The sequence below is a fragment of the Felis catus genome, chromosome B3 (assembly GCF_018350175.1).
Source record: "Felis catus isolate Fca126 chromosome B3, F.catus_Fca126_mat1.0, whole genome shotgun sequence".
NCBI lineage: Eukaryota > Metazoa > Chordata > Mammalia > Carnivora > Felidae > Felis > Felis catus.
Genome location: NC_058373.1, coordinates 11,383,601 through 11,527,410, shown reverse-complemented (window position 1 = coordinate 11,527,410; position 143,810 = coordinate 11,383,601). Strand labels below are relative to the sequence as shown.

Sequence of the window (143,810 nt, the reverse complement as noted above, 5' to 3'; positions counted from 1 at the left end):
GAATAAAAATGCTATGAACGCTTGCTTGTAGGTCTGTGTGTGGACGTTTGTTTCACTTATTATGGATAGTACCTAGGAGTAGGATTTCTGGATTGTAGAGTAAATGTATGTTTAGCTTTAAAAAACAGCTGAACATTTCCCAAAGCTTCCATACCATTTTGCATTCCTGCTGGCAATGTATGAGCATTTCAATTTCTCCACATCCATGTCAACGCTTGATATTGCCAGTCTTTTTTAAGTTTAGCTGTTGTAGCAGGTGTGTGGTGTTTATGTAATATATTTGCAATTTCAGTTACTATATTTTTTATTTCTAGAGGTTTTATTCATTTTTCTTCAAATCTGGTTAGTCATTTTTAGATATGCTTGTTTATTACCTGACTCTCCTTTACTTTTTTTATGTTTTTTTTTTTAATTTAAAAAAAAAATTTTTTTTTCAACGTTTTTATTTATTTTTGGGACAGAGAGAGACAGAGCATGAACAGGGGAGGGGCAGAGAGAGAGGGAGACACAGAATCGGAAACAGGCTCCAGGCTCTGAGCCATCAGCCCAGAGCCCGACGCGGGGCTCGAACTCACGGACCACGAGATCGTGACCTGGCTGAAGTCGGACGCTTAACCGACTGCGCCACCCAGGCGCCCCTATGTTTATTTTTGATAGAGAGAGAGAGAGAGAGAGAGAGAGAGACAGCGCGAGCGAGCACAAGTGGGGGATGGGAAGAGAGAGGGAGACACAGAGTCCGAAGCAGGCTCCAGGCTTTGAGCTGTCAGCACAGAACCCTACACGGGGCTTGGACTCAGGAATGGTGAGATCATGACCTGAGCTGAAGTCAGATGCTTAACCAACTCAGTCACCCAGGCATCCCTCTTCTTTACTTTTCAAAAACATATTAAACTTACTTTATATTCGGCGTCCGATATTAGCTACCATATTTTCAGGTCTCATTCTGCTGTTTTTTCAGCTGACTCTTATTCGTGATTTCTCGCTATAGATTGTGAATTCATATGATTTGGACCTTTATCTGAGGAAATGCTCTGAGAGCTGGGTTGAAGATGATGTTTCTCAGATAGGGAAGGCATCCCTTGCTGTCAAGTGCCTGGGGAATCACCAATCTGGGACTGTTTGAACTGCATTCTCTCCTTGAGGTTCTTAAAATCAAGCAGGTGTTTTAATTCAGTCTGTGAACATGCACGAGTCAGATTTGGGATTACAGAATCTCAGGGGAGATGTTTTTTCTTCTCTACTCACCACAGAGATTTGAGACATCATTTTCCTTGCAGCTCTTGACGGGTGGGTTTCTTTCTAAATCATTCTCACACTAAGGGATGGCTTTTGGGGTCCCAGCTTTTTGTGGAGGGTGTCAAATTTCATGCTCGCTCTACGTTGAGGGAGCTCTGAGCTTTGCTCTGCCATCAGGAAAGATGGGAAAGGAACGGAATTGGGCAGGCAACCAACCCTGTGTACTGTAAACACTATCCTACATGAAAATCACATTAAACACACCCCGAAGTGAGAAGAAGCAAGGGCCAAGGAGTAGGAACAAAATCCTTACAGGCTTACCTGAAGGCACGGTGTGAGTTGCCTCTAACACCTCACTCCTCTCCTTTTGCATAAAGACTCACACATCATTTTCTCCTTCTCGAGATGAGTTCTTCATAGCTTGCCAATAGAGGTCAACCAGCAAAGCATTTAATCCCCCTCATTTTTTTTCTTTAAATATGACTAATGTATGGTGGAATAATAAGGTAGAAATTAACACACTCTAAGTCAGATGTGAGAAAACATGTGGCACCATCAGTTACTGCCGATTCTAGAGGAGATTGAGGATGCTTGCTCTGTAACAGTGCTCTGTAAGTAGGTTTGTATTGCTTTCTTGCTTGCTGCCTGATAAACTTGTTAGGATAAATTACTAGAAACAGAATTGCAGGCTCAAATGTATGCTGATTTTAAATTTGGAGAGGTATTACCTAATTTTTCCTCAGTTACTGTCTTACCAGCAGAGTATGGGCATTCCTTTTCCTCCATATGCTAGTCACACACCAAATAAAATTCAAAAAAATTTTACACAGTCTTGTAGTCTTGTAACAATTGTCATAAGTTAGTTCTAACTCTCATCTATAAATATCCAATCAAATTCGTGTTCAGCCTCTACTGGGCCAGTTTTTTCTTCTTTCAAGTGCTTTTCTCTCTTCTCCATCTTTTCAAGTTGGCATCTGGGTGTAGGCATAGGTGTATGTGATTTCATGCTAGTATGCAGGCGACTGGTTCACGGAGGGTGCTTTTGTCATCATCTGGATTCCCGATGGTCCTACCAGGTTCTTGTGGGCCCTGCAGATATTCTCTTCACTTTCCATCTGTCCATGGCTTGGGCCATCTCCTTATCAATTTCTGCCTTCAGTGGCACCTTGCCCCTCGCCACTGCAGTCTCATGGCAGGCCTGCTGGCTTACAATGTTCTACTTCCTCCTGCTTTCGTCAGTGGTAAGCCAGGGTGAAAGTTCTGGCTGCTGTCTCACTGGGGAAAGACACTAATGTGTCCAACTTACACTCTTGGAGGCAAGGCAGCCCAGTACATAGTGGGTGTAAAAAAGACGTCAGTTTTCCTTCCCTTCTTTTTCTTCAGTAGGCAGTCACACGTCTGGCTCCGATAGTGGGTTAAAGGAAGGGAAATGGGTCCACTGCTCAGAGATAACCACTTCTCCCTTTCTGATATTTGTCCACCTCCAGACATTTTTCTGTGACTACATATCTACTTTAGGGTGTGGGTAGAGGGAACCTCCTTTCTCTGCTGTTTGTGGTTCCACATGGTAATACTTGCACTAGAGGAACACTCTAGCCTTTCTCTAATGCTTAACTTAGTCCTCTGAAGAGGAGGGGCTTGGAGATACTGGGCCTGTAAAAGTCAGTACCTCCACTTGCCTGAGACGTGCAGAGAGCCCCCATTCTGCCTTGGGGCTCCCTACTGTGAGTCTTACAGGGACAGGACCTGGTCCTGCTGAGGGAGCCTGCTTTTGCCCAATGTTGCCAGTGATCCAGTAGGCAAGGCAGTCAGTGGTGGGGCTCTGTACTGGGAAGCCATAGTCAGTATTTCTCTCTCTTTCCCTTAATCCCCTATGGATGCATTAAATTGTTTCCATATTTTACTATTAAAACACAGGCTTTGTAAACATTCTTGTACATATTTCTTTCCTACTTGTCTGATGAACTCGTTAGGATAAATTACTCAAAGCAGAATTGTAGGGTCAAATGTATGGTAATTTTAAATTTGGAGGGGTGTTACCTAATTTTTCTAATTACTTAATTCTTTCGTCAGCAGTGTGGAGTTCCTTTTCCTCTGTACCCTCACCAACACTGGCTGTGATTAATTAAAAAAAAAATCTTTGCTCATCTGTTAGCTGAAATATTGTTTTAATTTCCATTCGTTTTATTACTAGTGAGCTTGAACATCTTTTCCAATTTGTTTTTCTTCTTTAATTTGCTTGTGTGTGTTCTCTACAAATTTTTCCATTAGGGTGGTTTTTCTCCCCCTTCTTTGATTTGGAAGAGTTATTTCTGTGTTAGGGATCTCCATCCTTTGTTGATGGCAGATTAGAGTGGTGGCTGAGAGCTTGGGTTTTCGAGATCAAACTAAGATATTTAAATTCTGCTGTCACTTCTTCATCTGTAAATTAGTCCATATTGGACAGGTATAAAATATTAGTCTTTTCCTCTCCACCACACCCCTCCAGGGACAACTGGGAGAGATGGCATTGGTAGCAGCCAAGAGGGTTGGGTCTGTACATAATAGTGACAAATCCAGAGAAGGCAGGAAGCATAAAGAGAAGAATCAATGGAGGAAAATGGAAAGAGAGACGATTGAGGGGAGCAGCTCCACTCTGGGGTGTGGGGAAGATAGATGGGCTAAACAGCTTTTTAAAGAACGTTTTTCTGAGTGTTGTAACCTTTCCTTTGTAGACTCTGGTTCCTCCCCCTCCCTGAGCTTTTTATTCAATAAAATTCTTTTCTTGAGCTTTGATACAGAGCTGTATTTCTTTAGTACTTAGCTCTATGTGACACCGGATTTAAGGAGAGCCAGAAGACTCATTTGACCAGGTTATTAACCGAGATGGGGCAAGTGAGGTGCATTTTGCACACATTTTCCTTTATCTGTTCTTAGTCTTTGTATTGCGTATGACATTTTGCCACGAAGGAAAAACTTGTTTTCATTTTAAATATTTTATCTTATTTATTATTTTTTTTTCAACGTTTTTTATTTATTTTTGGGACAGAGACAGAGCATGAACGGGGGAGGGGCAGAGAGAGAGGGAAACACAGAATCGGAAACAGGCTCCAGGCTCCGAGCCATCAGTCCAGAGCCTGACGCGGGGCTCAAACTCACGGACCGCGAGATCGTGACCTGGCTGAAGTCGGACGCTTAACCGACTGCGCCACCCAGGCGCCCCTCATTTTAAATATTTTAAAATACTATCTCCTAAACTTGTGTCAGTGATGATGTATTTGTCTGCAGGTGACAGAAGACACAATGCAGAGGGGCTTAAACTGTAATCAGGGGTATTGGTTAATGTAAAGGTAGGTCTAGCAATGGGGTGGGCTTCACATCAAGGACTCAGATCTTTCCACCTTTCAGAGTATTGATAACATCTTAAGGCTGATTTCTCTTGTTATTCTAGGACACCTAGAACTCTCCTCTTGTTTCGTGTTCAGGGCAGGAGAAAAGGAGAGAAAGTCTGACTTGCCCTGTGGCTCTATTTTAAGGAAGTTTTATTCCAAAAAACTTTTATCAAGCATCTCACTGTATCTCAGAAGGCATAGGTGACCTATCCCAGAAGCCATCATTGGCAAAAAGGAGGGGTATTATACTCTTGGCTTACATCAGGGGTTCTCAAAGTGTGGTCTCTAGAACAGCAACGTCAACCTTCCTTTGAAATAAAAGTTCTCAGGGCCTCACTGCAGGTCTACAGAATCAGGAATTCTCTGATTTAATAAGCCCTCCAGCTGGTTCACATGCCCCCTCAAGCCTGAAACCCACTAGCTCAGGGCCCACCACTGGAGCTGAGTGGGTATGTCCCTTGAATCACATAGAGTAGTTAAGGGAGGGATGGACTCCTGAATAAAGCTGAGATTCTGGGAGGCAGGAAGAGAGAAATGAAAGCTGGAGAGGTACCAGCAAAGGTCACTGCATGGGACAAATGGCCCATAATTCAAACCCAGATGACCTTTTAAATGCAACTTGTTAAATACAAAAATTAAACAGCACCTGGGTGGCTCAGTCGCTTAAGTGTCTGACTCTTGATTTCGGCTCAGGTCATGATCTCGCAGTTGTGAGATTGAGCCCTGCTTTGTGCTCCACACTGAGCACGGAGCCTGCTTGGGGTTCTCACTCTTCTTCTCTCTTTGCCCCTCCCCCGCTTATTCCCTCTCTCTCAAAAAAAATTTAAAAATTAATACATGCACTTAGTAACGTTTTCTAGTTGTGGAAAGGTATAGGTGGGCATACTATACTCATGATTCTATACTTGCTTTTTTCATTCAGAATGCCAGGGAGATTGCTTTATGTCCATAGCCACAAATCTCAGTCTCTCTAAAAGCTGTATATCATTCCATTTCATGAATGTTCCATAATGTATTCCATCAGTCTCCTCTACCTTGAAGTTTTTTCTAATGTTTTGCTAATAGAAACAAGGCCGCAGTGAACATCTACGTCCACACATCTTTGTTTGAGACCAGATATGTACAAGTGGAATTTCCAGCTCAAAGGGAGAGCCATTTAGAATTTTGATAGTTATTTGCAAATTATTCCCCATTGGAATGATACTAATTTGCACTGCCACCGAGAATGTATGAGACCCATTCTCCGCCAGCTCAAGGTAGTACCACACATCTAGATTTTTGCTTATTGGAGAAGCAAAAAATTATTATTTTAGTGTACATCTTTTTGTCACCATTTAAATTGGCATATACTTATATATAAGGAAGGTTGGGTTAATTTTCCATATTTTCTTATGCTTAAAATGTAGTTTATCACCTTTCTCGAGGGGCCAGCCACACAGACATTCATATTTATATGGTTTCTGCAAGTTTCTGGCTTCAGTGTCATGCAAAGCAGGGTCTTCTGAACTCCACGATTTTGAAGTGACTTTCTAATAGAAAAAAGATTAAATAAAGCATTTCGGGAGTGATAAAGAAGGTCAGTGCTGTTCCATTTGCAAAACTCTGGCTTGTGGAGAACTTTTCAGGCATACATGTCTTAGGTGCAAGCAGGATTCTTTACTATCCAAATGCCTGGGTAAAAAAGCTTGTCAAACCTTCCATTGAGCAGGGACAGGCTGTGGCAAGTCTGAGCTTTCGGTGGAGACCTGAGTTCTCTGTCTGTAGGAGGAGGTGTTTACAGTGTTGGCTCTGGTGGGATCCCCCCCAGGACACCCCCCCCCCCCCCACTGTTGTTTGCTTCCCATTCCTGGTGCCTCGCTGGTCCTCTGCAGGTAGCTTTCAAATACCAGCTCCTCCGGGTCTTGTTAAAATACTTTATCAATGCCCATCTTTCTCTGCAGGGGTGACCTTTAACTCAGCTTTGCTGTCACTACCTGACTTGGATAACCTCCAAAGGAAGGTTGCCATGGCGATCCTGCATTCAGCTCAACCAAATCTGGCTTCTGTATCTTATTAAATGTTCCCTAAAAAGGAAATCACACAGAGACACGGGCGATGAGGGTCATTCACATGTAGCCATGATGTGCTCTCGCCTTGTCTCGCTCCCTGATTACCAGCCTCTCCTCCTCTGCCATGAATCCGGTCCCTGCCCTGCTTCTCCTTGCCCTAATCCCAGCTTTTGTGGTAAATGCTTACATTTTAGGGGGCGAAGGGGTGGGGGATAGTTAGGCAAATGTCAGTTTGCCTTTTAGAAGCCATTTTTTTGCAGCTCAATTCGAACATCACTGGCAAATGTCAGAAGTGGATGTATAATGAGGCCGTGTTAGAGACACTAATTGGACGGATCTCCTTTTTCCTCCTTTTTTTTTTTTTTTATTGTGGTGTTTTTCTTCTTTTCCTGGGGACTCTGTTTTCACTGTGACTCTCATTAAATCTGAGGAGATAATCTCCTTTAAACTACAAGCTCGGTGCTTCTTGTAAAGGGAGAGGAGCTGGAATGCACAATGACTGCTGGGGACTTTCAAGAGGTTGTTTTGTATTCACCCCATGGTTAAAAGAAGAGGGGAGAAGGGAAAAAATATGTGACACTCACAGAGTCTTCAGGAGGATAGATCAGGCTCTCAATCCCTTGCCAACAGTCAGTCTGGCGAAAGGGATGATTGGGCATCGGGGAAGATAAAGGTCGCTCCTGGAAAGGGCACGTGCTGCCATCAGTCTTCGGGTCCCCCTGCCTTTAGAAGCAGAGGCCCCACATCTGCTCTGAGAGGAGGGGAGGCCTGACCCTCTGGCCAGTGCAGAGATGAGGGGCTGGAGATGTGGGCAAACTCTGCTGGTCCTTACCTCCTCCCAGAGTGTCTTCCCCACCCTGACCCCCGTGTTAGTCTGCTATAGGCCTGCCATAATGAAATACCACAGACTGGGCAGCTTAAACATTTATTTCCTCACATTTCTGGAAGTGGGAAGTCTGAGATCAAGATGATGGTACAGTTGTTTCCTTCTGAGGCCTCTCTCCTTGGCTTGCAAATGGTTGTCTTCTTCTTGAGTCCTCACATGGTCTCCCAAGTGAATATCTATGTCCTAATCACTCCATCTTATAAGGACACCAGTCAGATTAGATTGGGGCCCACCCATATGACCCCATTTTACCTCTTTGAAGACCCTATCTGTCTCCAAATACAGTTGCATTCTGACGTGCTTGGGGTTAAGACTTCCCCATAAGAACTTTGCTAGGACTCAGTTCAGTCCCAAATAGTCACCTGCTCCTGACCAGTTGTCTTTACTGGGCTACCCTTGCCCCCATGCTGTGTTTGTTGAGGAGAATCGCCAGGATTCTGTTCTAGAAGCATGTCTCAAAAGCAAACCAGAAAACTGGTACAGTGTCTGGAACCTCATTTTTACTACATGTTGGTTGCCATTATGATGAAATGCTAACAAAATTTGATGTTTAAATAATATAATGATCTGCAGTTAAAAATATAACAAAGCATAGGGGCACCTGGGTGGCTCAGTCGGTTAAGCGTCCGACTTCGGCTCAGGTCGTGATCTCACAGTCTGTGGGTTCAAGCCCCATGTCGGGCTCTGTGCTGTCAGCTCAGAGCCCGGAACCTGCTTCAGATTCTGTGTCTCCCTCTCTCTCTGCCCCTCTTCTGTGGTCTGTCTCTCTCTCTCTCTCTCAAAAATAAAATAAACATTAAAAAAAATAACAAAGCATAATGTTCCAATAAATAGGAGTTGTAGGTGAGGTCACTCATTACGCTCTCTTTGGGCTCTCGGATCTCTCCTGTTGTACTCCACAGAGCCCTAATTAATACGTTGCGTACAGCATGATTATTGTTCATTCGTTTCTGGTGTTGGAAGCTCCATCCGGGCAAGAACTGTGACTGTTTTCTTCACTCTGTATCCTAACCACTTTACACGGCATGTACTTGAAAATAAATGGTTACGGGCACCTGGGTGGCTCAGTTGTTTGAGCGTCCGACTTCGGCTCAGGTCATGATCTCACAGTTTGTGAGTTCAAGCCCCATATCAGGCTCACTGCTGTCAAGCCTGTCAGCACAGAGCCTACTTTGGATGCTCTGTCCCCTTACTCTGCCCACCGCCCCCTTCCCCCTGCCTGCTTGCACTCTCCCCAAAATAAGTAAATATTAAAAATGCTAAAAAAATATGGTGAGTCTGGAATATTACTCAGCCATCAAAAAGGATGAAATCTTGCTATTTGCAATGACATGGATGGAGCTAGAGTGTATTATGCTAAGCAAAATAAGTCAGAGGAAGACAACTACCATATGATTTCACTTAACAGATGAACATATAGGAAGGGGGGAAGAGAGAGAGGGAAACAAACCATAATAGACTCTTAACTATAGAGAACAAACTCAGGGTTGATGGAGGGAGGTGGGTGGAGAATGGGCTAGATGGGTATTAGGGAGGGCACTTGTATGAGCATTGGGTAAGTGACGAATCACCGAATTCTAGTCCTGAAATATTGCACTGTATGTTAAATAACTAAAATTTAAATAAAAACTTGAAACAAATAAACAAACTAAATGGTGAGTAAATAAGTTTATATGCATTCTTATTCCTCCCTCTGTTATAAAACAAATGGCCACAACTCAAGTGCTTTTCTGGTAAGTCAGTGTCCAGCACCCCCACCCCCACCCCATCTGGGAAATCTACCCACAAGTGCTGAAAGGGGGACCCTCCACCAGAGAGGGCTCCCCACCTCCTCCAGCTGCCTTGGCCCAGAGTTAACCACTGACTCTTCCCTTTGTCTTCTAAGAGATAAACACGAACATGGATCTGTTTTAAAAGCTTCACTTGAAGCTTGAAGGATGTGTATTAAAGAAAACAAAACCTTAGAAGTGGTCCTGGGGTTTCACTTCCTCAAAGTTTGTTACCTCCAGGTGTCAGACCTGCCTCCGGCTCCCTCCCATCTCCAGAACAATCTATTTGCTGAGCCTCAGGCCTGTCCCCAGCTTGTGAGGCTTCTCCTTGCACAGCTGAGTCAATCTGGTGTTATCCACTTAGCCCCCTACCTTGTTCTGGAGCCTCCCCACCCCTGTGCCTGGGAAGGTCAGAGCTGGCATCAAAACTGTCTTCGGAGAGGTATCCCTCACCTTCTGTGAAGATTTCCTGTTAGGTTATCACACCTGGAGACCCACATCCCAATCATAGCATTGGCTTCTGCATTGTTAAGCACTCCCCATTTCAGGACACTTACATGGGGACTTGGGCCTGCACCCTGGAAAATAGCCACTGTGGTGACTTTTCCCAACACCAGGCAGGTCCTGCCCCAAAGAAAAACCACAACTTCTGCCCAAAGCCACTAGAAATTAATGCTCCAGGTTTTGGCTTCTAGCTATCTGAGCCTCAGAGATATTGGGGTTCAGTGTCTGGGGCTCTGGTTTTGCAGGTCTCTTTACCCATAAATTAGGGCCAAGGTGGCACTCTAAGACATTAAGGGATAGTGGGTTGGCCCAGAAAGGCTCAGCTTATAGCAAGGGGCAGTGGAGATGCCCAGGGGGGGTGTGCCTGGCACAGAAACCGCCTGGTCTCTGGCCCCTAATGCTTATCTGGGGGACTCAGAACGTGTCCCTGTGCAGAGTGAAGCCTGAGTGGAGTGGAGAAAAAGAGAGGGTCCCAGAGCCAGTCTTAGGTGGTCATTACCCTTCCCACCCCTTCTCTTAACTCTGCAGATACAGGACAAAATCGGGGCTCACTGGGTCAGTTCATAGAGACAGGTCTTCCCTGGGGTAGAGGTAGCCGGGGCTTATGCCCCTCCTCAGAGGAGGTGAGGAGGGGATCTTGGAGAACCCCTCCCCGGCTCTGCCTGCCCAGGAAGAGGAGTAAGGAGATGGGCTGGAGGTGAAGCTGGTGATCATGACATTGGAATTGGCTGAACTCTCTTTGTCATTTGCTTTCACTGTGTTCCTGACCCTGTGCCGAAGGATTGCACACACATGTTCTCATCCCATTCTTACAGGTGCCTTTGAGTTAACAGATAGAGAAATGGGAGACTCCAGGAGACCCAGATCACACTGCTAGCTTGAGGCATGGCCAGACTTTAAACCTTGATTCCCTGATTCCCAAACTGGCCCTGTCTAGGGCTCTGGCCCACAGGTTCTCACTATTCTCTCTTTTAGTGGGTAGAGACAGAACTCTCCTGAGCCAGTTTTGAGAAGGTCATACCTGAGAGGTGGAGACTGACAAATAAAAACGTCTTCAGTGCAACAGGAACCGCAGTCTCAATTCCCTGGGTCGTAGGAAGGACCCCAGGAGTCTTGGGGTGCCCATCCTGAGTACATGGTGTGCGTTGTGTCAGATGAAGGAACACGCCGGCTGCAAACATTCCAAGTTCCTTAGGAGCTGGCCACGTAAGTGGCCGGGAGCTCTGGGGGAAGGCCAGCGCCATCTGCACGGGGACATTCCTTCCATTCTAGTTTACAACCTGCCTCATCAGGAGGGGGTCCTGGGTCGTTCCCACCACGACCACAGGCATCCTTGTTTCCCGTCCTCTCAGGCTTGGTTCACCTTCAAAAGAGGGTGGAAAACAGATCCCAGCCTGGGGCTGCTGCTGTGTGGCCACCTGGAAGGTGACAACATATTAAAAAAAAATTTTTTTTTAATGTTTATTTTTGAGAGAGGGAGAGAAACAGAGCACAAGCAGAGGAGGGGCAGAGTGAGAGGGGGACACAGAATCCAAAGCAGGCTCTAGGCTTCGCGCTGTCAGCACAGAGCCCGACTCGGGGCTCAAACTCACGGACCGTGAGATTTTGTTGTGTTCTTGTCATTTAACAATCCCTGTCTTTGTCGTCCCTGCCCCACCTCGCTTACCTTGCAAACCGTGGTACCAAGTCACCTCAAAGTAGACAACATCAGTGGGGGCCCACAGGCAACTGCGTTCCAGGGGAGGCAAGAGCCCCAGGCAGCGAGCGTGTTCATGGGCACACCAAGGGTAGAGCCTGGAGGCTGGGTGACTGCCCCCAGCACCCCCTGGCCCCATGAAGAGCGAAATCATTTCCAGACCTTCCAACAGGCATAGAAGCAGTGCAGAGCTGGCCCCAAGGGCACTGAGGAGAGAGAGGGTCAAAGGGAATGTGGGCAGACATCTGGCAGTTGACAGCAAGGACCAGATGGTGACACCGCAGAGGTCCTCAGGATTTGGGGGCCATCACAGGGAGATGAGGACATTCTGAACTAAGTCAGATTTTCTCCCAGCCTTATGGAGCGATGGCTCCAAACAGAACTAAACCCGAGTTACGAGTTACGGAAAGACAAGCAGGTCTCCTTATTTGCACACCGAGTGGGGGACTACAGTTCATGTCTGCCACCCATGTTGCCAGACTTAAAGGCCCTTTCTTCAAGGGGGCAGGACTCTGGCCTTTTCTACAGACTGGATGTTGGAGAAGGAAGCAGGGGCTGGTCCTGAATTAGGGGAGGGGGATACAGGCCTGTATAGGAAGAGGGTGAGTGCGGATGGGGAGGGGGCGCTTGGTGGGCGGATGCAATTTTGTGTCTTTGTCCCAGGGGAGGTGGGGAGGGGGCAGAGGCCAGCGTCTCAGCATAACGTAAATTATCCAGACATGGCACCACAAGGAGCTTTCTTTTGGAGGCAGGAGAAAGCTGGGAGCCTGTGCGTCAGGCCGCCTTCCTGGGCCTCCAGCTCTGCTCAGCATCTCCTACTTCTCCTGCGGCTTCTTTGCATTTACCGGCCCTGTGGTGGCATTTCCTGGATCAGCTGCTGACAAATAGCTTCTCAATGAATGCTCTGATGGGTGTGTTCTGTGATAGGGAAACCTGAAATAAATTGTGCTAAGCCTTACATTGGGTGTCAAAATGAGGAACGAGGAGGAACCAGAAAAAAAAAAAAAAAAACGCCACGATTTTCCAGTAAAAGAAATCTACATTTCATTTTCTCAGAATCCATTCTTTTAGAATGGATACCGGGGAGCTAAAACTGTCTTCTTTTAATTTCCTTATATCTTTCACTTGGATCTTGAAAACACCAGAAGACACATCACAAACAGATGCAGCGGCTTCTTCTGTGACCTCCTTCCTATCAGGCACCGAGCAAGGCACGGTCACCTTGCACATGATGCTTGGTCTGCTACCCGAGCGAGGGCTGCTCCAGACAGAGGGCTCAGTAACACTCTCTCTTGGAAATGATGCAGGTGGGGACTCCCTTGAACTCCACCTTCTGTGATCATGTAGGATGATACGGTTCCCTTAATGCACGCAATTATGAAAATGGCTCTTGTTAACGACGAGCCTGGCCGCTTTCCACAACAATTCTGCTTCCTTGCAAAAAGCCAAGAGATGTGTCCATGGCTGGTCTGTCAGGACTCTTACAGGTAGAAGGTGAAAAATGGGTCTACAACTACAGATTTCCAGCAGATTTCCAGATTTCCTTCTTTCAGAGAAGGAAGCCATGAGCCCCCCCACTCGCTTTTCAAATGGAGGGGTTCTCTTTGCCGATTTCATCTGGAGGGGAAAAGGTCTCTGTTGCTGAAATAGGTTTGAAAACCATGTGACTAGGAAGCCCCGAATGGACAAAAGCCTTCACTCCATAGGGAAAGATTGAGTGTGGGGTTTTGGTTAACTTCAGCCTCAATCAGAAGTGTCTTTAAAAAAATTTTTTTTAATGTTTTATTTATTTTTGAGAGAGAGAGAGAGGGAGAGAGAGAGGCAGACTGCAAGTGGGGGAGGGGCAGGGAGAGAGGGAGACACAGGATCCGAAGCAGGCTCCAGGCTCTGAGCTGTCAGCGCAGAGCCCAATGCGGGACTCGAATTTGTGGACTGCAAGATCATGACCTGAGCTGAAGTTGGACGCTTAGCCCACTGAGCCACCTGGGCACCCTGTTTTTTTTAAACGTTTATTTTTGAGAGAACCTGCACCTGTGCCTGCACAGGCAGGAGAGGGCCAGAGAGACAGGGGGAGGGACAGGGAGAGAGAGAGGGAGAGGGGTAGAGAGAGAGGGGGACAGAGAGTCCCAGATGGGCTCTGTGCTGACAGCAGAGAGCCCAATTTGGGGCTTGAACTCTCAAACCCTTGAACCCTGAGACTGTGATATGAGCCAAAGTTGGATGCTTAACCGACTGAGTCACCCAGATGCCCCTCGATCAGAAGTGTTTTTTTTTTTTAAAGGTAATTTTTTTAAATGTATATTTATTTTTGAGAGAGAGACACACACACAGCATGAGCAGGGGAGTGCAGAGAGAGAGAGGGAGACACAGAATCCGAAGCAGGCTCCAGGCTCCAGGTCTGACAGCACAGAGCCGGAAGCGGGACTTGAACTCATGAACCATGAGATCACAACCTGAGCTGAAGTCAGGTGCTTAACTGACTGAGCCACCCTTATATAAGGCGGCCCAGAAATGTCTCGATCGGAGTCATATTACAGTGTTGAGGAAGCCAGTCCCGTCCAGGTGGGAATGACGCCATCGATGTTTTGTGTAGGCTTCTGCCCTGTACTGCTTTGACCAAGGATCATGACTAGGGAGCAGTTGATTTTCTTGTTAGCCCTGGCTTGAGTGAACTGGCACTTTAGGCATGCTGGGCTGTCCTATCACAAGATGCAGCAGCCCACGTGGGTGCTCACAGAGGATGCCACCCCACCTTTTCCTGTTTGATCCCAGCATAGGCTTGGGGCAGGAACACTGGTGTTCTTGGCCTGCCGTTCACTAACTCTGTGATGTTGGCAGCTACACTTTCGTCATCTGAAAAGTGGGGAGGACAGAACTTACGAAGTTCTTCTAAAACGGAATCAGATCATTCACATGTAACGCATAGCGTGCTGTCTGGCACAGATCAGAGTCTCACTGAATTATCATCATCATCATCACCATCATCTCAGGAGTGGATGGCCTGTGGGTCAGTGACTGAGCATCACAGGGGCTGCAGGTGAGCCCTCTGGGACGTGAAATGTGTGACATGGAAGCACAGCACAATTGTTCAAGGAAGAACTCCAAATTCTCTCTTGCTACATTTAGGAAGGGCAAGTCTGCCCACTGGTCCCTTGAGGATAAGCAGCCCATGGAGTTTTGCTGGAGGGGCATGAACAAGAAGACCCCTTGATGCATTTTTGTTTACATTGAAGTAAAATTGGTATACAACATTATATAAATTTCAGGTGTGCGACATTATAATTTGACATCAGTAATACTACAAAGTGGTCACCATTGAAAGTCTAATTACTGTCCGTCTGCTATGGACACTCACCCCCTATTTCACTCCCACCCTCCCACCCCAGTCCCCTCTAGTAACCACCAATCTGTTCTCTGTCTCTATGAGTTTGAGTTATTTTGTTTGTTCATTTGTTTTGTTTTTTAGATTCCACATTTGAGTGATACCATACGATATCTGTCTTTCTCTATCGGACTTGTTTCACTCAGAATAATGCCCTCTAGGTCCATCCATATTGTTGCAAATGGCAAGATCTCATTCTTTTTTTTATGGCTGATTAGTATTCCATTGTATATATGAAATGTGTAATGTGTATATACCACATCTTCTTTATCCGTGCATCCATTGATGGGCATTGGGATTGTTACCATTTCTCCTGGATATTGTAAATAATGCTACCATGAGTGGTGGTGCCTATATATTTTTGAATGAGTGTTTTTGTATTCTTTGGAGAAATACCCAGAAATGGAATAGCTGGATCGTATTGTAGTTGTATTCTTAATTTTTTGAGGAATCTCTGTACTGTTTTTCATAGTGTCTGTACCAGTTTATATTCCCACCAGCACGTATGAGGGTTTCCTGTTCTCCACATCTTCTCCAACACTTGTTATTTCTTCTGTTGTTGACAGTAGCCATTGTAACCAGTGTAAGGTAATAACTCATTATGGTTTTGATATGCATTTCTGTAATAATTAATGATGTTAAATGTCTTTTCTTGTGGCTGTTGTATGTCTTCTTCGGAAAAATGCTTATTTAGGTTCTCTGCCCTTTTTTAAATTGGGTTGATTGTTGTTGTTGAGTTGTATGGGTTCTTTATGTATTTTGGATACATAATCCTTTGTCATATATATGACTTGCAAAAATTTTCTCCCATTCAGTAGATTGCCTTTTCATTTTGATGTTTTTTTTTTTTTCCTCACTGTGCAGCTTTTTAATTGATGGAATCCCATTCACTTATTCTTGCTTTTGTTTCCCTTCTCTTTGGAGTCACATCTATAAAAATACCACTAAGACCAATGTTAAGGAGCTTATTACCTATATTTTCTTCTAGGAATTTTATGGTTTTAGATTTTACATTCAAGTCTTGAATACATTTTTGAGTTTATTTTTGTGTATTGCATGCAATAATGATATAGTTTCATTCTTTTGTGTGTGGGTGCCCAGTTTTCCAAACATCATTTATTGAAAGACTGTCCTTTCTCCATTGTATATTCTTGGCTCCTTGTCATAAATTAATTGCTCATATATGTGTGGGTTTAATTCTGGGCTCTCAATTCTGTTGCTTTGTTCTGTGTGTCTGTTTTGATTATTGTAGCACTGTTTTTTTAAAAAGTGCTTATTTATTTACTTTGAAAGTGAAAGGGAGACAGAACATGTGTGTGTGTGACTATGGGCAGGGCAGAGAGACAGGGAGAGAGAATCCCAAGCAGGCTCTGAGCTGTCAGCACGGACAGTCTTATGAATTGTGAGATCATGACCTGAGCCGAGGTCAAGAGTCAGATACTTCACCAACTGAGCCCAGGTGCCCCATGGATTATTATAGCTTTATAACATAGTTTGAAATCAGGGTGCATGATGCCTCCAGCTCTTTTCTTCTTTCTTAAGTTTGCCCTGCCTATTTGGGATCTTTTATGGTTCCATGCAAATTTTAGAATTATTTGTTCTAGTTCTGTGAAAGATGCCATTGGGATTTTGATAGGTATTGCACTGAATCTATAGACTTTTTTGGGGTAGTATGAACATTATAACAATATTCTTCTAATATGTGAGCATGAAATATCTTTTCATTTATTTGTGTCTTCTTCAATTTCTTTATCAGTGTTTTATAGTTTTCAGTGTAGAGGTCTTTCACTCTCTTAGTTAAATTTGTTCCTAGGTATTTTATTCTTTTTGATGCAGTTGTAAATGGGATTGTTTTCTTAATTTCTTTTTCTGATAATTTGCTATTAGTGTACAGAAGCTCAACAGATTTCTGTATGTTGATTTTGTTGTTTTTTAATAAAACATTTTTAAATTTTATTTTAGAGAGAGGGAGAGAGAGTGTGAACAGGGCAGAGGGGCAGAGGGAAAGAGATATAATCTTATTAAGCAGGCTCATGCTCAGCATGGAGCCCCATGTGGGGCTCGATCCCATGATCCTGGGATCATGACCTGAGCCAAAATTGAGTCACATGCTCGGCTGACTGAGCCAGATGCCCCCAGATGGGTCTTGTTCTTGCTTTTTTTTTTTTTTTTTTTAAATCCATTCAGCCACTCTGTGTCTTTCGATTGGAGAGTTTAGTGTGTTTACATCTGAAGTGATTATTGATAAGTATGTGCTTATTGTCATTTTGTTAATTGTTTTCTGCTGTTTTTGTAGTTCTTTTCTCTTCCTTTCTTTTTCTCTTTCTTTCCCCCCCGTGGTCTGATGGCTTTCTTTAGTGTTATGCTTAGACCACTTTCTCATTTTCTTTTGTGTATTTAGTATAAATTTTTGCTTTGTGGTTACTGGGAGGTTCACATATAATTTCCTAAGTAAATAAAGGTCTGTTTTGATTTGATAGCAACTTAAATTTGATTGCATTATAAACTTGACATTGCCTCCCATTTTATATTTTTGATGTCACATTTCCCATCTTTTAATTTGTGCATCACTTTACTAATTATTATAGCTTTAGTTAATTTGACTATTTTTGTCTTTTAACCTTCATAGTTGCTTTATGAGTAATTGATCGTACTACCTTTACTATATATTTCCCTTTCCCTTTTCTGGTAAGATTTTTGCTTTCTTGTATTTTCTTATTATAAATTAGTGCCATTTTCTTTAGTCCCTTTACATTTCTTGTAAGGCTGGCTTAACGGTAATGAACTCCTTTAGCTTTTGCTTATTTGGAAAACTCTTAATAATCTCTTTTAATTCCTGAATGATAACCTTCCTGGGTAAAGAATTCTTAATTGGAAGTTTTATCCTTTTAGTACTCTGAATATGTCATGACAGTCTTTTCTGGTTTACAAAGTTTCTGCTTAAAAGTCTGTTGATAGCCTTATGTGATTTCCCTTGTATGTGGTAAGTTTTTCTTTCTTTCTGCTTTTAAGATTCTCTCTTTAACTTTTAACTTTTTAATTATAAAGTGTCTTGGTGTGGCTCTTTTTTTAAAAAAAATTTTTTTTTTAACGTTTATTTATTTTTGGGACAGAGACAGAGCATGAACGGGGGAGGGGCAGAGAGAGGGGGAGACACAGAATCGGAAACAGGCTCCAGGCTCTGAGCCATCAGCCCAGAGCCTGACGCGGGGCTCGAACCCACGGACCACGAGATCGTGACCTGGCTGAAGTCGGACGCTTAACCGACTGCGCCACCCAGGCGCCCCTGGTGTGGCTCTTTTTAGATTCATCTTATTTGGAACTCTCTGGGATTCCTAGACCTGGGGTGTCTCCTTCTTTAGGTAAGTTTTGGGCCATTTTTCTCAAATAAGTTTTCTGGCCCTTTCCCTCTCTCTTCTCCTTTTGGGACCCCTATAATACAAATATTATTTCATTTAGTACTGTCTCAAAAGTCCCTTGAATTATATTCATTTTTTAAAAGGTTTTTTTTTTTTTTTTTTTTTCCTGCTCGGTCTGGATGAGTTCTATTTCTTTGTCTTCCAGTTTGTTGATCTTATCTTTGGCCTCATCCAGTCTGTTGAAACCTTCTATTGTATTTGTTAGTTCAGTTATTGTATTTTCAGTTCTGTAACTTCTGTTTGGAACTTACTTATATTTTCTAGCTCTTTATTGATGGTCTACTTGGCTCATCCATTCTTTTCTCAAGTTCAGTGAGCATCTTTATAATCATTACTTTGACTCTTCCTCAGATAGATTGCTTAGTCCATTTCATTAATTTCTTTTTCCATTGTTTTGTCTTGGTCTTTCATTTAGAACATATTCCTCTGTCTGTTCATTTTGCCTGACTTTCTGAGTTTGTTTCTATGTGTTAGGCAAATCAACTACCTTTCCCAGTCTTGAAGGAGTGGTCTTGTGTAGGAGATGTCACATGGAGCCCAGAAACATAATCACCTCTGACGATTAGAGCTAGTCACTTAAAGGGTATCCCCTATGTGGGATGCACATGCCTGTCTGCTGTGGTGGGGCCACATCTGTGGCACAGAGGCAAGTAAGACTGGTACCTGCTTGACTGTAGTGTGTAGTTGTGCTGTGGTGTAGGGACAGGAAGGGCTAGTTATTGGCCCATCTGTGACTTGCTGTTGCGCTGGGCAGTGTTTTCAGCTGGGTAAGCCCACCACCTCTAGCATGTTGGGGAAATAGTTTCAAAATGGCATGTGCCAGTGCCATCATTGGCAAAATAGAATGAAGTTGCAAATACAGTGCCTTCCAGCGTCTCTGTCCCCAGAGGAAGTCCTAATAGTTTCCTGCCTCTTTGGCAGGTGATTTAAGGTTAATAAGTGGGTCTTTTTCACATATGGTATAGGTACTTTTCAAATTGATGTTTTGTGCTGAGTCCTAGGGTGAGTTCCTGTGCATGAGCCCTTTAAGACTGGGTTGTTTGTTCCCTACAGTTCTATGATTTCCCTGGACATAATCCCCAGTGTTTTTCAAAGCCTGCCATTTAGGGGGCTTGTTCCTCTTGTGCAGGATCTAAGGGTTGAGATGCCTGATGTGGAACATAAACCCATTACTCCTCAGGATAAAGTTCTGTATTTTTGAGATCCCTCCCAATTGTGGATTGAAATGCCTGGGATGGTCCCCCCCCCCTTTTTTTTTGTGACATAGTGTCTCTCTCTCTCCTACCTGTCTTGATGCTATCCTTTTTGTCCTTTGTTGTGGATCCTCTGTTTACTCAGTTTTCTGGTCTTTTTCAGAGGAAAGTATTCCATATGTAGCTCTACATTTATTGTGTCTGTGGGAAGGAGTGTGTTCAGGATCTTCCTACACTGCCATCTTGCACTCAACTCCCCATTAGGCAGTTTTTAAAAGAACATCTACTTGAATTCTCTCTCCCAACCTCATCTTAGGGAGTTGAAACAGGATCAGCTGTGCCTAGTGTTGTGAACTTCATGAAATCTGGCCTGTTACAGAAGCCAAAATGCTTAGTGCATTTCCTGGGGGGAAACAACACAAAATAACAGAGAGTGGCTTGAGAGAAGGAAAAAAGGCATTTATTCCTTCAAGGAGAATGTCAAACATTCAGTCCAAACACCCCCGTAACTAATTCATTACTTTACACCAAGCAGACATCTTTTAAATTAGGCGGAATACAAATGAGTCTTGTTTTGTGCCATTAATTTCAATGGTTTTACACAATATTTGAATCACTGGTTTTTCTTCTCCTTTGGAGGCAGACCAAGTCAGGCTGAATCTACTCGCATTAAAAGCCATTCATGGGACCCAGCCAGCCCCATCTTGCAGATGGAACGCCATATGTTTTGGCTTGCCCCCACATATGGAACAGTGATATTCAATCCAAGAATAGAATGCACTATTTCTCTACGTCTGCATTGTCGGTCACCTCTAACCCATAAGCACTTTCTGTTCTGGACAGAGGTAGGCAAGTTTATCTGGAAAAGATTCAGAAAGATGCTGAAAGTCTGAAGAGATGGCTTTTGTTTTCTCTGGCTCCTTCTAGACTCAAGACCTCAAATGCAATCCGTTCTAAGAGTTTAGTGCATCCATAATATGGCACTTGGAAGTATTCCATTTTTACTTTTCCAAGAATGTTAGGCCTTTTAACTTGAAAGCATAACATTTGACTTTTTGTTAAAGTCTGAAGACTATAAATAACGAGTTAGCTTGTTCTAGTCCTTTCAAACACATTTGAACTTAGTTTGATGCTTCTTGGGGTGATCTCAGAATGGAAAAGCAGAAGTACTGTGGCTCAGGAGAGACTGGTAAATATGGCATCTAGATCATATCTACAACTAGAATAAGCCTTGAGTGTTTGGAGAAACTTGACAGGAGAGACAGAGTAAAGGTAGTAAGAAGGAAGGGCTCATTTTCCTGTTTACCCACGTTGCTGCTGACTAGCTGTGTGACTTTGAGCGAGTGCTGGGATTACGTTCCTCACCTATAAAATACGGAATTAGGTACAATTGGCGATAGCAAATGGATTTCATCTCTCATGGTATCTTGCACTGGTGGGTACTGGCTGAGGCTTAGTGTGCATGGTGGTGAGGTGAATTAGATGTTCGCTGTGAGCCTGGGGTCTGGAGGTGAGCGTGGCCACCACTTACTTGGTTTAGAATTGAATGTCTCCAAGGTCCTTTCCGGCAATAACCTTTTGTAACTATGATTCAGTTTGTTCAACAATTGACCTTGAGGATCCTGGGCACCATTTGGAAACCTCTTAGTGACTGAAGAAGGCTGCTCGGACTTCTTCAAAGCATTCTCGAACATGAGGAATGCCTGTACACAAACCCCTATGTCCATCTGCCCATTGCTGTGAGGTTTTCCTGCCCAGACAGGGAATAGTTCCAACAACAGACCGTTTGATGTCATGGAAACACAGATGCAGCTACTCTGGAATTCTGATTTTAATGAGATTGTAAACCAGAAGCAAGGGTTAGATAATGGAATCTCATCTTGTTTCAGATCCCCGAGGTGTGGCCCGTCTCTTCTGGTAGCTCTTTGGGTTCCAGTCAGCTATAATCATGGCCTTTGAGTTACCAAATGTCTATTTTCTGGGTCCTTGGAGATTGAGCTTTAAGAAATCTAGGCCCTGAGATTGCCTGACCCTGTAGAACAGGCTTTCAAGCAAGCTGCCTGAACCATTACCTGTAACGGTACATTAAAATGTGACTTTCTGGGGCACGTGGGTGGCTCAGTTAAGTGTCCGACCTCAGCTCAGGTCATGATCTCACGGTTCGTGAGTTCGAGCCCCGTGACAGCTCAAAGCCTGGAGCCTGCTTCGGATTCTGTGTCTCCCTCTCTCTCTTTGCCTCTCCCCCACTCGCACTCTGTCTCTCTCAAAAATAAATAAATATTGAGAAAAATAAAAAATAAATAAAATGTGACTTTCTATTTCTCTTTTCGTTGAGATGCCACAGACCAGGAACATGACTCTCACATTCCAAAGCCAGGAGCTACACATCCACTCAGGACTTGCAAAGGGGCTGACCTAAATCCAGTGTCCTGATTCTTAGCCCATTGCCCATCTCAAGGCCATATAATTGTGGAAAATGGCAATTGGAAAGAGGATATTTGGGGGTAGAGTTGGTAGGTGATATGACCCGCCCCATACCCCAATCCACACACCACAGGGGAGAGGAGGCAAAAGAAGTAAGAAAAGCCTCTGGAGGACCCTGGAATGCTGCTCTTCCTTAGAATTGGGTGACACAGTGGACTGTGACCTGATACATGTTGGAGTTATTGATTTAAGGATTAAAGATGAAGTTATAGATTGAGGCACCAGAGCTGGGAGGATGGAGGCTGCTGATAGGCAATGTTGTGAATTTTCTGTGAGTCCAATGGGTGTGAGGAGGAGATTTGGTCTGGAAACTTTGCCCAGGAGGTACAATTGGAAGGATGAAGGACCCGATGCCTGGTGGTCCTTGAATGCTCATGTGTTAGCACTGTGAACGAAAATAGCATTTGAAAACTCGTGTATCAGTGGATGTGTATATGTGTGTGTATTTGTGTTAGTCATGAGAGACTACACTTATGCTTTTCTTTTTTTAATTTGAAGATCTAATTGGCTTTGTTAAGTAATTTATGAATTGGGTAGTATACCATTCAGCAAGTAGAGGGAGCTCCCATAGACTTAAGTTTGGAAACAATCTCCAGTTCTCAGCCACTTAACAGAACGTACTTAGTGAAGGTTACTTTAGAACTCTGCTCTGCACTCAGTGTCCCTGCTTGAGGGAGTTTCCATCATTCTATTGTTGTTTCATCTGGGTCATGTTGTCTGTTTGGGCACAGTACAGGAATAGTCAACCAGATGGCTGTGTGTGTGTGTGTGTGTGTGTGTGTGTGTGTGTGTGTGTTTGTGCTGGTTCTTATATGTCTTACTCCAGAAGTACTATGCCACTTCTGCCTAAAGTCAATTGGCCATATCTAGTTAGAATTAGGTTCTGCCTCACTGCAAGTGGGCTGGAAAATGTGGGAGAGCAGATGGAATGCTTGTTGACCAGCACTGCCTTTGCCACAAGCTTTTTAACTGTGGGCTCTTGTACAGTGATCTGGCTGGACCCCAGTGTTAATATCTTTCTGTATTTTTCTCTTGAGATAGTCAGATTCCAAAAGAAGTTCTTCTAATCTCTTACCTATAGAGTGACTCCCCATATCCAATGCTCTGGAAGGAGGAAGAAGGCTAAAATGGGGTTTGTGGAGGGGAAATCTCTACATTTAATGTGCCCGGAATCACTCAGTCCCTCTGTCCTGTACCTTTGCCTGGTATCCCCAGTTCTTTGGTTTTATCCTCTCCAGTGCTAGATGTGTGAGGAGCCGTCATCTAGTTTCCCAGAGGGCAGAGGGAATCAGAGGGTTTAATCACTACTGTAATGTGTCTTAACCATTTTTCCTGTTTTTAGCCTCATCTCCACCCCACATTCACAGGTACCTGGTGCCACCTTTCCTATGCCAGCTTACAACGTAGTCAGGTCAGTCTGTATTAATCCCTCTGCTTTTCATCTTCCAAATTTCTCTTGTTTTCTTTCCCATGATTTATGTGCCGGAAGATTTGCATCCTTTTTTAAAGAAAAATTTTTAGTGTTTATTTATTTTTCAGAGAGAGAGAGAGAGACAGAGACAGAGACAGAGAGACAGAGCACGAGTGGGGGAGAGGCAGAGAGAGAGGGAGACACACAATCTGAAACAGGCTCCAGGCTTCGAGCTGTCAGTACAGAGCCCGACATGGGGCTCGAAGTCACGAACCATGAGATCATGACCTGATCTGGAGTCAGACATTCAACCGATTGAGCCACCCAGGCGCCCGGATTTGTATCCTTTTTAAAAATCATTTTAATAGGACTTCTAAAGTCAATAGAGGTAAATGGATGCTTTCAATCCCCATCTTTATGCAGAAGACCTGTTCTCACAATTTTTAGAAATCTCCCTTTCTTGTTAAATGACAATTCCTGGAATCTTACATACATCTTATCATTTAAAATTGTTTTTATTGGAACTTGGAACAGCCCTGTCCTACTCCCATTCAGGAAGCAAAACAGGGCACTTTACTCACCCTGCCTTCCTTCTCTGTAGTAAGAGTGGTAAGTAGGTATCTTAGCTTTGGAGTATTTTTGTAGATGACAAACCATAGTTAATTCAAAGGAGCTTGGTAGAGTAGGACCACTGAATGTGGAGAGAGAGTTTTCTTTTTCATTACCTGGAACACAAATTCATCCACCACATATGCCCTCAAGCCCTAAAACTGTTGTGCTGTGACTCTGGTACCATAAACCTTCAGGGTAGCATATTGTGGCTTTCTCATGGGCTTTTTCAACTTGGAAGAAGCGTAGTGTCTCTTAATGTTTTAAGAGTTTATTTAATGGTTTATGGAAAGCTTGATGAGAGCCCACTTTGTTCTCTTTATAGGGAGTTATAAAAGACCTTATTTCCAGAAACACATCGTAATTTATCTTTTTTTTTCTCTTGTAGAATATGGCAGAATGAAAGGAGATTTCAAGGGGAGGGGCGGTGTCTGTGGGATACAGAGACACTATATTGAAGGTACAGCCTGAAATAGACTCTCCAGTAGAAATGGGTCATTGTTTGTGCTTTTCAAAGGGAGGATAAACACATGCTTTGTGCTTGGAGTTTGTTTAGAATATGGTTGAGACTCAGCTAATCAACTCTGCTTTTAAACCTACTCTGGGTACATATGAGTCATCCTGAGCCCATCCCCTATCTACAGATTTACATGTGAATATTTGATATTATCCGGTCCCCTGATGTACAGCTAAGGCCCTTCTGAGTTAAGCTCTGGTGGCAGCTGCCCTGTGTTCAGCATAGGAAACATGAGCTGGAATTATAGAGCCATCTAGGCCAGCTTCCTGTCACTGGCACATGCAGGAGGAAAAATTGGGTTTGAATCTAGTCTACGACTTAGTGCTTCCCTGGGAAGCCTCTTTATAATTCCATAATGGAAGTCCCATTGTCCTTAAAATTCTCTCTCATGATTGGCAAAGATAATGCCTGAGTCAAAAGTAGGCAGGGCTACCTTCTGTGCCCCAGCTCTTGAGAAAGGCTAGACCCCACATTGTGCATGCTGTTTTTAAATAGGCTGAGTTCAAAGTCACCATCTGTTATAGACAGAAGTGTAGCTCGTGTCTCCCTTTGGAAATGCAAGCAGGGATGAGCTCTTTTGGCATCTGCGTTGTTGGGTGTGAGGTTGTAAGCACCAGCAAAGCGCCACCACTTAGCCATGTGTCTCTACGTCTTGACTCACCTTGCTCCTCCTCCTTTTCATCAGTCTTAGTGATTGTCATGTCAGCTTAGTACCTTAAATATTTTGGGAAAAGGTGCCACTTTGTAGAATGGGCTTCTCTTCCGTCCTCCACCACCACCTCCAGATATAATTCAGGGTAGGTCATCTTGTTAATTTCTCCTTTCTTTTTAACCAAGCAGGCAAATTTTGAGGCACCCCACTATTTACCATGCCCCATTTATTCCTGCCATCCACCTCTTCCTCTTGTAGGTGGGGGCTCAGATTTAGGACCTTGTCACATATCCTTTATGCTCTCAGGCAGGGATAGGATAGCATGTCTCCTGGAGATTCTGGTTAGCTTGGTGGGATCCCGACTGATGACATCATTAGGTGCTGAGGCTGCTCCTCAGATCCAGGACAGGTCTTTTTTTCCTCCAGGGCTGAAGAAAAAAGTGCAGGATCCTGCTCACCCAGCTCAGTGATACTACTTTCATCCTTAGCTCCTCCTTTCTATCTGCTTGACTCCCATTGGTGAGAAGCTGGAGGCCCCTATGTTCCTTGAGAAAGAGCAGGAGGAAGCAGATCAGTGCCTCAGTGGTCTGCGTAGTTTACAGCACTCTTGGGAAACTGTAGCACTTTGGGTGGGCACCTGCTTGCCTTCTCTCCCTCTGGAATGGCAGAGACCATTATCCACAGATTAAGGGTCTCATGAACCCAGGTAACCTCACCTGGGGCAGCATTTCAATGTAGCGGGGAGGCCAGTGGCAAGGTTTATTCCCTTGGTGGCTTTCGTAAATTGGTGGGGATTGGCAGGAGTGTGGCAGTCCGCTGCCCGAACCTTCCCCTGCTCCTCGCTGCTGCCAAGGAGGGTGGAACCATCCAGAGGGCCAATCAAGAAAGTCAACATCCAACTACCAAAATCCTACTCATTCCTCAAGCCTCAGCTCATCTATCCTCCCCTCTGTGAAGCCTGCCCTGAATCTCTCCAGTTGCTTGGACTGGCGTTTCCCTTGTATTTCCTTCTGCCATTGGTTGTGCAGAACTGTCCTTCCCATCAGACCTGAGCTTCTGGGGGCAGGTTCTGTGTCTCCCACAGTGCCCAGAGAAAGCTAGTTCATGGCTGGCTCTCAGTGTGTCTGATAATGAATGAGCAACTACAAGCAGACACAGGCCCCACTTGGGGCCCTCTCCTTGCCCTGCTCCTACTGGTGAGCTCACTGGTGGGGGCCGTGTGCTGTGTATGTGGACTACACCCCCCCAACTCCCAGAGCCGGAGGCTCACCAAGCTTCCAGGGTGTGAGGAGGTAGGATCCAGAGGGTCCCAGCCCCCACTGGGGTCCTGTGTCTGTAGAGGAAAGGAGTGTTGTCTTCACAGGCACGCAGACTCAGTCCCTAGGGCGTGTTTTAGAGTTCCACTGCCCCTCCGTAGTGAAGGTCATCAAAGAGAATGGACAAACAGGAGAGGAAGGAGCTGACATGTGCGGGCTGGAAAACTGGCAACAAGGGGAACAGTCACTTACTGTAAGAATTCAAGCACTCCTCATTTGAGAGCTGCCCCTCCAAGGGCCCTTCTCTTTGGTGTGCCTTCCTGCCAGCCAGGTTCCTCCCTCCTTTCTTTCTGCTCTCCCTGGGCAATCTGCTCCTTCCCCTCACATGTACCCTTACAGTGCTGTGCTGTGTGTCTGCCCTCCCTCTGCCATGCCCAACACTGGACTGTGAGCCCCTCAGGAGTGAGCACGGGCTCTTCTTGTGCCCTGACACCCAGAGGAACTCCCCAGTGTTTCTTGAGTGGGTGAAAAGATGAATGAGTGAGTGATGCATGCATGCATGCATGCATGAATGAATGAGCAGACTCCACCTGCTGCATAGATTAGGGAGGGAGAGATTCATAGAAGGAATTCTCCCTCTGAGTTAGATCCCAGCGCTGCCATACTAGCCATCTGACAGGCATGGGCCTTGGCTTTCTCATCCATAAGATGGGGATAGTACTATTGACCCCAGAGGGCGAAGTGCCCGATGCGGCAATGAGCACACGGTAGATACTCAACAAATGGCAGGTCCTAAGACTACATGACTCGGGGTGTCGCAGGGACACAGAGCCACTTAGAGAAAGCCCTCTTCTGGTGTGCAGTGGGGAGGGAATTTAGGGATTCTGACTGGCATTCAAAACCCATGGTAATCTGCTGCACTACTATGATCCCAGCTGTGGCTGTCAGGTAGAGGAAGGCAGAGGAATGGACCTCTTTTGTTCAGGTATGGAAACCAAGGCTGGGGAGCCCATCTGTTGAGGAGCTGGAGAGAAGTGGTTTCAGGAAACTGGGAAGCATCGTTCATCCATTCATGCCAGGCCCTGCCACTCACTTCTGCAACAGCTAAGCAGACAGGCCGAGCCAGGCGGGGACCAAGCAGAACTCATCACAGGCTAGGCTTCACCCGAGTGGCCTGAGTGCCCTGGAGAAGGCCCCGCTGGCTTTGCGAGGTGGGGTGGGGGAGGGCTCAAGGTGCCTGGTCAGACTTAGTCACAAGGGCATCTAAGCCAAGCAAATTTTCATTTTCCCAGTTTGCTGATGGGGAAACACAGACAGGGGATGAAGTTGCTGGACCCAGCAGCTCAGACAGGACGCTGTGGAGGAAAGGTTGGGGCTGGGTCATCTGGGGTGCCCCAGTTCCCCAGTGCTGCAAAGCAGGTCTGGAGGTCCCTTGTGTGCTGTAACTTAGCCTCGTGTGAATGGTTGTTTTGAGGCAGGCTGTTAGAGCAAGGGTCTTGGCAGGACAGCTGGTGACATCTGGCAGAGTTCACAGGAAAGCTCCATGACCTTTTCCATGCTCTGTCTCTTCTGTTCCTGCTCTTTACCCTCTCACCTCTGTCCACTGTCCCTTTCCAGGCTAGCGTCTGACAGAGGGCGCTTCCACATTTTCCTAGCCGCCTGTGGCTTGGCTGTCCCCCCATGTCATCCCCGGACACGGGCCAAGTGGCTCGGCGTGTGCACAGGGAAATGTCCAGTCCCCGCTTCCTCGCCAAGTTCAAAAAGCAACAGCTGCATCCACAGGGCCCTGCGCAGACAGAGCCTGTCACTGTCACTGTGCTAATGAGCGTTTCCACTCAGTGGGCCTGGTGGTGACAGCTGGGGGTCAGCGGGGGCTGGTGGCTGCGACTGGTGTGGGAACAGCACCTGTGGGAAAAGGCTGGTCATCCAGCAGTGAGGCCAATGCAGCCCCCCAGGCCACTGAGATATGCTGACCAAGGTGATGGTGAGGGGCTTCCCGCACCACTTTGGAATCTGTGGACTTCAGTTCAAATCCCAACTCAGTCACTTCCTGGAATTTTGACCCCTGGCAAATTAATAAACCCTTTGCCTCAGTGTCCTCATCTGTGAGGTGGGAATGATGATGATGTCCACCTGCAAGGAGCACTGTGAGGAGTTAGTCCACGTAAAGCATTCAGTTAGTGGTCAGTGAACCTTGCCTGCCTTTTCTGGTCCTCTGCCAGCCCTCTGTTCCTGGCCCATCTCCCACCCTCCACTTGTGCCTCACATATACTCGTGGAGGCAATCATTTATTACCACCAGTCCTGGCTGATCGCCCTAAGATGCCTCTCCTGCTTCTTAGGTCTCTTGATGCTTCTGCAGTTGAATTCACCACCCACACTCACATGAGCTGCACAGAACATCTGCTCTGGGTCAAGGGTGTGTCCACAGGAAACAAGAGGGGGGAAAGCCAGCCACCTCTGCAGGCCTGGCTGCCACAAAACACCAAGGAGAGGAGGCTGTGGTGTCCTGCCCTGTGATCCAGATGCGCCAACCGCTCTCTTGCCTGGAGGGTCTGGGAGCAGGGGATGATGTGGGGAATGGTGAGGGGCCCTGGGCAGTCAGAGTGGACTCTGGTCATGGTGCTGGAGCATGGCGCACTCGGGAGGGCTCAGCATGGTAGCTCGTAACCAACTGGCAAGGAGGTAGTTTTTCTTTTCTTAATTTTTTAAATGCTTATTTTTGAGAGAGAGAGAGACAGAGCACAACTGGGGGAGGGACAGAGAGAGAGGGAGACACAGAATCCGAAGCAGGCTCCAGGCTCCGAGCTGACAGCACAGAGCCCGACGTGAGGCTCGAACCCATGAACCGTGAGATCATGACCTGAGCCGAAGTCAGATGCTTAATCAACTGAGCCACCCAGGTGCCCCTTTAATTTTTTTTTTTTTTTAATGTTTAAGGAAGTACTTTTAAAGTTGACATTGTTGTGCAAGTGTGTTCTGGGTCTATAGCAGCTGTGCCCATGGGAAGGGCCAATGCAAGCAGTAGGCCGGGAGGGGTCTGGGTGCTCCTGAGCCCCTTCCTGTATGCGGGCTCAGCTTGTGTCTAGAGAGTAGGGGGTTCGAGGGGCCTGTGCTAAGTGTTGGCTTTGGCATCAAACCATCTGCTCATGAGCTTTGGCATCTTGCACAAGTTTTTAGCCTCTGAGACCTTGGTGATCTAATCTATAAAATGGGGGCATGAAGCTCACACGGCTGTTGTAAAGATAAGTGTTACAGAAAGCACAGGGCCCAGCATGCAGGGCCCACAAGGAGAAATGGGTGCAATCTCTGTTCCTCTTCAGGAGGCCCCGGTGTTCTTCCCATTACGATAGGAGTCCTTCTCACTCTGGGGGTCAACGGGGTGCAAATCTTCCTTAAAGCACTCACTCCCTGCAGCCCGGGCCCGTTTGTTCATTCAGGCCACAAGACTTTGTTAAGTGCCTTCTCTGTGCCAGGCATAGTTCCAGTGCTGGGGATGCTTCAGTGAACATGCCAGGCAGGCCCCGGGCCTCACAGAGCTTTAGATTTGGGAAGGGGAGGCAGGTGAGGCCAGGCCTTTCCTCCTGCTGCAAGCACACAGAGATCTCAAACCCTGGAGGTGTTTCAGCAGCAGCAGCATCGACAGAACCCAGCAGATGCAACGGAACCAAGCTTGACATCGAGGAAGGAAAACTCCAGAAGCCAGAAACAAAAGAACGACCTCCAACCAGCGGCCTGAGGGAAGTGGCCATGAACTGGTGCAGGGATTCCTGAGCTGGGTCTGGGTCAGCCCTTCCCGTGGGGGTGCACCCCAGTGCCCCCTGGGGGCCTTCTAGAGACGCCAAGGTCTCATCTCAGAACCAACTGTATCAGCATCCTGCTGGGTGCAGGGCTGAGGTACCAGCCATTTGAAAGCGCCCCCAGCTTCTGCAGTGGGATGGGGCTGGGGTTCTCCAGCCTGCTCAGACCAGAAACGAGCTGGGATTCCGGGTAGGGCAGGAGTCGTGAAGTTCTCTGAGTAGGTGAAAAGGGCACCGGAAAAACTCCACTCCCAACTCGGCTAACGGGGTAAAATGCTGGCCACCTGCCCAGCTGCTACCCAGCCACCTACGCGGCTGCAGGGGACAAAGTGTCGCTCCTGAGAGTGCAAAGCTGGTTTGTGCCTCCTAAGAGTGCCAGAGAACTGGTCACATTGCCAGCCTGTTGCCAGCACCCGGGGCAGACACATTAACAACAATGATGAAGGGTGGACATTTCTCCCTCCCGGGGCACAAGACATTGCTGTCAGAAACGAGTTCCCACTGAACATTCTAGAAAGGCAGGCAGGCAGGCAACAACAAGGGAGCAAATGCCATTGTTTCTTAATCCTGGCTGTGGACCAGAAGGAGCTTTTAAAAAGTACTGACGTCCCGGATGAGTTTCCGGAGAAACTGATGAAACTTATCCAGAGTGTGGCCTGGGCATTGGGACCTTTTATGACGTTTCTTGGAGCTGAGAACTACAAGATAAATGAGACAATTCAGAGAGTTTATAGAGGCTACCTAGCAGGATAATGCGATAGGTAATAGAGAGTAATTAGCTGTGGGAGACCAGGGATGGACTCCCCAGGAGGTGAAGTTCAATTTGCAACTTGAAACATGAGGAGGTGGCAGCTTGCAAGGGGCAGGGGAAGCTGTGATCCAGGTAGAGGGAACTGTAAGTGCAAAGTCCCTGAGGCTGGAATGAGGCCGGTAAGTTTTAGGAGAAGCCGAAAAAGCTGTGTGCCTGGAATGGCATGAGCCAAAGGGGACGGGGTTTCAAGCCCCAGTAAGCCATGGAATTTTGCAGTCTCAGAAACGTCAGCATTTTTTTTTTTTCCAAGAGCTAAGGAAAGCCACTAACATGTTTGAGCAGGGCAATGACATGGGGAGATTCCTACAAACTCATAACTGCACCCATTTCATTTGCTTTATGGCACTGAACCTCCCCATTCCCCTCACCCAGCTTCTCTCTCCACCCCGTTCTTTTTTTTTGAAAGTTTATTTCTTTATCTTTGAGAGAGGGAGAGAGGGAGAGAGAGAGGGAGGGAGGGAGGGAGACACAGAGAGAGAATCCCAAGCAGGCTCAGCACTGTCAGTGCGGGGGGGCTCAAACTCATGAACCGTGAGATCACGACCTGAGCCAAAAACAAGAGTCAGACGCTCAACCGTCTGAGCCCCCCCAGGCGCCCCTCTACCCGGTTCTTTACTTTACGTGCATTTTCACAATGACTCGGTGAAAGAGGTAGGTAGGCATCTTCTCCAGTTTACAGAAGAGATGGCGCCCAAGTCGACTGGCTTCATCTTGACTGTGTCTCGCTGCTCTGAGTGCAGGCTTCTGCGATCATCTGGTGCGGGTCCCAGAGCTCTTGCGGGGAGATGGGTTGCTCCTGAGCTCACGCAGCAGCCACAGTTGTTACTACAGTGAGTTACATTCTTGTCAACCCCAGGCCCTTGCAAGGGGAATGCACAGTGCTGGCTTTCCTTGAGCAAGGCAGCTTGCCCCAGAGTGGTCTCCTTTGCAACGTCTACCTTCCATGAAGGGCTAATTATTCTCATTGCCAGTCGTCTCTTCACAGACTCTCTCTGGCACTCCCCTGTGACCACCTCGTTTTAGAACATGAAGGTGCTTTGAACCAAATCGAAGGGGTGTTTTGTGGAGCCAAGCCCGACTTGACTCACCTCCATGTTTGGCCACGGAGTCAGCCCTGCCAGGGTCCACGCGGCCACTGAGCAGCTTCCCCACTGCTTGGCTGTGGGCTCTCATTTTATATTAATTCCCCAAGTTCTGGCTGCTCACAGCTGGTGCTGGGTCAGTTTTGGAGAAATCTCTTTAATATTAGAACATCATGGCTGGAGCATTTGGGTCTTTCCTGACATAGCCCTTGGATCCCCTGGGAGACCCATTTCTTACCCCAGGTTCTCAGGAGGGGAGGGATGGCTGAGGAAATGGAGAGGATGACTAAGAACAGCCACAGGGGACCCTTAGTGTCCTCATTGGGTGGTTCTGTTGGGTTCTGGATATACACAACGGGGGTGATTCTGGAAACTGGATGATTTGGGGATAGATGGCTCAATGTGTAGTATGTAGAATACGGCCCCACCACCAGGACCACTAATGGTGAAACTCCTGCCCTCACCATGAAGCCCAAGGGCGGTAGGATAGACCTCCTTCCGCTGCCTGCCTGTTGCTGTGGATAACCGGCCACTGGAGCAGAATCCCTTGGGATTTTGCTTCCCAGAGAAATGGCATAGGGTGCTCCCCACCCTCCTCCCTTTCTGCCGTCCCCCCACATTGCCCCAGTCAGGGCTCAGATACCCGAGAAGAGCTGCAACCCGGCTCCCCAGGCTCACCCTGCTCTTGGTGGATGCCAGAGGGAAGAGCCCTGCTTAGGGGAAGCAGAAGGAGGCGGATGGAGACGGGAAGAGATGATTCCATCCAGCAGTGCTGGTGAGAGACAGGCGGGCTAGGGCAGGCTGTCAGTGTCATTGGGGATGCTATTAAGGGCATTCATGAGGCAGCACACACGTCTGGAGTCCCATCTGACTGGCATCAACAAATGTCCCTGTTCCGTTCATTCTGGAAGGGGGGCTTTAATTAGGCATGAAGAGATTTATCAAACGGCGGCCCCTTGGAGCTGTTGGTCTCTTTGCCATCTGGACGGATGGCTTCGTACCCTGTGACAACAACAGCGGGAATGATTTATGAGGTCCCGCAGGGACCTGGTAAAACCTGAATGGCTTTTGTCCTCCCCCCAAAAGGGGGGAGGCTTTGCCTTTGTGGGTGCAAAATCTGGGGTTCATGTTGAGGTTCACGTTCATGTCTGACTCTGTGAAGGCAATGCCCAGACCTCTGGCAGCCAGGACTGTGCTTAAGGTCAGTTTCCTGTTTGCAGTGACCCAGCCACAAGGATTAACAGAAGATTCCATAAGGGGGTAAGACCTGAGTGCAAATTCTGCCAGTGAGCTATGGGGCTTCATGCAGTTTTTTTTGCCTCAGTTTTATGACCCATCCAATAGGAATAATGATTTCTGCATCTGCCCAGTTCATATGATTTTTTTTGGAGGTTCTTATGACATTACAGATGCAAAATGACTTCATTAAGTATACAGCCCTCCACAGGCATTCAGGATTTAATCCAACAAACATTTATTGAGCAACTGCTGTGTGCTATGCACCTCTCCTGGTGCTGTGATGGACACAGATGAGTAAAACACAGTCCCTGCCCTTGGCGAGCTTACAGTCTAAGAACGGTCATAGGACAAGTGCACAATAACTATAATACAAGGCAGAGTATGGTAAGTGCCATGAGAAAGGTACAAATAAAGTGCTATGGTGGTCCAGCGGAGGGAGAGATCCCAGTGGTTGGTAGATCAGGGAGGGCTTCATGGAAGATGTAGTTTCTGAATGGGCCTTGAAGGGAACAGAAGAAGAACAGCAAGACCAAAGGCACAGAGACAGGAAACCCGGGCACCCCTTCCAGAAGTAGCAACAATTCTAGATGGACCAGTGCAAGGTGTAAAGAAGGAATGGGGTGTTACTGGGTGGTCTATAGTGTCAGGGTGAAGACTCGTACTTTATTTTGTGGGTCAGGGGAATGTTTAAAGTTTTGTGAATGGCTGGAGATAAAAATTGCCATGCAGGTGCAGGACGCCGGGGGTGTGCCAACGTGCCCAGAGTGAGGGCAAGGGAGCATGCTGCTGCAATTGTGTGAGCCATGGGGAGGCACGGACAGAGCTGGTGGGGAGGGGTGACAAGGGGACCCCTGGAGAAGAGTCGAAGATGACTTTTGGGTCTCAGACTTGGGTGGTTGAGAAGGTTGTGGGGGGGGCTTTTCTCATGAAGAGAGAGGATTGTGGCAGAAGGGGGGGGCAGACGTGATAAACTTGCCTTTGGGTGCATGAGGTCTATGGCGCCACCAAGGGGTAGTGTGGGGATGCCACGGAAGGCGCCCATGTACAGAGTGTCCCTGTGGTGGGGCAAGGTGGAGAGAAGGAAATGATGGTCTGACCCTCCTCGGGTCCTTTTTGGATCCAGGTAAGGGTGGCAATAAATAAATCATAAATACATAAATAAATAAATACATAAATACATGATGAGGCATTGGGAAGGGAGGAGACCATGGCATCCTGGGCACCAAGGGGACAGGGGTCTCCAGGAAGGGTCACTGTGGAACCAAGCCATGTGGGGAGCTTGGGGATGACAAGGGGTCTTTTGATGTGGCCACGTGGAGGGTGCTGAGTTGCAGGTCCCTGGAGCATGGAGGCCAGGTTGGGGGGACCTCAGCACAAGCACCAGGGACCGCTTCCCAAGGCTGGTAGTGATGGGAAGGGAGGGAAGAGGCCGCAGAAGCCGGGATGGGTGGTGTGTGCTGCTGGAAGTGAGGACAGAGGTGGCAGAGGAGTGGCTGGGGAAAGTGTCACTGGTCAGAGGACAGATGTCACTTCCTCCCAGAAATGGGAGGAAGGAGGGGAGCGGGGAGGAAAGAGCAGGAGATCTGGAGGAGAGATGGTGTTTTAGATGGCTCCATCAGCCAAGGAGGTGGCTGCTGGAGGGCGGTGGTCATCTGGGGACTTGAGGGGCATGGGGGTCTCGGGGGCTCCAGGGTGGGTGATGGCAGAGTACTGGGGACTAACAGTCAACAGGAGGTGACTGGAAGGGTCTCCTGCTCCGAGGATGGCCATGCCCACTGTCGTCACAAGGTGGTAGACCAGGTGGTAGGGACAGGATGCAGGCTGGGACTCGGGGCCACCCAGGCTAGCTGGCCTGTGCCAGAGGCTACGGTGTCGCCTCAGTCAAACTGAACTTCTCTGAATGGGCAGAGGGGGCAGGCTGCCTCCTGACTGTGCGCCCAGCTGGAGGAGCAGGAGCCGGTGGGGGAGCCCAGGCCCCTGGAGCTTCTGCCATCAGTGGCCAGAGCATTCTGGTGGCGCAGGACCTGTGAGCTGGGGAACAGAAGGGTGTGGATGGTCCTGGCTCCCCAGCCCTTCTCTGGGGAGAAGCTGAGGACAGGTTCTCAGGGCTCCTTCTACTTCAACAGCCGCCACTGTCAGTTTAAAGGAGCCACGACAATGGGACAATATGGGACAATGGGGGACAATGCTCAATATGGGACAGAAGGAAAATCATCTCTTCCACGGAGCTCTGGCCAGTACACAGAGTGCGGGGCCAACCCCAGGACCTGGCATCCCAGCTTCCCTAGGACTCACCACTGGAATGTCCTGGAGTCCAAAGCCTTAGTTAATCCACCGAGACCCAGGCAATTCTACCTGTTCCCCAGGGCATTGCCAGCTTCAGACATTAAATGTCTTCCAGGGCCTTTGAGATCCTCAAGATGAAAGGCTCTGGAGAAGTGTAAAATATGATACTAATTACTTCCATTTCTTGTGAGGGAGTCCAACCACTCAGTTCCCACAGAGGCTGTTAGGGCTGTTGCTTTTTAAAATATTCATTTTATAATGCAAATCCCAAATCTCAGACTTCAAGCATCCACGGCAAGAACAACAAGGGAAGAAACACAGAGATGCAGGGTGGCAATCGTAGTCGCGGTTTGGAGCTGGGGTATCCACGTGTAGGGGTTGATGGTTCTGCGTACCCTCCCACAGCCTCTTCTTCCCCTCAGTCATGAATTTAGAGCCAACGTCCTGTTCTGAATTGCCGCTGATTAATTATGTCCGGTCTCATGCGCTTGGGAGCAGATCTGGGTTGCTTTTCTTAACTCCCTTCACCTTCAAGATAATGGTTTTTTACTTATCTTTCAAATATGTTTGAAAACACTGTTATTTATCAGGTGAGGGAATACATCTAACTAATCAGGCCGGCTGATGCTTATCTATATGTGACCTCTGATTCTAGCCCCTAAGTGATTGGCATGGAGCCCAGATTTCCCCAGGGAGATTGTGTCCAGTATTTGGATACTGCATTTGGCTTTGGGTTAAAAAAAAAAAAAGTCTTAATTATTAATCTTAATAGGGGGCAAGAAGGATCTTCGTGAAATTCTAAAATCATTGCCTCCGTGGGGGAGGGTGGGCCGGTGGGGGTCGAGGTGGAATTGGAACCGCTCCCTGCAGACTTGAAAGCCTCAGTGTTGGAGCTCAGTGCCGGCTAATGTGACCATCAGGATAGGAAGATGATAAGGAAGTGACATTGACACAGGCAGTCTGGCTGCACAGGCCCCCCGAGTGCATGATGCAGAAAGCAAACAGAGCAGTTACAGAGAAATGAAGCTGGGTGCTTAACATTTTTTCAGGTCTCACGCTCTGTGAGGCACCCAGAAAGGCAATCATGTATATTTTAAAAAGGGTGACATTTGTCTTGATGGTGCCCTTTCAAGCTTTTGCCATGGCTTCCCCGGTGGCAGAAGGGGACAGTCCGGTCCCTCCAGTGACATTCTAACAGAGCAGGACGGGGACTAACCCAGAGGGTGGAATCCCAGGACCCCTTGCTCCTTGGTGGACTCTACTTGCCTTAAAGAACACCCACCAAACCACCACATTCTGGACACGCTTCTGACTTACTGTGGGGCAGAGTGCTCCCCTGAGCAGGAGGTCTCAAATTTTGAAAAACGCAAGGCTCTTGAGTGTCATCTGCCTGCTCTGTCCAGGTCCTTGGTGGTTCTTGCAAAGCCAGAATATGCACTGACCATAGTTTCTTCTCTAGCCTTCCCTCCACAGCTGTGGAAGCCTGGCTGGGACAGGTGGGTCCACCGGGGATCATCCCTGGGAGAGTTAAACTCCAAGTTTGTGGAACAAGGCCCACGGCTCTGAAGCGGCTTCTGCTTCCCAGTGTCCCTATACTCCTCTGCCAGGCTGGACCCCTCAATCTCCTTCTCCTCTGTGAACAGCACCATTTTAGACTTGGGTCAAGATGTCCCTTCTGGGTCTTGGCTCACCCAGGATCCACATATCTCAGAGGCTTGGGGCAGCTGCCAACAGGTGGCTCTCCATCCATCCATGAGCCCAAAGATCTCTCCAATCCAGGAAGCAGTTTGTCATCCAAAGTCATGGGACTGGCTTCTTTTTCATGTCAAGTCCTTCTGCCCTTAAAGATGGACTGAGTCTCCATCTGGTTTGGGTGGGTTCTCCACACCTTCTTCCTGTGGCTTATCTGCCTAATGCTAGATGAACACCACACAGTTATAAATACTCAGGTCAATATATATATGCAGGTATAGATATATATATTCTGGTCACTGTTTTACACTTGAACAAAGAAAACCACTAGCCTGCTTGTTGTATAATTTGTACCACCCCGACTCCCATCTGCCTGTGGTGTAGCTGGCAGGAAATGTGAGCCACTGAGTCCCACGAGGTGCCCAGCTTACGTGGCCCCGTCACACTGGCCAACAGTCAGTTTCAAAGCCCCCTGCTCATGCAGGCTCTTGAGGGCCTTGAACTCCAAAGGCATGGTGTGGGGGCTGGCCTGGGAGGTGTAGCCATACTTGAGGCTGTCGTAATAGTGGTACTTAACGGGGTTCTGGTTCTGATCTAGTGGAAAGGGCCAGAAGCCATAGAGGTAGATCTGGTTGCAGAAACGTGTGGCCAGGGTGTACATCAAGAGACCGGTGGTGGGTCTTTTGATGTGGACTTTGTTGGTCAGCCAGTATCTGAAAAAAAAAAAAAGAAAAAGTGAGAAGAGAAACAAAAAAGAAATGTGAGCTTGTGAATCACTTTTCCAGGAAGGGAACAATTTCTTTATTTTTTTTAAGGTTTGAAATGTTAGATTTCCTTCCTTCCTTCCTTCCTTCCTTCCTTCCTTCCTTCCTTCCTTCCTTCCTTCCTTCCTTCTTCCTTCCTTCCTTCCTTCCTTCCTTCCTTCCTTCCTTCCTTCCTTCCTTCCTTCCTTCCTTCCTTCTCAAGTTAGTTAACATTCAGTGTAATCTTAGCTTCAGGAGTAGATCCCAGAGATTCATCTCTTACATATGACACTCAGTGCTCATCCCAACAAGTGTCCTCCTCAATGCTCATCACCTATTTTCCCCACCCCCATCAACCCTCAGTTTGTTCTCTGTATTTAAGAATCTCTTGTGGTTTGCCTCCCTCTCCGTTTTTACCTTATTTTTCCTTCCCTTCCCATATGATCACCTGTTAAGTTTCTCAAATTCCACATATGATTGAAATCATGTGATACCTGTCTTTTTTTGACTGACTTATTTCGTTTAGCATAATACCCTCCAGTTCCATCCACATTGTTGCAAATGGCAAGATTTCATTCTTTTTCATCACTGAGTAGTATTCCATTGTATATATACACCACATCTTTATCCATCCATCAGTCAATGGACATTTGGATAGTTCCATAATTTGGCTATTGTTGAAAACACTGCTACAAACATTGGGGTGCATGTGCCCCTTAGAATCAGCATTTTTGTATCCTTTGGATAAATTCCTAGTAGTGCAATTGCTGGGTAATAGGACAGTTTTATTTTTAATTTTTTGAGGAACCTCCACACTGTTTTCCAGAGTGGCTGCACCAGTTTGCATTCCCACCAATAGTACAAAAGGGTTCTAGGAAGGGGACAATTAAAAATTTTTTTTAATCTTATTTTTGAGAGAGAGACAGAGTATGAGCAGGGGAGGAGCAGAGAGAGACACACAGAAACCGAAGCAGGCTCCAGGCCCTGAGCTGTCAGCACAGAGCCCGATGCAGGGCTCAAACTCACAGACCTGAGATCATGATCTGAGCTGAAGTCAGACACTTAACCGACTGAGCCACCCAGGCGCCCCTCCACTGTGGTTCTTCTGCTTGGTTTTCAAACTCACTGGGGTGTGTGGTATAACCTCTCTCTTTCTTGTAAAAGTTTCTCTTTACCCTAGGCTGAATCCCTTTACATGCAGTACATATGCTTTGGTGGAAAGACAGAATTCCTTATCACCGACTCCGCACGACCATGTGTCCACGCCAGACGCTGACTGTATTTTTCTGACCTCACACCCCATGAGCTCCACCTGCCATTGTGAGACACATGCACTCCCCAGCCACAGTGCGGCTCTTGATGACACCTGAGCACAGTGATACGTGTGACTGTATAGTCACACACACCAACTGAATTCACACCAGAAGTAAAAGTATGCCAGGCAGGACATTTACATGTTGCTGGAAGTTGAAACTGCTTCATTAGTCACAGTGGCTTTTAGCTAAAAGCTGGGTGAACAGGGGGAAGATTTTCTTGAAGCTCAGGTATGCCCTGTCTTTTGCAAGTGGTTCTTTCTGCAGCCCCCAAAGGGAAACCCCAAGACATTCCAGAAAGTTAACCTTAAAATCCTTTTTTTTTTGTGGGGGGGAGGAGGTATTAGCCGTTGGCTCAGACAAGCTTACAGATTCCTAATAACCCATATAATTTCAGTATATCAGGAATATTTGCTATAATGAAACCTATTTCCAGGACACCCCCCACCTCCCTTGGTCCATCCTGTCAGGGTGGGTGATTTGAATCTCCCCTTAGAGTTTGCTGGTGGAGGCTGTGGTCCCAGGTGGCCAGAATCAGAGCAAACATGATTCTCTGGAGCACCGTGTGCTCCGGGGGGAGGCGGGTACAGGCAACTGCTCTTATCTCATGAGCCTGTCACTTGAAGCCCACTGTGCTTGGGTCTCTTGTTTCATCCTGTCTGGGCCAAGCAACTTCCCTGTGGCTGAATTTTTCAACCCAGAATCAGAAGAAGGGGACACAGGCAGAGAGCAAGAAAATGGCTCCACTAACCACAAACACAACTGGGAAAAAATAGGGGGAAAACCTGTGTGGACATCGCGCCGACCTTCATCATTTCTTCCCTGCACGGCTGAGAAGCTTACTCCCAGCTGATACGTGGAGGTCATGGAGCCGGCTCAGGGCGGGCGCTTGGTGCTGAGGTCGAGGCTCACCAGAGAAGGTGTCCTTCCTTGTATGTTCCACAGGGCTGAGCTGAGCTTGGAAGGGCCCCGGGGGAGCGGGGGCAAAAGCAGGGAGAGTACAAGGAGGAGGAGAATCCCAGCAGAGTAGCAGCTGATGTTTGGATCGCCCCACACATCTTTAACAAAGCGCTCATTCACTTTGGCTTAACTACCTCTGATAACAGGGAGCTCTCCCACTCCTGTGCTAGCCTGTTGCATTTTCGGTTCTAACTCGATGGTTTCGACCTCGGCTGTCCACTGAATGGCTTGGAGCTTTAAGAGCACTGAACCTGAATGCAACCTCTAGGTGCAGACTGGACACTGGGAGTTTTAAAACCTTCTCCAGTAGTTCAAATGTGCAGCCAAGGCTACAAAGCCCTGCTCTCACTGGTAGGTGGTTCTGCTAAGAGGAAGGTATATTTAGAGAAAAGATGGGCAACGAGTGAGTCTGAAAGGAATAGTCGTAGAGTTTTAAAGACGATTGAGCCCAGAGAACTCATCTAGCCCGGCAGCCTGGCAGGGGATGTGACAGAGTGAGCTGGGAGCTGGGATGTGTGTAGAGAAAACCAGTCCCCACCCTCAGGCTTGCCAGTGATGGGACTGTGGCATCTAATAGGGCACTCAGTTTTACTATTGTCCAGTATGGTGGTGCTGAATTTTCTGATTTTTTTTTCCCAAGAGTATCAGAGATCTGGATTTTTATGCAATTTCTCGAAGCTTTTAAATGTTGGCAACTAATTAAAAAAACCAAACAAACAGGGGCTCCTGGGTGGTTCAGTTAAGCATTCAACTTCGGTGCAGGTCATGATCTCACAGTCCATGGGTTCGAGCCTCGTGTCTGTCTAAGCACTGATTGCTCAGAGCCTGGAACCTGGTTCAGGTTCTGTGTCTCCTCTCTCTGCCCCTCCCCTGCTCACATCCACTCTTTCTCTCTCTCTCAAAAAAATAAAAGAAATTAAAAACGTCATGTGAGGCCCTATTGGGTGAGTCAACAGACTGTATCTGTGGGTAATCGATGGGTCTCCTAGATTGAACTTAACCTCTTCTTTCAGTCCTAGATGTGCCTGAGAAAAGGTTAGATAGAGCTTAGATAAAACACTGCCTCCCCACTCCTGGTTTTTGGGCCTCTTCCGCCCTAGGGTGATTCTGAGAGGGTCAAGGCCAGGACTGAGCTGGCCACAGAGGCTGTTGACCCTACCCAGGGGCGTGTGAGCCACCGCAGTGTCCCTGCACGAGAGCATAGCTCCATTTGCTCCCTGAGCCAATTGAAGCCCTAACACCGGCCACATGCCAGATTAAGGGATTTGTGGTTTGTTTATTTTCTGATTGTGAGACCTTTCGCCTGAGAAGACTTTTGGATATGAATTTCTTTTCAGGACATCAGTGCTGTGCTCAGAGACGGGGAGGGAAGAGTTTGATCAGGAGGAGGTCTGAGGTTACCCAGACACATGCTCTGCCCTCCCTTGCAGATGTGACTTTCATCCCCACGTCTCCTTGGTGAACACTGTCTTTCCCCTCCCCTCGCCGCCCCCCTCCCCCAAACTAACCACATGAATCACATCTTCCTGGAAATGTTCTTTTTGTTCCATTCCTTCCCAGTTCCTACTGAGGTAATCGCTTCCACCTATTATGAACATTGCTCCTGCTTCTCCTGTGGTGCTTATCAATCTGGCCTGATAATTCGCTAGTGTATGGGTTGGTCTCCCCCCCTAAACAGTGCTGGAATTTCCTCGAGAGCAGGGGCCGTGCCTTATACTCCTGGTAGGAGCTTTAGAAGCACCTGGCTCATTGCACGGGGCAGCCAGGGCACTGTGGTGAGGACAGCAGCACTCAACAAACACTCCATGTGCCCTCCTACATCTCCCAGTATCCCTTGCAATTGGACAGGAGTCATGTGACCAGCTTTTGCCAATAGGCTGTGACAAGAAATGTGTCCCTTGGGGGCCAATGTTTCTTTTTTTTTAAATTTTTAAAAAATATTTATTTACTTTTGAGAGAGAGAAACAGAGTGCGAGCAGTGGAGGGACAGACAGAGAGGGAGACACAGAATCTGAAGCAGGCTCCAGGCTCTGAGCTGTCAGCACAGAGCCTGACGCGGGGCTCGAACTCACAAACTGCGAGATCATGACCTGAGCTGATGTCAGACACTCAACCGACTAAGCCACCCAGGCGCCCCAGGGCCAATGTTTCTTAAGAGCTGGGCTCCCTTCTTCTCTTCTGCCTTGGAGAACCTCAAAGCCTCTCATAAAGACGGTGTCAGCCTAAGAAGGAAGAATCCTAGATCCCTGAATCACTGGCTGGAAGAGGCTGGGAGCCGACCTGCACCACACCTTGCACGAATGAGCAATGAGCTTCAGTTGTGCTAAACCATGAAGGGTCTGGGGGTTGTTACTGTAGCACAGCCTAGAACCACTATTATCCTGGCTTCCATTGTGCTCAGCAAACGTTTGACTCAAATGGAACTGGAAAATACAAAGAAGTCAAAAAGCAGAAAGGGGGAAGCCCAGCAGCGCACACGGCCTTGTACCTGTGGCTGGCGGGGCCGGGGCCGGAGATGCCTGCCCTCTCGGATCTGCTGCCAGCCTTTCCACCGAGAGTCAATCACTGGGGAAGGTGTTAACAGCACAGGAGGCTCCAGATTGAATCGAGAGCTCAGGGGCACGGAGGGACCCACTTAATTCCCATCCTGCAGCCATGGGTAAACAAGAACACTCCTGAGCGATGTCTGACAGGGACACGGGGGTGCCGTTTAATGAGCAGCTTGTAATAGGAGCTGGCTGAGTCATGTGGGAACAAATCACCCTTGATTTCCTTTCTATCTCCTCAGCCGCTCTGGCCAATTTAGAGACTGTGTGTGTGGCCGACTTGTACACTATTTCCTTCCTTAGGATAACAGCTGGGTGTTAAAACACAAACTAATTAATTTTGCCTTCCCAAATGAGGTTAGCTGGGTGCATCCGGGATGTTGTATTGACAATGCACCTTTAATATCCCAGTCTTGAGATTTTAATTAGAAGGCAAAGTAATCTCAAAGAAGGCAGTAATTATTTTTCAAATTGGTTACCCCAATTGCCAAGACGATTAAGCGCCGTATTTTATGAGCATGGACAGCAATAGATGAGGATTGCCAAAATCCTCCAAAGCACATTTGTCCTTCTTCCTGGCTCCCTGGGCTCGGGATGTGGCAAACGCAATGGTTGCCACTGTTGGAAAAAGACGCCAAAAGGGCTTTCTCTAAGACACTAAAAGCACTTTGTGGGACATAGCTCATGTTGTCCTTAAGGAGCAGGAATGCCTTACAGGTAGTTACCATGGGACACTTGGTGTCACTTTGTGCAAGGTCAGCAGCAAAATAGGGGACAAGACCCTCAGACTCCTGGTCTCCCATTATGCACATCAACAGCCTGGGCCCTGATCTGAGGGCCCACAGCTGTCTTTTCTGACCACAGCCCTCTGCGTAGGGCTCTGGTATCCTGGGGAACATCTCAGGATGAGGCTGCCCAGCTTTGTGACGATGGAGAGCTGGGGATTTTGTCTCAAAATCTGGAAGGGAGGCAGTGCAGAGCTAAGTCCCGTGGATGGTTGAGGCCCATTCCTGGTCCTCAGGCCTCCGTGCTTACCCAAGCCAATGCTCTTCAGTCGAGTCAGCAAGGTTAACCTCAAGTTTGACCATGCCACCAAAAACTCCCCAGTGACTCTTGGAGTCCCCGGGAGAATGTCCAGTGGTCTCAGCCAGGCTTGTGAAGCCCTCGTGAGCTGGGCCTGAAATCCCTCCTACCACCTGGCATACACAGCCACATGGCTACAAGGTACTTCTTGGTTTCTAGCAGGACATCACCACCTCCCAGTTCTCCTGGCTGGCAATTCCTTCGTATGGTCTCAGCTTCGATGTCACTTCCCGGACCTCCCCAGATGGGTCTGTGCCTGTGTGCTGTTCTTTCCCTAGCAGAGCACTTATCACCCTATGCTATAATTATTCATTTACTTGTCTTTCTCCTCCCCTACAATTAAAAATTCTGTGAGCAAGTGGACTGACTTCCTGCTTCTTTATGACCCCAGATCCTAGCATAGCTCATGCACAAAGTGGGTGAATCACAAATCTTTATTCAATGAAGCAATGAGTGGAAACGAGCAAGCAGAGGCCAGTGATTCCCTGTGGGGGCACTGGTCAGAGAAGTGAAGGAGGCTGGCCTTACCATAGACCCTTCTAGGCAGCCACCAGGTCTGCACATGAGAGAGGCACGCTAACGGTATGGTGCCAAAAAACATGAGGAAAAATCACGATGCTGATCCCTTCAGGGCTTCCTCCTGCTACAGGGAGGGCCCCTTGGGGAGTCAAGAGACTGTCACTCATGCACAGGGATCACCCTTTGGCCCAGCAGGGACAGAGAGACCGCCTCTTGGGGGCTGAAAACTTGTGGCTAGATCCTGGAGGTTAAACTGACACCACTCCAGACAGGAAAAAAAAAAAAAATAATTAACCTCATTCATAACTAAAGGAATCCAATTTCACACAACAGTCAGATGCCATTTTCCACTGGATTGGAAACATAACAAATGTTGATAATATACCACGTTGGCAAGGTTATGGAAAAACAGGAATTTTCAATAATCGTAGGTGGGAGTGTAAATTGGTACCTACCTCTAGTGAGGGCAATTTGGTAACCTCTATACAAACTAACAATACCCACATTCATCTCTTTTTAGCGATGGCACATCTAACGAGCAAGCCTATACATGCATGTATGTGTGCAGGTGTCAGTATAAGATGATCACTGTAGCAGTGGTTATACTAGGACAAGATTGGAAAAACCCACGATGACCACCAGTGGCTTCTGCTCACAGAAATTATTGCCCAGACACTGTAAAGGAGAGCTAGGTGCTGTGTACTGATGTGGAATGATTTCCAGAATATATCAAGGTATGGTGCTTAAAAAACGCTCCCTTATGTTTAAAAGTGGCTATTTCTGGAGGAGTATACACAGAAAACCAGTTTAACAGGCTGCCTCTGTGGAGGAAGGCTTGCTTGCTTTTCACTTTAAATCCTTTTAGACTGTTTGGATTTTTCTTTTTACTATGTGCATTTGCTATTTAAAAAATAGAGAGACAGTCTATGAAAAATGACTTAATACCGCAGACCTCTCTCCTTTCCTCCATGTAACGCCGTCATGGAATATACACTCCACGTCCCTGGAGGAGACTGGAACCCGGCTCCTGGACTGGCCCTAGGGACACGTTCTTGGGACTGAGACGGGCATCTGTGGGAGGGGCCACCTCCCAACTGCGCTGGTCTTGCCTCTTATTCTCTGCACCAGGCTTGCTCTCTCACCCATCCAACCTCAGGCTTCTCCAGGCTGCCAGGCAGCAGTGCCCGCTCCGAAGATCTGCTCCAGCCCTGGCTGGGATGCCCGCTGGATCACTGCCATCCTACGGCCTACGTTCAGCACTTTTGGTGCCCAATTAAGCATCAATTCACAGGCTTTCTCTGCACCAGGCCCACGGTTGGGCAGCTAAACGGGCCAGGCAGCAGGCTGCTTTCCTGCCCGAGGGCCACCCTCTCAGTGGGTCACAGCCTTCCGAATTGTTGTCATTGAATCTGAGCCATTCACTACCAGCTGCGGACCAGAGTGTTCCCCATCCTGCAGCCACGTTCAGCTGCCTGGGTGTCCTTCCGCTGGGTTGCTCATCTCCCTTGTCAGCAGCCAGCCGGGGCACTGTGCCACCCTGCAGTGTGGCAGAGCCAGAAGCCCTCTGGAAGAGCTGTTCAGTCAGGGGCAGGGCCAGCATGAAGAGTCAAGGGCAGGCTTTCTTAGCACCAGGCTGCCCCCTCCCTGCAAAGCCCCTGCCCAAGGACTACCTCGGATGGGCAAGCATCTGCAGAGTAGCCAGTGGTTAGAGACTCTCCTGGCACAGGTGCAGTGAATCAAAGACTCTGAGTGGAAAAGGTGACCATCTAGCCCAACTGTTGTGGGCTGAAATATGTTCCCTCAAAATTCGTCTGTGGAAGTCAACCTCAGAATGTGACGTCATCTGGAGATAAGGGTCTTTACAGAGGTAATGAAGTTAAAATGAGGTAATTAGGGTGGCCCTTATTCCAATGCAATGGATGTCATAATACGCAGGGGGGATTTGGAGATACACAGGCACACAGGGAGAACGATGGAGCTGGTCCTCCACGAGAGAGAGGCCTGGGACAGATTCTTCCCCCAGAGCTCTTGGAAGGACTTCCAGTTTCCATATCTGTGAGACAATAATTTCCTGTTGTCAATTTAGGTCACGCGGCCTGTGGTCCTTTGTGATAGCAGTCCTCACAAACTAATACACTAACTCTGCCTGATGCAGGTTTCCCAAGTCATGGCCCAGCAAGAGGCATTCACTGCTGCCTGAACAAGAGGCAACCAAGCTCATTTCAGATGACCTTTATTTGTTGGAATGTTCTTCCCAGTGTCCAGATGAAACCTGACTCCCTGTGTATCCCTTCTCAACCCTAGTTCTCCACCTGGAGCCTCACAGGCCAAATCCTTGAGCCCCTCAAGGGCAAAATCCTTGCTTCATTGACTTTTGTGTTCCCCCAGGACAGGCCTGGAGCCTTCTGGGAGCCTATAAATACTTGTTAATCGGAGAAAGATTGTTCTCATGCTCTTTGGAGACTTCTCTGTCTAAAGCTTTCAACTTTCGAACTTCTCTGCCACTGTGGTCCTTCTCATGCCTGGGCCTGGGACCTAAAACATGTTCAAGTGGGATTTGACCAAGGTCATTGATGACTCCCAGACTCTCGAAATGTTATACATTTTGTATAAGATCTAAGATTTTAGACTATACGGTTGTTTAGAACTTGAGTACAGAATCTCGCATTTATCCATATTAAATTCCTCCCTCTTAGACTGACTAATTGTTTCAGCCCATCAAAAGAAGTGTGGATTCAACTCTGAGCCCCAAATATTAGGAATGTCCCAAAAGTCACGTCTTCTGTGCATTGGCTAAGGAGACAACTGATGCCTTCCTCTAAGCCATTGGTAAAAATGGGGATAGTTGGCAGGATGGGAGGCTGGTGGAATGTTCTTAGAGATCCCCATGAAATCAGCCTTTAATTAATTAGTGTCTTTTGGGTGTCAGTGGTCAACAGACAGTGGTCAGCCTATCTGTCAAGGACGTGAGAGGAGGGATGGCAGTGGAAGAGTAGAGACAACTGAAGCCTATACACATGGGTTCTAGTCCTGCCGCTCTTCATCTGAGTGACCTGGGGCGATCCACTTAGCATTTCTGAGCCTGTTTCCTTGTGAGGAAAATGGGGATGAAAATAGCGTCTATCTTACAAGGCTTCTCTGAGAAGAGAGTTAACATTTGCTCCCTTTTACTCCCTGAACCATCCATCAGATCGCAGTTCTTTCTCCATGCTGCTCAAGAAATACTTTGTCAACGTATTGATGCTGGCTCTACCTGTCTGCCATCCTCCTTGGAAAAGCAGACCGGGACAGTGTGCCCTGGCGTTGTCCAGTGAGCACAACTGCTCTCGGTGTTTACTTCTTCAGGTGTTCATGAGCCATTGATTGCACTGCTGACCTTTTTAAAATTCTGGCTTAGGGTTGACAACAAGCCCAGTGGAGTCCATATTTCACCCGTGTTTAGAAAATTGGGGCAAGGATGGGCTGTTCCAGACTGTCCTTTTCCAATTTTTGTATGATTTGGAGAAGATCACAGCCAGCTTCTCAGTGGTCTTAGTGTACGATTTCTCCCGGGATGTTAATTGGTCTCGGTTTTGTTGAGAGTAGAGGTTCTCAAACTTACGCCATGCATCGGAATCACCTACTGGGTTTGTTAAAATGCAGATTTCTTGGCCCCAGTCCTACAGTTTCTGATTCAGTAAGCCCGGTTGGGCCCGAGAATTTGCATTTCTAACAGGTACCCAGGTGATGCTGATATTGCTGGTCTGGGGACCATGTTGAGAACCACTGGTTTCAAGCATTTGGGTGGCATTGTAAGTAATGATACCAAAGGCTTTGTTACACTATCCACAGCTCTCCTTTGCTGAGAAGACAGATGTAGAAGAGAAATCAAGAGTCCAGTTTCCCTCTGTCTTTTGTAGCCTCTGCACCACCTGCCCTTATCTTTTTGGTTTTCCTTACTTGAAACATAAGATGCCCTTTCTGTTGTTCTTATTATTTTCTTAAGCTCAAACTCAGGCTTTGGCCTTCCTGACATCATTCTTCTAGGGCCTCTGTCATTATTCCCTGGTTATTGTAATGGGGCAAATGGATCGGGGGCGGGCGGGGGGGGTGGTGGTGATCCGGAGCAAGGGAGGAGTCCTGAATCTGTCTCTTGCCAGCCATGGGACCTTATACAAGTTGCTTACCACCCGAGGCTCAATTTTCTTGTCTTTAAAATGGGATATTTGTAGTAGCTCTCTCATCACGTGACACAATGCTTAGCACGGTATCTGGCACAGAAGTGTTAGGGATGGTTACTTGTGGCCCTTGTCTCTTTTCCTACATGTCCTTCTTAAATCTGAGGTCACTGGGAACCTGTTGACCAGTCGCCAGATGCTCTCTGAGTATCAGCACTGTGCAGCAGGAAGTGGCATCACCCTGGCCTCAAGGCACTTACACCTGAAACAATTAGTGACCAGAAGTAGGTTAATAATCACAAATGTGTACTAGGAGATTGTTGAACCAGGGAAACTGAAACCATGGTCATTTGGTCTCTTGACATGGCTCTACCATGTGCCAGGTGTTAGTGCCGGATGGACTTAACACAAGCAGCATTGGCTCTAGAAGTGATTTATATACATGATTTCATGTGGTCCTCACAATAAGCCTATTGGCGGTTACTAGAGCATCCCACAATTTTTTCCCCATGAGTGGATGGACTGCGGACACTAAACCAGCCCTGGGAGCACAGTGACTTGCATGTGGACATATCCGGGCATTGCAAGCCACCCAACAGCCAAATGAATGAGGGAGGGCAAAGACCAAGGTGAGGTCAAGGGGCAAACGACACTGAGAGCCTCAACAGAGGGTTCCACAAGACTGTGTCAAGCCTCAGGTGCCAGCAGGTGTTTGGTGGGACCCTGAGGTATTCTCACCTTTTGGTGCATTGTGCCTGGTGGGAAAGCTGCCCTATACTCAGAACTGCCCTGTGCACTGTGCTCATATATGCTGCTGCCCACTGTGGTTTCCTAACACCGCTTCCCCAGTGCGGCAGTGCCCGGCCCACTGAGCTCACTGGGCCCTCAATCCAGACCGGGCTGGATGTAAATTTGCTGCATCTCATGCAATGGCTAGAGTGGGGTGATGTGCTTGAGTGCCTGGCTGTGCCTCTCACTGGCTGGGTGGTCTCCCACAAATCACCCAACCCATCTAGGCATTGACTTCCTCATTTGAAGAACGAAGACGCTAGGATGACTCAAAGTTCATTCCCACTTGACATTCCCACCAGCAGGGCACAAGGATTCCGATTTCTTCACATCCTCATTGACACTTGCTATTTCCCACTTTTTTGATAGCCATCATCCTAGTGGGTGTAGAGTGGTACCTCACTGTGGTTTCGTGTTTTCCCAATGACTCGTGATGTTGAGCATCTTTTCATGTGCTTTTTGGCCATCTGGACATCTGCTCTGTAGAAATGTCTATCCAAATCATTTTTAAATTGGGCTGTTTGATTTATTTATGTTGCTGGATTGTAGGAGTTCCATGTGTACTCCGGATACTAATCCCTTATCAGATATGTGATTTTCTCCCATTTATTTTCCCATTTATGTGATTTTCTCCCAAATATTTTCTCCCATTCTGTGGGTGGATTTTTTTTCACTCTTTTAATATATTGGCTTTTTGGTGCAGAAGAAGTTTTAATTTTGATGAAGTCCCTTTTATCTGTTTTTTCTTTTGTTGCCTGTGTTTTTGGTGTCATTCTTAAGAAGCCGTGGCTTAACCTAAGGTCATAAGGATTTTCCCCTACGTTTTCCTCTAATAGCCACTTTCTTATAATTGTACACTTAAAAGCGGCTAACATGGGCTACTATATAAAAAAACAAACAAACATAACAAGTGTTATCAGGGATGTGGGAAAATTCAATGACAAATGTCAGTGAAAATGTGGAGAAACCGAGACCCTTGGACACTGCTGGTGGATTGTAAAATGGTGCAGCTACTATGGAGAACAGTGTGGAGGTTCTTTAAAAAATTAAAAACAGAACTACCATACGATCCAGCAATTCTACTTGGGTATGTAGCCGAAAGAATCAAAAGCAGGGTCTTGGGGTGCCTGAGTGGCTCAGTTGGTTCAGCAACTGACTTTGGCTCAGGTCACAATCTCCCAGTTTGTGGGATCAAGCTCTGAGCTGGGTTGTGTGCTGACAGCATAGAGCCTGCTTCAGATTCTCTGCCTCCCTCACTCTCTGCCCCTCCCCTGCTCTCTCTCTCTCTCTCTTTCAAGAATAAACAAAACAAACATTAAAAAAAAAAAGAAAGCAGGGTCTTGAAGAGAGAGCACACGTATGTTCATAATAGCACTACTCACAATTGTCAAGAGGTGAAAGAAAATTGAATGTCCTTTGATGGGTGAATGGACAAACAGAATATTACTCAGTCTTCAAAAGGAAGCACATTCTGACATATGCTACAGTATGGATGAACCTTGAGGACATTATGTTAAGTGAAAATGAGTCCGTCACAGCAAGGCAACTGCTGTGCGCGAATCTACTTGTAGGAAGTATATAAAGTAGCCAAATTCATGGCAAGTGAAGTAGAAAGTGGTACCAGGGGCTGGAGGGATTGGAGAAAAGGGGACTTGTTGTTTCATAGGTACAGAGTTTCAGATTTGCAAGATGAAAAACTTCTGGAGATCTGTTTCCCAACAGTGTCCATATACTTAATGCTACTGAGCTGCCCAGTTAAAACTGGTTAAAGTAGTAAATATTATGTTGTATATATTTTATCACAATGAAAACGTTTATCCCCTCCCACCTCATAAACAGAATTTAATTATAGATTTTTAAATAAGGAACAAGATTATCCTGTGAACTAGTTTATACTGGAACTTTGAGGTGAAGAACTCCCGACAGGTGACTCTGACTTCACCCATCATTGTACTACAGGATCCTTTATCAAAATTGAGCCTAATATGGCTCCTTCCTGTGGTTTCACCTTCTGGTCCTACTTCTACTTCTTCCTTTTAAATATGGTCTTTTTTTTTTTTTTTTTTAAATTTGCTTATTTGAGAGAGAGAGAGAGAGAGAGAATGAGCAGGGAGGGGCAGAGACAGAGGGGGACAGAGGATCTGAAGCGGCTCTGCACTGACATCACAGAGCCCGATGCAGGGCTCAAACTCAGGAACTGTGAGATCATGACCTGAGCCAAAGTTGAATGCTTAACCGACTGAGCCACCCAGGCGCCCCCTAACTTCTACCTCTTAAGTCTATAGGTCAAGTCTAATCCCTTGGTGGGTGGTTGGTGGCAGCTGGCGTGGTGGCAGGAGCTATGGTTGACTGACTGTGTGTCTCCTTCGTCAGCACAGGACACACACTCAGATGTAGGAAGTGTTCCCCAGCGAAGGGACAGAAAAAACAGGGCTCAGGCAGACAATGGGCCTCTTCAACCGCATGAGTAGCGGAGCCGGGATTTGAAGCCAGGGCTCCCTAACTCCAAAGCCCACAATTTTCATGCTAGACGGGTCTGCCTCTGGGCCAGGTTCCTCCTCAGCCATCTTTTCTGTGATCCCTTGGTCTTTTCTCCTATGGCTTTTTTCCATGTGCCCCCCGCCCCCACCAGCCCACTCCTCCTCTTGAAGCAAACCCCAGGTAAATTCCCACCAAGTCCAAGGCAAGCCCTCCCTCTCACTACAGATGCTGCCCACCTTTCCTGTAACGCCCTCCTGGACCCCAGACCCCACAGAGGGAGAGGCTCATTGGCAGAAATCCTTTCCAAGGCCCCTGAAGCCCTCTCCGCCCCCCGCCCCCCCCACCTCTTTTTCTTGCTAAAAGCAGAAGGCTGCCCTGTTCTCTCTCCTGCAGGATTTCCTCCCGGGAGTTGCTGCAAGAGAAAATGTTGCCATCCCAGGATTAACAGCCTGTTTGTTTAAAGGGCCTATTACTGGTGCTTAATGCTATTTTGACAGATGAAAGTGAGTCAATTATAGCTGGAAATAGCTCCGGCTGTGTACGTCTCTTCCAGGTAGTGGCCCTTTCCCTGTCTAAGGGACTGTTTCTCTTTACCAAGGGGCAGTCCTTCTTCTTTTCTTATCCCGTCTGACCTCCAAACCATGCAAAGAATTTCTTCCTTCCAGGAAGAGGCAACATTTAAGGCCTGGAACCTAAATCCAAGAGATGGGGGTTTCTGGGGGCAAGACCCACGCTGTGACAGGGGTGAAGTGGATGCTGAAGGAAGGCCTGACAGGTGAAGCTCCAGGATAAGGGATGTGGCCCCAGTGAGCCCTGTGTCCATCAGGAGTCACTCTGCTCCATCAGCCACGAGCATAGCTGCCTGTTACTGAGTGTCTCTTTAGGCCTTTTTGGGGGGCAATGGGTTTCTGTGTTGACACCCACCCTAAAGAGACCAGAGCTGGTCACAGGCTTGGGTGCCTCAGGGGTCACCTTGGTGAGGACAGCAAGAGTCCTTTGATTGGCTACAGAGTTTCCCAGGGTCACACTGAGTTATGCTCAGGCCCCAGTAAAGAGCATTTCAGTTTCACAGGGGGTCTGTACAAGGGGCTCACTTATGCCCAGAGCAGGACAGTGAACTCCCGCCATGTGACTGGATGGGCATCTGGTTGTAGGGCCTGACCCAAGCTGCAAGGTCAGGAGTGTGCAGGGGCATGTTTGTAACAGGCATCTCAAGCTTAATATGCCCCAAATCCTTCTTCCTCAATACCCCCAGGCATGCATGGGGTTCTCCCCAGCTCTCCACTCACAGAAAATGGTGCCACTGTCCATCCACCTGCTCAAGCTCTAATCCTAACTGCCATCCTGGATGTTTCTCTTTCTCACACCCTGGAAGTCCTTAAGCAGAACCCACCAGAAAATCCTGCTGCCTCTCCTCCAAAGTATTCAGCAAATCTGAGCCAACTGTTGCCTATCTACCACCACTGTCCCAGTCAAAGCCACAGTCAGCTCCAACCCAAACTATTGCAAGAGCTTCCAACACATGTTCCTCCTTCCATCCTTGCCCTTCATGGTTTGTCACTCGCGCAGCAGCAAGGGGAGGACCGTTCCCAACACAGCTCTCCAGGCCGGCACTACCGATTGGTCAAAACTGGCATGCCAGATGGAACCCACCTGCCAGCGCCCCTCCTTCCTCCAGGTGGGAAGGCTCAGAAAGGCCGGGGACGTGCTGAGGTCATACAACCAGTTGGGCATATTCCTTGAGGGGGGTAAGCTGGAATGGAAATGCATCTGGGAAAGGAGTATTGCCCACCAAGCACCTGTCATACTCGGTGACGGCCCCCACCCCCAGGGAGAGGCCGCTCACCCGCGGACGGCGTGCAGCAGGCGCAGAGAGGGGTATGCAGTTCGCACGTTGACGCGGTGCTTCAGGATGAGCTCGTTGACCCACTCAACGCGCTCCTTGCCGCCCCTGGCCATGAAGGCGGGAATCCACAGGATGCTGCCATTGAGACTGTGCAGTCGCTGCAGCAACTTCTCCCGCCAAGTGGCGTTGACCAAGTCCTCAAAGGCCCGTTGGATGACGGAGGGGTTCATGGTCACCAGGTCTGTCTTGAGCCCCACATCCCGGGCATATTCCTGCACGGGGGCCAGGTTGCACCTGTCAGGGAGAAAAGCATCATGGTCCTTTGGGGCAAGATGAGACGCTGTTGCTTGTATTTCATTTTGTCCAACCTTTGCCTCCCCTCACCTCTTCCTCATCCCCAAAGACCCAGGGCATCTTCCAGCACCCACCCGCCCCTCCTGTCACCCGTGCTCCTTCTTCCCTGCCACACGTATTTGCTAGGCTCTTACCACACACATACAACTTTGCTGGTCCCTGGGGCTGTACAGTGCCTGCCTTCTGGAGTTGAGGATGTAGCAGAGGAAGGAGGCAAGTAAGCCACCCTCAGCTCACAAGATGACCATGCTGTTGCAGGTGTGACCTGGCCACGTTAGGTAACAGTGAGGGCTCTGAAGGCACACTCCTACTTCTTACCTGTGTGATTCTGGGCAACCTGCTCAACCTCTCTGTGCTTCCTAAGAGCTTTCCCTACAGCTAAGGAATATGCCCAACGGTTTCTTTAGCTATGATAGAGATTGCAACAGCACCCCATTCCAGGGATTAAAGGAGTCATTGCATATCGAGTACTTAGGACCCTGTTGGACCACACCAAGATCTCAGTAAATGCAAACTATTGGCCTATTAATATTCCCATATTAGTATGGGAAGGAGGAATGTTTGGTCGTGTTCCCAGAGGTGGTGACCACTGAGAGAAATCTAGAAGGATGGGTGAGCATTAGTCCATTTGTGGATGAGGCAGTTAGAAGAGTGTTTTTCCAGCTTTCCCGAGCAGAGGAATCACTTCAGGCAGTAGTTAAAAATACAGATTCACTGTGTCTCTCACCTGGGCATCCAGGTTCAGCAGGTGAGCCTAGGAATTGATACTTATTTTTACAAGCTCTTCAGGTAATTCTTATAACCAGGCAGTTTGGGAAACATCAGGCTCTGGCATTGTAGGCACAAGAAATGTATGTAAGGGCATAGAGGTGTGGAGCAGTGTGGATATTAAGGGGAAGGCAAGCGATTTGCCTTCTGGGGCATATTGTGTGGAAGAGATGAATCTAGAGAGGTCAGCAGGGCCTATATGTCAGGGATTTGGCTCCAAGGGCAGTAGGGAGTCACTGAAGATTCCCGAGCAGGAGAGTAACCGATTTGCATTTTAGGCAATAGCTAGACAACAATAAGATGAAGTTGTACAGGTATTTAGAGTGGATGGAATTGTATCTAGGAGGACAAACTAAAAGGCCATTGCAATCTCTTGCTGAACAAGCCTGGGACTCTGGTTGGGTGGCCTCTGATATCTCACCAGAGGCCTGCTTTGTGGGGAACTCTCCCACCTTCACAGGTCCAGCTTGCATGTGCACACTGGGCCTTCTTGCCTGTGATGCAAGCTGATCAGACTAGGGTGGCCAAGGGCACTGCTGGGGAGGCCTTGCTGCTGTCTGCCTGGAAGATTTGTTGGTGGAGGAGCCCTTTGACCAGTGGAGTTAAGTCTGAGAAATTAGAGTAAGTATTTATAGAACAGAGGCTGGAGACATGAAGACCAGGGTCACAGGTCATTGCCAAATGATGAGATCCAGAGAGACACCACTTACCCTCCTTTCAAGCCAGGACTTTCTTCCTTCAACGATTGGGGAGAAAAAGTAGGATCATCAGAAAGAAAACTAACATCCTGGGGCTCCAGGTGTTTGCCAGCCCCTAGTCCTTTAACACAGGTCTGCTCATCTTATTCTGGCTCAGTATTAATCACCCTCACTTTACAAGGCCCAGAATGTGCCAGAGTCCCAGAGCTAGTAAGGGAATCTCCAGGATTCAGCCTCCGGTGTGTCGGGCTCAAAAGCCTGTTTGCTGCTCAGACTAGACCCCCTAAAATGCCCGCTCTCCCCATTCCCACCCTGGCCTTGCTATCGCTGACTGTGGTTACACATTGCAAGGGGGCAGAACTGACTTGAGACACCTTCAGGGGCCCCTGCTGCAGACCTTAGAGGAACAGAGCATCTCATCATGTCCACCAGTTAGACAGTTACCCCTATTGTCCTATAGCCCAGCTGAACCAGGCTTCTAAGGGCTTCCTGAAGGCCTGGGGCCTCTTCCAGGCCAACCACCAGGTCCTGAGAGCAGGGTCCTCAGTGCAGTTCAGGTGTACTGAGTCTATCGTGGGCCAGTGAGGGCTGTGGGAGAGGCAAAGGAGGAACTGATGTGGAGCCTGACCCCAGGAGGCTTCTGGGGTGGTTAGGGGAGAGGAACCACGGAAGTCCTTACCCAGCTACAATACTGGTCACTCGGGATATCGTCCAAGTAAGGTGCGATAGACTCTGGGGACCCCTGGGGCTTCAACCTCCCCGGGGCAGGCTCCCAACCTCATTCAACATGGGACCCGGCTAATGGAAGGTATTCCAGGGAGGGGAAGGCTGCAAAGGCCAGGATTTTCCCATGACCATGTCTCAGGGCCATTTCTTGAGTGAGGATGATGGAGACATTAGAGTAAGTCTGCTCAGCTCTATCTTATCCCACAGCAGGCCCAGCCTCCCAAAGCAAATTCTGGGTGGGCTGTGGGTGGGCTGGACAAGAGTCCATCCATTCCAGAAACAGGCATGTCCACAGGCACAGGGTGAGGCCCACAACCTGAGCCTGGCCCGAGTGTGCCATGGACCTCTGGTTCTCTCAGTCTCAATTTCCTCCCTGCAAAAGCCAGCGCAAGATAGAACATTCCTGACAGGGTTGTTGCAAGAATAAAATAAGTTAATAAACATGAAGTGCATAGATTTGCACCTGGTGTATGCTAAGTAACTAATGAGCATGATGATAATGATGGGGATTTATCTGTGAAAGGGCATTTGTTCATAAGACTCTCCCTATTGAAAGTGTGTGTGTGTGTGTGTGTGTGTGTGTGTGTGTGTGTCCATGCGCACACATGTGAATGTGAGCAAACAGTGAAGTTTTGATCCCTAAACATCTGGGAATATACTCTGTACATATATGACCCTGAGTTAGGTAGTCTCTTCAACCTGCCATTGCAGGCTCGCGGGGACTCTGTGGGGACCAGCCCTCCTGTCTGGCCCCATTTCCCAGCCACACCCGAGACAACGTAGGCTCACTCAGGCACCAGCTTCCATGATCCATGAGTCTAGCTTCTTGCTTCCATGGCTTTCCTCACACTACGTCCTCATGCTCACCATTTTCATGTGCTAAACTCAGCCACCTTCTTCCAGAAGCCTGCCCTCAGGTCCCCCAGGAGGCTGCGTATTTTGCAACCTCATTGCATTTTGCATGGGGGTGTCTTCCCATGGTTCAGTGTTGAGTTTTCTGAGAGAGGGGGCAAGGTCTTGTCTCCCATGCAGAAGAGGGGCCCAAATGACACAGAGCAAGGCAAAGTGATTGAAGACTTCAATTGATGGAGACAAAGAACATCCCATCAGAACACTCCGGCCATCTGTTCTCTCAGCGAAGCTGCTCCGAGCCTGAGCCCGAGCCCCTCATCTATGCCAGGCACAGGCTTGGGCTGGCGTTCAGGGATGGACACAAGCAGTCCGCTTTAGGGGAGCTCATGGTCAGTGTGAGGCAGGTGGGGTGGAGACACAGGGTCCACGGAGAGCTCTCATTTGCAGAGGCAAATGGTACAGGAGAGATGGTGTGGAATTGTGGGGTGACCTCCTTGCACCCCAAGGGAAAGGCAGCGGGGAGATGAACACTTGTGCTTTGTTGTGGGACACATGGCCCAGGCACACTCACACATGCCAACTCAGGCAGTGGCCATAGCATCACACCCTGTTTACTCTTTATGGGGCCTTTGGCCTGTGGGATCCCCCCGGGGGAGGACACGGATGATCCTCCAGATGGGAAGAGCCCAGAGGAATGGCCCCACTGGGGCGGAGGAGCCAGTGCTGCCACTCGGCACCAGCAGGGGTCTGTACCCGGAACAGCTTTGTGATCTTGTCCTAAAAGACCACTCAAGTCCACCCCCCAAACACACAGGTGTGTGAGAGCCACGTGCAGAGTGTAAAGCTCGAAGGACAACTGTGCGTTGTTCTGAGGCGCTCTCTCCTTGGTGCTTCAGCTCCCTCTTTTCTAAGCACGTGTGGACAGGTGTGGACAGGACCCCCGGGAGAGGCAAAGCATGGCTTTCCAAGTACAGCCCGCACAGCAGCAGGGAGGGCATTAGATGTGCATGGTCTTAGGCCCCGCCCCAGACTGGATGACTCTGCCCTTGGAATAAGCTCAGGGGGCTCCTGTGAAGGTCAAAGTTTGCTGGGTCTGGCCCAGAGCACAGCCGGTATTCCTAACAGAAGGACCTCAAAGACAACCAGTCCAACCCGCTCCATTTACAGAGGGTGAAACAGAGGTCCAGAAAGGGCAGTGACACACTCCTGAGTCGTGTGACAAAAATGAGCCACAGAGCCAAGATGGGACTCTGACGCCACACTGCTCATCTTGCTGTGTCAGTGCCCACAAGGGAAAGTTCTGGCTGGAATCAGCCGTTGCCTTTGGTAATTGCTAGGGCAGGGCTAGTTCAGAGAGGGAAACCTCGTCATCAAAACTAGTGACAAAGGCATGGCTTATATGTGTGACACCAAATCAGAAAGGCCTCCCTCCATGCTGCCTGGCACCCCTGCTTTTACCCTCCGCCTGCACCTTTAACACCTCTGTCCTCTTCGCTCCCCCCACCCTCCTTCGGCTTCTGCCAGACATTTGCTCCGCTTTCTGCCTGCCTTCTTCTCCCCCTCTGTCCCTGAGTCTTTAGACCGGAAGGACTGAGCCACTGGCTATGCCAGGCACAGACAAAGCCTGGGACACTAACACAAGTTCGGCTGCTAGGTTGCGGTGGCTCTTCCATGAGAGTGGACGCAGGAGTAAACACACCTTCTAAAATCCCATGTCCCGAGGCCCAGGGAATTCTGTGATAAAGGCCATTTCCCAAAGCCTCAGGACAAGGCTCTCTTTGCATCAGGACAGCCCCGATGGAAACGTGAGATGCCGTATGCACTTCTGCCAGGGCTGGGGCACTGTTTGGGGACGAAACTCGAGGCTCTGTGTGCCCTACTTCTGACCAGAGGACAGCAAGGCCTTGTTTCCAAGTCTGTCTGGGTTGGGGGTCAGGTATCAGGGCCACTGGCAACTGTGTCCAAATGTGTCCCCGGAGACTGAACAATGAGAGCTGATGTTTCAGCAGAATGATGGTCAAGTTGAAGCCCAAGTTTCTCTGTCGCCCCTTCACTTTCCAGATTTTGACTGCAGGATAATAGTTACGAGCAGAGCACCACCTTCACGAATACTTAAAAGAGATTTGCAAACTTGAACCAACTAACTGGCCAGCCCGGGCTTTATCTAAGGCTCAGCAAACTTTTTCTGTAAGGACCTGATATAAAGGCTTCTGGTATATGCTCTCTCTGTTGCAACTCTTCAACCCTGCCCAACTAATCGAACTTTGCAGAGAGAAAGCAGCCATTGAGGATATGAAAATGAATGGGCATGACTGTGTTCCAGTAAAACCTTATTGACAAAAGCAGGCTGTGGGCCATAGTCGGCCTACCTCTGTGTCAGATTAGAGATTCTCAACCTTGGCTGTTCACCAGAAGCATTCTGGGCCACATGCCCCTGACCCTTCAGGTTGATTTAATCGGACTGGGGTGCAGTCTGGACACCAGGACTTTTAAAGGCACCTGAAGAAATTCTAATGCACAAGGTTGAGAATGGGGACAAACCCAAGCAGTGTCTCTGGTTGCAGAGACACTGGGACAAGTGGCCAGGCTCAACTTCAACCTGCCTGTCGCTCTGGGCCCAGAGCCCCTGCAGCCGTTACCTTATGACAAAGCTGTGCGTGTCAATCTCCTGCCCGCAGCCGCTGTTCAGCAAGACCCCCGAGTTGCCCACGATGGCACAAGTCTGGAAGTGCTTGTTCTTCAGCGGAGACGTTCTGGGGAGCAGATCGTAGAGGTTCTGGGACACGTTCATTGTGCTGTCACGGTCGAAGATGTAATGAATAATGTCTCCGGGCTTCAGGGTCCCCTTGAGGACAGAAATGTCCTTTTCAGCGTCCAAGAACTTCAAGATCTGCTTCCTACAAACACCAAATACACATGAAGAAAAGGTCTTCCTGTTGTCCTGTTGCTAGTTGCCCTCTGCCCTGCAACCCGGCTTTCCCAGTCCTGTGTCACCCTGTGGCCTGCTGCAGCCAGCCCCCGGGTGAAGCTGAGTTTGGAGGCCCTCTGAGAATGGGTTCCAGGTGGGGAGTATCAGAAATGACCCAGAGGCAACAACGGGCGTGGCCAGTCTGGTTGCTGTGGTTACGCCCTCTTCCTGTGAGAGGTGATAACTGCCCAGAGAAATGACTCCATTAGGACACACTGTGAGCTCATCACAGAAGGCCCTGGAAGGAAGGGTGACCTACTGCTCTGGTTTGCCCAGGACCTGCGTTTATCACTGAAAATCCCACATGGCAGGGAACCCGTGTCTCGGATAAACCCAGACAGCGGTCAGCATACATCACACTCTCCTCTCAGTAGGATTCGGGGCCATCATCTGACAGGAGGTCCTGAACCAGGATGGCACCTGTCCCTCACTCCTCAGTGGTCTGTTTTCTTCTCTGCGCAAAGGGTTTCCTATGGGGTGAGTGGGAATGGATACTGTGAGGTGCGTCAGCTGCTCTCCCTTTGAGAAACTGAGCATGCCGCCTGATGTCCCTGAGCCGGTCCATTCCACGCAGTGTGCTGCCTGAACCCACTGCTGTCTAGTTTGGAGTTTGTAAATATTGATACCTGTCTTGCCCCTCCGAGCAAGTTCCTTTGTGCTGTTTCAGAACAAAGGTGAGCAAATGACAGCTCTCTAGGCTCTAGGATGAAAGTTCTAGAATCATCTGGCAAAGTACACAGTTGGAACGGGGGATGGTCAGAAAAAGGATAGATGTCCTCTTAGAATCACCTGGGGAGATTTACTGAAACCACTCAGGCCAAGGTAGGGGATCCTAGGTGGGGGGGGGGGGAGCTGCAGTGACATGAAGAACTGTCTAAATCTCCCAAAAGATCTTTAGAAATGATTCAAGTCGGGGTACCTGCGTGGCTCTGTTGGTTAAGTGTCTGGCTTCAGCTCAGGTCATGATCTCGTGGTTTGTGAGTTTGAGCCCTGCGTTGGGCTGACAGCTCAGAGCCTAGAGCCTGCTTCAGATTCTTTGTCTCCCTCTCTCTGCCCCTCCCCTGCTTGTGTGCTCGCTCTCTCTCTCTCTCTCTCTCTCTCTCAAAAATAAATAAACATTAAAAAAAAAAAAGAAATGATTCAAGTAATAGAAAGAAACTTGGTACCCACACTAGCCTAAATGCACTTCATTTCCTACAGCAAACCCCTATCTAGAATAGATACAATGATGGCAGTCTTCTTTTCCACAGAACACTGGAGGGATAGAGCCTTCCTGCACTTGGCAAAGGTGAGAATTTGCAAGACGGTTGCCCCATTGTGCAGATGGTAACACTGATGCCTGAGAGCCTGTGAGATGTGAGATATTCACAACCTGCAGTGCATCCCAGTAGGGTGCCCACTCAGTCACTCAGGGGACTATAAAGAATTCAGAAGTTCTGGGATCCCACCTGAGAAATCCCAGCTCCAAGAGTGGCCCAGGTCCCAGCATGCTTCCCAAAGCTCAGCAGGTGACTCCAGCATGTGCCCAGGGTTGGGAGCCTCTGGAATAGCCAAGGAGTAACTAGAATGCTTGGCAGGGCACCACCTCTCTGCTAGTCTTTCCTGATTAATGACCGGGAACTCTTGCCATCATGCAGGGGAGACACCCTTTGCTGAATACTTTGTATCTCTTGATAGGAAACAGAGGCATTAATTTTATTTACCACCCTGCCCTTTACCAAGGATTATACAATTTGGCAAACTGACACAGTATGGAAATTGCTACAGCCTCTGCAGTCACTTACCCCACAGTATTTAAAACTAAGGAGAGCCCCCCAGAAAGTCCATAAATAAACACCTCTGTGAGTGAATTAATTTATAGCTAATTATGAGAAATTACTATCAATTATTAAACATCATTCCAAATCACTCCCAGCATCTTTTATTAAGAATAATTTTGGTGATTAATTGAAGGAAGTTAAAGGAAATTCTTTTCCCCCTTGGTGAAGGCACCTTGCTCCTGCCAGGGTGGCTGTGTGTAGGCTCCCATGGTCTGGTCTTCTCTGAAAGTGAGGTTGTGCGTGTGTGTGTGTGTGTGTGTGTGTGTGTGTGTGTGTGTGTGTATAGTGTCCATTTCTCTACGCAGTGGCCGAGAAAGGGCCAGGGAAAGGATTTCACTCATAGGTGGTGCAGTGGGTGAACAGTGCCCACCCGCTAAATATATGTCTGGTCCCTAACCCTCAGAACCTGTGATGTGGCTTTATTTGTAAAGAGCATCTTTGCAGATAATGAAATTAAGGATCTTGAGATGGTCCTGGATTACCTGGCCCTAAATCCAGTGATAAGTGTCTGTACGAGAGGCAGGCTAGGGAAATACACAGACACAGAGAAGAAGACCATGTGACATGGAGGCAGGGATTGGAGTGATGAGGCCACAGGGTGAGAAAGGGCTGGAACCTTCACCTGCCCCCCCCCCCCCCCCCAGCATCTGGAAGGGACAAAGAAGGATCTCCCCAGGGCCTGGAGAGGGAGCATTTGGAACTCTAGCCCCAGAGCTCGGAGAGAATACATTCCCATTGTTTGAAGCCCCCAAGTGGGTGGGAACTGGTTACTGCCACAGCTGTTCTCACTGACTGATCCAAGGGCAAGTGAGGAAGGCCTGCAGCTGGTCCACCCAGGGGGCCCCAGGAGGGGCACTGGTGAGGGTGGCAGATTGGGGGCAGCAGAAGTCCGTTCCTTCAGATGGCTTCTCAGCCGCCATCTGGGTCTCAGGCCTCTCCAGCCCCGACACCCTCTCATGTCCCCACACAAAACCTTGAGAGCTACAGGGTGGGGGCATTTCCATTTTGACAATGAGCCTACCTGGAAGGGGCCCCCCCTCTCTGCTCTGTGTGGTGACACTTTGGGTAGCTGGGCCCCCTGATCTCCCTCCCCATGGTGGAAGGCCTGGGAAGGTTGGCCACCATAGTCGAGGCTTTCCCCGTCTGGTCCAGGCGACTGTGCCCACCTCACCACCGGTATCCCCTACCTCCTACTTAGAGCCTCAGAGGCACTGAGCGGGAATAGCGGAAGTCAGCCTGTGTGCAAGCGGGACGCAGCTTGGCATGCCTGGCAAACCCCCAATTAGCGCTCAAAACACATTGCTCCTTTCTCTGCTCCCCCTCTCAGCTCCCTTACAAAATGAAGTGTGCTCTCTTCTCAGCACGATCTCGGTATTTCCACCTATTGATGAGAAGCAACACCATCTGTGTACGTCACGTGGCCCCGTCCTGTCTGACATTTGTGTCTCCCTGCTAGCATGTCTGATTCACGTTAGCACCCTGGACCCCCAGCACGATGCTGGGGTTATACTGACCACCCTCTGCTGGGTCAGTCATGGCTACGTCAAAGTCACGCGGTCCAAGTGCCGGACAAGAGCTGCTCTCTGGCTAAGCAGCCTTCTCCCTTGGCAAACAGGTGTCGCGTCACTCTGGGTCATGCACAGAAAGGGGGCCACCGGTGCCAGACTGGCCCAAGCAGGAGACATATCCTGCCAGAGAAGGACTCCTGCCTGTGGTCTCTAGCCCCCAGGCTCCTGCTGCTGCTGGCCCAAGAGCCTCACTCCTTCCAGACCCAGGACCCTAGCTGGGTGCTCCTGCCCCCTCTCAGGCCCCGGTCGCTGCATACACGTGCTGGCCGGCTCGGCTTGTCTCGGGTTTTTATTTCCAATTGATCGCTTACAGATGACACCTGCCTCGGCGGGAGGTAAACATTTTATTTCTATCCTGACTTCTTTAGATGATGGAGAGTGGCAATTTGCTGGCTTGTGCTGAAGAAGGCCAGGTCTGTCTCTTGTCCTATTGGTAATTACCACTACCTGATCCTTAGAGACAGCGTCTGGTTGTGCCTCCACTTGGCCGAGGCGGGCTGGATGTTGTGCTTAATGCTTTCATTACTTCTGTCAACAACAGCTGGCGACGAGGAACCATTTATTACAACTTCAGCTCTGGATGGGGGGGAAAAAGAGGAAGAGGGTAGACATGATGTGTTAGCATGCCGATGACAAGTCTAATAGTTTTGTTTTTGCACGGGCTTGGATGTAAACTTCGGGAGAGCAAAATTGAGGTTATTACCTGAGAAGAGAAGGAAGTCTATTTATCCTCTGGAATGCCCGAGCTCTCTCCCTTAGGTATAAGCTCCTTACGCTTTGGAGACAGGGAGGGGGTATTAAAACTATCTTTCTCCCCACCCTCCGCCCCACCGTCTCCTCCCAGGGAGATCTAGCTGTCACTGTCAGAACGGTAATACGTCTTCTCTCGAGTTACTTTTGTGAAACTCCGCAGTTGCATTAGCAGCTGGGTGTTATACGATGGTCTGCAAACTTAATAAAGAGAAAACAAAAGCTCATGCCAGGGGAATGAGATGCAGCCTGCGGCTTCCCCCACCTCCCCCTTATCTTATCACTGCCTCGTTTGTACTCTCCGATGCCACCTCACACATCCGCCTTGTTCCAGAGTTATCGGTGTTGGGTCTGTCTCTCCCACTAGGCCGTGAGCAGGGGAGCTCCCTCATTCGTTTCTTTATTTCCTGATGGTCTAACATAGCAGGTGCTCAATAAATAACCATTTGTTGAATTTGAGTTTGAAATTCACCCTGGGGGGAGCCTGGATGTGTGAAGGAGCTGGTTGGCCCTGCCTGCCTCGGGGCAAGTCACAATTCTGGCTGTGCACGGTCTTTCCGCCTGACGCTGGAACGCCAGGCATTTCGGACCCACTCGAATTCTGAGGGTTGCAATCTATGCTAGTAGGTTTCTAAGAAACTAGGTTACAATTACATCTCTAAAGGCAGTGTGGTAGCCAGCCTGCCTCTGTCGGATATGTACAAATGCAGAATTTCCTTTGCTGTGGATTCTCCCACTTAAGTGGATTCTCCCACTTAGAATAAGTGGGTTTGTGATGCCAAATTTTGGAGCTCTAAAAAATTCAAACCAGGGGTGCCTGGGTGGCTCAGTCGGTTAGGCGTCCGACTCTTGATTTTAGTTCACGTCGTGATCTCACGGTTGTGGGATTGAGCCTCATGTTGGGCTCCATGCTGACAGCCCAGACTCTGCCTGGGATTCTCTCTCTTCCTCTCTATCTGCCCCTCACCTGCTCTCTCTCTCTCTCTCTCTCTCTCTCTCTCTCTCTGTCTCTCTCTCCTTCCCTCCCTCTCTTTCTGCCCTGCCTCACTTGCACTTGTGCTCGTGCACCTTGTCTCTCAAAATAAATAAATTAAAAAAAAAAAAAGAATTCAAACCAAACATCTATGTCCTCGGCGTTTATCTCAGAGCACCTAAGTTAAAAAAAAGCTGCAGGCCTTTTAAGGAGGTATACAGTCAATGCTCTATTTTTCTTTTTGTAGGTAGAGAAGTTGGGGGTGCAAATTTTCTCTGCACGTTCTCCCCACACACCTCCATTTCTCTATATTCCTGACTCCTCTGGATGATACAGCTGGCCCTGGATTCAAACATATGTAACTTTTGCAGAGGACTAGAAAAGGAAACCAAAGACCCGACCCTTGGAAATTTTGCTGTTTTCATGAAAGGGAGCAGAAGGCGTAGTGAAAAGATTTCACAGGCTGTGTGACTGTGGGCAAACCACTTTACCTCTCTGAGCTTCAGTTTGCCCACTTATAGAAAGAAGGTGTGGAAGAGGAAGATATCCACCTCCAAGGTTCTGGAATTCAGTGAGGACCATGGTGTCACCTGCACCTGTCACTGACTGCACTCTCATGAGGTTCCAGCAGGAGCTGCTTGTGGCTGTCAACCTTTGGTACAGCCTACTTCTGCACAGGGCACAGGCAGGAGCAGTGACACTTGGGACCACAGCTTCAGCTGTCACACGTGAAGAGCCCAAGCTTTACTGCAGCTTACATCAGACGGTATCTATGATAGAAACACTTGACTACTTGTGATGGGGAGTTGTCTTCTTAAGAGGCTAGCTGATGTTCTCGTCAGTAACAGGTGACTAGAACCTGGCATCTGTGGCCTAAAGTGGACTCAGTCTAAGGTGAAGCTCCTCAGAAACTGGGGCACATTGGGTGACCCCAGGCTATCTCAGGCAAGAGGGATCTGCAGAGGGATCTGTCATGGCTGCTTGCCCTGGGGATTTGCTTGGAACACTCCAGAAGGAGTTTCCAGGCTTCTCTGGGACACAGTGTGGTGGAGGCAATAAAGGGAAGGAGATAAACACTGGCGTGGCTGGGGGTAATGTTCTGTTTCTGTCTCCACTTCCAAGTGAAACCTCAGAGGGGACATCATCTACCACCACCGGCCATGGTCTTCCTGGACTAAACCTGGCTCTATGGCTATTGAGCTGGGGAACTTGGTCAAGTCACCTCGAGTCTCTCGCCTCTGCCTTCTTCTCTATAACATCGAGGGGATGGATTAGGTGACCCCAGGAGCCACTTCAGCTCACTGGTTTACGTGCTGTATGTTGCACCAACACACCTGGATTGGTGGGTTGTTCTAATTGAGTGAGGAAACTGAGGCTCAGAGGGGAGAGATCATTTGCCCACAGCCCCAGCTAACAAGCATGGGGACTGAATCCAGGTCTGCTTGGCTCCCAAGACTTTTCTTCCCTCTTCTCACGCTATTTCAAGAAAGGTTCTTCCACCCTGAAGTTACCATGGGGCACAGGGTTCTCCCTCGGGGGGCAAGATCTTTTTTTCTCCAATAGGGGACATCTTTCCACAGTAGAAGAGAGAGGAACTTAGGGTCGCATGGCCTCCTTTTTTATTTCTGCGTTTTACCAGGCACAGTGTAAGCTTCATCTGTAGCTCCCAGGTGGTTAAGGGGTCATTAGATATCCAGAAGCAATGACAACAGGGAGAGAGGGTCAGTCTCCTGAATCATGTGGGGTCAGGGAGGGACACAACTGATAGGTCTAATAGGGTCAAGAGACCTAAAAAAAATTTACGGAAGAGCAAATAACAGACCCTGCTCTAAACAATTTAGGTCTCTCATTCCAAGACTGACCACCAGGAAGTAAAGCAAGACCTTCATTTTCAGCAGTGGTTGTCTATATTAAGTAACTTGGCATTCTTTTCTCCCTTCTACCGTTCCTTTAGCTGGAGTTCCTAAGACTGTAAGTCAGAGCTATGGAGCAGTTGTCATTAGTGGAGAATGAGGACTCAGAGGCGTGGTCCAACCATAGCCAGTGGCAAGTGTGAGTCTGTTGGCTTACAAAACATGTGCTCACGCCTCCATACCCAGCTGCCCCTGGCCAGGGATCATCACAGGAGAAAATGCTTTTTTGAGAGTTTAGATTGTGCATTCAATAATCAAGGTTAACATTACTGAGTGGGCTCCCTAAAAATTTTAAGAGATCTTTGTGAAGTTCCCGAATGTTTTATTTTCTGTCTTAATCTCTTGGACAAGCCACCTACCACAATGAAATGGAGTGAAAGTCCGGATTCTCTTCAGAGCCTCCGCTGTTCAGCAAAAATGCCAAGTTTCTGAATAAGCACATTGACGGCTCAAGTGCTCCAAAGAGTGTGGGCTCTTTTCCAGAAAGCAGCGCTTACCCATCTCAGTTTTCCACCTCTGAAGCCTCTAGACCTTGGGCCATTTCACGGGCTCTTCTATCGACAGCTCCTCCCCAAAAGTGATTAGGGAAATGCAAAGCCAAAGTGAAACAAAACAGATCTATTTGCTAAGGAAGAAGGGCACCATCCAGCAAAGAGGAGAAGCAGATTAATAGCTGCCTTACAGCAAAAACAAATGAACACAAAATCTAATTTACAAACCTATTAGATTTGCTATGTAAGCTGTTCACAGCTGATCTGATTGTACCTCTGCCTCCAGAATCCCTGCAAGACAAAGGAAATGCATTATTTATAAACCCAGCTCTTCTTTGTAAAGCCCTCTTCAATCACCAGGAGATCCTGCAGCCCGCCTGGAGAACTACAGAGGGAGAAGGAGATCTTACTTTGGCTTCTCCAGAATGGGTAACATCCTGGCCCAGCTACAAACCCAAGCATTTTTCAGGGAATGAGGCCTCCCAGATCCTCCCTGCCTCCCACTTGAATACTGTTTGAATCCGCACAAAGATTTCCACTTGAGACTCTCATTTGACTCTTGAGACAAACTCCTCTGAGATTAATCTCCAGTAGTTAATTCCACAGGACAGGTACACCTCAGCATGTGCTCTAACATGACTCGTCATGACTCAGCACGTGCTCTAGTATGACTCAGTATCTGTTCTAGCACGACTCATCCTGACTCAGCATCTTTCTAGCATGACTCATCATGACTCAGCATGTGCTCTAGTATGACTCAGCATGGCTTGGCATTCACGCTAGCATGATTCAGCCTCTGCCCCTAGTCTTCTCTTGCTCTCACTCACATGTGTTAGGATGTTGTCCATCACATTCTTTCCAAAACTGAGACACCAGAAGTTCAACAGACGCAGCAGTGATCGACTCAGTCATTGCCTCCAACCGAATGTAATAATGATTTGCTTTTTGGTGGCAGAAAAAATACTAAGTGGTGTCACTTTGTGGGGGGAGCAGGAGCTGGGGGAATAATGGAGTCCTTTGCTTCTTCTGGCATATCAAGTTTTGGAATAGAAGCTTTCTAAGGCCCTTTCTAGCCCCGTGGTCCCTTCAGTTCTGGAAAATTCCATTCTCAGGGGACTCTCAGGCCATGAAGTTTCACCCCGCTTTGCGATCATAATGGGCCAGGGAACAGATGAATCCATCCATCCCCGGTACCTAGTCCACTTTGCGCTCTGTGTGTGTTTTTAAAAAGTTGTGAGATGAGTTATTTTTATTAAATTAAACAATTTTTCCCCACTGATCTATATAGGCTATGTGGTTTGAAGAGCTATTTCTTCATACTTTTCTCATTTTTTTAAAATTCCATCTAGCTTTTTGGTCAGGGTGTTGGTACAATCCAAAGAAATGATTAAATTACTAGCAAAGCTCTGTGTTTCGAGGGATCCTATGATTTAATGAGAACTCTTCAGGGGATGTTAATGCCTATCTCTATGCTGGCTTTACATCTGAATTTTTCTGTCTACTTTCTTTAGGGTTAGCATATCTGTAGGTATAAGTCTGTGTGTGTGTGTGTGTGTGTGTGTGTGTGTGTGTGTGTCTGTGAAAACATACATGGCTTTTCCTGATGGACTGAAATGTCTTTTTAGCATTACTTGGCAATGGCAATGTCCTCCTACTTCACAGCCAGCCAGACAAGAGGAAGCGTGCTATGTCCTACCCGGAGCCTCCTCCCAGCTCTTCCCTCGGGTCTCAGATTTCATCACTTCCTGTCTGGTTCTTGATTACATGGAATATCATTTGTTCTTCACATTTTAAATCAATGTCTCATATTTCCTTTTTATTCCTCCTGGTTTCTCCCTGGGATGACAGATCTTTGGTCCTTGTAACTCAGGGCTCTGGCCCTGTAACTATAGCTACTCAGGTCAAACCCCAAGGGCTTTCCTGGGTGTACTGCTGTCCACATGTCACTGACCTTTCACACCCCCACCCTGACCCCCGTCCTCAAAATCAGTACTCCTTGTGGGGAGAGGAGACCTGCATGGCCAGATATTAAGTCAAATGCAGTAATTCAAACTGTGGTAATAGCTCAAGACTAGTGAAATGTTAATGGAACAAAAAAGATCATCCAAAAAGGCTACATATAATAATTGATTTACGACTTTAAAAAATCATGATCAATGAGAAATTCAATAAATGGTTCAGAGTAGTTGGTTAACAACCAGGAGGTGAGGTGGAGGGAAGTCAGTTGAGTGTTGCTCTATTCTACACCGTGAAATAAATTTCAAGTGATTTAACTGGTGTTTCCTAAACTTCAGCCATTCTCATACCCCTATCACCAGTTTGCTGGATTTTGTTTATCACTCACACCATTATCTACTTAAGTTTTAAAATGGACTCATCTTTAAAAACTCCTTATCCTAAGCAATGCCATCTGTGAAAATACAGGTTTGATATGATGGTTGTATATCTATTTGACAACACAAAATCATTAACACAAAAGTATTTATCAACAGAATTCCTAGAAGCATCTTACATTATCCCCAAGAATACTTATAGCACCCTCTGGGAAAGACTGAATTGAATAGTTACATATTTAAGGAGGGTATCCCATAAGAAATTGGTAAGAAAATGGAAGAGAATATTTATCATATACTTGTTGAGGTATGAAGAGTGTATATGAAGGACTTTTTACATTCAGAAGGGTAAGAAGAAATCATGAGAGGTAATACAAGACAGATTTGACTTCATAAAAATGTAAAACTCTGCTTGTACCAAAAACAGTCCTCGACAAACTCCATGCACAGTGTCTTTCATGAAATGGAAGCAGGCACCAGGTGAGAGAGCACTGTCTGTATGAACCCTCTGGTTTAATGTGACCCGAGTTTAGAGAGGACCGTATGCCAGACAACAGCTGCCCCTGGTCTTTCTCTTCACCTGCCTCCAGGCCAGGTGCTGAGTGGCACCCACATTTGCCAACGTGGCACCACACCTCCATGCACTCTTTCTACCAAGCCTTCCTCTACCTCAGGTCTTCCTAGCTTTAGCACTGTTGACATTTGGTTGGGGTATTTCTTTGTTGGCGGGTTCTGGGGTAGGGTGTTTAGCAGCATCCTGGCCTCCATCACTTTTGGCAAGTAGCAGGCCTCCCGCCCTACCCCTTAAGCTTTGACAACCCCAAATGTCTCTGGACATCACCAAATGTCCCCTGGGGCCGTGGGGCCAAATTGTCTCCATTTCAGGATCTCTGCTCTAACTCCTGTTTTCTGCCTGGTGCCCCTGGGAAGATGAATCCCCCACCAGCCAGCCCATCCACAGCACCTTCCCATGCTAAACCCCAAGCCAATGCCTGCGCCTTCCTTCTGAACCATCTCCATTTTCATTTCTCCACCATCTTTTCCTTCTCCCAGAGCATTCAATTCTCTTACAGCATTTGTCACCTTAGTTCCGTATTTAATTATATCATGGACTCACAGATGGGAGGCTTTAAAAAAAAAATCTCATTTGTATCATCTAAACTCCTCTTCTTAGAGTTGAAATCAGGGACTAGAGATTTGGTCCTGGTTGCAGCTTTCTTGGCGGCTCACCACACTAGAATGTAAGCCCCTGGAGGGCATGCATTAACCACATCTTTTATTTTCTGTATTCTGATGCTTTGATGTCTGAGGTCTTGTGGACTCTGGAGGGACTGCCCCTCCCAGGGTTAGCCAATTCCTAGGGACAGTAAACAACTCACCTGGGAGTGCAAACCAACCAATCTGGAGCCCACACCCCTGCCACCTCCCTTACTGGAGTCTCATACTCTGGGCTACTATTCCCCTGCCCTAACTACCCCAGAGCTAGGTGTCAGATTCTAAGGACAGCCCTTATGTCCCAGAGCTTGCTGAAATTATTCAAATTAGCCAACCCTCAGCCTGCTTGCCCTGCCTCACTCTTCCTTCTGGTGAGAATGACAGTAAAGGCTCTTGTCCACAGTTTTCCCCATCTTCCTGCCTCCTGAGTGACCTGGCACTCGTCCATGTGGCCCTGCATGGTGCACCATGTCCTCTCCTCTTGGGGTCTAGGAGTATAACCAGTATCTTTTTAATGGCAGTTGTCCCCTGATCTGTTGGCCTGACCATATCTAAATAATAATAAAACCTATATTAAAATGGGGGGATCCTGCCTTGTTCACCTTCACAGCCTTACCCAACTGGGGCTCAGTGAATCAAATCTGACTTCAAGATTTAGTGGGACTTTTCTTCCAAAGTCTTCTCTTCAGTGTGCACACTGTGTTCCTGCATATTATTTCCACCTGTACCAGACATAGTTTTGCCTCTCACATGTCCATAGAATGGGGCAGACAGACATTCAAAGAAACAGACTGCAGATTTTTGGCTCAACAAGAACCACATGAATTAAGAAGGGATTTTTTTTTTCCTCATTAGGTTTTGCCTTCAATGTTATTAAAATAAGCTTACATTCCTTATGCTAGGGGAATGCTGATATCTGCTTGGGTGAGTGACATAAGAAGGTGATCAAGTGGGAAAGGTTTGCTGAAGATAATTCACAGTGTGCTTAAGTCATGGAAACAAAGGCGCTTAGATCATGCAAAGGAGAAAATATATGGGAAAGCACTCCGCACACATAAAGAACCCTATAAAACAAGGTATAATACTAGTAATAACCACTGTTCATTTGACCCTGCTAAATATTCTCAGCCACAGCGACAATAGAGATTGACTGCTTTAAAGCTCTACATTTTAGCACAGTGATCTCCCTTCCACCACTGACCTAATACTTCCTCTGAGTACAGTGTATGTGGTCAACTAAGACAATACATCAAAATGGCATATTAAAAAAATACATGATGCACAGTTAGCTCTGTTTTTAGTGAAAAGCAATTAGCAAACCTGAAAACTGCATTTCTGTGTTGCCTCTTCACCCAAGCCCAGTTGTTTCTGGGTAAGGTAACACCCGGCATGTTGGGGTCTTGTAGCTGTGTGAGAATCTCCTGTGTTCTCTGTTTTTCACTGGAGAGTCAGGCTCAGTAAACAAACTGTCAGCTTTAATTAAGAGTCTAGACCCAGCTTAAGCAATTGACTAGTCTTGAGAATAAAAGATTAAACTAAAGCATAATTCATGAATTTGCAGATGGTTCTTCCTTCAGAGTTTTGGGAGGATATTAAATGTGTTGTTGTTGTTGTTTTTTAATTTTTCCTTAAAACCACTTGGGGTTCCTACTTGTTGACATCCAAGGGACACACTATAAGTATATGGCTCCACAGACGCATGGTTGGGAGGACAGTCATGAAAGGGATGAATCATTTGGGATCAATCACATGGACCGAGCTAGGGCTTCCCTACAGAGTTCAAGAGGAGGTTTCTTAAAAAATATTTTTATTGTGCTAAAATGTGCTCCCATAAAACTCCCATTTTAACCCTTTTAAAGTGGCCTTAGTATATTCACAAAATCCTGTAGCCATCAGCACTATTTTTCTCCTCACACAGAAACAGGTTTTTGTTTGTTTTTTTATCACCTCAAACAGAAACTCTGTACCCATTAAACAATATCTCCCCAATCCCTCCTCCTCCCAGCCCTTGGCAACCTCTATTCTACTTCCTTTTTTTTTCCCCAAACATTCTTTTAATGTTTATTTATTTTTGAGAGAGAGAGAGAGAGAGAGAGAGAGAGAGAGAGAGAGAGAGAAACAGAAACAGAGTGCAAGCAGGGGAGGAACAGAGACAGAGGTGGACACAGAACCCGAAGCAGGCTTCAGGCTCTGAACTGTCAGCACAGAGCCCGACATGGGGCTCGAACTCACAAACTGTGAGATCATGACCTGAGCTGAAGTTAGTCGCTTAACCGACTGAGCCACCCAGGCGCCCCTCTACTTCCTATCTTTGTGAATTTGTTTTATTCACAAATATTCTAGATATTTTATTTAAAAAAATTTTTTTTTCAACGTTTTTTATTTATTTTTGGGACAGAGAGAGACAGAGCATGAACGGGGGAGGGGCAGAGAGAGAGGGAGACACAGAATCGGAAACAGGCTCCAGGCTCTGAGCCATCAGCCCAGAGCCCGACGCGGGGCTTGAACCCACGGACCGCGAGATCATGACCTGGCTGAAGTCGGACGCTTAACCGACTGCGCCACCCAGGCGCCCCCATTCTAGATATTTTATATGCATGGAATCATATAATATTTGTCCTTTGTATCTGGCTTCTTTCAATTAGTATAATGTTTTCAAGATTCCTCCATGTAGTTGCACGTATCAGAAGCCTGGCTTTTGATGTGGCAGTTGTAAGGAGGCAGAACGTTATCGAGACCAGAGAAGAAAAGACCCCTCCAAAGCGTTCATGTCTTGATCCTTGAGCACCTGTGATTAGAATAGGAGCAGAGGTTCTACCGGTTGACCAGTGTTTGAATGGCTCGGGGGCTCTCTTGCCCAGGAGCTTCCTGAGTTTGTTGCCAGAAACTTAAGCTTTGCTGTCCATCTCCTCCTCCATGGAGCTCGTTGTACTTGGCCAAGTGCTCAGATGGGCAAGGGGCCCGGCCTTGTTGATCCAGTGCAGATCATCACTATGAGTCTGGCAATGAAAGTATCTTCAGTTGCCCTAGCACAGTGGGAAACATGGCACCCCATCCTTTGGACTAAGCCAATTTGCATTCCTGAAGATTCTCTGTCACTGGTCTCTGATTCACTCTAAGCAGAAGGTAGTTGCGGGCCTTCTTGTCCATAGGCTTAGTAATCCGTTTTGGGTTGGTTGCTGTGAGACCATCCCCTACAACCTGTATACTGCCTGCAAGCTTTCTGGTCATCTTGGTCTAAGGCATCTTCAGTAGACACCACTGGGTAGTCCTTGATGAAGTGCTTGCACCCAGTCACCAGCTAGTCAGGAGTGAGGCAATGGCTGGGGTCATCAAGAAACCTGAAGTTCAAGGTCATACTTTCCAAACTCTAAGAACTAGAGGCTATTGCATTCACATCATTCACCACCATGTAAATATAGCCCCCTTTTCTTTCTTTTCTTTTCTTTTCTTTTCTTTTCTTTTCTTTTTCTTTTCTTTTCTTTTCTTTTCTTTTCTTTTCTTTCTTTCTTTCTTTCTTTCTTTCTTTCTTTCTTTCTTTCTTTCTTTCTTTCTCCTTCCTTCCTTCCTTCCTTCCTTCCTTCCTTCCTTCCTTCCTTCCTTCTTCTTTCCTTCCTTCTTTTCTTTTTTTCTTTTCTTCTTTTTCTTTCTTTCTTTCTTTCTTTCTTTCTTTCTTTCTTTCTTTCTTTCTTTCTTTCTTTCTTTCTTTCTTTCTTTCTCTTTCTCTCTCCCTCTCTCTCCCTTCTCTCCCTCTCTCTCTCTCTCTCTCTCCCTCCCTCTCTCCCCCTCTCTCTCTCCCTCCCTCTCTCCCCCTCTCTCTCCCCTCCCCTCCCCTCCCCTCCCCTCCCCTCCCCTCCCCCCTTCCCTCCCCTCCCCTCCCCTCCCCTCCCCTTCCCTCCCCTCCCCTTCCCTCCCCTTCCCTTTCTTTCCCTTCATAATGTGGGGCCTGAATTCACAACCCTGAGATCAAGAGTCAGATGCTTAACTGCTCGGACCACCCAGGTGCCCCAATGGAGCCAGCCTTTCTAGTCACATTTCATTGCAGCTCCAAGGTTCTATATTCTCCAGGATATGAGTCAGCGAACTTTTCCTTTGAAGGGTCAGACAGCAAATATTTTAGGCTTTGTAGTCCAAGAGGGAAAATTGAAGAACTTAAACAAGAGAAAAAAACAAATGTCCACATATTTCTCATTATGAAATAGAAAACGTAATTGAGTACCTTTTCTTTTTTGGTATAGGTCTGTCAATGAGAAGAATATAGTTCTTTTTGGGGGAGATTAGAATTTGCCTAATTGAGGTTCAGAGTTAATAGTCTTCCTGTATCATTCCTCCACAGAACCTTCCCTTGCTTCTCCACCACACTGTTATCTTCCCTCCCATGAACCCACTGGAACATGAGACTTGAATCTCTCAGACTTCTACTCTACCTACCCTTACTCTGTATGGGGATGCGGGTTGAGAACACAGGCTCTGGGATGACTCCTTGGGTCTGACTTCTAGCTGGACTAATCGTTAGTGGTGTGACCTTTGACTATTATTTAACCTATCTAGAAGCTTCCGTTGGGTTCCCCGTCTACAAAATGAGTAACACTACCTACTTCATGGGGTTTTTGTAAAGATTGCATGTGTTAATGAATGCAAGGCTTTAGAACACTGCAGAATATTTATAAAGCACTCGATATTAGTGTTAGACTTCCTTTGATTTTGTTTACCCTGGCTTTTAAAAAATGTCCAAATATTCTTGGCTTGAGGGCCACGTGATAACAGGTAGTTGGCTGGATTATGGCCTGTGAGCCACACTTTGCTGACCTCTGCTCTAGGAAGTCAAGAGCAAAATGCCCCTCATCCTGCACATGGGAGGTGTCTTTGCCATATTTGTTTTTGATGATGTCCTTCTGATTGGGCACAGCTCCAACCAGGAGGACTATGTCCTCCTGCACTGCCAGCTCTTCCCCACTGTGACAACTACCGTGGATCACATAGAAAGCAGGAACTGACCAGTCACTTCCGGATTGCCAGCCAGGACTTCGTGTCACTGTAAAGGTCACAGCAGCTCTGACTTTATAGGCAGCAGGTGACGCTTTGGGTATGGTATTTCCATCAAATTTAGACTTATTTTCCATGCCACCCATGTCTGTCACCAGTTTGTCCCTCCCCTCTGGTTCCATGAACTCAGCTTCTTGCTCATCAGGTAAGCCTAAAGTTTTACTGATGTGCCCAACAGTCTCTGAGACACCTTTTCCTGTACAGCAAATCTTACTGTACAGAAGCTCTTGAACCTCACAGATACTGAAACACCCTGGGCACAGAGCTCTGAAGACACCTGTGTGGGGTTCCACCTTGATCGTGGTGTTGCCATGGCGATTGAGATATCTGCTGTAGATGCCAGGGAGGAGGGTTATGTCAGCAAGCTCGCAGGTGTCGCTCTTACACCCCTGTGGGTGTCTCTCTTATGCCCCTGCGCTCTCCCTGTTGGCTACTCAGCTCCCTTCTCTGCTGTCCTCACTTTACATATTAGCTTATTGTTAAATTATTAAATTTTATCCATTTGCTTTGATTTCGGCAAACTTTTGCTTGTTACTCAGCTTCTGTCGGTGTACAAAAAGCAACCAGCTCATGGCTCTTCCCTTTGCTCAACTTCAGAAAACATCTGTGTGAACTTAGGGCTTTGATTATGTGCCAGCCAATTTCCCTCATCTTTGTATAAAGGTGCGGTGAGGCATCTGCACATCAAAATTCAAGTAAACAAGTCACTCGGACGCCAAACATTTTGTACCATGTTTATTCCCGATCCTTTCTCATCGTCAGACTGTCCCTTGTAATGGGGTGGGGGAGAGGGGGGCCATATGACTTATCATCCAAACCAGATCCCTTTCAGAGTACACTGAGGCACCGATTACCAATCCATGTGGGACTCATCGATGGTCCAATCCACACCCATGCTATAAAGGCGATGGACTTTATAATAGAAAGACTTCTAAGAGAATGCTTCATTCCAAAATCCTGGGCACTCAAAAACCCAGAAACCAAAGCAGCTGTAAGTCAGAGAGGAGACATATTTATTGTGTTGCTTGAGCTGGAAATAGTAAAGCTGTTGGCAGAGAAGACTTCTGTAAGTTGTTCATGGCTATGGAGGCTTTTCCGAGTCCCCCAGACTCCTGTCCCCATTCTGAAGACCCCACTTTCCAGCGAGCCAGTGCACTTGTCCTACTCAGTGTCCTGGTTGTATCTGCACCCAAGTGTTCCCTACCACTTGCAGTGTCGCCTAGCATGTGGCTTTGCCAGAACGCGGCCAAGCATAGGACAAGGTCCTGCTCATCTCCATATTGCGAGGGGTGGGTGTGTTTCTCCTGCACATCAAACATGCTCTGGAGAGTGCTGCTGAATGAATAGATGAGTCAGAAAAGCTAAAAGTGTCCCTCTGCTGTAGAGAAGAGGATTCAGCCTCCCAGAAGCATGGCTTGGGGAAGAAGACGGGAAATCCCAGCCTCACCTCCAATACTACTGCCCACCTACCCCTGTTCCCCCAGGGGTGCTACAGTCCCAGGGCCTTTGCACTGGCTGTGCCCTCTCCCTAGAACACTCTTTTTACAGATATCTCCATGGCTCTCTCCCTGCTAGTTCAAACCTTGGCTCATATGTCACCTTCTCAGAGAGACCTCTCTATCCATCCCATAAAATAGCATCTGCTCTGCTCTTCCCACCCCCCTCTCCCATTTTGGCCCTTCTCACTCCTATCTCCTTTTGTCTTCTTATCACCATGTTTGTGTATTAAGCGCCCTGTCTGCTTCTGCCCCTGGAAGGTAAGCTTTGTGATGGAAGTGTTGTGTCTGTCTTGTTGACTGCTGCACCACCAGTGTTGGGCACAGCGCCAGGATGTCATCAGGGCCCAATGAATATTTGGAAATAGAAGGAGCCTACCCCCTCCCTTCCTTTGTTAAAACAGAGAAGCTGGCTGATCTCTTATCCAAACCCACTGCTTCCACCTGGGCTCTGAATTGCATTGCTTCCTGCCTTTTGAGACTCTTGTTCTACTATTTCTTTTCCCTTCCTTATAGTCAACAGCCTCCTTTCAGCTCTGTAATACTTCTGATATTTATCTTATCCATTCTATATAAGACGACACCCAGGCACAGAGAAGTTGAAATACTTCTTTTAGGGTAGCACAGGGACAAAGTAGGGACACCAGGATTTGATCCCAGTAGACTGGCTCAGGAGCCCAGCTCCTGAGTTACTGGCTCATACCCACTAGCATTTAGATACTTATATTTGCTTTTCTGAAATAAACACCCCAACCTTAATTTGACATTTCCCCTCACTTCTTTCTCTGTGTCTTGCCAGCACTTTGCAAACTTCTTAATGCACTGTCTATACTAACCATCTGTGTTCCTCATTCCATCCCCTCCTGGCATCATTCCCATCTGGTCTACGTCCTCATCACACCATCAGAAGAGCTCTTGTGTGAGTATCTCTCAATGGACGTTACTCATTCCCCGTCTTATTTGAACCCCGTCATTGTGTGACGCCAGTGGCCGTGTCCTCCTTCCTGGAGAGGTAAAGAGGTAAAGTCAGGGCTTCCTGGGTCTGGCCATGGGACAGACCTTCTCCCTCTGGAGGAAATATGCTACTAGATAATGACATGATGAATGATCCCCAATGAAGAGATGGGTTAGAGTCCTCAGGGCATCGTTAAGATTCCTTCTGGCTCAGAAAATCCATTATTATATTAAATCATCTCCTCTGAACACTTTAAGGTTCCACTTTACAGTGACATAAAATCCCTCCTTGATTCTCACTGCTCCCCTGACAGGATGCCCCCAATTAAAAGTCTTGATTTTTCTCTATATTCAAACTCAGCAAGGTTTTGTCCAGCAGTATTTTCTATGGTTTTTCTCACAAAATATGAGTTATGTAAAATTTTCAAACACACAGTATAGCAGAATATGTGTTTTTTTTTTTTCCCAAATGAAAAAATCTCTTTTCCCACCAAAATTTACTTCCTAAGAGTGATGCTTTCTCCAATCCAGGTGACAATCCCTGTCCCAGGTGGACACATTAATAAAACATATTCCTGGGGCGCCTAGGTGGCTCAGTTGGTTAAGTGTCTGACTCTCGGTTTGGGCTCAGGTCCTGATCTCATGGTTCATGGGTTTGCGCCCTGTGGTGGACTCAGCGCTGACAGGGTAGATCCTGCTTGGGATTCTCTCTCCCTGTCTCTTTCTGCCCCTCTCCTGCTCACGCTGTCTCTCTCAAAATAAATAAATAAACTTAAAAAAAAAAAAACAAAAAAACCATATTCCTGGGACGGGGATGCAGATTCCAAGAGATCAGTGCAAAATATTAGTAACCTCATCTGCCTGAGCCCACCATGTGCCAGGCTGGGTGCAAGAGACATATTAATTTCCATGTTTTGGTTTTAAAAATAAGATCCACTGGGCCCCAAAAGATTTGGCCCAGTGGAAACACTGACAGAGCAGGCATTGGGATCTCCTGTGACCACAGAAGCCAGTCCCTGACCCCCACCCTTCACCAGCTGCAAATAAGGATTTAATATATTGTCAAGGGGGCTCCAGGGGGTTAAGAGGAAGCAAAGGTTAGCTCAACAAGTAGTCTTGAGGCAGCTGGTGGGCTAACTGGGGAAATATTCAAGTTGGATTCTTTACCCACACCGCCTCAGTAAAGACAAAACATGATCCAGCCATTGGAAGCTACAGTTAGGAATGGTTTTATATGAAAATTCATTCGATCCTACTGTCTGAGTCCGTTTGGGCTGCTGGAACAACACCAGAGACTGGGTGGCTTATAAACAGAAATTTATTGCTCACTGTCCTGGAGGTTGGAAGATTGAGATCAGGGAGCCAGCACAGTTAGGTGAGGCCCCCTCTTTGTTCTAGCCTCGCGTGGTGGGGAAAGCGAGGGTGCTCCATGGGGTTTACGCGGAGGGCACTCATTCCATCCTGGGGGCCCCACCCTTGTGACCTGATCACTTCCCAAAGGCGCCACTTCCTAACAGCATCACATTGAGGGTTAGGATTGTGACCTGTGAATTTGGGGGAGGACACACGCACTCAGACGGTAGTGCCTCCCCTGGCCAGTTACTTAGCGTCCATCATCGGCAGTCCCTGGGCCACCTGCTGCAGACGCAATGTTAAACTTGGCTGTCATTTTTCCCTTTCGCATTGTGTTGGAAATATACTCTTGCAAAACCTGAGGCAAGAGGTTGGCAGCTCTGAAGACTTCTCATTTCATTCATGTGGCCTGCTGTGGATAAATCTGTGCTCTTTAAAGAGAAGCAGAATGCCCGTCCACCGCGCCGTGCTTTGCTCTTGAACCCACCTCGCCAGCACTTGAAAGGCCTCTACCTTAAGCCGGCCTTTCTTCCCCGTCTTTTGTTCACTTCTTGATAGAGCCACATTCAGAAACAGCATCCCCATTAATGCCAGCTGTGGCCTTTTCCCGAGGAAACCCCCCGAGGGCACCAGTGTTACAGAGGACTTTGAAGTCATGTTTTTTTCTGGGTGTCAGATGTGTCCCCACCCTGCCTGCCCAGCGGTCAACAGCAGGGAGTGTTTGTGTCATACAGAAGGAGGACAGCCACGGGGCACCTGGGTGGCTCAGTTGGTTAAGCGTCCAACTCTTGGTTTTGGCTCGGGTTGTGATCTTGTGGCTTCATGAGTTCGAGCCCTGTGTCAGGCTGTGCACTGACAGCATGGAGCCTGCTTGGGATTCTCTCTCCCCCTGTCTCTATGCCCCTCCTCCACTTGGACGCTCTGTCTCTCTCAAAATAAATAAATAAAATTTTAAAAAAAAAGAAGGAGGCCAGCCAGGACCATCAGTTAGGGGACTAGGGGTTCTGGCTCCTGATGGTTCTACCTTCGCAGCTCTAGACCTCTGTAGGTCTTGATGCCCTTCTTGATAAAGTGGGGTCTTTTTGTGGGACTGCAGTGACATGTACTGGACACACAGGAGAAGCAGCCATGCCTCACGTTGCCTGGAGTTGGGGCGGGGGATATGCCACAGTCCTCTCCACTCCCCAGTGTATTACACTGAGCTGCCTCACTTACGTATGTGTCCTACCTGACTCTGAAGTTTGAGATCCCTGGACCGACTCTTTGTTACTCAGGTAGCAACGTGCACGTCATCTTCTCCATTAACTCCCCTGATGCAGAAGCCCATTTTATGCCAGGCAGAGTAACCCTGCCGGACCTGATGATGTGCAGGGAGTGGCTGGGGGGTACTAATTTCTTGCTCCTCAGGGACAACTGACAAGATGCTTATTGACCAAGTCAACCATAGACAGAAGAGGAACACCCAGGACCCCAGCCCTTTGCCCCCTGCAACGTGTAGAAGATGAAGCTGCTAGAAAGGAATATCTGGGAGCCTTGTTCTTCCTACAATACAGTGCAAGGCTGCTCCCTGAGGCTCACTGATTGAATCACCAACTGACAGAACAGTAAGAGGAAGCCAGCCCACGCTCCGGAAGGATACTTAGCCCCACTGTCTTCAGGTGACAGTCGTGGCCTCCATCGTCAACCCCGCCCTGTGTTCTGCAGGAGTCTGGGGCTCTGGGGAGGGATCGTGGTGGGGTTCTGCTCCTTCGGTCCTCTCTGTGAGCCCACTCTTGATTGCCTTAGAGGAAAGCCCAGAGATGGTGCTCAGGGTGGAAAACATGACCTCCAGCCATGCTGAGTTAGGGCATGGAAAAATGAGTCCACTCAACAAAGATCACTGAAGCTTGTAGCAGGTGGGGGTGGGGTAGGGATAGGCGTAGGGAGGATGGTGGCAACAGAGGGTGTGTCAGGTCGATCTAGAAACAGGTGTCTGGATGGGGGCTTAAGAAGAACTTTGTGTGGGTGGACAGAGCCCAGAGGAGGGACCATGCAGAGTTACTACTGCTGGGCACCTAGCATGCAGCACTCACCGGCCACGCCCTCGCTGAGGATTTTCTCCTTCCATCTCTATCACAGCCCTGTGAGCTGGACATTTTTAGTATTCCCATTCAGTTAGAGACGGTAAGCATTGAATCCAAGGATTTACAGCAAGGAGGGGCTGGAGGCAGGATCTGAACCTGGCTTTGTCTGACAGATTGTCTCCAAATCAGGAACGTGGTGTAAGGGGCTGGGGTGAGGGGGCAGGTAAAGCCTGGCAAAGCCTGAGTGGAGTCCAAACTGGGGCTTAGTATGACCGGAACAAACCCAGACGAGAATCCAGAGAGCAGGGCCAGGCAGTCGTTGTACCTGGGACACTACACCTAACTCCAGACAGATGCCCCAAAAACGTCACCGGGCAGAGTGGAGAGGAGGAAGCTTGAAGCCAAGTCCTATAACGGGTGTGCGCGCAGGGGTCTGGGACTGTCCATCCGACTGGATTCCTACCCTTTCATTCTAGAAGGCTTTGGCCCTCATGCATGGAATGTTTCTAGCAGCTTTTCAGGGAGTTCAGGCTGTGCCTGGTGTCTGTTGTGAATATGCACAAATGAGAGGTGCAACGCTGCACTAGAAACTAGCCCCTCCTTTGCTTTTCCTCTTGCCCTGAGCCTCAGTCCAGACTCCCAGAGGGGGAGATTGGGGCCTGGGAGCATCACAGTCACAGGCCTGTCTGCCTCCAGCGTCTGGGCTGGTGGCTCTGCATGGTGCTCTGGGAACAGTGGTTCAAGGTACAATTTTGGGCTTTGTACTGGGGCTGCTTGAGAGCACTACCCTCTCCCCACTTCTCCTGCCACCAAATTCCCATGGAATATGCCAGGGAAGAAGCTAGGGTGAAGTGGAGGGAGAGGGGCTAGTCTGCCCCTCCCTGGAGTTGAGAATAATCCACAGGCAAAGAGAATTCCTCTCCATGTGACCAGAGCGGACTGACAAGTGGATGGGGAATGTAACCCTTTTCATGCTCTGGTAAAACACCCCGGCATGTGAAGGGTTTTGTATGGCATGTTTGGAATGGGGAGGAGTGGGGACAGGGCATCTACCACCGCCTGGCATTTTTTTTTTTTTTTGACAGAAAGGCGTCTTTGATCCAATGCTGTCAAAAAATGAATAGCAAAAGAACACAGGCTTTAGGGTGATTCCCTAGCTCCGCCTTCACAAGCAGAGTATTTAAAACTGAGCCTCCTCACTCCTTCAAGGGAGTAAACTCTGAAGAGTCACTGAGATGGTGAATACATACAAACAGCTTGGCAGATGCTTTGTTTTATTTTATTATTGTTCTCGTTAAAACTTTTCAGAGAGGAGAGGTTGGTCACGGCTGAATTCCTCTGCCTTCCTGTCATTTTGTGCCAATGAGCACGCACTTACTGAGCACCTACTATGTGACAGGCTCCTGAGCTGGGCCCTGGGGGCACAGTGGGGATAGACAGGGAGCTCCCTGTTTGAAGGTGCTTAGCATCTCCATTTGGAGACGGGAAGTGGACACATACACACCCGAGGAAAGCAAATGCCCCAGCAAAGGAAGAGTGGCCCTGAGAAGAAAACAGGGGGAGCGGTGAACCTGTGGACTGGGGGGCGACTCGGCAGTGGTCGGGGAAGAGCTATTGAAGGAGCCGCATTTTGTCAGGATCCTAGAATCTGATGAGGAGCCAGCCTTGCCAAGGACTGTGGAAAGAGCCCCAGGCAGAGGGGTCAGCTGAGGCCAGAGCATGCAGGCAAGAAGCTCCTGATAGGTCAGTGGATCCCAAATCTTCCCTCCTTTAATTTTTTTTAAATCTTTATTTATTTTTGAGAGAGAGAGAGAGAGAGAGAGAGAGAGAGGCAGAGTGCGAGTGGGGGAGGGGCAGAGAGAGAGGGAGACACAGAATCTGAAGCAGGCTCCAGGCTCTGAGCCATCAGCACAGAGCCCGACGCGGGGCTCGAACTCGCGAACCGTGAGATCATGACCTGAGCCGAAGTCGGACGCTTAACCAACTGAGCCGCCCAGGCGCCCCTTCTCTCCTTTAAAATTCATGTTTCTGGACCCTCCCCACTCCAGAATATGGTCTCTGAACCTTCATTCCCACCCCTCTCCTCCTCCCCACCTCTGATACTGGGCCTGTTTTCACCTCAACATTGTGGCTTTATCGTAGAACCTCCCGTTCCTCCTTCCACTCCTGGTTTCTCTGCCTTATTTTTACAAACGCATTCTTCCCTTTGTAAAATAGTGTTCTTCTGCCTGGTCTCCCCGCCCCTGACCTGCTTCTCCTTCCTTCTCAAACCTCTGGCACGGCCAGACTGTGATCACTGCTCCTTTGATCAGGGACCTCTTTTTGTTTTGTTTTGTTTTGAATATAATTTATTGTCAAATTGGCTGACATACAGTGCGTACAGTGTGCTGTTGGTTTTGGGGGTAGATTCCCGTGATTCGAACTGTCCTTCCACCTCATCATTGTCTCACAGGTCACCAGGGGCCTGACACCAGCCGAGACACTCATTCGTGTGGTCCTCCTGCCAGGAGCACTCACTTCTCTTACTCACTGCCTTTCCTTTGGTTCCCCTCTCATCCTTCTGCCCATCCTTCTCCATGGCCTTTGCTGTCTTGTCCTCTCCTTCCCACCCTCTAAATGAGGGCAATGGCCAAGGCTCAATCCTAGGGTCTCTGCTGCTTTAGGGATTTCATCTCTACTCGTGGCTTCAGTCAATGTCTCCCTACAAATGGCTTCCAATTTCCATCTCCATCTTCCATGACCTCCCTCCTGAATATAATTCTCTCATGGATTGGTCCCCTGTTGCTCACCATCTCGGTGACCACAGACAGTCTCTCACCATCTCAGCACCTTTGTGGCCATACTTGAAACATAAAGGAGAATGGACCACCTGGCCTTTTGTCCCTGTGCTCCAATAATTGGTGTTTCAGTTATTTTTAAATGTCTTCATTCCCACATAGATAAACTCCATCTTGTTAAAACCATCATGTTTAAGACCAAGCCATTGTCCCGGCCACCACTGATGGTCCCCAAAGTGCTGTCACTTCTTCTCTGTACCAAGATGCCCTAACTCTGTCTTCCTTTCCATTGACATGACCACACCCCACACCCTCCAAGCTGCTCCTGTAGATGACCTGACTGGTCTCCCCAGCCTGTCCCCTTCTGAGCAACTCACATATTCTCTGCGCACTCCTGTTCAAAACCTCTCAGGGGTCCCCACTGTCCATAGCATCTTGTCTTCAGTTTTGTGGATCCCTTTGAGAATCCTTTAAAATACATGTATCCTTTGCCCAGAAAAATGCCTACAATTTCAGGAGGTTCACAGATCTCCTGAGACCCATCACGGACTCTTTAGAGGTCTTTGGACCCCAGCTTAAGCTGAAGTGACTCCCCGAAGAACCAAGTGTGAGCTCCTCAGCACAGACAGCTTGGCTCTGAGCCCTCTGACCTGGCATATTTCCCTCCACCTCCAGGCACCCAGAAGCCTTCACTCCAGCCAAGCCCCTTGCTGTCACTCATACCTTCTTTGCCTTGGGCCATTTTCCCCATCTGGATCACCACCTTCATTTTTTTTCCAGCTAAGTCCTTGGACCCTTCCTGTAAGTCCCACCCTGATCCTGTCTCCTCTAGAAAATGTCTACCTTGTCCCCAGCCCTTGGTGGGGACTCCCTCTTTGGAACTCCTGTAGTACGAATCATCAGTACCGTTAGCATAATAATGTCACTTTCATTTTTATTACAAGGCAGGGCTCACGGCCGAGGACAGGCTCTGCCGTTGCACACCCGAGAGGTTGGTTGGTGACGATGAATCTTCCTGAAAACCAAAGGAAGAAGGCTTTCCAAATCCGCCAACGTAGCTATGTTCGATAATAGCTTTTTCGTATTTTATTACACACACTCAGGCGCTTTTCTGAAACATGGAATATTGAGCATAATTTATCTGGAACGCCAATCCTGCCGTAATAGAACGAGTCTCCAAGTGGTGCTGGAAGGTGGGAAACAACAATGCTGCTGCACCTCTCTTGCAAGTTTATCAAGGCGCTTTGTTGAGATGTGAAAGTGTCTACTGCAATGCCTGGCGTGTGGCAGGTGCTCCGTGCGTTAGCTTGCCCGCTCTGACAGTGGCCTTTTTATTCTATTTAATGTAGAGCAGATGGTGGGTGAAAATAGACCAGCACCTATTACTGCCCCGCTCTAAAATTTCAGGGCAAGGAATTCAGAGGCATAGCAAAAGCATTTGCTATTTCCAGGGAGTCTGGACTCCATCCAGCAGGGAAGCTCATCCAGGGAGGCACCCAGTTGTGATGTGTGAGTTCATCAAATGTTCATTGTACAGATGGGGAAACTGAGGCCCAGAAAGCTTAGGGCCTGCCGTTAAGGTAACGGCCCGGTGGTGGCGAATCCACAACCAAAGCCCTGTCTCCAAACTGTTGCTCACTCCAGACACACCTGTCATCAACCCCTAAGGATTCTCTGTCCCGTCACACCAACAAATGCCTTGAGTCCTTTCTCTGTACTGGGTTCAGCTTTGCACGGCGCCAGCATCCAACAGAGGGCTTCTGAGCACCTGTATACACTGAGTCGGATGCATTTTACTCACACAGCTTTGTGATGGCTGCATGGAGCTCATGGTCTCTGTCACAGAAAAGTAGGCACCAAGGAGCCTCCCGGGGCTTTTCTCCAGGGGCACCATGAACACCTAGGAAGGCTGCTGTTTCTGCCCCGGCCCCGCATCGGGAGCAGATGGACTTTTCCAGCAGACTGGCCCGTGGCGCATAGCATGCCCTGGTTACACTGAAATGTTGCATGTGAGAAACTGACACTCGAGCCCGTACCGTGTGCCCTGCACTTGAGACACACTGGTGAACGGGACAGAAACGGATCCTTCCCTCACGGAGATCATCTTGTGGCAGATGAAAACAGTAAGAGCAAAAGTAAACAGACCACTGCCTCGTCCAGGCTGAACGACCCTCTCTGTGGCTAATCTCCGCCTGTTTCCAAGACAGAAAATAAAAACAACGCTACACAATAGGACTCTGATGAAGACTAAGAAATCCAAAAGTCAACACGTTTTACTTTATTTTCTCTCAATTGATCTCAACTCCCAAATGTTCCAGCTTCAAAAGGTAAGATTAGGTACCATTAAGCCAGTCAGACCAGCATTGATTTAAAAACCCTCCTTGATGCTACAGGATGGAAGAGGTTGCAGACCCTTATTAATCTCCTTCTTTATCAGCTTAATCTCAGCCTGCCAGGAGCCAGCCTGTCTGATTCCCGATTCTGGCCACATCCCTCCAGTCCTCTGGCTTCTGTGTACCAGGCCACGGAGCCGGTATAGAACCGTGAATTACCCTGCAAGGAATACTTTAGCAGGGGGCTGGTCTTTCTTCATGGAATCAGGAAGAAGGAAAGTGGGGCTTCATCTATAAATAAGATAGAACTCTAAGGATTTCACAGAAGACAGTTCTATGGCAGGGGCTCATATAACTCAATACATTTCTCACCTCTGGCCATGGAGAGAAACATATACATGATCTCAGGATGTCGATGTCAGGGGCCTTTCTGAACCCCAAGGAGCTAATTCCCTCCTTTCCTTCTTTTCTTCTCCAACCCAGCACTTACTCTCTGCCAGGCACCCTGCAGGGAGCTGGAAGTACCATGGAGCCCAGGTCTGAAATGGTCCCAGCCTTCCTCGGGCTACTGTCTAGCAGGCAAGAAAGATACCATGCAAGACACACAAGACCCATAAAGCCCAAGGGATTGTGCAAAAAAGCAGGAGAGCATGCCCTCAGACGGCAAGATAGGGGTCTAACCTAGTGGCATTGCTGGGGGTGGGGAGGTCTCTCGAGTCGAAATTGTCCTTGTCTTTTGAGTCATTCACAAGATTATTTCATCGGACCATTCCTTATCTGCACGCTGGGCAATTTCCCAGGTACAGTGAGAAAATGTATCTGTCACTAGGTACTTTTCTGGGAAGATTAAACTCACTTCTTCTCTATAGGAATTTTGCAAGGAGTTGTCGAAGGTTTGCTACCAAAGGGGCAGATAGTGACCAGGGGGAAGAAGTAAGGCTAGCACGTGGTCGCTGCATAGACGTCAATTGTTTCCTGGATCCACCTTCACGTGTTCTGCCAGCTCCACATTATTGACTTAATACTTTACTTTGCAATGACTCGCTTAAAAATGTAAATGAATTTATCACAAAAGGAATCTTTATATCACTGCCATAAATAGAATACCAATATCCCTTGCCCCGAGTAGAAAGTAACGGCAAAAATAAACGCAGTTAAATTCTCGGCTACCGACCTGCCCAGAGGCTGTCTTTACCTGAAGGAGCAGGTTGGTTCTAAAAGGCTCCATTATACTTGGCTTAGATCGCCCCCAGAGGCCTCCTCCCTCAAATCTTCTGCTTTCTGGAACAGAGCACAGTTTGGAATGAGACTGTAGGCTGGGCAGGTCACCAAAAACACTCGGGAACCCCAAGAACTCTAGGGGAGTGTTATTGTATGTGCCAACTGTAAAGGGAGTGCCATTTGCTGTGTGAATGACCACCTCTCAGTCAAGCTCATGAGGGGGCCTCATGATCCAGTCGAGGAGTGCTCTGCTGTCCAGCTTCTCCAGAAATTTCAATCACGTGCTGTAGGCCTGCAAAGTTGTTTCTGGTACAGACCGGCCGCAGCCTCCTTAAAAACTGATTTAGTAAGTCAGTTAAATACTTGATTAGGATTTCTCCTTGCCTTGCCTCATATCTTGGGCCTCATCTGGGAGAGGGGCAAAGAGAGAGAAGCAGGTTAATCTCTAGGGCTAAATTGCTAGCACCTGGGAAATGGCCAGCTAGACCTTGAGAAAATTCAGTTCTTTTTTTTTGTGTTCAGTAAGTAGTTACTTTATCTCAGTCTCAGTTTACCTCTCCATAAAGTGGGTTTTGCAGGGGCTTTATAATCAATGTGTGAAACAATGTATGAAAGGCTCCTGGTGCATACACAGGCATCCAGCAAGTGACTATAATTATGATTAATGTCTTTTGACATCCATTTGAACATAACTCTAGGCCAACTTTGTGATGGGTAACAGGGATCCTCAGACACGTTTCCCCTTGTCTCATGGGCCTACATCACTGCCTTGGGCTGGGACTCTGCAGAAACCAACTATTCCCACCAATGGAGGGAGTGTATACACAAGTTACCTGGGGTCTTGTTACAATGCAGATTCCATTTCATTAAGTCTGGGTCTGGGGTGAGGCCTGAGATTTTTCATTTTCACCAAAACTCCAGAGGATGCCATGTGGCTGGTCTGAGGACTGCCCTTTGAGTGACAAGCCTCTAGCCCAGTGGTTCGCAAAGGATGGTGCCTGGAAGGACCAAGGGTCCTTGGGACTTGTTCGAGATTTGGATTCTCAGACCCCACTCGGGACCTGCTGAATCAGAACCTCCGGGGTGGGGCTAGCAATGTGTGTGTGTTCTTACACCCTCATGTGATGCTGAGCCACAGCTCTGGCACTTCCCGTCCCTGGAATCCACCCACAGCACTTGCTCATTCCTCTTGTGCTATGGGAACCATGTGGCCTGAGCCTAAAAGGGAAGAGACAGCTGTATCTCAGCCCTTCCTAGGCCAGAAAGAGCCAAATCTCTGGGCATTAGCATGTGGGGGCTCTTTTCTGTTTTCAGATTCACTGTTGACCCCCAAACACTAGATCAGGTGACCCCAATGCAGGTGGTAAGGAAAGGGGCAGCTAGGGACCTAGTTCTGCTAGGGAGGATGAGTTGGCTGTCCACCGCCCTACTGTCTTCCCCCACCATTTGGTGCCTTACATGTGGCTTGGGCTTTTACGAGACCTCATGGGCTCCTCCACTGAATGGAGACAGGCAGGCAGACCAACACGTATTTACAGAACGCCACACACACACACAAATTATGCGTTTGCACTTTCCACAATCCTAAATCCCAGGTGTTGGGTATTTGCTCACCTGCAGCAAGTGTGTCCAAATATAACAAACACCAGTTTGTATTTCTGTAAATCTACGTCTACATCCCTTCTTCTTTTTCGCCCTCTACTTCCTCCGCACCACGCTTTTAGTCACTATATTATTTTTTGAACTAAAGCACGTTCCCATTGATGTTGCTCGGTTAATATCGTAACTACCCTCTTAAAATAAATCAATGGGTGTTGAGCACCTGCCAGACACTCTTTCGGCAGCTCGCATCTGTATGTGTGTTTTTAATTGTGGTAAAGTGCGCATAACATAAAATTCACCATCTTAACCATTTTTAACTGCACAGTTCAGTAGCGCTAAGTACATTCTCGTGGTTGTAAAACCAGTCTCCAGAGTTCTCCTCGTCTTGCAAAACTGAAACTCTGTACCCATTAAATAGGAGCTCCCTCCTCCCCCAGCCCCAGGCCACCACCTTGCTACTTCCTGTCTGGATGTATTTGACGACTCTAAGCCCCTCCTGTAAGTGGAATCATACACTATTTGTCTTTTTGTGACTGGCTTATTTCATTGAGCATCATGTCCTCAAAGCTCATCCACGTTGTTTTCTTCCTTTTTAAGGTTGAGTAATATCCCATTGTACGTATATGCCACATTTTACTTATCCTATCATCCACCCATGGACATCTTTGGGCCACCGTAAATAATACTGCTGTGAACATAGGAATATAAATACCTGTCCAGGCCCCTGCTTTCAATTCTTTGGGGTAGACGCCCAGACGTGGAATTGCTGGATCGTACGATAATTCTATTTTTAATTTTTTGAGGAACCACCGTCCTGATTTCCATAACGGCTGCACTATTTTTCATTCCCATAGTCCGTGTTTTATTTAATCCTCAGAACACGGTGAGTTGGATATTATTGACCCCATTATTTAGATTAGGAAAGTGGAGCTCAGAGAGGTGAGGGCACCCGACTGCGGTCACACAGGCAATAAGTATTTCTCAAGAGACCAGAGCCTCAATGTTCCCACAGTAACCCTCAGGTTGGCAGCTGAGAGAAATTTACAGGGAAGACCTAAATGAGTTATTCTGACACTGCTAGAGGTCGGAGCTTTGGTGGGCAGCACCAGGCAGGCTGGAGAAGGGGCCATGGCGCTTTGGCTGGTTCCACCCCCAAGGCTGGACCACGCGGACCCATGCAAGGCCGTTTGTCAGCATGCCGTCCTCGTGCACAGCAGCACAAGAGGCATCCTGCCCAGGGCCGGGATAGAGGCACCATTGCAGGTTTCTCTCTTGCCCTTCTCTTTGCTTCTCCTTGGAACTAAATCTACCCATCAGGGTATAGTCAGACATCACCCAGGGTCCTCTTAGCACCAATTCCCAAATTTTGGGAACTGCAGAGGTTCAATAGGAGAGGATTTGCTTCTCACAGGAGAACGGCAAATGAAAGCCACTGGCCTGATGAATTTACCAACTCATTTTCTCTGGATATCTTCTGCCTCCTCCCTTCATTATTTAAGCCACGGTGGCATTTACCGAGAGAGAAGGTGTGAATTAATCCTGGGTATCGCTCCTCCGAGTGCAGCCAATGTTCTTGTTCTTGAAATCGGAGATGGGTAACTAGCGACACACACCCACGCCTCACCGGGCAGAGTCTGAGCGCGGCTGCCCCTTCCCCCAGCATCTGCCGAAACGGTGCGCCCAAGGGCAAAGGCCATCGCTGTGTTTCGGAGGCTCACCTGCCCTGCCATGAGTCTAGTGTGCAGTGTCAGATGTCCCCAGTCCCCTGTACAAACTGTGTGGCACAGAGTGTACAGAGGAGGCCTCGGGAGCTGGAAGACCAGGACCAGCCGCCTTGGAGTTGCCGTGCACAAAAGCGGCTACAGCCTGCGTGGGCCGTGGAATCAGGCAAACCAGCCTGGAACCCCAGCTCCTCACTTTCCCCACCTGCGTGACCTTAGTAAATCCTGGAACCTCTCCGGGCCTCCACTTCCTCCTCTGCAAATGGGCAAAGAGGGTGGTTGTGAGGCTTCAGCGGGTGACCCGTGGGGCTCTTGGCAGAACGGGGGGCCCAGAGGCAGTCCCCAGGCCACAGGGCTCCTTGGGTGGGTGCCTCCTCCCGGCAGAAGCCTGTCCCCTTCCCTGGCAGCTTCCTTCCTTTCTCGCCAGCCCCCCCCCCCCCCCCCCCCCCCCCGGCCTGAGGAAGCTGAAAGCCCCAGCCCTTCTGTCTTTCCCCAGAAGAAAATTGCTCCAGGCCTTAATCATTTGTGTTGTTTCTCTCTTCCTTCAGTGTGTATCTGTCTGTCTGGTAATGAGACAGGCAAACAAATGCCGTGCTCCAGAGCCGATGTGATGAGACTCGGCGGGGCAAGCAGGTAGCTGGGGGAGGCAGAAAGACGGAAGGCAGAGCGGGAGCACCGTTGTGCCACAGGGTGATTCGACGCGGCAGTGGTCCTTAGGCTGCAGGATGCTGTCCCGGTCTCGGCACTGGCCCGCCGCCCCGTGGGTCTCTTTTGGCACTGGTGCTTCCCACAGACCTTTGTGTTTCCCAGCTTTAGCCTTTGGAGCAGGAGCATACCTGCTTCCCTACTGAATGCTATTTAGCACATCGTTTCTGGATAGTCCTCCTTGTTTCCCGGAGCCTGGGTTCAAATCCCAGCTCTGCACAGCTTACTGGCTGTGTGACTTTGGCCAAGTTGTTTAACTGCTCTGTGCCTCAGTTTCCTCATCTGTGGATGAGGCAGTAACACAGCCCTCACAGGACTTCTGGGAAGGCTACAGGGGTGAAGAAGGCTCACGGGTCTAGAGTATCATTCAGTGCAGAGCAGACACCCGCAGGTGATGCGTTATTCTCTGTTGGCTTCAGCCTCTGAGCAGAAAAGATGTGTGAGTAGTGAAGCCATGCTTCCAGAAGCAACCACCTCCCTTTACCTTTCAAGGCAAACTCGGACCCCAGTATGTTTGATTTCAGGGGCGGGTAATGTTTCCCCAAGATTGGGACTTGGGGAGTCATAGGGTTATCAACCTCTTTGGCTAAGGAAGACCGTCACAATCACTATCTACTGACACCCTCTTTCAGGGAGGAATACCCCAAAGAAAAAAGGACGTCATCTCTGAACAAAGAAGAGTCATTGTCAGCAATGGGGATGAGCAACTTGAAAAGAACATAACTGTCATGGATGCATTGTGCTTTTTCTCTTTTTTCTTTCTCTTCTCCCTTTCAGATCACCGCCCGTCTGCAGATCAGCCTTCAGGACCACTGATCTAAGGATCATTTCGACCCCTTAGTCATTGACTAAGAGGCTAGAGGGGAAGGAAAAACTTTAAGCCTCAAAAAGGGGCTACAGGCAGGGCTGAGGGCCTCCATGTTCCTCCAATAAGAACACAAAAGTGTTCGGGGAAAGTCTGGGTCAAAGCAAGAGCCTCCTTGTTTGCAGAGCAAAGCAATTTAGGACCTCACACCCACACCCACCCCGCAAGGCGGACGCTGGATTTCCGAGAGCAGCGAATCAGGATTCCAAGTGGACAAGTGTCCGGAAGGGCCACTCCTGCTGGCATGTCACCAGGATACATGTCTCGTCACAGCCACTGCTCTCTCCCCAGATGGAGCAGTTCCCCTTGCCGCTGTGAAGTCTGTGACAGCTGAAGCCGAGAAAACGCGGGGACAAACAGGTCCCGTCAGGACACCGGGCAGCTTCCTAGCCTAGTGACGAATTGCAGGCGACTGGGGAGAATTTAAAACCAACCCAGCTGCCACCCAGGAGAGTGAGTAATCTCAACACTTAAGGAGAAGCCCCAGACCGGCAGTCATTCAGACACAGGAGACAGTTTTCCTGGACCCAGATGGCACCCAAGTGTCTCACCCTGGGGCTTCTCTTGGACAAATGGACCTACCCCATCCCCTGGTAGGAGATGGCCACCTGATGTGTCCACCCCTCCTGCGCCCCCCTCCCCCCACCATGGCATTTATGTTCATTCTGTCTTTCCATCTGTCTCCAGAACTTCCTCCAGAATCTCTGGAGCTTCTCTAGGGTCCACACAGCTGCCACAAGTCTTGACCCATCCATCACGATTCCCTGGTTTGCTCAGTGTTTGAAAATCAGAACACGAGTTAAAAATGCTTAATAACAAAAGTCTTGGAGATCACACACATTGACCTGACCTCACGTCTCTTACCCTCCCAATGTTTCAAACATGCAACTTCCAGCATCCTCTCTGGGGATCAGCCCTTGGAAGGAAATAGTTGGCTCTAAGTGAAGTCTGCTCTTAGCACCCGTATGGAAGCCTTAAGGTGATACAGGCGCACAAGGGCTGGCACTTTCTCTCCGGGCAAAAGGACGACGTCTGGCGGCACTGGCACTCTGGGCAGTGGCAGGGCTGGAAGGGGCTCAGTGGAGGATAAAGAGCTCAACAGAGGCTTGCAGGTGGGTCTCTACAGCTATGGTTTTTATCTGAACTGGCAGTTCTGAACATACCACCAGGTCTCCTTCGTTTACAAACTAGAAAGGCTTTTCCATTGGCCCGCCTCCAACATTCTAAGATGATGAACAATGCCCTTAACAGGGCTGTGCTCTCCATGTTGGATGCATATGGCGGAAAAAGCAGGGCCTTCTGACTAAGTGGAGGGTGTTTACTTGTTATTAGACTAGTATAGACCTTTGGGGGCAGAAAGACTGAAAGCTTATTTTCGCCAAGTCCTAGGCCTGAACTTGCTCATCCAAAAAAATTTATTATGGGCTTTATGCACTAGACCATATGCTTATCACCAGGGGCCTGGGGGCAGGGAGAACTAAAACAGAATCGAGTCTCTCTTCATTGGCGTGGATACTGGCGTGACAGCATGCTAAGGGAACACACAGGAGGGGCAGCTACCGCGGACTGTCCAAGGAGGGTCTGGGGTCTGGAAATGCTTTACAAAGGAACTGATACCAGACCTCAGCCTTGAAAGTGGAGGCAGGGGAAGGAAGGATAGGGTGGGGTGGGACTCAGGAGGGATAGGATGTGCAAAAAGGCTTTTCTAGAAAGGAGAAAGAACATGTGCAAAAGCATGGAGGCATGGCTCATCCTGGGAAATTGTAAGCAAAACAGAATGGCTGGAACCCAGGGAGGCTGAAACAGGAGGCAGGGGCCAGATTATGTATTACCTTGTACACCGTGCTAAAAGCCATGAGAGCCCTTCTGGAATTCCACTCTCTCTGAGAAGTATTTATAATTGGCAACTCACAACATCCCCAATTTGTAAAACCTAAATAATTTTTAAAAACCTAGCAACCCTGCTTTATAAGGGGAAAGAGGCCCTGAGTGGTGAATTGGTTTCTAAGACGGATCTGTATTTACAATTTAAATTTGATGCTAGGAACAGTTGGCAAGAGGACTTGGAGCAAGTGACTTAAAAACCAGAGCTTTCTCTCTTATTTTACCCTCCAGTCATATTTCTACGCGAGGTGAGGGAAGTACACCATGACTGGGGAAAAGAATGAGCTTCTTCCAAAAAAAAAAAAAAAAAGAATGAAAAAAAAAGATTGTATCGTCTTGAGCAAATATGTATGCTTCTTACAAAGTGCCTGCACTTCAAATGTTCAAAGAGGAGAGCTTGCTTTCTTTCACATCAGCCTGGACTCATCCACCACCAAAAGGTGCACCTCACTTCACTCTTGGCTGACGGCCACAGTTGCTGCCTGCTCCCAGATCTGGTCACAGCCAAGGACCAGAGGTAGAACCCCACCCCTGCCCCCCAACTTGCCTTTACTTTTCCCCAGACATGGTCTGATGTCTCCCTGAGGTGCACTGGGACCCCTGGCCAGGGTGTTGGATGTCTCTTCCAATAGACCCGTTGTTAAATATCTTTACTATCACCCCTGCTCCAGGCCCCTGGATGCCCAGTCATATGGCACATAGATGCCAGCATTCTCTTTCAATTGACATCTGAATCAGATTTGCAGAGGGATGAGAGTTTTCCCTCCGGAAGCTTTAGCCAAGGCCCCAGCTGTGAGTCTAGGATGCCCATGCCTATGGCATGGGAGCTTGTCTGGCAAGCCAGGGGGATGGCGCCATTACTGAACTTGACTGGACCAATGGGGCATTTTGGGGAGACAGGCGCTCAGTGGCTCAGGCCACAGTCTTCTTTATTCACCTTCCCTCTTTATAAGGTTCTGAGGCCAGACCAGTCTCTCAGGAAATCTCTGGGCCTGTGGAAGATCCCTGGGGAATGGGTTAAGTTCTGAGACCCACTCCCTACTATTGGCACAGGGGGAAAGAACCCACAGGGCAGGGCAGTCTAGCAAGGTGGTCAAGAGCACAGGCTGTGGGATGTCTGGGTGGCTCAGTTGGTTAAGCATCCAACTCTTGATTCTGGCTCAGGGCCTGATCTCATAGCTTCTGAGGTTGAGCCCCACGTGGGGCTCTGTGCTGACAGTGTGGACCCTGCTTGGGATATTCTCTCTCTCTCTCTCTCTCTCTCCTTCTTTCTCTACCCTTCCCCCACTCGCTCTCTATCAAAAATAAATAAAAATTAAAAAAAAAAAGGGCACAGGCTTTGGCTTCTCACAGAACTAGGGTCACTTGCTTGATCACCAAACCGCTCTGTGCCTCAGTTTCCTCATTGATAATTTGGAGACAGCCACAAGTACCTAGCTTAAGGAGGTTCAGTAAGGATTGAGTGAAGTGGTACTTTAAAGCAATTAGCCCATGTTTGACACAACAGAACTCAACAAATAGTAGCTCTTGTTGCCAGTGGGAGGTGACCATTGGGTGACCATGAGGATAACATGTATTAACATCTATGAAGCACTTGGAATGGCCTTTGGCTCCTAGCAAGCACTCAGTAAATCAATAAATGCTAATGATCGTCATCACCTTCATCTTCACCATTATCACGATGACTATTATTATTGCCAGTTACCTCCTTTGAAACCAGAGACTCTTATGTTCATGGAGATCCTCTGGGGAGGAGGGGATTGGGTTGCAAATATGGAGATCTGTGCGGGCCTGGCCTCTCTTTACCAGGTCAGGGTGTGATGTTGGATAGGTGAAGTTGCTTCTCAGGGTCAAATTTACCCTAACTGTAAAAAGGGAGGAGGTTTCCTAGGGGGAAACTCACACTTCCTTTCCATCCTAAGGCTGTGTGGGTGTCTGCTTTGCCCAAGGATGCCATGCATGGCCATCACTGGGCCAGTGCAATAGATGTGTATTGAATGCTCTGTGCGCTGGGTTCTGGGGACACCATGGTGGGCAAGACAGCCGTGCTTCACGCTCCTCTCTTGTGGGTTACATGTAAGACTAAAGCTCAGGGGACAATCAGAAAAACATTGTAGCTTACAACTGGGTCTAAAAATTGGGGCATGGCATGAATCCATGGGGGCTGTTTTATCAAAGCCCCATCCAACGTTGGATGTAGAATTTGAATTTGCTCTTTGTTTGAGTGCTTTGCAGAGAATTCATCTTTCTACATTTCCTTTTCTCTTCCAGCCCCAGGGAGGCATTTTCACAAGTGCGCAAGTTAGAAGTTGAAAACCATCACCGAGGAAAAGAAACGAGTCTCTCAGAAAAAGCTTCGGGAAGAAAATCCTGCCCCTCATAACCCATCATACGATTACTTGGGCAGGACAGGACCTCTGAGACTACCATACCAGAAGCTTCATTTTACAAGAAAGGGGATGGAGAACTTAAGAAAAGTGTATCTCAGTTTTTTCGACCTGATATGCATATACAATTCTCTTGTTCACTTCTCATTCCTTAATCCTTTGAATATTTACTCCAGAAAGACAAGTCTTCCTTCCTTTTTTTCTTCCTTTTTTTCTCCTCCCTCCCTCCCTTCCTTCCTTTTTTCCCCTTCCTTCCTTCACTCTTTCCTTCCCTTCCTCCTTCCCTCCCTCTCTTCCTTCCTTCCCTCCCTCTCTTCCTTCCTTCCTTCCCTCTTTCCTTCCTTCCCTCCCTTCCTCCCTCGCTTCCTCCCTCCCTTCCTTCTTCCCTTCCCTTCCCTTCCCTTCCCTTCCCTTCCCTTCCCTTCCCCTTCCCCTTCCCCTTCCCCTTCCCTTCCCCTTCCCCTTCCCTACCTCCCCTTCCTTCCTTCTTTCCTTCCTACCAAAATCACAAGGTCCCCACTCTTCACTGCCTTCCAGAAACAGCCATCCTTTTACAGAACCATCGTCTTCTCCGGCAGGTAATTTTCCATCTCCCCTAGCATAGGGGAGGTCAAGTTGGGGAAGGGTGGGCATGCCTGGTATAATAGCACCATGGTCTTCAGTGTGATTCCAGGTCCCCCAGGAAGGACTATTGATAAGGAAGACAGAACCCTACTCCTGGCGCCCCTTACTGGCCACTGTGCCAGGGCTCTTAAACCACTGAGCCCCTACTGGTTACTCGAAGATGGGCTGGTTCCAAGGGTTATATACACGACTGAGCTTGAAACCTGGCTTTGAAGCCGATATCAGACCTGTTGGGATTCTAGTCTTCTGCCCCATGTCCTTCTTCCTCCAGTCACGGCGAATCCTAGATACGGCTCCACTCCACTTAAACACTTGTGGGGCAGCCTGGGGGAGGGATTGAAGTGGGAGGATATTCTCAAGCTTGGGTCACAAGTGGTCTAGCCAGGGGTCACCCTGAGGACAGGGGCACCAAGAAGGAAGGATAATGCCACAGAAGATAACACATTTGACCTGTCTGACAGTTTTCCCCAGGGTCAGCCTAAACAGGGAACCTCCCAATGAAACAGGTCTCCAGGGGCACAGGCATAGCAGAAAAGCCCTGGGTTTTAAATATATATGCAAATGTCCTTCTTAGCTCAGGCCTTCTGGCTTATTCCTGGATACACTGTTGGAGTAACCTGATGTGGGGTGTGGGGGCTCTATAAGGCATTTGGCAGGAAAGTGCAGCGTTATGCGCAAAGTGATTTCCTGACTGTGTTTTAAAAATTGAAAGTCCCTGGCATGTAGAAGCTATTCAGTAAAAGTTTGGGGAATGGATAAGCCTGAATGAGTGCAGCACTCCTTAGGTTTTTATAGTAGAACAATGGGCAGCTGCTGATCCGTCCCTCTCACCTGGCAAGGCCAGCAAGTGGTTTGGGCCTCGCAAGCCCACATCTGGGAGGAGAGAGGGAGAACTGGGAGGAAGGCCCTCCCCACCGGGTCATCCATCACCCCAAGACTTGGCTTGCCTGATTTCCTTTCCGACCCTGGTTTTTGAGGCGAACAGCTCCGGAAAGTAGCGTGTTCCTCTATCTCCGCTTGGGAGCACGTCATGTATTAAGTGAACAGTATTTGTGAAAGTTTGCGAAGCTCTTGGGGAAACCGAGGACGAAGGAGAGGCAGACAGAGGGGTTCTTGAAGTGCTGTGGAGTTCACAGAAGGAATTCTTGGGTTCCTGAGATGGGAAGGGGCAGGGAGAAAAGGAGAGAGTAGGAGGTGGGCGCCTCCCCCGGGTCTGGGGTCTGGGTCCTTAGGGCCTTGGGATCCTGGCATTCCCCTTTTGAGGGACGTGTCGGCATAGCGGGCCCTAAACTCGCTGTGATAATGAAGGCAACAAATGGGACAAAGGAGGGGGCGCGCGCGGCGCAGACTCGAGTAGGGCTCCGGCTCGGCCGTAGCTCCAAGGAAGAGGGGACCTTTTGCCCACTCGGCGACCTCACCTTTTCCCTGCCCTGGGCCAGGAAGCTCTCCACAGGGCCCCTCAGAACCCTAGCTGCCTCCCCACCTGCCTGCCGCGGGTTGGACGCTCTTTGTGGCGCTGAAGCAGAGAGACCGCGAGGAGCGTGCGGGAGGTGGCCGGGCGGGGCGCGAGTCTCAGCCTCCCGGACCCACGGCGGGTGCGTCCCGAGCCGCAAGTGCGCACTCCTGGAAGTGCCGCGCCAAGGGCAGGGGCTCGCGGTCCCTCCCCACCTCTGGAGAAATCCCAGAAAAGCCGGGGCGAGACAGCGCGCCTGGGGGCCCTCGAAGACCCCCCGGCGACGGTACAGACTTTCTCGAAAGGTCTCGGTCTCGGTATCGGCGCTGGGAGCGCACGGGAACCCGGGGGCGCAGGGGGCGCCGCGGGGTTGGCTGAGCGTCCAAAGCCAGGCGACAGCGAGAGTCTCAGCGCAGCCCCAAGCGCTCCGCCTCTAGCGGTACCAGCCGGCGCCCCAACGCCGGGCTCCCGGGCCGGCGGGAGGATCGTGTGCCAGTCCGTGGGTACTGGGGACACTCCCCTTCCCGGGAGCCAGTGCAGAGCCCCCGCCCTCCGCTCCGACCCGGGGATCCCCTCCCCCAGCGCAGAGATCCCCGCGCGCCCCCTGCCCACTTTGCCAAGGCGAGAAAGCGGCCGAGCTGGAGACAAAGAAACTCCTGCCTCCTCCACTCTCGGCCCCTCCGCCCACCCCAGACACTCCCCGGCGCCCTCCCTCGACCCGGCGACAGCGCCCGCGGACAAGCTAGGGAAGGGGGGTAGGGTGGGCGAGTCTGCTCCCTGACGCGGGCCAGCTGGAGGCTGCCCATGCTCCCCGCTTGGGGACACCCCACGGCAGCCGCGCCCCCCGTCCTCCGCTCCCCAAACCGTCCCGGTCCCCCGGCACCGCCTCCCCGGGCCGAAACCTCCCCCCACTTCTCCAGCTGAGCGTTAGGGGGGCGCGGCGCACACAAAGCGGGTGTGGGGGGCGGAGTACCGGGGTGGGAGAGATCCCGCCAGGGCTCCGCACGGGCCTGGGCGCAGCTATTTACCCGATTTCTTCTTCGATCTCCGAGATGTCCGCGAAGATGAGGAAGACCACGAGCAGCGTGAGCGCAGCCAGCATCCAGCTCCGGAACTGCAGCTGCATGGTGGGTTCGCGCCCGCCGGGACCCGCGCGGGCCGGCGCGAGGAGCTGGGGCTGGAGGGCGCAGCGGCGGGCGCCGGAGCCTCCGCGCGCGGCGCGCAGCGGGGCAGACACCCTGCGCTCCGGGCGAGTGCGGGCCAGCGGCGGCGGCGGCGACAGCGGCAGACAGGGGTTGCTCAGGCGCGGCGAGCCCGCTCGCTCCCTCTCCGCTCCTGCCCGCCCCTCCTCTCCCCTCCCGTCTCCTCCCTCCCCCTCCCCTCCCCTCCCTCCTCCGCCCCGCGCGGGGCTCTGAGTGCAGTTTGACAGCTTTGCTCCGCGCCTCAGCTCGCCTCCTCCCACCCTAGTCAACTCCAATGTCCAGCCATCCGCCTTTGCTTCTCCCGCCTGGTTCCTCTCTCAGCTCCCGAGGGCGCTGGGATGTGGCCAGAACCTGCCACTCCCCGCCTAGGGAGGCTGGGCTCGGGGCACCGCGGGCGTCCGGGTACCGCGCTGAGCCCAGGGAAGAGCGCGCACCGCCCGGCGTCCCCAGACGGCTAGCAGACGCCCTCCCGCGCTCGCTCTTTGTCCAGCGCCCTCGCTTCCTTGCAAAGTTTTGGCGACACAAAGACCTACACCTGGGGACTGCCCCCAGCGCTCGGCGAGGAGGCGGTTTCAACCAGGCAGATGTTTCAGCAGTTGACGAATTAGGAGGGGTGGTGGGGGAAGGGGAGGAGAGAAAAGATACCTAAGATAGGCCAACTTCGGCGGAGATGCAGGTTGCAATTTGAGGGCCAGGTGCTCAGCCCGTGAGAAACCACCCCCTCAGGGCGGTCATCTTGGTCACCCCTGATACAGCCGAGAGTGGATCCGGAGAGGCTCCCCGAGTTGCCTGAGGTCACACAGCCTTGGCTAGAACTCTGGGCTCTTGCCGGAGTGGCGGCTCTACCCACAATGGCAGACTCAGCGCCCACCCTGCCTTGGCCCTCGCCCTTCTAACTCTGGGCTGGGCTTCCTCTCCCCAGAAGAGGGGCCCCTAGAGAGAGGGGCTTCCTCTCCCTACCCTCTCCTTGCAAAATCAACACCCCCCACCCCCGCCACCCAGTCCTACCTTGATCTAAAGGCCTCCTAGAAAATATGGCTCCCACAAAGGGGTAATGCCCCCCATGCCGAATATTTTTCGCTTCCCCAGCCTTAGACAATTTAACTCAAATTACATTTTGCACCAACCATTAGCCTGGGAAGGGCCCCATTAAGTTTTACTGGAATTAGATAATTACTTAATTTTTTTTTTCTTGCACTAATTGTAACAATCCTGAAATCAGGAAATGTAACTTCCCAGAAGTGATGGTCGGGTTTATGAAAGGGTCTTTGAGGTCTGAGTTTGGGGAAAAGGGTCCTGTTCAAGAAGCTGTGTGTAATATCTTAACTGCCTGGAAAGGACTGAAGAATAAAGGGGGGGGGAGGGTGCAGATTGGCTATTTCTTTAGGGCCACCAATTCAGAGCCCGTTCTCAGAGGGTTTGGGGAGGGGCTGGCAGTGGCTAAGTCCTTTCAGGGTCACCTTGGGGAGGTAAGAGGGCCTTTAAAGCACTGCTTTTGGCCAGAATCCTGCCTCTTTGTGTTAGGAAGGAGGGACAGGACCAAGGCTTCCAAGCTAGGAGGCTGCTGGACAGCTGTTGTTGATCCTGGAAGTGGAGATAAGTTCAGTTCTGCAGGAGGGGTTCCATCAGCCTGCCTGGAGAGCAGGAAAGGGAAGCAGCCCTTAGAAAGGGGGAGAGCTTTGGTTGTGGGGAGCAGACGTCTTGTCCCCATTGGAGGGGTGTACCAGTGCCCGCGACAGCATTTAATTTCTTTCCCAGCCTCTTGCACCTCCGTTCCTACAGTGAGCTTCTCCAGAATACCCCATATTTTTCTTGGAGTGTGATGTTGAGGTACAATGTTGGATGTTCATCTCCCAGTCCATTAGAGGTGGTAACGTGCATCAAAAGACGGCTTACCATCTGTGTGTGTGGCTGGCCACATGGTCTAACCATCGTGTCTCCACATCTTCTGATCGCCTTGATCTTTCCCTCTGTCTTGCTGGATGGGTGGTTAAGGAGTTGTTGAATCGCATTTGTTGTTGTTTTATTTTTCTGAGATGAATGGTTGTGATATCTGAACAGGGAGAGGTAAGAAAGAACAGGTTGTACCTGCTACGCTACTCAATATTTCAATCACTTATTCATTCACTTCATTACTCAGCAATGTTTATTGAGCACCTACCCTGTGCTAGCCACTCTGTGCTTCAGGCTAGAGCTATGAAGAGGAGAGAGAGAGGGAGAAGGAGAGAGGGAGGGAGGGAAGGAGGGAGGAAGAGAGAGCGAGAGGGAGAGCGAGAGCGAGAGCGAGAGAGAGAGAGAGAGAGAGAGAGACATTTCCTGCCCTCTAGTGGCTCATGGTTTAGGAGGAAGACAGATGTAATTATGGTATGGGATGTGAGTGAGCTACACTATTGCTATGGTCTCCTGCATAGCTTATAACTAATTAATAAGATCACACAAGAGAGCAAGAAGAAACTGGCTGGCCTCTCTCTTCTCTGCTCCCTGCTTCTCTACCAGCTACACTCTTACTATGCTGAACAGCATGGAGAGATTATTGTGATCCTAAATTCATCCAAATCAGGGCCTTCCTTCTTTGGACACACTTGAGACAAGTCATTAGGACCGGACAGGAAACGTGGACACTGTTGGACAGTTCCATCCCTTATAGAGAAATGCTTGTAACCAGACCCACAGAGCAACATCTTCAGCTACACCTGCTGGGAAAAAAACTGGCTATCCTTGTTATTGAGGCTGTCCTTGTACTGAGAGTTACTGGGACGGGATTTTATTTGGAGGGTGATAGGGAACCCTCATGACAGTTGACCGCAATGCTGTCTGGAGGCAGTTTGAATCTGCATGGCCCCGTGCACACTCACTGCCTCACAGCTGTCTCTGAACACTGAGTTTGTTCCTGGAGTCTGGAAAGAGGGAACATGATTGCATTGGCAGTAAGTGTCATCGCTGCGGATGCTGAGTTAACTGCCACAGGCACACATACTTGGCTCAGCCGTCCTGACCGCTCCCCTCTTTCTGACCCCTCCGTTTAAACAAGTCCCTTTTCCTGCCTTGGTCTTTCCAAGAAACTGGGAAAACCCACAGTGATCACATCTTTAGGTTAAGTTAGTATTTGGGTTAAAACACAGGTGTTAGATGGGAGTGACAGCAAATTAAAAGTCTTTACCACACATTAACATTTTAACTCACATTAATGGCAGTATATTCGTTATCTGGGCAACTGATAAGGCCCTAGGAAGTTCATATTAATGAGGGATAGAGTAACAGGAGGTTCTGCAGAGCCCCCAAGGCACCTAGTGGATTCACACGTAGCAGTTAGGCGGCCCTTCCTTGTCTCTGACTCTGGCTAAGGGCGTGCTTCTCTTTCCAGCTGCTGACCTCAACAGTGGGGACCCCCATCCAGAGCTGAAGTTCATGAAAACCCCAAAACCGTATGTATCACTGACACATCAGCAAACTCTCTATACCGCTCACCCCAGATATGGTGAGTTTCCATCTGAACTACTTCCTGGGGGCAAAAAAGACACCTCTTGGCGATCGTTTTGCACAGGTACCATCATCTTCATTTTACACGTGAGGAAACTGAGGCTCAAAGGAGGCTCAATGGCCCAAGATAGCTCAGTTGGCAGAGAGGGAATCGCAATGCAGTTGGCCTCCTCTGGGCTTCATTGACTTCTGGGATTGTGGGAATGCCAAGGTCCTCTCCGCACTTTGGGCAGTTCTAAATGGATGTATAAGTAGGCAGCATCTTTGATTCTAATGGAATCTCCTTAGGCCTGGGTATATCAGGATTCAGGGAACAAATTTATCTTCACTCACAGTACACCCTCCATCACTGGTGAGACTGTAATCATAAATCTCAATTTTTATCTCTCCACACAGAAGAAACCAGTCCTTTTAATCTAACCTTTAAAAAAAAATGTATTTATTTTGAGAGAGAAGTGGGGGGAGAGAGGGAGGGAGAAAGAGAATCCCAAGCAGGCTCCACGTTGTCAGCACAGAGCGGGGCTCGATCTCATGAACTCTGAGATCATGTTCTGAGCTGAAACCAAGAGTTGGATGCTTCACTGACTGAGCCACCCAGGTGCCCCTTAATCCAATCTCAAAAAACAAAACAAAACAAAACAAAAACCCACCCCAAACCCCTCAATAATAAATAATAATTTTCTTATCCAGAATTCTGACCCAGTCCTGAACACCCTTGAACTCATTCAGAAAGCAGTTTAGAACGCTTAAGGAAAAATTAGAGTGGTAATAGCCTTGTGTTTTCACATCTCTGAAGGAGGAGCTATGAATAGCCTAGTAGAGGGGAGGGGGCTGTTTAGGAGGGGGTAAAGAGTTTAGAATATCATAGTTGGAACAGACTAATAGGCTATTGTATTTCTGCACCTCCCATAAGGAGAGAACCTGCCTTCCCTTTTGAAATTTACACCAAATTTGAATGTTCTCACAAATGCAACATTTCCCCCTTCAAAATCAGAACCCGTTGATAACAATATGGGAAAATAAATGGGCACATTTGCATTCCATTTGTAGCTTTTGTAAATAGCAAAATTGTATATTAGCTAAAGAAAGAAAAGAAATATACCCAGGCAAGTGCTGTAAATGTTTCTGGGATTATCTGCTAGAGACCTTGGGAGGGACTTGGAATGGGCTCCACAGGGGAGCTGGAGGTAATAGCAGAAGGTGGGGGGTGGGGGAGGGCGGTGGTTCAGTATTTTTCTGGGATTTTTCCAAAGTCTTCAGTCAGGATTAAAGGTGGTTTTGAACCAAAACATGAAGTCAAGGACCAGATGGCAGAGATAAATGAAAAGGAATGTGCTCTCATGATTCTCAACAGTGCTTGAGCAAAATTACAACTGGGATGTCTGCATCAGCTCGTCCAACTTTGCCCAAACGCCAGCATGACTCCCTCTCCATGAGCATCCAAGGAAGCTGGCCCTTGTCAGCCATCCCTGGCTCTCCCTCTTGTATCACTTTTCCTAGCCTCTGTTTGGATCACAGACCTCTCCATTGTCAGAGCTGGAAAGTTGGGTAGAGAGCATGCCCCCTGTCCATTCCCTCACTCAACAAGTATTGCTGCATCACCTATGGTGTGTCTGGAATTATGCTAGAAGCCCGCGCGGCAGTGGTGAACTGCAGGCACAGTTTCTGCCCTTGTGGAGCTCGGGGTCCCATGGGATTTTACAGATAGAGACTGCTGGGACCCAGAGATCAAGGGACAACCCACAGGCCCATTGCTAGTTTTAGAGTTTTAGAGCTGAGAACAGGATCCTCTCTGTCTTGTCCCCTAGCTAAACTCCATGCCAGGTGTCCCACACATACACAATTTCATCTCGTTTTTCATGACATTTCGAGGAGATTGTAAGCTCCCAAGGGGTAGAGAGCTTTATTCCTCTTCTGGTCCCACATTATCTAGTGCTGTAGAAACCCAATGAACACCGGTTCCCCCCATGGCCAGTTTCAAGCCACCAACATCATGTCATTGAAGGCAATGTTGGGAAGGGTGTGCAGTGGCACACCATGGTATAGTATGTCCATCACATACGTATGATAAATGAAATCATTTCAAGGGCATAGGTAGTAGTAAAAGGTAGAAAATAAAATTAGGAACTGATGAGTTCTGAGTACGTATGTGCTCACGTATGTGAGTACGTACGTTTGTGTTTAATAAGTTTATTTAGTGGGAGTTTACATGGCTCTGTTTAGCAATCAGCATGGGTCACCGTCAGCACAATACTGGTGAGCAGTGGCAACAATGAACTTGGTGAGCATGCTTGGTGAAATACCATTTTTTTATTAAAAAATTTTTTTTTACATTTTTATTTATTTTTGAGAGACAGAGAGAGACAGAGCACAAGTGGGGGAGGGGCAGAGAGAGAATGAGACACAGAATCCAAAGCAGGCTCCACGCTCTGAGCTGTCAGCACAGAGCCCGACGTGGGGCTTGAACTCACAAACTGTGAGATCATGACCTGAGCTAAAGTCGGACGCTCAACCGACTGAGCCACCCAGGTGCCCTGGTGAAATATCATTTAAAGAAAAATTTTTAAAGTGTTTATTTTATTTTTGAGAGAGAGAGAGAGAGAATGAGAGAGAGTGATCGGGGCGGGGGGGGGGGGGCAGAGAGAGGGAGACACAGAATCCTAAGCAGGCTCCAGGCTCTGAGCTGTCAGCACAGAGCCCAACGTGGGGCTTGAACTCACAGACCAGGAGATCATGACCTGAGCCAAAGTCGGACACTTAACTGACTGAGCTACCCAGGCGCCCCAGTGAAGTAACATCTCTACAGCAAACTCCAGATGGGATAGTCTTCAAAGCGGTGGCAGCATTCAGTGGAATATCGACCTGCTAGGATCTTGGCATAAAGCAGTGGCCAAAGGAGAGTGCCCTGGGACCCAAATGCATTTCTTGCAAAATGTCCCTTTGGGCGTCGTCTTCTACCTCTCCCTGCCTCAGAGTCTTTGTGGTTGCACATCCTCTCTCCCCAGTTCCCCCAGTCTGGTTGGACAAAGCAGACTGGGAAACTGCAGGGAGATCTAGAGACAGTGGTTTTTTTGGGCTGCATGAGTGTATTTGGATTAGGTTAAGCGGCAAGCAACAGTGAACCCTAAATGCCAATGGCTTATTCGAAACAAGTTTATTTCTCTGTCCTGTGCAAATGCCCAAGGAGGCAGGCAGGGCTGGCTTTTGGCCAGGGTGCTCCTGATGTCCTTAGGATTCAGGTCCTTCCAGCTTTCCCTTTGATGAGGCTCTTCCTCATGGCTCATCGCATCCAGATTCCAAGCAGTAGAATGGAGGAAGAGATAAAAAAGCAAGGAAACTTCCTGAAACCTACCACACGGTGCTTCTGCTTAGTCCCCTTCAGCCAGAAGAATGCTGTCACACGGCCTCACCCAGCTGCAGGGCAGGCATGAAGCAGACCTTGATTCTGGCTCTCTGGGCGCTCAGCTCAATAGTCCATTATGCAACAAGGGCAGCGCAGATGTGAGGGGTAAGTGCCGGGATCTGCCGCAAAGGCAACGAAGAGACCACTCACCGCAGGGTTTTTCTCTCCCGTCTTCAGCTCTGCACACCAGTCCTCATTAGCCCTGCCTTCAGATAATTGTGCGGACTGACCAGAAATGCCCGAGCCCGTGGCAACAGAGCTGTTTCTGAAGCTGAGTTCCACGTTGTTGATGTCTTCCTGTTTCTCCGCTCCCTAGTTTGCCACATTTATCTCTTTGTTATCGCCCTAGGGAGGCAGCACAGTGATCTGAATTAAGCAGATCTTTCTATTCGAATGCTTTGACATCTACGGCTTCCCTGACCCTGGAAAGTACCCTCTGAGGACTAGTCAATTCCTAGAGATAGTAAGGGTTCTGCCTGGGAGTATGCCTTTCGTATGCAAACCAGCCAATCCAGAGCCCAGAGCCCATCTACCTCCTCTGTGGACTCTCATTCTCTGGGCCACGATTTCTGTGCCCTCATCACCCCAAGGCCTCATACCAGACAGCCAGAAACAGCCCCTGTGCCCCAGAGTCCCCTGAAATTACACAAACAAGTGAATCCTAAGCCTGACCCACCTGGTCCTTCCCGTGAAAACCACAATAAAGGCTCTTGCCCACGTTTTCTTCCCACTCCTTTGCCTCCTGAAGGACGCTGTGGCCCTGTGTGGCACGGCCTGTGCTCTCCTCGCGGGAGCTGTAACAAAGCATCTTTTCGATGGTCACGGTCTCCTGATCACTGGCTTCACCACAGCTGAATTATAATAACACCTACATTTAAAGACATGGTTTGGGGTAGAGCTTCTTGGAACAGGACCGGGTTTTTATTCGCTTTTAAGTGTCATTGACTGCAAAGCACCCACTAGTGGGCATTTCACACCGAGCGCTGCTCACCATGCCTGTCACCCCTAAACCCTCTTCATCGAGGGGAGTCCCTGATCACACACACAGATGCTGCAAAACATGGAACTGCTGTGAATGTTTCTAAACGTTTGTCTTCGGCTTCTGTGCTTGTCTCAGCATGGACCAGGAAGGTACAGTTCACACACCAGCGCTGGCCCCTGTGCCACACCTTGAAAGGTCCTGACGGGAGCTGATGTTGAGATCACACTGATTCCTGTTTGGAACTTTGCTTTTTCCGTGATATTGATCTAAGTTCCTGTCTTCTTGATATTAAATGGGGGAGATAATAACACTTACTTAGCTCATGAGTTTTGGTAAGAAGGTAACGCAAGTACTTAGGAGGATGCCTGCATAAAGTAAGTGTTCGTTACAGCCGGGCTTTTGTTTATTATTTAGGATAATGCAAAAAGAGAAAAGATACACAGTATGTAAAATGCAAGGCGTGGTTATCTCCGGGTGGTGAAATTTGGGTTGCTTTTTATTTTCTCCACACTTTTTTCCACTTTATACGTTTTCTACAATGACCATAAATTACTCTGTGATCAGGAAAAAAAAAAGTCATTACAATTTGTTGCGCCTGTTTTCTCTGCCTTGAATTTTTTTCTGCCAGAATTTAATATTCTTTCTTAATAACCCAATAGAAACACACGTATTTAGTAAAGAAAATTGGTTTTGCAATTTCTTTCTTTGATGTTTTGTGAGCAGCTGCCTAATATTCACACTGCCGTTTCTGGTGAAGGAAAACACAATCCATAAAACTTTGCCCACCGGCATTGGGAGCCCTGGAGATGCTTTCCTCTCGTTCTCACCTGATGCCACCCGCTCAGCATGGAACCCGGACTTCTCTGTGGCTCTGTGTCACAGCCAAGTCCCAGCTTCTGGACCAAAGGGGTGACTGGTGTGCAGGGAGAGAAGGAAGTAGCCTCCCACCCACACGATGCTTCAAATCACCCAGCTCCTGGGGCTGAAGGGACTGACTCTCCTCTCCATTCTCACCATGGCTCACACTCTGCCACTGAAAGTTTAGTGCAGGTGACTGTACTGAAGATGTATTAAAATGAGGGGCAGAGGGGGAAAGACAAACATGAGGGACATAATCAAGACATCTTTCCTTTTCAAATCCTCACACATAAAGTCCTTGCATCTCATTGTACACAGCTCTCTTTGAGAAGAATGACCCTCACTTTGAATGCAGCTATGTGACCACTTCCTATTTTGGAATATCTAACCCCTCCCCACTTTTTTTTTTTTTTTTTGGTGGGAAGAAATTTATTGAGATGAAAAAAGAAGGCGATAATTTAAGATCCCCCAGACTTTTTTTTTAAATCTGAACAGTAAAATCCAAATTGTCTCAAACTCTTCCAAATTCTAAAGGCATTATTACTACGTAACATTTATTATCGTTAACACTTTTGGGAGAAAGATTATCTTTACGGCTTAGTAGTGTTGCATGTTTCATTTCGTTTCGTTTTGTTTTGTTTTGTTCTTGTTGTTGTTACAAATATCCTTCAGAGTGCTTTGGGATCCCGTGTATAACTAAAGCTTAAGAGCAGATGTTCACCAACAGGGAGATGATTTTGATAATTTTAAATGATTATGGAGATTTGTAGCTGTGTATCTGCCTTTATATCCACATATTATTGGTAATAGCTAGCATTTATTTGCTTCCAAGCCCGCTGGTCAGTAACAGAACCCCAGTCATAGCCTTGATCCAATGGAAGAAATATGGTCCATTTTGCAGGTTTCTGGAAATTCACTGACATGACAAGTAAGTTCTGGGTCATTCTTTCTTCTGAAAACAGGTTCGTAAATTTTCCTGAGTGGCCCTGGGAGCAGCCATGGCCTCCAGCCACCTGACATCACCAGAGGTAAATTGGGCACATAACAGCAGTCCCTGTGAGCATTTAAGTTACTCACATACTGAGTCAGAAAAATGCTATGTGATTTTCCCAGTACAGCAGAACATACGTCCAAGAGAGATTAGGAAGGCCAACTTGATCTTTCAGTTTTATTCCAAAGGAAAATGCCAGGGTCTCAGATCCAGAAAGGCCCCAGAGAGGCTTATTATACTTCTCTAAATGCCCATAAGATCCTTGGCCAAACTCTCTAAATTTTACCAGAGGGACACACTGGCTCACGTCCATGGATTCAGCTGTTTGTGTGGATTGTGGTTCTTGAGTGCTCGGGGGCGGTCAAAACGGACGACGAACCACTGACAGCTGGATTCAGAACGCTTTCTTTACAATATCCTTCCTTTTGCCTTGTTCTCTGTGTGAATAATCCCTAGTGTGGACCATTTAAGATGAGTCTTGTAGTACTTATTTGGCACTTAATTTTGTACTTAAAAGGTATAAAGGGCTTCATCTGGCTTTTTCTTTTACTTTTTTTAAAGTTTATTTCTGTATTTTGAAAGTGAGAGAGAGTGGGGCAGGGGCAGAGAGAGAGAGAGAGAGAGAGAGAGAGAGAGAGAATCCTAAGCAGGCTCCGTGCTGCCAGTGCAGAGCCCGATGTGGGGCTCAAACCCACTAAGCCATGAGATTATGACCTGAGCCAAAACCAAGAGTCAGACGCTCAACTGACTGAGCCACCCAGGCGTCCCCATCTGGCTTTTTCTAAGGAGCTCCCACAGTTCTAGTATTGCCACCCTACCTTTCCACCTGAATTGCCAACTTCTTGGTTCTCTTTTATTTTCTGTAGTGAGGCTCCTTTCAAAAGAAAACGTTCTCTTATGGTTCCAGGCCCAGCAAAGGGGGGGGGCACATCTTCCCCTCCTCTTTCTTACCTCCTGTTTGCTTGCCCCAGGGGCAGGCGTCCTCCTTGCAGGATGAGGGTCCTCATGGCTTAGATGGAGCCTCGCCCTGGCAGAGGTGTGTGCACAAAGGAAGAAAATAACGGCAGCACTATATTCATTTCAAGATCCATTAGGGGCATGCACTGGGCGAGGAAACCAATGGGAAAGAGGAAGCTGATGGAAAAGAACTTCTTTTGCTCTGTTTCTAGAATGTAATTGACCACAAATAATGATGTGGTGGAAATCACTAAGCAGCATCCACTTTAAAAGGTAGAGAAATGTAAAAAGCATATCCAACAAACATTTTCGTTGTCATTTCCAAAGCGTAGCTAAAAAAAAAAAAAAGATAATTGCTTAAAAAGATAACTGCCACTTTGTTCCTTTTTTCTGCTCACAGCAGAGTACCTGCTGGGATCCAGGACTATAGCACGTAGCTAGCCATCGTGAGAGCCAGACGCTTTGTGCAAAGCAGGAATTAAGTATCAATAATATTGATGATTCATCATAATTTGCTAGATAGTAGAAAACCATTTTACAGTTTTGCTTTCAGAAGCCAGTAAAGAGAAGGCTTCCGTTGGGAGTGGTTAACCACTCGAAAGTGATCCTTGTCCACTGACAAAACACGATGTAAAAGGTATTTTGAGAGAAGACGTGGAGAAGAGAATAGTTTTGATATTTGTAAAATAGTCTCTGCAGAATCAATCCTTCCTGTGCTGTCATACAGGTTGGGGATTTATGGGCCGTTCCGCAAAAGGAGGAATTTATCTCTCTTTATCCCTCATTTGATTTCTTTCATGCGATCAATCCAGGGTGTTCTCATCCTCACTCATTTGGTTGACTTTTCTGGGCTTTTGCAATCGCTGAGAGGGGCCACCAGGTGGCGCCGTGCTAGACAAGGGTCTCCAAAAATGAAATGGAATTACAGGGCTGAGCCGGTGCGGGGTGGATCCTGGGCCAGGGAGGGTCAAAAAGAGAGATTGAGGGAATGTGAACAGAGAGAGCACAGGAGCACCCGAGGGACAAGAACCTTGCATTTTGCTTATTGACCTGTGTTTGACTCACGGAAGCCAGTTTCCATCAGCCGGTTTTCAAGTTTGTAACTGGGATCGAGATGAGAAGTAGACATAGCATCTCCAGCAATCAGTATTCAAGACAAGCACAACAGGAGATGACCATGGGTCACCTAAAACTGGTTGGAAGATCCAAGTTATCTCTGCAGCGGGGTCCTTTTATTAATGCCCCTTCCAGCCTTGGTGGAGGAGGTAGGTTTGAGCAGTTCTTCAGATAATCCATAATGGAAATCAATAATAGATGGACACTTTGCACTATCGGTGAAAATCAATGCAGCGTCCCTGATTTGGGCACAACAACAGTAGATGTGCATTTCCAGCTATTCAAATTGAAGAGTTAGAAGATATGAAATGTTTCCACTTTCCCAGTTATCCCGACATATAATTAGACCAAGAATCAGCCTTTCTCTTGGTGCCTTTCCCCCCTCCCCCAAGGAAGGTATATAAAACTGCAAATCTGCTCGCTTCCTAGGGAACGGAGGACGGGGGTGATATTAATACGGCATCCATGTCCTTACAGCTCATGCACTGGCCATGAGGCACTATTTGGTATCATCCCTTTATGTGCCCACCACTGTGCCCAGTGCTATGGTATTAAGAAATAGAAATCAGAACTCTTCCCCCAGAGTCTTTGGAAAAGATCCCTGATTCAATTATGGGGTGACGCTTGTCACATGTTGCACAGATATAGCTGCACCCAACCCCTCATTAACTTAATGGATTCCTATCGTCAGTCCCCCAGGGATGTAGAATTGAAGCTACTGCAATTCATGGTGAGTGCAGAGTATTTATAAGTGTGTCTCCCACTGCTCCCAGGTTCTGAAGGCAGGAGAGCTCTGGTCCTGTGGCAGATAAGGAGGAAGTGAACACCGTTCCCACAAGCTGTCACTGTTTGTTCATTCATTTATGCTTTTTATGACACCTCGTTTTGCTTCCCAAGAAGAGAAGGCTTATTGATTTTTGCATTTTGTCCATCTTGGAGTTCCTGCTGGCCCATTTTGTATGACTTTTTTTTTTTTTTTGTAGTAAGGATGTGTTGCTTTTGGGTCACCTGTCTGAGGCAGTTGGCTTTGCTTAGGCAATGCTTTTTTTTTTTCTTTCCTTTTTTCCATGTTCAGAGGCAATAACTGTTCTCCACTGTCTTTCTCTGAAGTGTGAATCATGGGTCATAAACTCATAGCCCAAGTTTAATCCGAGCCTCCCAAATATTTTCTTGGACTAGCCAAGTGTTTGAAAATGTTTTTGAGACTGAAAACCTCGAGGGGACCACAGGCTTCCCAGCTCTCAATAGGCTCCACCACTCCCTGTCGTTGTACATCTAGTCTGATTCACACGCTGTGATCTCTGCCTGGCTCCAGGGCCATCTGGGAACTGGATCAACATGATACCTGCATCATTAGGAAAAAGAACCTAGAAAGTGTGTACCTCACTAAGGATGGGTTAGCATCTTCTCACATAATAGATATTAAATGGGGGAGAATCCCCTATACTGTTCAGAGAGGGTAGATCGGAACAGCACCTCTGGAGGCCAATTTGGCGATATATGGAAGCCCTGTTATACGAGGCACTTATACGAGAATTGATGATCAGTGAGAATACAAGTGTGCAGACCCACCAGGAAGGAGGTCTGCACCTCCTGCACAGTCTGCATGCCCTGGAAGCAGTTAGCAGTATGATTTACAGAGAGGAGTGGAGGCCTCTCGTTAACCAAACAAGTCCATTAATTGAAGTTGAAAACATCCCATAACATAACAGAAGTGTTTAAAGAGAGAATTCCTTCAACCTAACAACCCCACCCATCTCTAGAAATTTTTTTCCTTAGGAAGTACATAATTGAACGTGGACACTTCTAGACACATGATGTTTATGACAATGTCATTTATAGAAATGAGATATTGAGAATAACCTAATGGCTGGCAATAGGCCTTCATGAACAAATCATGTGACAGCTATCCAGTGGAATACAATGTTGTCACTAGCAGTCATAAATAGGTGATATTTATATCATCATAAATAGGTGATATATCGAAGTTGTTTTTAATTTTAGTAAGTTGAAGATTATAGAACAATATGACCCCAGTTTTGCAACTATTAACATGCACATGGATGCACGGTGTGGTGAGCATCCTTCAAAATGGCACCCAGGTATGTCTGCCTCCTGGTGTTGCAGCCTTGTATAACCCTCTTCCTGTGAGAAACTTGTTTCTAACCAATAGAATACAGCAACACTGAGGGGATGTCAGTTCCGTGATTAGGCTACAAAAGATTGTGACTTTTGTCTTGCATTTGGGCTCTCTATGCTGCCTTTTTGGCTTGTTCACATTGGTGAAGACAGCCACTATGTCAGAAAGGCCCACCTGGCAGGGAACGGTGGGGGGGGGGGGGTGAGGGTGGAGGTGGTGGCTTCTAGCCAGCAGCCAGTGGGGAACTGAGGCCTTCAGCCAGTAGCCCATAGGGAACTGAATCTTGCAAATAACCATTGAGTGAGCTTCCCCTATTGAGCCTCCAGATGAGACCCTACTCTGGACAACATTTTGATTGCAGATTTTGGGAGACTCTTAAAAAGAGGATCCAACTTAGCTGTGTCTAGATTCCTGATTCACAGAAACTGAAATAATAAATGTGTGTTGTTTTGAGCTACTAAGCTTGTGGTAATTTGTTACGTAGCAATAGATAACTAACACCCCAGGTGAGAGATCTAGAGGTATATATAGGAAAATAGTAGACATCAATGTGTCTGGATGGCATAAATCCAGCATTCTTAAAACGTTTGGGGGCTACACATCACTTAGATGCAGCACTGACAGGCTTTTATATTTTATTCTGATGAAAACATTGAGATTTTGACATTGTCATTGAGTAAACAGAAGGGTGACTTAACAGTTTACAATTTATTTGGCTGATTTCATATACTTATGACAGAGCTATCATGTCTCTGAGACACACTCTATATTTATGGTGGAAATTGTGATTTGGGGTGACTTTAATTCACATTTCCCCCCTTCTCTTCATTGTAGGTTGGGTTCTCTGAAACAGAGTTTGGTTTGCAAGACGTTCATCAGGGTTCAACACCTGTGAAAGGAAGGGAAGGGAACAGGATTGGGCAGAAAAGAGAACTGAATCACAGTGTCCACTAATACAGCTTCATCTAATTGGGGCTGGGAGGACTCTGGAGCAAATATTGTCCATCAGACGTGTCTTGAATGGGACTGAAATGGCAGAGCCTCTATAGCCCAGCTTTCTGGGCCACTGGATGCAAGCTGCCCCCAAAGGGAGTGACATCTGCTTGGGGGCTGTCTGTCCCTGACACAGAAAAGGAAGGAGCTGACACTGGAGCTGCTAACTGCATTTTCTGGACACCATATCTTTCTTTGAATAGGGCTTGGGGCAGCTCATTTCTCTGTGAACCACAGTAAAAAAGAGGTAAAGGGAGCAAGGCTGGGTTGGGGGTTGGGAGTGGGGGAGTGGTGCTATGTGGACCTAACAAAAGCTTGGCCAACTACATGGGGAACTCTTGACTATGTTTGGCCAACCAGAGATTTTTCCCCATTGAGTGGAAAGTGACAGATATTATACTCCTCACAATGGGTCATTGGTTGTATTACCCTAGGAAAGACATGCCCTTGGGTGAGGTCACTCTCTGCAGCTGAGAAAACCTGGAGGAGTTGACAGCTGGAAGTTGTCCTCTGAGAGCAATCTTCACAGCTGCAGGAACAAGCCTTCTCTTCCATAGGGATCTTAGTGGATGTCTCTGTGTCCACAGTCCACTATTTGCACCACCAGACTCACTTCTTCACGTACATTCTCAAGCAGCTCTGCCGAGATCCCAGAGTGCTGCTCCCCTCCTGTGGAAAATTTAGGAGAAAAAGATTAGAAGGGCCTATGACAGCTGGTCTTGGGGCCCCACCTGGAACTCATTGTTCTCTAGATTTCCCCCACCATCAGTTAGTACCTCTGCTGGTCTCAGTGGCTTACCTGATAAAGTGGTCCAGAGGTCTGAGTCCCTTGTCGCCGTTCCTTCTTAGGCCAGGGTTGTGCACCATCCCCTCACCTTCACATTTGGAAGGGAAGACCAGCTGACAGGCACTGAGTAGATAACCTGGAGCTCTACCTCTCCTCACATTCAGGGACAGTTTTCTCTGTCAAAATGGAGATTCCTTGCTTTTCTTCTTTGTCTCTGGACTGAAGGAGTTTGAAGTGCCCATGTGGCAATCATAACCTACAATTCAATAGCATTCTTGCTCTGCCTCTGGCAAAAGTGTGCCCCTTTTGGCAAAAAGGACCTCTAACTCTGAAGAGCACAGTTACAGGGATGGGAAGCACAAAGTTCTCCAGCAGGTCACTGAGAGGGATGTTAAGTAAGATCATTCCTCTTTCCACCTCTTGGTTCCCAGACCCATGCATTCTTCTCATTGGGCACACAATGCCATATAAAGGTCTTTAATTTAATGTGTATACTGCATCCTGGAGAATGGTACCCCATCCTCATGAAGTATTGTGTTTAAGCGGTGTTTCAACTGAATATTCAACAAGCCATTCCGTTGCTCTATAAGGCTGGCAGCTTCTGGGTGGTGCATTATGTAATATGACCAGTGGATTCCATATGAGCCAACTTCCACACCTCCTTTGCTGCAAAGTGTGCCTCTTATGATGCAATGTTATGTAAGATCCCTCGTTGGTGGATCAAACATTTTAAGCCCTTGGAGAGTGGTGCTAGCTGAGGCCATGTGGACAAGAAAGGCAAAACTATACTTGGAATATACGTCTATTCCTCTTAAAAAGGATCTCTAGCTCTTCCAGAATGGAAGAATTTAAGTGGCCAGCTGTATATTCTTTAAACTATATTGCCATATTAGGCACTCAGGGTTTTCTCGGTGGCTGGCAAATGGACCCTTGGTAGCAGCAGTAGTTTACCAACCTTGGTAAGTGGGATCCCATGCTGTTGGGATCATGCATAGCATTCACGCCTCCCTCTGTGGCCACTCTATTCATGTGCCTATTGTATGAGCACTGGGGTGACCAATAACTCAGGATGGATGATTCAAATGGCTGAGTCATTTTGTCTTGTTGGTTGTTTTGTGCCTCATTCATGGTGGGTGCTCATTGGTAGATGTTAACATTTGATGTAAAGATCTTCACACCTTGTGTCCACTACCATATGCCCATCCACATGCCACTACCCAAATCTCTTTGTTCTCAATCTCCAAATCTTTGTGTCCAGGCTACCGACCACTCAGCCAGACTAATCACACTAACTACGAGCCATATATATTCTCACCTTTGGCCACTTATCCTTCTGTACAAAGAGGACACTGAAGCATGCTGCTGGAAATGCTACTTGTCGGAAGAATTTTCCTCACCGCTGTCTTTCAAGACTCCCTGGAGTGAGGCTCTAGTGCAACCATCATCCAGTTTTTGCTCACATCTATGTACCAAACTGTCTTAGTCAGCTCAGACTACTATAACAAAATATCAGAAACTGTGTGGCTTAAACAATAGACATTTATTTTCTCACAGGTTCAGTTCTTGGTGAGGGCTCTTTACGTGGCTTTCAGACAGCTGCCTTCGCTCTGTATCCTCACATGGTAGAGAGAGGAGTTTTGGTGCTTCTTCCTTTTTTATAAGGGCACTTATCCCATCACAAGGGACACACCCTCATGACCTCATCTAAACCTAATTACTTCCCAATGACCCCACCTTGAATACCATCACATTGAGGGTAAGTCTTCAACGTATGAATTCTGAGGGTATGTAAGCATGCAGTCCATGGTACTGATCCATCTATAAACCAAGGTTTGTTGTTTTCTTCCTTTAACCAGTTATACGTGGTTCCAATACAGCTGCAGACATGAGCTAAGGGAGGAGTCATAGACACCTGGGCAATCTGTTCCTGCAGCTTCCTTGTGCCCTCTGGGCACACTTCTTTTCTGTTTTATGATGGGCTGCTGCTGGGCCAGCCCAACCTTAGGACGTGGTGGGTCTGAGAGACTTAGATCATGATGGAAAGTTCTGGATCCACTCAAAGTATGCAATGTTTCAATTTACCCAGTCTGTAGGCTGGAACAGTAATGTCAGGTGTGGCATATGATACCTCCAGAACTCGATGAAGCCTACCAGGCACTATGTTTCCTTCCTTCTTCATGGCTGGAGATATAAATGTAATACTTTATCTTTTACTTGGAAGGATGGAAGGAGATGTCTTGGCATGCCCCCGACCACTGTCACCCTAAACATTGTATTGATGTAGCAGGCCCTGCATAGGCACAGTTTACCTTCCACCATCAGGACCATGTGTCATACCAAAGCATCCAGTGTGCTAGCCAACGCTTTCTTATCTGGCCCAATTATCATAATGTAATCAATGTAGAAGATGTGAGGCTTTGTGGGATGTCCAAATCATCCCTATCTCTTTTATCAGGAGGGTTCCTATATCCCTGGGACAAAATGATGAATATATAGTGTTGCCCATTCCGTGTGAATGAATACTGTTTCAGATCCTCTTTTCATACCATGTACCTGAGCCCATGTTAATTTGCCCTAACAACGTCAATGTATTTGACATGACAGCTGCTATTAGGGGTACTATTGTTGAGTTTGTGGCACTTTATTGTCATTTTTCAGGATCCATTTGGTTTCTGCCAGGAGCCATATTGATGAATTCATTTGAGGTATGATGTGGATTTCATACCCTGCAATCTTTAGATTTTAGCAAACCTTTAAAGTACAAGATAATAAATATTTTAGGCTTTGTGGCCACACAATCTCTGTTATAACTGTTTGACACTACTACTGTAGTGCAAAAACAGCCATAGACAATATATAAGCAAATGAACATGGCTGTGTTCCAATAAAACTTTATTTAGAGAAAGAGGTGGTAGAATGGGCTTGGCCTATGGACTTTAATTTGCCAACCCCAGCTTTAGGTCTTTAAGAGTGTCACTAATTTCTACCATCCTAAAGAAATTTTACTATCTTGTTTTGGAGGAGGGTGTGTTAAACCAAGCAGTCAAGCAGTTCCTAAAATTTGGTTTCTACATTTCCATAAATTTGGTAAGAGAAAAATGAGGAAAAATGAATTTAGACAATTCATTAGTCATGGCACAATGTATTTGCATGGATTCCCATTGCCCCCCCCCCCCCAAATACCATGGGGTGATGTGGAATGGATAGATGCCGCACACACAGGTCTGTGTCACAGCCAAGAAACATTAAGCTTAGGAAATGCTAAATCTTATAAGGGTTGCTGGCAAACATGCCCATCCTCTTCTCCAGATTAGGCTCATTACTCTGGAAGGTAAGAAAATCCTCTCCTGGGAGGAGGGAGATTTTATCATCCTGGAATGTGTCCTGCAGTTTCTATCTTTAGGGAAACACTCTTTCTAGCTTCTAAGGCTATCTGTTATAGAAACATTCCTGCACGGCCTTTGGCTTGAAAGATGAACAGAAATGTCAGAATTATGGGAATTACCTCCAAATGTGAATACCATTCCAGAAGCTTCCACTTGGTCTTCCCTATTGTGATAGTTCTCATCTCACAGATCAAGAACCCAATATGGGGGTTGCATCAACTCTCATGTATGTTAACCATAAATATGCATTTGGGGCCCTGAAGTGACTAGTTGGTGGGCCTATGGACCCAGAGGATCTACTGTAAGCCATGACTTGGCCAGGCTTCCACTTATTACCTGGACCCCATCTGATCCCTTCCGTAACAGAGCAGGAGAGGATAGTGATGCTTTAGGTTTGTAAGTATCTGTGTTAATTCAGACCTGTGTCCAACAGTCCTCCAAACATTTGAGTATTCCCTTCTCTAGGTGTACACCTATGCAAATTAATGGCTGTAGGTCCCTTAGGAAGTGGATATGTCATGTAAAGCCAGGAGACTCAACAAATTATCTAAGGAAGTCTCAAAGATACCATTTTCTAAGACCAGTGGTTCAGGAGCACCAGAATCACCAAAAAGTTCACTGGTTTTTACTCCTCTATAAGCCAGAGCTGGTGATAGGAGAAGCTGTTACTGAGCTGGGCACACGGAGAGCAATAGGGATGAGAGGGCACTGGAACAATGAAGGCCATGTGGGCACATTTATCATGATGAGGACCAGGGCAGGAGTGGAATCCAAGAGGCTTGACCCACAGAAAATTCAGAATGTTCTGGAGACAAGTAATAGAACACAAAGGCACTAGAGATGAAATATATGGCATCCAACAAGGGTACTTACTGCTCAGCTGTGAAACCAGAAGAAATCAAGGATGGATGAGAAGAAGACTGGGGGCAATCACCTCCATAAAATATTACATCTCCTTTCCCATATTCTTGGTTTCAGCCAATTTTTGATTGAAGAGGTACCTGAGTCCCAGGAGGAAGGACCCTACACTATGACATGCATACACATTAATGACTCCCACAGTCCTGCCCAATCCAATCTTACATCTGGATCCCTTGATCAAGCACCCATGAATATTTCCCCAGCTTCTGCAGGTGCATGCTGGCTGGGGCTCACAGTCTCCTTGATCAGCAAATAATTTTAAAACCTTTGTGGAACCCACTGCTGGCTTCCAGCCTCTCTTGAGTTGACTAAATCAAGTACATTTTGCATCCATACAGAATGAATTCAGATTTAACAGCCCATCTGATGGCCCAGACCCTGGGAGGTAATGCCATCTGATGTCTTTAGAAAGACAGTGAGTGACAGGCAGATCATGACCCCATTTGAGTGTGGCATTGACTTGTCCATTTTGTGCTCATTTTTGGAGTAATCTTTTTTGGCAGGCTCAGATTCATGTGGCCATCATAGTCAATCCATTTGCACAAATTCTGGCTTATTAACCTGAAACAATCAAGGGGAGGGAGTGTGGATCTTTTTTTTTCTCCCTGTTATATCTTTGAATGTTTCCCTTCTGTGAAAGTACTTATGGGAGGAAATTAGTAGAAGACCTTTGCTTTTGAAGGTACAAAGACCTGCCTGGGGCCTCATCCCTGCTTCTCCTAATAAGATCTCTTTTCTGATAAGAAAAGTCCCTTCCTGACAAGAGGCTTTGGAGGATAACTAGAGAATTTAGTTTATTTCTTATAACTGTAGGTGAAAAAACCCAGAGGAAGAAAACATACTGAAAGATTGTGGAGGGTTTGTCTGTGCATCGAAGACAGCATAGGATTTGGTGATTGGTCGGCTTCAGGGGTAAATGGGTTTAAATGCCACCTATTTGTATGAGACTTTGGTCATTCTTGGTTATTCTTGATTCTTCTCTTTCCTTCAAGGGTATGTCCAGGATCTACCTAGGCTATTTAGGTAAAGAAGAAGAATTTCAGAGAGTTTACATGACTTGGCCAAAATCTCATGCTAATAGGTGACATTTAAACCTATTTACCTCTAAAGCTGACTAGCAAATCCTAGGCTGTTTTCCTTTCCCATGATAGACCTGCCATAATTTTGAAATTGGGAAAACAAGTTTGTATCTGCATCTCTTTCTCCATGAAGACTGAGGAGGGATCTCTAGCTGAGAGAAGTTCAAGGTAAGAAGTGAGGCGCCCATATGATGGGGTCATCTAGAGAAACAGGAAGTCATGAGACTAGGAAAGAGTGGTAGAATCCCTGAGCAGGGTCAGGGAGGCTGTTTGAGATTTGAAGCTAAAATTAAAAGGAGTCCAATCTGCACAGGCATGGGATTTTCTCCAGCCATGTTCACCTGGGCCATTGTAGCTCTGAGAAGTCCCAGGAGCAGAATTGCTGAATCAGGGATCATATTCACTTTACATTTTGGCGGCCATTGCCAAAGAGCTATGCAAATATCCTCTTCCATCAAAATGTTTCTCCACACCTGTTAAAATAACATTATATCAAACTTGTTGATCTTTGCTATCTGCTAGGTGGAAAGAAATTGGTATTTTGTTGTTTTAAATGAAAATCATTTCATTATATGTGTGAGTGAACATCTTATGTTTCTTCTGTGAACTGCTATTCATGATGGAAACTAGTTATGAATTTTAGGATAGTTGGATTGAAAGGAAGATACGTTGTCTAAGCAGCTTATCAAAAATATAAAATATTAAGGAGTAGGTCCTAATACCTTAGGGTCAAGTCTTCTTCTGCGTTGGCAAGAAACATTTTGGCTGAGGCCACAACTCTTCTCAAAACAACCTCATGCCACCCAGGTCTAAGTACCAGCCAACCAGAGACTGGTACCCGGATTCCCAACTCCCACTGCTATAATTCCATCTCTAACCACAGGCAAAATTTTGCCCATGACACAGTCCTAGGGAAACACTGAAAATGAAGAAAAAGCAATGAATAAAAGGAAAGGATAAAATAAATCCTCTTCCTTATAGGTTCAGTGGGAACTATGAGTCAGAATTATGCATTCAGCAGCACAGAAATGATGCTAATGAATGCAAAACTTATGAATCATGCACTTTTTAACCTGCTGTACAACTCCTTAAGAGAAAATAAGACTCCTAAATCTAGTAAGTTTGTCTATACCGAGACCCATGGTACATACACACACTGTACCCTTCCAAAATTTTTAACCTGGAGTGTGAAAAGAAATAAATCTTTTGGATTCCTTTTCCTTTTTTTGTGTGTGGGGAGGTAGGGTTAAACACAAGTGGGAGGAGGCTGAGAATCTAAGTCCATGCTTGGAGTGGGAGGCATGCTACGGACATCGAAGAGAGAACATAGGGCATTGGGATAAGATGGTTGTACAGAGAAAGACACCCGTGCTGAGGGTGTGGATGTGTCACCAGGAGTCCAGGCTTGCCTGAGCTATGACAGTGTCTTCATATGAGTGTGCATTTTGCATTTAGGACCCCTGGAAGTGAGGGTGGGATGACTACTCAGTAGGTGTGGTGGACTTATGCCAGATGAGTGATTTTTAAATGATGTTCTCTGAAGTCCTTGGTGCTACTGTTGATTCCAGAGAGAAGTGAGACTCAAATGTGAGGGCTGCCTTAACAGAATCAGCTCTTCCCTTATTATCTGTGTAGATGGTGCTTCTGTCTATGAAGAAAAGTGGCCTGCATCAATAACATATGTGGGATGCTTCCCATGTGCCATGGACTATGTTGCGGTTTTCATGTACTTTAGCTCATTTAACTTGGGGAATTGTCCAGGTCTCCCAGTTTTGCAGGTGACAAAATTGAGACTCAGAAAGTCTCATGGCCTTCCTAAGACCCCCTAGCTAGTAAGTGGTGTGCTTGAGTGTTATTGACTGAATGTTTTTACCTCCCCCAAATTCATATGTTGAAATCCCAACCCCCAATAAAATAGTATTTGGCAATGAGGCTTTTGGGAGATAATTAGGTTTAGAGGAAGTCATGAGGGTGGGGACCTTCATGATGGGCTTAGTACTTCTATAAGAAAGGACATCACAGAGTTTGCTCTTTCTCTTCTCCATATAAGGACACAATGAGAAGGTGGCCATCTGCAAATGAGGGAAAAGAGTTTTGATCAGAACTTAATCATGCTGCACCTTGATCTGTGCCTTCCAGCCTTCAGTGCCATGAGAAAATAAATGTCTATTGTTGAAGCCACCAAGTTTATGCCATATTTTTTATGGAAGCCTGAGTTGACTGTGACACTGGATTTCAACCTATGTCTGTTTGACCGGAGCACCCATATTCATTCCAGTGTACCCTGCCATCTCTCCAGGATGATCTATGATTCCACTAGGCCATTATTCTGCTAACATATCATGCAATAGTGGTAAAATAACTCATGACAAAGCACATGCAAACTGCCCTGAGATATCTCTAATATTCTTGGGATAGTTTTTGGTCTTTAAACTTGTCATAAGGATGGTGTTCAAAAAGAGACTTCTAATTCCCTTCCTTTGAAAGAAAGTAATCCACAATCAATAATTCTGCCATCCGTAGAAGTCCGCCTATCATATGTGGTCCTGGGTTCCATAAAACTCTGTTTCATAGAATCTATTTAAAAATCCTAAGCAATAAAATTTCCCCTTGAAGACGAGTCCTTCTTTCACTGTTTTCCAATTTTTGCCTTTGAAAAGTAGACTTCATTGAAAGTGCACACAAAGCTTGTTCATGGTTGAGCATCTAAAGGCTGAGCCATATTGAGAGCTTCTCAGGTAACTCATCAGATCCAAAGTACATAAGACAGAAGGAAATCATGCCTGATATTTTGCCCTGTGAGTGAAAGGGGGCTGAGCACCAAGTTTATTCTCTACTTTCCCTCTGGAATGATCTTGGTTTGGGACACTTGCCTGCTAATAGCCTCAACTTGGGACACTAACTCAGGTTGGTCAGACCACATGGGTCTGACCCTTGCCAGTGAGACCCTTGCCACTGAGACCCTGCCTTAATTTTTTTTTTTAATTTTTTTTCAACGTTTATTTATTTTTGGGACAGAGAGAGAGACAGAGCATGAACGGGCGAGGGGCAGAGAGAGAGGGAGACACAGAATCGGAAACAGGCTCCAGGCTCCGAGCCATCAGCCCAGAGCCCGACGCGGGGCTCGAACTCCCGGACCGCGAGATCGTGACCTGGCTGAAGTCGGACGCCTAACCGACTGCGCCACCCAGGCGCCCCAACCCTGCCTTAATTTTGATGTCATCCATGATACTGTCCAGCCACTCCCCCCACCCCCCACCTTTCTCACTCCATGTCCAACTTCTTGCTTGAAAAACTACTTTCATTCTCTAGCCTCCTCTTGCCTTCCGAAGAACCAAATGAGATTACAGATCAGACATCTCCAGAGCTCTCCTCCCACCTCATTACAGATAAAAAAGGTGTCAGCAACTTCCCATTTGAATAACCACATTAAAAAAAAATTACCACATATTTGGAAACTATTTTAAATGTTACTTAAGGGGCGCCTGGGTGGCTTGGTCAGCTAACTGTCCGATTTCGGCTCGGGTCATGATCTCACGGTCTGTGAGTTTGAGCCCTGCGTCGGGCTCTGTGCTGACAGCTCAGAGCCTGGAGCCTGTTTCAGATTCTGTGTCTCCCTCTCTCTCTGCCCCTCCCCTGTTCATGCTCTGTCTCTCTCTGTCTCAAAAATAAATAAACGTTAAAAAAAAATAAAAAAAATTTTACTTAAAAGTCTGTTACTTGGCGTAACCACTGTATCATTTTGGCTTAGATTAATACTTTTTCCTATGTACATTAAAAAATGTAAATATTAAAAAAGCATACATACATGTTTGCATCCTAATTTTTTGAAACATTACAACATGGTATTTCCCAAGTTATTATGGAAACATCTTAATACGTTTTTAAATTTCTGCATAGCTAGTGAAATAAGGAGGCTACTTGGTCTGGACAGAAGACAAAAGGCTCTAGTGTCAGACAGACTTGCCTTCAAATATCTGCTTCCACTTACCAGTTGATGTGAATTATTTGCTCTCTCTTTTCCTTGGTTTCCTCATTTCTAAAGTGAAGTAATATCATCTAACTTTTATAGAGGTATGAGGATTCAATGAGGAAAAACACCTTAAGGATTGGCATTTTATACTTGGTTGCCATTTTCATTATGATTAAAGAGTGGATGCATGATTCTGAGCGATTCTCTAATTCATGGGCATACCATACCTCTCCTCTTTAAATTTGTTCTTAGCAGGTCCCATGTTTCTCCATGAAACTTTGCTACAGGTTTAAAGAGCTAACAGAATTCTGTTTTCTGCCTACACTATTGCATCTCTGGGCAGTTTGTTCTGTTGTTAAACAAGTAATGATGTGAACAAAGGTTCAAGCTCTTGGGACTCAAGGACGAGTTGGCCTCCTAAAATGCTCCAGGAGAGCATGGTGTTGAAAGCATTGCCCCTGGACTCCATTCTGTGATTGGAGAACAAAAGACACCAATTCAGTTTACCTAAAATTACTCCAACAGAAAATACTTATAGAATGCTTTCTATGGACCAGACTTTCCTCTAAGTGGGGAATAAGACTAACCCTCTGATCTCTATGTAGAAGGAAAAGACAGACAATAAATTTCAGTCAAGTTTAGCATATGGTAAGTGATAAAAAGTGAAAAGAAATTAGGGTGGGCCCTCTTATAAAGGTGGTTTATGAAAGCTTCTCTAAAGATATAACATTGGAAAGTAGCCTGAAGGAAATGAAATGAAAAAGCCAGCCATGTGAATATTTAGTATAGTAGGATAGACAAACCTCCTTCTGCCCAAGGCTGAGGCATTTCCTAAGAGGTGGGAACTTCAGTGCTAAAAGCAGGATAGTTTTAGGCAAAACAGGATGGTTGGTTACTCTAGTAACAGTGTCCCAGTCAGAGGAAACAGTGGGTGAGAAGGTCCAGTGAGAGGCGAAGAATGTGGTGTATTTCAGGGATGTCCAGGAGGCTGATATAATGAGCACGTGGTAAAGCATGGGGACAAGCACAGAGTGAGAGGAAGGGCCAGGTTACACAGGGCCTCATTGGTTAGGGTAAAGGCAGTTGGACGAATGATCCCCATGTTCTCTGAAGGCCATTCTCATGCCTGCATAAACCCATACTCAAGGTCAGGGTAGGAAAGGAAAGGCCATCTGCAGACACCTTTTTCCAGATGAGGAAACTGCGACCAAGATGAGAGAAAGCAACTTATCCAGTGAAACTCAGGGAGTCAGAGGCAGATCTGGGAATAGACCCCAAAGTGAGGGCAACTGGCTAAGGAATTGGTCTTGACAGGGTTGCTGCATCTGACTTGGGTGGGTGGGTGTTGTCCCTTTCCGCTGGTCTCACTTGGGATGAATTAATAGGAATTTGGTCTCAAGACAATGGAAGAGGCCATCTAATTTATTCCTCTCGGTCAAGGCCATGGCAGGAGCACTGTGGGATATTGTGGGGGGACCTAGTATTGAAGGGGTGCACATATAATGTAGAGTGCATTTGGAGACGTGTGGGATGAGATGGTGAGGTGAATTGAAAGCATAGCATGTAGATGACAGTTGGTAGAACAGACAGTATAAAGCTCAGATTAGGAGCTGGGGTTGGCAGTGTAGAACATTGAGTCCAAATATATGAAGGGCTGACATGGACAAATAATGTACTTTGTTTGATTTTTATTATTTTGTCTATCATTAATAATTCTATTGTCATGGTGCTACTCTCATGTTTTATTCCAATTATATTGCCCTGTAATTCCTTCATGCAGGGTTAACTGCCTATCTGTGGGGTAGCTTGGGACCTGAATCATCCTTTAGGAGGAAGAATCCAACCCCAGCTGCATATTTCAGGGGGCTTTTTCATTGCCCATTCCCCAACCCAGAAATTATTATTTAATTGCTCTGAGTTGGAGCCATGTGATAGTTTGGACCACTGAGCAGAATATTTTTTCCCATCTTGTTGATATCAGGCTTGGCCATAGGACTTGCTTTGGCCAATGGGATGTTACTGGACATGACATGAGCAGAAGCTTTAAATGTGCTTAGTTTGGCTTGTCTCTTGCATTCCAATGATCCATCATGAAAACATATCCTAAGTAGCCACTGATCTAAGGAGAATGAAATATACTTAGTGCTGACCTCAATGCAACCTGCAGTTTTTAGTATTTGCCCAGCTGAGTCCAGCTTAGGTCAGTCAACTCTAGTCCACCCACAGACCTGTAAGTGAGAAATAAATGCTTGTGGCTTTATGCTGTTGAGTTTTGAGATGTTTGTTACACAGCATCATTATAGCAATGTCTTACTAATACAAGGCTTCAGTCCTCAGAGATTATGATTCAGTTGGCTGGAGTTGAGGCCCAGGCATTAGTATTTTTAAAATGCTGTCCAAGTGATGCAACCAAGGTTGATGACTGCCCATTTGGAATTTCTTTTCTGTTCAGGAATCAGGTGATGATATTGTTTCTTGAACTGGTATCTCTTTAAATCTGGCTCTAGAACCACATACACTAGAATCTCTGAGGTAGCAGGCCAGCTCTCACATTAAGAATGCAGATTCCTGGGCCCCTTCCTAGGCTTACTGAATCAGACTCTCTGCAGTAGGCCCAGGACTTTGCATTTTTAACACACTCCCCCTTGGGCACTTTTCAAACACAATGATGTTCAAGAAAGGTTGATTTAGGGATTCTTTCCCATTTCTCACCACCCTGCAATAATAACAGAGTTGATGATAATTGAAACTTTCTTGTTAAAATTTTAAACCATTTGTGCTTGTCTCTATGAACATCCGACTTGAGTCTTTCAAGTCTTTATATCGGAGGTCTGTGGGAAGGGAAACAGTCTCTGATCTCATTTTGATGTAATGGAGGAGGTTGGACTACATTATTTCTTGGGGCTCTGACACTCTGTGGTTTTATACCATTACATTTGTCATTACAATCTGTGTAGCAATGGCATGAAATGGACCAACGCTTAGCTACCAGAGGCAGAATGGTGCCAAAGAGGTATAAATAGGAAATCACAGACCTGCCATAGGTCTTGCCTCAGACATTAAGCCAAGCTGACCTACTGGGGCTCCAGACACCTTAGCCTCCAAGGCTGAGCTGTGGGCCCCACCAGGCCATGGACCTTGCAGAGGCCACTGTGGGCTCTTGTGGCTCTTGTATGGTTGGCTTTTTTTTTTTTTTACACTGTGCTTCCTTTCTGCCCTGCTTTGAACTCTTCACTTTGTAGCCTGGACTCCAATGCTATTGCTGGTCCTTTGGACTTGAGGTTGAGCCTTGCTCTCCTCTGCATGTGAAGCTGAGTTTTTTCTTACAGACTCTGATTTGGCTCAAACCTTCAGTCCAGTGGTCTTCAGTCTAACCTAGGGAATTTCAAACAACCTGGATTCAGGCTTCCTCTTTCCCAATCATTCAGTCAGGATCTCTGAGGAGGATAGAGATGTTAGAATTTTCAAATGCCCTCCCCCACCCCCCCCCACCCCCGCCCCCAGAAGACTGAACTGGGCAGCTAGGCTAGAGAGAACCATTCTCTGGCAGAAACCACACCTCTCTGTGGCCCTCACCTTTACCTCCATTCCCAAAGCTTTGGTTAAACCTCTGTTACCAGGGTGTTGCTTCCACCAGGAGAGTTTTAACATAGTAACCACGTTGCCATGCAATAAAAGAGCTTTCTTTAATGTTTATTCATTTTTTGAGGCAGGGGGTGGGGAAGGGACAGAGAGAAAGAGAGAGAGAGAGAGAGAGAGAGGGCTCCAGGCTCTGAGCTGCCAGCACAAAGCCCAAGGTGGGGCTCGAACCATGAACCGTGAGATCATGACCTGAGCCAAAGTTGGTTGCTTAACCTACTGAGCCACCCAGGTGTCCCTAGAAGAGCTCTTTTAATCTCACTCCCAAACTAGTAGTTAACTTCCTCACCCTCAGGGAGTAGAGTTTGAAATATGCCATGATCATCAGGTTGCAGTCTGAGCACAGAGGCAGCTGGCCAAAGAAAACAGAGCACTCAAATGAGAGAGACACAGACAGAAAGCTGTGGGGCCATGCAAAATAGGAAGCGAAGCCATTCCCTGTAATGAGTAACCAGCGGCAGGCACTTTGCAGAGCAATACAGTTGATAAATACTCTGTACTTAAAGTGAACTTTGAACAAATGCATAAGCAGAGATTGAGTGTTTTCTGCAAAGAGAAGCAAGCAAGGGCTTCACACAATGAAGCCATGTCCCAGCACAGACTGAAGGGGAATAAGAATGGAGTTGGAGCCTCAGCGAAAGCAAAGTAGCCAAACATAGGCAATAAAATAAATTTCAAAAACCCAGATGAATCAGAGGGCAGGCGAGCTTCTCATGATACTAAAGAGAGGTTGCCCTTGTTTTGTAGTGAAAAGAAATTGAGATTCATATCAGAATATCCCTGTGTGTTATGTATAGTTTGCTGTATGCACCACGGCTTAAACTGACTGTGTAATAAGTGGATTATCATTTTTCATTCCATTGGGTGGCTCATTGTTTTCAATTAATTCTTCTGTTGTCTTCACAAAGGCCAGAACTAGGGAATCCATCAGGCCCTTTTGCAGAAACATACCTGGACTCTGGGGTTTGGAGGCCCTGTCAGGGGCAGACGGGATGCGTATCTCCCCTTAGAGAATGGGTCTTCAGCATTGGAATGTCTCTCTAGAATGCTGTTTAGTTATGTCCGCACCAGCAGTCCCTAGAAGAGAGAATAAACACTGTCTATGAGAAAGGAAGAATGGAAAAACCCTGGGGATAATACAGTTGGGACATTCTTCAGCCAAACAGGGAACCAGAAAGATCGGCAACAGGTACTAATTGTCAAACTGGAGAGGTTGAGGGAGTCAAGTGGAACATTTCAGAGCAGCCATGCCTGCTTTTCATTAAGATGGAAAACCAGATAGGTCCTTTCCTCATGCAATGCCAGCTGATCTCAATAAGGCAGCCCAAACTCACTGCCCATCAGTTCTGACAGGAACTAGCTGGTGAGAATAAGATCTGCCTCTCTCCTTTGTCCGGACCGGATATTGATTTGAGATTCTGGCAGGAAAAAAAAAAGCAGGATTTGCTTTTTTTCCGTGATTTAAACAGGCGTAATTTAGAAAGAAACATCCGGGCTGAAGGTAGAGTGCTGTGAACAGAGTTCTCTTCCTGGCCCTCTGGGGAGGCCCCTTTCAGCTCCTCCACTGCTGCTGATTCTCTTTGGAAAAGTTTCTGGAAACTCTGTAGAGGAGATGTTTAAACGACATTGCCATTGAAAACAGATTAAGAGCGAATGATTACTTGGGAGCTGAGCTGAAACCGAGCCCTGCCCTGGCAATATGCTCGTGATAACAGCATGCAGCTACATGGAAGGTCTCCTTGGATTTTCACGGAAAAGGGCAGATTAAAAGCAAACAAAGGGATAAGAAGACCAAACCTTAAATAGCTAGACAGCAGCCGGGTGGTAGGAACAGCCCTTGCCAGGTCCTGTCTCTTGGGGCCTTTGAGGCCAAATCCCATTTCACGCCAGATTTAATGGAGAATTCTTCTGAAAGTCAAAATCTGCCCACTGCCTTTGAACATCTTCCTTTAAAAGGATGTTAATGAGCTTGACTTCTTCTGGACCAGGAGACCCCATTGCTTCCCCTGCAGAGTTGATACCTACCTAAACCTAACAACTATCTGAATTCATTCATTTGGAGATACAACTTCTTCACTAATTTTCTTTTTTTTTAAATTCCTTTATCTGAGAAGAAAAGAATATTTAGACATTTAATTGGCATGTAACGAGATAACTATAACAAGTTAATTAGTTCTCAATTAAGTTGCATTTACCATACTTCCTGAATGTGTTCTTAGCAATTAGGGGCATCTAATGAACTTGCAGTAGCTGCCTGCTTCCCACAGCATACAGAGTGCTGAGAACATTTCTCCTCAGGTCTGAGGCAGCACAGCATTGTCTTCTTGAAAGCCAGAGTCCATGTACATATCCAACCTGTCTTAGGATCCATTGAATGTCACAGCTGGTCAATCAGCCAAACAATAAGCTGGACAAGTTCTATGAAGAGTGGAATGGTAATTGGAATCCAAGTGACACGAGTTTAGGTCTTGACTAATGCTTTCCAGTAATGCGACATTGGGCAAGTATCCCCCAAATTCCTGAGCCTCAGTTTCCCCATTGCTAAGCTGGGCATAAAAAATAGGGAACTGACTAAGGTTGCTGGGTAGATTGGTGAGAAAATGTAGGGAAAGCCTTGTAGGTCCTGTGTATAGTCGATGTTGATATTAGTTTGTAGATGTTTCTCTGTAGGCGCTGTGACTTTGAAGGTTTTGGGCAAAGAGGTTACTTGGCTAAGCACTTTGGGGGTTAATTGTCATTTTCAGTCATTGCAGGAACCCCAAGTCAAACTTCACTATGCTGTTTGTGGAGAAAGCTCCCTGAAAGCATTACCAAAATATTATAGGACAGCCAGGGAATGTAGGTGGATAAGGTTAATTATTCATTTTATCCTGGTGAAGATAGCATTGTTCAGTAAGCTTGAGATAAGAAAAATGATTACATTTATCAGTCAAGCACAGGGGGTCAGTGAGGATGAAACCAGTCCCCTCTGGGGAGCAAATGAGATGATGGAGGGGTGAAGAAGGGGGTAAGGCTGTCAGGAAATCCTTTGTCCTGCAGCAGTGAGAGGGGCTCTAGAGTTTTGTCTCTCCCTCTCTATTCCTTCCTAGCTACAGGTTCACCTCTCCTTCAGCACCAGCTATGATTAAAAAGCCATGTTGAGGAATCATCAGAAGGAGGGAAAAAAATTTACAAACTAATTTGCATTTTAATGAATTTTTAATTGAACCAAAATCTGTTGTTTCTGTTTAAAGATGCAGTGCTGACTTTGTGGTCTCTGCTGCTGAGGGCCAAGTGGGAACTTAATGTGATAAAAACAATGATAATGCTAAGCTTAATTAGGTTTGAAAACTTGTCGGGAAAGGCTGCAAGGAATCCGGGAATGGCAAGCAATTTGCTAGGAGCAAACTAAGAAGCTGAATTGGATGGGTAGATGCCTTCTTTCTAAAACCACCAAGAATGCAGCCCATATCAGTCAGCTGATTTGGCCCTACCCAAGCTGGACCAGGGCATCCTCCAACTGTCCTCTCCTGTCTTCATGCTTTTGGGTTTCTAGGCATGGTGCTAGAGGCCAGCCAGTGGGAGGTGGATGGTAGATTTCTACAATGGCTTTGGTTTTTGTTATCACCAACAGCTTCTCCTTCTCTTTGTGCCACTTAGCAAGATCTTATTTTGGGTCACACTAAGACACATAGATGGTGGTCACAGATGATCTGTGTACCCTTTGGGAGAAGGCATTGAAAGGAACTTTGAAAAAAACCTGTCAATGTCTGGGATTTTACCCTACTTACAAGCTATCATGTCACTGTTCTATGGATGCTGGCAAAAGACATGAGACTCCTGGGTCAGAGACAAAGGACTTTATTACTTATGGCAAAGTCTGTGTCAGAGCTTTGTATTTGTATCAGTTCACTGTGACCTTGGTCCCATGGGGTTTGGGGGAAAATACCAGAGGTACATCTAGATGAATGCCTCATAGGCAGTGGATCATGTTGCAGGAGAGGAACACTGAGCTTGGAGGAGTCATTGCTTTTATAGAGAGGAGAAGAAAGCCTCCTTTGGGGAATGAGATGCTGCCTCTTCCCTCAAGGTTACTTGCTGCAGATAATAACCCTGAGAAGCAGCCCAGGTAAATAGCTGTCAGGGCCTGGCATTCCTCACACACCTAGGAAGAACATGTAGGGATGCTCAGGTCCATTGTGGTTTCCTTTCCCAACAACAGTGCTTATGTACTACTTTCAGTGTCACGGCCATTGTCTCACTGGACTCAAATGCAGTGTGTACAGTAGGCACATTGGGAAGGGGTTTGGAAAGGAAAGAAGTATTTGTTGAAATTATTACCTAGGTAGTCCTTGTGTTTGAGTATTTGTGCAGTGGAGGAAATTCTGGAATATTAACTGATGAGTCCCTGCTTCCACTTTGAATTTCCCTATTTGCTCCTTAAGGTCATTTTGCTATGCTTCCACTTTTTCTCACATGCTCTTTTCCCCCTCAACCCCAGCAGTCAGATGTGAGTGCATTTCCCTACAAGATGATGACTACAGTACAGCCAGAGGAAAATATATCACATGGTTGGTTTTTAAAGATTAAGGAACCACTGCCCAAGAGTGTGGTAAAAAAAATTTTGGAAGATTATTTTTCAAGCAGCTCTTTCTCTTCTGTAAACACAGACTAGATAACAATTCCACAGGCTTAGGGGAGGACAGAACAGTCAGAGAGGAAGTGAGAGGTGTATGCCCTTGTGAGCTGTTCTCTCAGGCTGAGTAAGGGGATGCCTGCTTGATAGAACCCTTAGATGAGTTTAGGAACTAACTACAAGGTGAGAAAAATGTCCTGGAAAATGTGGTAGAGAGAATCTGAAAAATACACAATGTCTTATGATGTACAACAATAGTTGTATTTTCCCCATGCCCTAAAATCAGCTTCTGCACGACCCCTGCTCATCAGGGTTGACACAGATTTTAGTCTATCTTGTGAATTCCAGTTTGTCCATTCTCTCCCTCATTTTACCTCCATCTTCCCATCCCAATTGCCTGCCCTGAAGACTTAAAGTGCAGCATCAGATAAGAAGACAAACAGCCTTACAGGGTCTTCTTACAATTGTATAAGACCAAGTCCCTGCTGAGCAGACCTATCCATCCATCTACCCACCTACCCACTCATCCATCTATCCATCCATCCACCCGTCCGTCCACCCGTCCACCCATCCACCCACCCACCCACCCAAGTGGTTCTGCTTCTCTGTGATTTCTAAAGGTCACTCTCATTACACATTCAGTTGACCCTTGAACAATGAAGGAATTAAGGGTGCTGACCTTCCACAAAGTTGAAAATTTGTATAATTTTTGACTCCCCCCAAATGTAATTATGAATAGCCTACTGTTGACTAGAAGCCTTACCAATAACATAAACAGTTGATTAACACATATTTTGTATGTTATATGTTACATCTATTACATACAGTATTCTTAGAGTCAAGTAAGGTAGAGAGGAAAAAATGTTATTAAGAAAATCATAAGGAAGAAAAAATACATTTATAGCACTGTACTATATTGATTGAAAAAAAATCTGTGTATAAGTGGACCCATGAAGTTCAAGGATCAACTGTTGAAGAAAACATCTGGAAGGTGGTGGTCCTGTGAGCATGGGGAAGGAAAGCATTCAAGAGAATCTTCTCTGTACATCGGTCAATCACTGAGTTCTTACCTACCCCCAATCCTTTGGATGCCTACATCCTCTCACCTTGTACAAGCTAAGATGGAAGAGGGAAACCACGACATTTTTACTGTTGTATAGACCAGGGGGCAGGTTCATGTCTGGGACTCCTCCCTGTCAGGGGCAGGAACTTGTCTCAGGCAGGGAAAGCTGAGCAGCCCTTCTCAGCTGACAACTCTTCAAATGCATCTCTTACAATAATGAATCCAATCAAAGAATATGATTCACACCAAACAAACCTAATTATTTTCAGCATCTGTCTCTCTGTAAAGTGAAAGAACAGATATTTGCCATTTTTCAGTGGCCTCCTGGGAATTTTCAAAGACAGGTATGCAAAATATCCTTAACATTTTATTTATTTTTTTCCCAAATTAGTATCCAGTGTAGGGAAGACAAAATATAAAGGGTTTCCAGAGGAGAATTGGACACTTAATTAAGATAGGATCATTGGGTGCCTGAAAAATAATAATTGGCTACCTATTTCTCAAGGTGGCTATTAAATATTTTTTTAAATAATAGACTTATAAAGCATTTTAGCTGTTTTACATGTGATGAATATTTTGTTTTTAATAATCAAAGATATAATAAAGTAAACATAAAGCACAGAGAGAAGCATAAAAATTATTCTGATAAGACAATCTTTCCTATCTAGGCAGATTACATAGATGGTAAAGAATATTCTTTTATATTGTGGATAATGACATTGGTCAGTAAACTGAGGAAGTTAACCCTTCAAAATGAGAGAAGTTTGCCAAAATGTTAACATTTTCATGGCTTCTCTTCAGATTCAGGTATTATATAAACCAAGGCAAATAGAATTCGCTTTCTAGGTTTTGTCCTTCACTTACCCCATTTCATATTCTGGAATAGACTTGCTTGAAAAACAAAAGAACACAGGCACTATGGCTTCTAATATAGTCTCAACTGTCCATATTAATTATGACTTGTAACTAAAGTAACTAACTTCCATTTTACAGAGAAAATTGGGGGGTAGATAATTGAGAACTGTCTGTCATATATGAGCATTTAGCAGACTAACAAAGCTTGTGATACACACAATATAATTTTATTTAGCCACAGACATCACTTTTACACATTACGGTGAATATATTTATTAACATGACCCAAAGAGATAGCTGTATAGCATATAAAAATAAGTAAAAGTACACAAACCATAAGTTATACTTTGTAATTAATGTTTCAGTATTCTATTTTAGAAAATAATCTAAGGATGATCCCTTAATTAACTCAGTTTGATATACTTTTTAAAGTTTTAATTCACCTAAAGATGTTGGAAATTATGTCTAAACTAGTTCAATATAAAATATAATTACTGTTGATACGAAAACTTCATAGGTAATGACTCAATTTAATTGGACACAAATTTACATTATTTAAATAATCTTAAACATCATTGGGTGTAATGTTAGCTTATTTGTTTAGCAAACCTGTGTAAATCTAGGATACTTAAGATTTTTTTCCTTGCAAAAACAAACCCAAGTAAAATAAAATGTACTACTCATTATACTTAACACTGGTAAATGAAAGAAAAGAGATAGCTGGTTTTTCTTGAAGTAATGTGATTTGCCAAAATATACCATAATTATGTGAGCTTAGATCCTTAGAATGTTTTTGAGCAACAATTTGTGTAAGAATGATTTTGTCATGTCTAGCCTATTAAAGTATCAGATATTCAGTGTTTTAATTTTGTGGGATTTTTAGGAATATTCCAGTTATGTGATTATTTATGTTTATAAACAAGTCAAAAAGAATGCTCCTTTAATTTAAGAAACACAGTTTAATTTGTCAGTGTTCCCAAAAGTAGGAAATCATTTCACATTCTTATAGTGAGATGTCAAGGACTTTCTCAGTTATAGTCATAGGAAGTTTGTAGTTTCAGTTCTACAACTTTAGCCAGAAGTTAAAAATAAATATGAAACGCAAGACTTTGCTAGCCTAGACTTTGAAGAGTTGCTCTCCTTCCTTGTGGACATGAAGTTCTTAATTGACCAGAACTTAAAATTAGTCAAAGAGATGAACAAATCAGATAATCTCTCATCTCTTCATTCATTAGGGACTAGATTTCCACCATTCCTCTCCAGAGATTACCACATGGTTGAACCATAAAGCCAAAATCCTCACCATTATTGCTACTCCAGGGGATTAACTTATTGGCTCCAAGTGTACCAGAGACCCAGACAAAGGCACCAAATCAGTATAGCGGAGACACCTTCTCTTTTTGCCTTCCCTCTTGACTTCCCAGCATGTTCAGGGAAAGCTTTCTGCTACTGTGACCCCCATCACACAGGCAGATCTGGACTAAGCTGGTGGTCCAGCATGGTCCTTTGTGATGGAAGGCAGCACAGTTGATCTGATGCTCTCAGTGTGATGCTTCTAGAGTGACATAGCAAATGCCACACTGGGAGTTAATTAACACATATCAGACTTGAAACATTAGAAAGAGAGCCCATGGGTTTCCCATGATGTTAGAGTTGGTAGGGAACTTTGTTATCTTTGTGTCCAATATCCTCATTTGCCAAGGGGGAAACTGAGTCCCTTAGAGGGCAAGACTCTATTGCTCAGGCTCCCACACTAAGTTATGGGTATAGCCAGGACCATAAAATGTAGGTTTTCACTACAGGTGATGTTCATTGTAAGTTATGTCTTACAGCAGTGTCATTTTTCTGGTGCTGAAAACTCCTAAAAGTTTTCATATGTATTCAGCATCCTGATCAGTTATTTCACTGCTTGTGTTATGATCAGAGCTCTTTGATCCTGTAGAAGTTTTAGAAGAAAGCCAGGTACTGTATGCTCAGAAATGGTCTTTTTAAAAAAAAAAAAAAATCAAAGCAAGGTTGATTAGAGACTAGGTAAGCAGCTATGTCCCTCATTTTTGACTTAAAAGAGACTATCGATATATCAAAGCTGCTTAACCAGTCAGTTCACTATTCCTTGTGTCCCTAACATGTGCTGGTTTATGTACATAATTGCATGATAGGGGTAAGGTGGTTGGTGAGGGAAGGGAGCATGAATTAACACTAGCACGAGACACTTCACATGCTGTCTCCCTAAGTCCTTGTAGGAATTCTATCAGAATCCTCATTCTGGTTTGTAGGTGGGGGGACACACATATCCAATGTCACAGGGCCAGCTTTCTGGGGAAGTGGGGTTCAAGGTGTCTGGCTACAAAGCTTGAGCCCATATCACTGCATCACAAGGCAGGCATGGACCTAAAAGCCACACTGGTTGGGAGGATTAAGTGCCCTCTTAGATACAGAAGCTAGGTGTGGAAGGAATGAAAAGGTCCTCTATGGATTCTCACAGCAGGGAAGCTGAATGTATGATTGTCATTTGCCTGTGCTTTGAGTAATGGGAAGGAGTTTTGATTTGTAGAGATGGGGAAGAGAGAGATACCTTCCTTGTGGAAAGTACCTAGAAATTTGGACACCATAGGACAAGTTCTGGAAGAAGTTAAATAAATTGGTTGGAGTGAGTTACAGCAGGTTGGCAAAGGGACTTTGGACAGTTTTCCATTCATTGGGTTCTTTTCTACAGACCAGATATTCTACTCTGGGCTTTACATTCATTATCTCATTGCAGTACTTTGCATAACCCTTCCAGGTAGGTGTAGTCATTGCCATTTATAGATAAGGATCCTGTGGCACAGAATGAGAGAGTGACTAAGGCCAAGGTCACATGCAGTTAAATGTCAGTATTGCGATTTGAACTGGGATCTGTCCGATTCTTGACCCTGGACTCTTAGCACTATTGGAAAAGAATATTAGGTCAAAATTCTTGAAGGTTGTGAACATCAAGTTAAAGGGTCTGGATAGTATATTTTACATAGAACTTGTCCAAAGCTTGTTCTACAAGATGTCATCTAAGATTTTAGCAGATGTTTCCAGAGAGCTAAGTACATTTCTGTAGCCCAACTTATTGAGAAGATCCAGAAAACACAGGAAAACAAGTCTGTGTACTCCCTTTAATAGGCCACTGTCTTTTGTGAAACACAGAGAGGTCTGGTTTGCTGTACCTCCCCAAACTTATTCAGCCACATTTCCATGTTCAGAATATCATCTGTCTGTGGAAAGACTACAGTAGGCAGCAGCATGATACAAATATAGATCTGTATTTATGAAGGCATTTTAGGAAGTGAACAAGGCTGGACACAATGGTCCAGTTTGGAGACAAGGAGACCAGTAAGAAAGTAGTTAATTCTAGTGTGGGAAAATGAATGTCATTCTTCCGTGTGATAATCAAAAGACTGGACTGCAGTTACCTGGATTACCAGAATGTCTTCAAAATCCTTATCCAATTAAAATGCCATCCTGTCTGAGAGGGCACTATGAAAACCATGAAGAGCTACACATACACACTCACATATACATTAGCGAAGGCTGGACATTACAGATGCTATGTGAGCGTATAGATGGGCTCCAGGCTATAGTTCCTCACGTGTGATACTGTGTTGATACTGTATCAACCCTCTGTGTTGATGCTGGTTGAAAACATGCACAGTCCATGGACATGGGCAGCTACTGCATTAATCTGGCCACCAACCTCATGGTGGACATTTACCTGCCTCATTGCTCATGGCTCCCTTCCATGCTGAGGCCAAGCCTGCTCATCCAGGGATGCCATTGATGGACAAAGCATATCCTTGGCACCCATACTGGATGAATTCTGGGAATTTCACTGGGTGAATTCTCCACCCACACTGGAAACACTCAAGGCAGTGAGAGGCCATTGGTTATCACTAGTCTTGCCAGCTCATACCTTATTTCCTTGTTTCCCTTGGCAGCTGTAGGTGTGCATGTTTTGTTCTTTGAATCTCATTACTCTTTGTTCCCATCATCACAGACCTTGCTGTCCTCTCTGGGTTATGGGTGAGTTCTATTAAAAACACGTTCAATTTGGAACATGTGAATATTTGGATCATTACTTTAAAAAAATTTTTTAACATTTTTATTTGTTATTGAGAGACAGAGCATGAGCATGGGAGGGACAGAGAGAGGAGGAGACACAGAACTTGAAGCAGGCTCCAGGCTCTGAGCTGTCAGCACAGAGCCTGACGTGGGGCTCGAACCCAACTGTGAGATCATGACCTGAGCTGAAGTCAGATGCTTAATCAACTGAGCGCCCCTTGGATCATTACTTTTGTGATCTCCTTGTAAAGGGTCTGTTAAAACAAACCACAGCAGAGTATCAGGGAGATACCTGGGTGCACAGTGGAGGGGGACAGACTAACTGCCTTAGAAGCAGATAGTATTGATGGGATTTCTGACTTCATGTCTTGATACCTATGTGACTTTGGACAAGTTACCAGTGCTTTCTAAACTTAGGTTTACAAACATGAAAAAACAAATGGGAATACTGTCATTCTTTCTCTAATGGGTGTAAGGGTTCAAAGAAGACAAAGCTCTCAGTAAATGTTAGTGCCCAACATCTGTCCATAGGGAGGACTTGGTGGGAGTACACTGGCTTCTGCTGTTGGCACATACCTTTCCTCTTTCGCTTTGCTTTTGTCTATCAGCTAGTGCCCATTCAGGTCCAGCAGTTCTGGTGGCCAGGCAATTGCTCCAATTTTAGCCACATCTGATTCGTATCTCCACTTCAGGGACTTCAATGTAAATGGCTCTACTGTTGCCTCTTAAAAGAATGTGTCAGTTCTATCAACTCTGGGAATTGCTGGGTTCCAAACTCTCCCTCAAGGGAGCCATTTAGCAACATAACTTAGATTATAGTGGAGTTAATGTTTAGTGAACACCTGCTACGTGGTAGGCAGTATGCTCTGTGCTTTCACACAAGCTTTCTCACTGATGTTACAGAAAATGACTATTATTTTATAGAACTGTCAGTAGCTCAAGGTAGCGTTTATACATGCATGTCCAATCCTGGTAGAGCAAAGCTTTTCTTTCCCCCTCCTAGGAGTGATATTCAATATATTTATCAATGAGTATGGCTTGGATACCAACCAAACAGAATAAAGAGAGTGCTTTGGGGGCACTCTCAGTTTACCAGCTGGAATAGAAATATCTTAACAATTGAATTTTCAATATTTTGATAATTGGTATGACTAACCTAGATGAATTGCAAGCCAGTCCTCTTTCCCAGTGGTTCAGACCCTGGTGAGATGGTAAAACAGTCCTTTCCATTCTCCAATTGCTGTTAGGGGAAAATGCTGAAGATGCTGCCTTTGGGGCACCAGAAACAGAATGAAAACTAGGTCCACATCTTCTGAGATTTGGACATGGACAGAATCTGGGTGGGCTAGTCGAGGCAGGGTAGTATAGTGGTGATGACAGCAGCTCTGGGTCAGATGAGGCCTCCCTCCATCACTTACTAGCTGTATGATATTGGGCATATTATTAGGCTTGCTGAGCCTCAGTTTCCCCATTTGTGGAATGGTGATAATAGTACTACCTCAAGGGCTTTTCATGCAGCTTTATGAAACAATATGTATAAGTAACTTTACACTGTTATTAGTTATTGGTGTAAATGGAACAAAACTTTCAAAATACCCCTCAAAGTTATCTCTCTTCTCAGTAATCCAGTTTTGTTTTTCCTTTGACATGTCTGCCCTTATTGCTTGAGGAAGGAAAGAACAAAGACACAAAGGAGGGAAGATTCATCAGAGAGATGGCTTGTATCAGACAGGAAGGGGAAGAAGAAGGCCCCTCCATTGCGGGGGAGGCAGAGAAATGCAAATCATGCAAAGGGCAAGAGGTCAGACAAGTGTCTTTGCTCCTCCCCCAACTCCTCTGGGAGCCTAAGTAGGATTTATAGAAACAACCAAATCATTTGGGTGAGTCCCAGAATAAGAGAGCTTACTCTTTGTTTCCCAGAGTGTCCCCTGGGAAAACTACAGGTGTCTCTAAGAAGGTCCACTCCTAGGCTGACACTGCTAGAAACGGTGTAGCACCAGTGGTGTGGGATGTTTGCTCCTGAGATAGTGCCCAGTTCTATGCTCACCTGTGGCATCTCGGGCCCCAGAAGTTTCTTCATTACCCAGTGCAGGGGGTGGGGGGACACAAAGTACTGAGAGATCCTGGTGTCCAGAATGTTTCCAGGAAGTAGCCCAGCATCTGAGGGCCTCCTGAGTGAAGGCAGGGGACTTCAGACCACCTTGGACCTCAGCAACATACCCAAGATACTTCTCAGCTAGCATTGGCACAGACGACCCAGTGAGGAGGTGAAAGGAGGGTTTGCCTAGCAGAGGGTATGGGAACCTAGAGGACAGTGGGTGACCAGAAGCCCTGTTCCTCCCTGCTGTGAGGCTATGTCCTCCCCACTTCACACAAGCCTGGGAAGGAGAAGGGAATGAGGAACCCCCTTGAAAGAAAATAAAGGGCTAGATAAGGAGTGAGTAATGGGATTGGAAAAAGAACAGAGAAATTGCTGCCTTGATGATAATACATTTTCCTCCTCCCTGCTCCCCACCCCTGCTGTTTTCAAAATGTGGGTTCAGATGAGGCCAGTTCCAGACACTGACTTCATGCTATGTAGTCTGGATACAGCACACCAGCTACTATTAATGATAGCGACAATAATCAAGCTTGACTTCATTGACCTCCAACACCATGTCAGGCAATGGTCACGTACAAGGGGAGAACAGCACAGTATCACAGGGTCTTTGTACTTCCCACCAAAGAGGGGTTTCTCCAGCACCACACTGCATCCCTCTGAGCTCAGTGACCACAGTCCAGCTCCTCTGGTCTTTTGGCTTCCAGTCTTCACTCCATGCTTTTGCCTGGACCTATTTGAATGGCCCTGACAAGACACTTCCTCTAAGTGTATCTCCACTCTGCTTCCATTAGAACCACAGCCTCATCTTGGTTCACATTTGTCACTAGTTACAGTCATTCTCATTCCCTGACACCTGACCTATGTCCCTTGTCCCTTGTTCCTCACAGCCTCCCATCTGCACTATCCAGCTTCCAGTCCAGGACCCATCCATGGTGCCACTCTCTTGCCAGTATCCCCAACTCAAGCCCTTCCACCTCACCCTTCTGACAAAAACCCAACCCTGTGCCACTTCCATTCTTAGCCCTTTCTGCTGAGCATTGTGGAAGAAAAATGTAATCACACAAGTCTGCAAACTGGGGCCATGATGAATTCCCAACATTTAGCCCTGCACGGAGCTCCAGCATGGGCCAGAGCTAGTGCTACTCTTTCTAGAAGCTCTCTATCCCATTCTGCACAGTGGCCTTTACTGAGCACTCCCACCCCCACCCTGTCTTATCAGGTAATCTTATGCACTACCCCCAGAGAAAATTAATACCACAAGCAAACATCCTCAAGATGTCCTCAGGCTTCTGCAAAGCTGCAGGATTAATACTTGAACACACCCTTTCTCCTTTTCCTTTGCATCCAAGGCCACCTCACCTCCTGTACTTTGTACTTCATTCCCTCCTGCCTCCTTGACAGCCTGGCTTTATCCCCCTTTGCCTTGTATTATCAACTTCTCCTTCAATCCCACCTCCTTTCCCTCCATGTTAAAAGATTCTGAAGTCATTC

At 47.1% G+C, this 143,810-nt stretch overlaps 1 protein-coding gene and 1 long non-coding RNA gene across 3 annotated transcripts; one reads left to right on the top strand and one right to left on the bottom strand.

The window, feature by feature from the left end:
• Nucleotides 1-33,575: 33,575 nt before the first annotated feature.
• On the bottom strand, nt 33,576-100,916 carry ST8SIA2 (ST8 alpha-N-acetyl-neuraminide alpha-2,8-sialyltransferase 2). Of its 2 annotated transcripts, none has more exons than XM_011282740.4 (6): nt 100,721-100,916; nt 67,889-67,951; nt 63,981-64,109; nt 59,817-60,074; nt 53,780-54,073; nt 33,576-38,055 (listed from the first exon to the last, which is right to left on the bottom strand). In XM_011282740.4, exons 1-6 carry the CDS (start codon nt 100,816-100,818, stop codon nt 37,770-37,772), a joined length of 1,128 nt encoding a protein of 375 aa, XP_011281042.1. In that variant the 5' UTR covers nt 100,819-100,916; the 3' UTR covers nt 33,576-37,769. The 2 variants fall into 2 exon arrangements, with proteins under 2 accessions (XP_011281042.1, XP_044914790.1); XM_045058855.1 differs by lacking the exon at nt 100,721-100,916 and adding an exon at nt 68,071-68,264.
• Nucleotides 92,272-97,910, top strand: LOC123385818. The gene is made up of 3 exons (XR_006598878.1): nt 92,272-94,456; nt 95,460-95,745; nt 97,500-97,910. It is a non-coding gene; the product is annotated as an uncharacterized LOC123385818 (long non-coding RNA).
• Nucleotides 100,917-143,810: the final 42,894 nt, after the last annotated feature.

Excerpts from the sequence above, each read along its gene's own strand:
- ST8SIA2 (XM_011282740.4), bottom strand. The coding sequence starts at position 100,818 with ATGCAGCTGCAGTTCCGGAGCTGGATGCTGGCTGCGCTCACGCTGCTC. Across the intron at positions 67,952-100,720 it reads GAGATCGAAGAAGAAATCGG|GGATTCTGGAGGCAGAGGTA; the intron begins GTAAATAGCTGC and ends TTTGTCTTGCAG. Across the intron at positions 60,075-63,980 it reads ACGCTGTCTCTAAGGATCAG|GAAGCAGATCTTGAAGTTCT; the intron begins GTAGTGGTAATT and ends TGGTGTTTGTAG.